At 40.4% G+C, this 144,179-nt stretch overlaps 13 non-coding genes and 1 pseudogene across 13 annotated transcripts; 1 reads left to right on the top strand and 13 right to left on the bottom strand.

Moving 5' to 3' along the window:
- The first annotated feature begins 37,087 nt into the window (after positions 1-37,087).
- LOC134951911 (U1 spliceosomal RNA) lies at positions 37,088-37,261 on the top strand (annotated as a pseudogene).
- A 32,937-nt stretch (positions 37,262-70,198) lies between these two features.
- On the bottom strand, positions 70,199-70,272 carry TRNAN-AUU (transfer RNA asparagine (anticodon AUU)). Its single transcript has one exon. It is a non-coding gene; the product is annotated as a tRNA-Asn (tRNA).
- Positions 70,273-92,379: 22,107 nt separating this feature from the next.
- TRNAS-ACU (transfer RNA serine (anticodon ACU)) lies at positions 92,380-92,453 on the bottom strand. Its single transcript has one exon. It is a non-coding gene; the product is annotated as a tRNA-Ser (tRNA).
- A 1,094-nt stretch (positions 92,454-93,547) lies between these two features.
- Positions 93,548-93,621, bottom strand: TRNAS-ACU (transfer RNA serine (anticodon ACU)). Its single transcript has one exon. It is a non-coding gene; the product is annotated as a tRNA-Ser (tRNA).
- A 4,599-nt stretch (positions 93,622-98,220) lies between these two features.
- On the bottom strand, positions 98,221-98,294 carry TRNAS-ACU (transfer RNA serine (anticodon ACU)). The gene has a single exon. It is a non-coding gene; the product is annotated as a tRNA-Ser (tRNA).
- Positions 98,295-99,388: 1,094 nt separating this feature from the next.
- On the bottom strand, positions 99,389-99,462 carry TRNAS-ACU (transfer RNA serine (anticodon ACU)). Its single transcript has one exon. It is a non-coding gene; the product is annotated as a tRNA-Ser (tRNA).
- Positions 99,463-101,699: 2,237 nt separating this feature from the next.
- On the bottom strand, positions 101,700-101,773 carry TRNAY-AUA (transfer RNA tyrosine (anticodon AUA)). Its single transcript has one exon. It is a non-coding gene; the product is annotated as a tRNA-Tyr (tRNA).
- Positions 101,774-104,008: 2,235 nt separating this feature from the next.
- TRNAY-AUA (transfer RNA tyrosine (anticodon AUA)) lies at positions 104,009-104,082 on the bottom strand. Its single transcript has one exon. It is a non-coding gene; the product is annotated as a tRNA-Tyr (tRNA).
- A 3,421-nt stretch (positions 104,083-107,503) lies between these two features.
- TRNAS-ACU (transfer RNA serine (anticodon ACU)) lies at positions 107,504-107,577 on the bottom strand. The gene has a single exon. It is a non-coding gene; the product is annotated as a tRNA-Ser (tRNA).
- A 23,280-nt stretch (positions 107,578-130,857) lies between these two features.
- Positions 130,858-130,931, bottom strand: TRNAS-ACU (transfer RNA serine (anticodon ACU)). Its single transcript has one exon. It is a non-coding gene; the product is annotated as a tRNA-Ser (tRNA).
- A 3,421-nt stretch (positions 130,932-134,352) lies between these two features.
- On the bottom strand, positions 134,353-134,426 carry TRNAS-ACU (transfer RNA serine (anticodon ACU)). The gene has a single exon. It is a non-coding gene; the product is annotated as a tRNA-Ser (tRNA).
- A 3,428-nt stretch (positions 134,427-137,854) lies between these two features.
- On the bottom strand, positions 137,855-137,928 carry TRNAS-ACU (transfer RNA serine (anticodon ACU)). The gene has a single exon. It is a non-coding gene; the product is annotated as a tRNA-Ser (tRNA).
- A 2,254-nt stretch (positions 137,929-140,182) lies between these two features.
- On the bottom strand, positions 140,183-140,256 carry TRNAS-ACU (transfer RNA serine (anticodon ACU)). Its single transcript has one exon. It is a non-coding gene; the product is annotated as a tRNA-Ser (tRNA).
- Positions 140,257-142,520: 2,264 nt separating this feature from the next.
- TRNAS-ACU (transfer RNA serine (anticodon ACU)) lies at positions 142,521-142,594 on the bottom strand. Its single transcript has one exon. It is a non-coding gene; the product is annotated as a tRNA-Ser (tRNA).
- Positions 142,595-144,179: the final 1,585 nt, after the last annotated feature.

Raw genomic sequence — 144,179 nt, 5'->3', positions numbered from 1 at the left:
CATGCTCCCACACAAACACAGGCACTGCAGGGTGCAGGGCACAGGGGGGGGGCACCCTGGGCAGCATAAATTCCTCACAAAAGGCTGGAAAAAGTGGACATTAGTGCCTGGGCACTGTCCTTACCCCGCTAGCGTAATTAATTATTTCTGAGCCGGACAGATACGCGCCATTACAGTAGCGGGGCTTCTTCCTCACCTCACCAGAACATCTTTAGAGCATTACAAGTCTATCACTATAGAGTTTATTATTTCCCAGACTGTGTACTTTTGGCGCTGGATTGTGAGCTGAAAAATCCTCTGTGTCCCTCTGACAGATTTACTGACGGTCTGTCCCCCATAAGCCGATGTGTCTGTGGGTACTTGGTACATGTGTGTCAACATGTCGGTGGCTGAATGTTTTTCCCAAGAGGAAACTATATTAGGAATGCAGACATATGATGGTGGCCCTGTTGGCACCACCAATAACTGACTGGGTAAAAGTTTCAGTAATATCAGAGTAAGGTTGGATAAATCTGTGTCCCAGACACAGACGTAGAGAATAGATGTGATGTTCATGGCTATGTTTCTTTTCCCTCAGGCCCCGCGGGGTCGCAAAAATGTTATTTTGCCCAGTTACTACACACTGATACTGACACGGATACTGATTCCTATGTCGACCATAATGTTTCCTGATTAGATCCAATATTGGCAAGGAGCATTCAGTACATGATTGTGGATATTAAGGACATATTAAAATCACTGAAGACCCTGCTGTTCCTGACAAAGGGGTCTATATGTATGTGTAAATATAGATATATAATGAAAGCTGATGTAACGTTCCTCCATCTCTGTTTGAGAAAGTCTGGGCCAGCTCGACAAGATGGTTTCAAATCCCCAAAAGGATTCTGGTTGTTTATTCATTTCCCGCCGCGGACAGAATAAAGTGGGAGTCACCCCCTGTTCTGCACGGGGCCCTGTCACAAATCCAGCGGATCGTATGCAGGAAGCTACATTATTTCTAGTTATGTAACCAAGGGTACATTACTTAGACCTGCCATTACATGTGCATGGGTGAGTAGTAGTATTCAAGAATTGGTCGAATACCTTGTCATCCGATAAAGATACCTTGGAGAGATGGGATACTCCTTACGTTGTATCATATCAAGGACACTGCAGCATACTTACGTGAGATTGCAAGGGATATAGGACTCTTGAGTTCACGGGCCAATTTCATGGCAGTCTCGGATAGGAGGGCATTGTGGATTCACCAAGAGAATGCTGATGCTGACTCCAAGAAGAAAGGGAGTCTCTTCCCTATGAAGGTGAAGCGTTGTTTGGTGACTGCCTAGTTAATTTGATCTCGGCAGCTCCCGCAGGTAAGTCAACCTTCTTGCCCTATGTTCCCTCCCAACGGATGAAGACGCATCATTATCTGATGCAGTCATTTCGGCCCAATAGATATGCAAGAAGTTAAGATTCCCCTTTCTTTGCAGGTAGAGGAAGGAGAAGAGGGAAGAGGTCTGCATCCTCTTCAAGATCGCAGGAGCAGAGATCATCCTCTGCTTCTGCCAAATCCACCGCATGACGCTGGGGCTCTCTTGCAGGAGCCCGCACCAGTGGGGGCACGTCTAAAACTCTTCAGTCAGTTCTGGATTCATTCGGACATGGACTCGTGTGTTTTACAAATAGTGTCCCAAGGGTACAAACTGGGGTTTCAAGACGTTCCCCCTCACCGATTGTTCAAATCGGCTTTAGTCAGCAGGGAGAAGGTTTTTATTCAAGCCTCTTCGTGGTCCCTAAGCCGGACAGCTCAGTCAGACCAATCTGAAATCTGAAATCCCTCAATTTCTACCTAAGGAAATTAAATTTCAAGATGGAATCTCTCAGTGCAGTGATCTCCAGTCCAGAGGAAGGAGATTTCATGGTTTTGGTAGACATAAAGGATGCCTACTTACATGTTCCCATTTAGCCTCTGCATCAAGCTACCTGAGGTTTGCAATTCAGTATTGTCATTACCAATTTCAGACATTGCCGTTTGGTCTGTCCACGGCTCCGAGGATTTTCACCAGGGTGATCGCAAGCAAGGAGTAACAATTATCCCGTACTTGGATGATCTTTTGATAAAGGCGAAATCCAGGGACCAGTTAGTGCAAAACATTGCACTCTCCCTGACAGTTCTTCAACAACATAGTTGGCTCCTAAACTTGCCAAAATCGCAGTTGGTCCCAATGACGCGGTTGTTGTTTTTGGGAGTGATACTGGACACAGAAGAGGTTTTCTTCCAGTGGAAAGGCTCTGGAGATCCAGAGTCTGGTCAAACAAATTCTGAAACCAGCAAGTGTTAATCCATCAATGCATTTGGTTGCTGGGTAAGATGGTTGCGGCCTACGAGCCCATTCAGTTTGGCTGGTTCCATGCCAGAGTTTTTCAGTTGGACCTGTTGGACAAGTGGTCCGGATCCCACCTACACACGCACCGGAGGATAATCCTGTCTTCCAAGACCAGAATCTCACTCCATTGGTGGCTGCACAGTTCTCACCTCCTAGAGGGGCGAAGGTTCGGGATTCAGGACTGGATCCTAGGGACCATGGATGCAACCCTCCGATGCTGGGGAGCAGTCACACAGGGGGAAAACGTCCAAGGAAGATGGTCAAGTCGGGAAAGTTGTCTCCACATAAATGTTCTGGAGTTAATGGCCATTTAATAACTGCAGACACAGTACGCACTGGGACGGGTGCCCAGCATCCTCTACGGACTAAGAGAAAAGGATTTACCGGTAGGTAGAGAAAATAGGATTTTAATAACGTCCTAGAGGATGCTGGGGACTCCGTAAGGACCATGGGGATAGACGGCTCCGCAGGAGACATGGGCACTTTAAGAAAGACTTTAGTTCTGGGTGTGCACTGGCTCCTCCCTCTATGCCCCTCCTCCATACCTCAGTTTGATACTGTGCCCAGTGGAGACTGGGTGCTTTTCAGGAGCTCTCCTGAGCTTTCTGACAGAAAGTATTTTGTTAGGTTTTTAATTTTCAGGGAGCACTGCTGGCAACAGACTCCCTGCATCGAGGGACTGAGGGGAGAGAAGCAGCCCTACTCTCCGAGTTGCAAGGTCCTGCTTCTTAAGCTACTGGACACCATTAGCTCCAAAGGGATTAGCTCCAAAGGGATTGGTACGCAAGATCTCACCCTCGCCGTCCGTCCCAGAGCCGCGCCGCCGTCCCCCTCGCAGAGCCGGAAGATAGAAGCCGGGTGAGTATGAGAAGAAAAGAAGACTTCAGAGGCGGCAGAGGACTTCATGATCTTCATTGAGGTAACGCACAGCACTGCAGCTGTGCGCCATTGCTCCCATACACCTCACATACTCCGGTCACTGTAAGGGTGCAGGGCGCAGGGGGGGCGCCCTGGGCTGCAATATAAACCTGTTTTTGGCAGAAATATAACATATATACAGCTGGGCACTGTATATATGTATGAGCCCCCGCCAATTGTACAGTTTAAGCGGGACAGAAGCCCGCCGCCGAGGGGGCGGGGCTTCTCCCTCAGCACTCACCAGCGCCATTTTTTCTCCACAGCACCGCTGAGAGGAAGCTCCCCGGACTCTCCCCTGCTTATACCACGGTAGACAAGAGGGTTGAAAAGAGAGGGGGGGGGCACATAATTTGGCGCAAATTACATACAGCAGCGCTACTGTGCAAACATTAAGTTACTGTGCTATTCCTGGGTTATATAGCGCTGGGGTATGTGCTGGCATACTCTCTCTCTGTCTCTCCAAAGGGCAGAGCCGGCCATAGGCATAGGCAAACTAGGCAATTGCCTAGGGCATTTGATATGCCTAGGGGCATCAGCAACTTCTGCTGATTAAAATGATATGCGGCATGCCTATATTCTGTGTGTAGCATTTCATATGCAGATACAGCCACAGTCTCACACAGTATATAGGCGTGCTGCATATCATTTTAATCAGCAGAAGCTGCGTGTGCATCCTAACAACATAGCAATGCAAATAAGATGCATTTTAATAAAAAAAAGGTGCCCCAACGTTCGCATTGAGGCAAGATTTATGAGGACACATCTGTATCCAAGCAGAGGCAGAGGTCACAGTGTTAGTGGCAGTGTGAGTGCTGTGTGCATGTGAGTGGGTTGATTGTGCAGTAGTGTTCGGAATATGAGTAAGGAGCATTATGTGTGTCATGTAAAAATGCATTAATAATGTGCAACATATGTGTAAGGGGCACTATGTGTGTCATTATGTGTATAAGGTGTCAAAGTCAGAAAAATATCTCTATGCACACTACCATATTTGCACCTCACACAGGTCCGTGCTGTCACAACTGAGGGCCTGAGCTGACGGGAGGCAGCCTCAGTTGTAGGGGCTGAGATGTACCGGAACCTGGGAGGTTGTATCAGACCCCTGGACATGTAAGTAACATAAATAATAACTGCCCGAAGGCGTGACCACGACAACTTGGATAAAAGTCAATGATGTTTATTATGACAACTCCGCAACACAGCAGCAGTAAAAGAAAACGTAAAAGTCAGCAAAGAATAAATACAGTTCCTGGGTACTACAGGATGGCAGGAGCCACAGGGCACTGGTAGTGTGAGATAGTTCTTATGATCTTCTAGATGGAAAGTCCTTACCAGGCCCGACTGTAGCAATGGAGATAACCCAGGATTGTGCCAGCTGGTGTTCCAGGAAAAGCTGGGTTGCTGAAGATAAAACAGCTGCTGTGGATACTGGCTGGAACCAGACTGTTGTTAGCACGGAGTGGATACTGGCTGGAACCAGTTAAATAATAAATGAACTTGGGAGCGATGAAATATGAACTGAAATGTAGAACTTGAGAGCGGAGAAATAATAATACCGGTGGAGAGTGGTAAAGTGTAGAAAGGACACCGGCCCTTTAAGGGAAGCTGTACTCTGCTGGAAGCTGAGCTGGAAGCAGGTAATGTTGTAGCTGGAAACAGATGAATCCACAATGGATTGGAGAGTCAGGCTACACCGCAGGTGGAATGCTGGTGCGGGTCTCTATGGTGGAAGTCTTGAGACAGGAGCTGGAACCTGGAAGACAATCACAGGAGAGAGACAAACAGGAACTAGGTTTGACAACCAAAGCACTGACGCCTTCCTTGCTCAGGCACAGTGTATTTATACCTGCAGCAAGGAAGGGATTGGCTAGGCAATTATGCAGATTATCAATACTGAGAACAGATTGGTGGAAATGATCAGCTGACAGAATCCAAGATGGCTGCGCCCATGCAGACACTTGGAGGGAAGTTTGGTTTGTAATCCATGTGGTAATGAAAACAGTAATGGCGGCGCCGGCCACCGGAGACAGGAGGCGCCAGGCTGACAGATGCACATCCAACCACGCGGACACAGCGGAGGCAGCGGCTGACGTAATCGCCACTCAGACACTCTGCATGCAGAAGTTCAGGGACGGCGGCGGAGGCCGCGGGAGACGCCATGCCAGATGTAATATGGCGTTTACTGTGACAGCGTCCCAGAGTGACAGGAGAGGATACAGGAATGTACACATCAGGATAACAGATGGGATCCGGTCCTGGAGCGCTGAGCCAGCCTTAGGAGGCATCTGATGGGTAAGAAATGGCGTCCAGATACCCGGATCGTGACAGCACCCCCCCCTTTAGGAGTGGCCCCAGGACACTTCTTTGGCTTTTGAGGAAACTTGGAATGGAATCTCCGGACCAAGGCAGGAGCATGGACATCAGAAGCATTGGTCCATGAACGTTCCTCAGGACCATAACCCTTCCAGTCAATAAGATATTGTAGTTGACCGTAACGGTGACGTGAGTCCAGGATCTTGGCCACTTCATACTCAACGCCTCGTTGAGTTTGGACTTTCGGAGTTGGAGGAAGTGAGGAATGAAACCGATTCAAGATCAGCGGTTTCAACAGGGTAACATGGAATGTCCTGGGTATTTTTAAGAAGAGAGGCAACTGGAGTTTGTAAGCAACAGGATTGATGACTTGTTCAATCTTGAAAGGACCGATATAGCGAGGTGCAAACTTCATACTGGGAACTCTTAACCTCAAATTCTTCGTGGATAACCATACCCGATCACCCACCTTGAGAGCAGGAACTGCTCGACGCTTCTTATCCGCAAACTTCTTGTACCTGAACGATGCCTTGAGCAGAGCTGATCGTACGCTCTTCCAGATATTGGCAAACTGATGCAAGGTGATATCCACTGCGGGAACAGAAGTTGCTGGAAGCGGTTGGAACTCAGGGACTTTAGGGTGGAATCCAAAGTTAGTGAAGAATGGTGTTGAAGCAGATGAAGAATGATACTGGTTGTTATGACAGAACTCGGCCCAGGGAAGTAATTGAACCCAGTCATCTTGAGAGGAGGACACATAGATGCGGAGGAAGGCCTCCAAGTCCTGATTCACCCTCTCGGTTTGACCATTGGTCTGAGGATGGTAAGCCGTGGAAAACTTTAGCTTGACTTGGAGGACTTGACATAAACTTCGCCAGAATTTGGCTGTGAATTGAACTCCTCGATCAGAGATAATTTCTTCAGGAAGACCGTGGAGTCGGAAGATCTCTTGTATGAATACTTGAGCCAACTTGGAAGCTGACGGAAGACCGGTGAGAGGAATGAAGTGTGCCATCTTGGTGAACCGGTCAACTACCACCCAGATGGTATTGAACTTGTTGCACATGGGTAAGTCTGTAATGAAATCCATCGACAAGTGGGTCCATGGTCGACGGGGAACGGATAGTGGAACCAGTTGCCCCGCAGGCGACTGGCGGGATACTTTATGTTGGGCACACTTTGGGCAAGATGCAATAAACTCCAAGACGTCCTTTTTCAGAGTTGGCCACCAATAGGACCTAGAGATAAACTCCAGGGTTTTTTGGATACCTGTATGTCCGGCAAAACGGGAAGCATGGGCCCAATGCATGAGCTTCTTCCTTAGCGTCGGCTTCACAAAACTTTTCCCTGATGGGGGCGTAGAGTCCATCCCTACCGTGGAGAATGCCAACGGACTTATAATAGGATGCTTGTCTGAAGACTCTGACTCATTTTCTTGCTCCCATGAGCGGGAAAGGGCATCGGCCTTGCGATTCTGAGAGCCCGGACAGAACTGGAGTTTAAAGTCGAACCTGGAAAAGAAAAGTGCCCATCTGGCCTGACGAGGGTTGAGACATTGTGCGCCTTTCAAATATAGAAGGTTCTTGTGGTCTGTAAGGATGGTGATTGAATGAGAAGCTCCCTCCAACAGATATCTCCACTCCTCTAGAGCGAGCTTGATGGCTAGCAACTCCTGGTCGCCAATGGCATAGTTGCGCTCCGCTGGGGAGAACTTCCGTGAGAAGAAACTGCAAGGATGTAAATGGCCATCTTTAGCCCTCTGAGATAACACCGCTCCTACTCCAACGGAGGAGGCATCCACCTCTAGGATGAAAGGAGAGTCGATGTCAGGCTGTTTCAGGACAGGCGCAGAGATGAACCTCTGTTTTAAAAGATGAAAAGCTTGCATGGCTTCTTCAGACCACTTGGACGGGTTAGCACCCTTCTTGGTGAAAGCAGTAATAGGCGCCACAATGGTGGAAAAGTCTCGTATAAACTTTCGGTAATAATTGGCGAACCCTAAGAACCTCTGGACCCCTTTGAGGGTTAAGGGTACCGGCCAATTCTGAATTGCTTGTAGTTTCTCAGGATCCATCTCTAGTCCGGAACCGGACACAATGTACCCTAGAAACGGAATGGACTTGACTTCAAAGACGCATTTCTCTAATTTGCAATAGAGATGATTGACACGGAGACGGGACAGAACCTCCTTTACCCAAAAACGATGTTCCTCTAAATTGTTGGCAAAAATGAGGATATCATCTAGATAGACCACGACATGACGGTATAGAATGTCTCTGAAGATCTCATTGACGAAATGCTGGAAGACAGCTGGAGCATTGCTCAATCCGAAGGGCATGACGAGGTACTCATAATGTCCGTCACGGGTGTTAAATGCGGTCTTCCACTCGTCACCCTCACGGATCCGGATGAGATTGTATGCACCTCGCAAGTCCAGCTTTGTAAAGATGGTAGCTCCGCTAACTCTGTCAAAGAGCTCAGTAATCAGGGGTAAAGGATAACGGTTCTTGATGGTAATGTCGTTCAAACCTCTGTAGTCGATGCACGGCCGCAGACCACCATCTTTCTTTTTCACAAAAAAGAAGCCTGCGCCGGCTGGAGAAGAAGGTCGAATGAACCCCTTTGCTAGGTTCTCTTTAATATATTCCTCCATAGAATGCGTCTCAGGCAGAGACAATGGATAAGTTCGGCCTCGAGGTGGAACCTTCCCTGGAACGAGATCAATCGGACAGTCCCATTCTCTATGAGGAGGAAGGATATCAGCAGAAGCTTTACTGAACACATCCGTGAAATCTTGATATGGAGGAGGTGGAACATCAGACGACCTGGGGGAGGAAGAACAGACAGGCAATACTTTAAACAAACATGTCTCTGCACAGGAGGAACCCCATGCCAGGATTTGCGTAGTCGTCCAATCAATTGTAGGATTGTGAAGACGGAGCCATGGAAGGCCCAGGACCACAGGATGTGTGGCTCTTGGAATCACTAAAAAAGAAATAAGTTCGGAATGAAGAACTCCCACTCTCAGACGAACTGGTAGAGTCCTTAAAGAAATAACTGCATCAAAAATTTTGCTGCCATCCACGGCAGTTAAAGAAATGGACGAAGGAAGTGTCTCGGTGGGTAGGGACCACCGTTTAACATAGGCTTCGGTAATAAAGTTCCCAGCTGCTCCGGAATCAAGGAGGGCAATGACGTTCCGATAACGTTGAGCAACTTGAAGCGAGACTGGGAGATTACAATCTTGAGAAGATGGAGAGGAGATCATTACTCCTAGCCGGCCCTCTCCTTGGCGAGCTAGGATTTGGAGTTTCCCGGACGTTTGGGACAGGCATTAATGGTGTGAGACGGAGCTGCACAATAGAGACAGAGAAACTCGGAGAGACGTCTTCGGCGCTCAGCAGGAGTTAAACGGGAACGGCCAAGTTGCATGGGCTCATCTTGAGATGGTGACAGTTGACGAGGAGGAGGAGCAGAAGATTTTGGAGCAGATGATCTTCCACGCTCAGTTGCTCTCTCTCTGAAACGTAAATCAACTTTCGTGCAGAGTGAGATTAGCTCATCTAACTTAGAAGGTAAGTCTCTGGTAGCTAACTCATCTTTAATACGCTCAGATAAGCCATGCCAGAATGCAGCATACAGGGCCTCGTCGTTCCATGCCAGTTCGGACGCCAGGATCTGGAACTGTATCAGATATTGTCCTACAGTACGTGACCCCTGGCGTAAACGGAGAATCTCGGATGAAGCTGAGGTTACCCGGCCTGGCTCGTCGAAGATGCGCCTGAATGTTGACACGAAGGCAGTGTAGGAAGATAGCAGGGTGTCGGACCTCTCCCATAACGGTGATGCCCAATCAAGGGCTGAGCCACTGAGAAGAGAAATAATGTAGGCAATTTTTGTACGGTCACTGGGAAAATTGCCAGGTTGTAGCTCAAACTGAATCTCACACTGGTTGAGAAATCCCCTGCAGAATCTTGGAGATCCATCAAATTTTGCTGGCGTTGGAAGATGAAGACATGGAGCAGAAATGGGTAAGGTGGGTGGGGTTATAGCTGGAGTCACTGTGGTTGACGCACCAGACGCGCCTGATCCACGGAGAGTTGTCTGAATCCCATCCAGCCGAGTAGAGAGATCCTGGAGACAGCGGATGATGTGGCCCTGTGCAGCCTCCTGATGTTCTAGTCGGGCTGCCAGTTCTTGCATCGGCCTGGCCGCTTGATCCTGGTCTCCGGCTGGATTCATTAGGTCAGTGCTTACTGTCACAACTGAGGGCCTGAGCTGACGGGAGGCAGCCTCAGTTGTAGGGGCTGAGATGTACCGGAACCTGGGAGGTTGTATCAGACCCCTGGACATGTAAGTAACATAAATAATAACTGCCCGAAGGCGTGACCACGACAACTTGAATAAAAGTCAATGATGTTTATTATGACAACTCCGCAACACAGCAGCAGTAAAAGAAAACGTAAAAGTCAGCAAAGAATAAATACAGTTCCTGGGTACTACAGGATGGCAGGAGCCACAGGGCACTGGTAGTGTGAGATAGTTCTTATGATCTTCTAGATGGAAAGTCCTTACCAGGCCCGACTGTAGCAATGGAGATAACCCAGGATTGTGCCAGCTGGTGTTCCAGGAAAAGCTGGGTTGCTGAAGATAAAACAGCTGCTGTGGATACTGGCTGGAACCAGACTGTTGTTAGCACGGAGTGGATACTGGCTGGAACCAGTTACATAATAAATGAACTTGGGAGCGATGAAATATGAACTGAAATGTAGAACTTGAGAGCGGAGAAATAATAATACCGGTGGAGAGTGGTAAAGTGTAGAAAGGACACCGGCCCTTTAAGGGAAGCTGTACTCTGCTGGAAGCTGAGCTGGAAGCAGGTAATGTTGTAGCTGGAAACAGATGAATCCACAATGGATTGGAGAGTCAGGCTACACCGCAGGTGGAATGCTGGTGCGGGTCTCTATGGTGGAAGTCTTGAGACAGGAGCTGGAACCTGGAAGACAATAACAGGAGAGAGACAAACAGGAACTAGGTTTGACAACCAAAGCACTGACGCCTTCCTTGCTCAGGCACAGTGTATTTATACCTGCAGCAAGGAAGGGATTGGCTAGGCAATTATGCAGATTATCAATACTGAGAACAGATTGGTGGAAATGATCAGCTGACAGAATCCAAGATGGCTGCGCCCATGCAGACACTTGGAGGGAAGTTTGGTTTGTAATCCATGTGGTAATGAAAACAGTAATGGCGGCGCCGGAGACAGGAGGCGCCAGGCTGACAGATGCACATCCAACCACGCGGACACAGCGGAGGCCGCGGCTGACGTAATCGCCACTCAGACACTCTGCATGCAGAAGTTCAGGGACGGCGGCGGAGGCCGCGGGAGACGCCATGCCAGGTGTAATATGGCGTTTACTGTGACAGCGTCCCAGAGTGACAGGAGAGGATACAGGAATGTACACATCAGGATAACAGATGGGATCCGGTCCTGGAGCGCTGAGCCAGCCTTAGGAGGCATCTGATGGGTAAGAAATGGCGTCCAGATACCCGGATCGTGACACGTGCTGCGCATGCGTACGCTCTCCCGTACGTGCGCATACTCACAGTCGCGGGCACCCGCAGGCGCATGGTATGCGTATTTACGGTAGAGTTTATGCGATCGTAGCGTGCGACTCAATCATTACATATTTTCACTATATAATGTATTTTGTAGATCATGGTCCCTTTGATAGATTCTGCAAGTTTGGTTAATATAGAATGTTCATGAACAGAGAAATCCCTCTTTGTTTGATACGAAGGGTCAGACAGGAGTAATACAGTGGTGTTTAGTATCCATCGGAAGAATATTTAATTAGAAATATTCCGGTGTTGGTTTGAAGCAGATCAATCGCTCGTGCGAATAGTTATGGACATAAGAAGTTTATGAACATTTACTTTATTTGCACTTTATTACCCATGCGGCGGGAAACCCAGTTTCCCTCCCACCTGAGCTGTTGGAAATAGTCACAGCCCACCTGTATGAATCAACCTATGACCTTTTGTTATAATGCGAAGCCGAATTCCTGTGTCCAATGAACAATAAGATTGTAGGGACCATTGAATTGCATTGTGTGTGGGGCATAAATAGGCAGGCCGACCATATCCAGTTCACTCTCTTCAACGGTTCTCATTGCTGATAATCGGGAGCTGGATATCGAGGCGCATGCGATCGTTTCCCCTTGTGCGTAAGTGTTTCTCCGCAACTATATTGATCTTCTTGTTATTGTGGGCCAATCTCTCTCAATTTCTCTCTCTCTCTCTCCTTCTCTTTCTCACTCATTTTCCCTTAAATTGTATTGTATTGTATTGTATTTCCTGTGTAGTTATCTGGTTAGGTAGTCTATGTTATATTGTAGTGTATGACTTGTATTGTGTTTAACTCTTTTGCAAGTATAGCATTCATAATATATATTTTAGGCGTTGGACCCTGAGCACGGTATCTGTGTGTTTCTTATAGTATTAAGTATTCTCAGAGCGTCGGTGACGCTCAAACAGCTTTTAAGGTAATAAGGTTATACGGTGTTGCATTTACTCTCTAACATTACACTAAGGTTTTACTGCACAATACACTGTTTATGGTTTAGATACAAAGGTTTAATATAGTGAGCGTCAGCTCCGCTGGTGATCTCCTCGTGGTCCCGAGCGTTCGCTACGCTATAGCGAATCATTACTTTAGTTAACAGCCAATAACGTGCCTGCCTGTGATCTCTTGGCCGTGAGTGAACGTGACGCTTGAGCGTCTCGATCACGGCAAAGCGATTGTTACGCAACTAGCGTACCCTTACGGTACTTCATACATAAATAGCGCACAGTGTTCTTAGACCTCATAAAGGGTATTATATACGATAAATATTTAGCTTTATCAATTGGGGGCTCGCCCTGTCCTTCACATATCTGCACTAGGTAATTTCAGCAGACATTATCCAGCAGCAAAGGGCGGGAGATCATATTCCTCGTAGTGCTGTTTGGATAAGCGTCTGCTTCTCTTAGTAAAGGGTGCTGAAGGAATCCGGGAACCGGAGGTAAGAACAAAACAATAGTGTCTTTTTAAAACTGTTTATTTTTCTGTCTTGCGTACACACGCACGCACACATATATATCTGCATTTCCTTTTCATTGGTGTATTTTCGTATGTCACTCTCCTGTTTGCCAGTTCTATAGTTGATAAACGTATAAATTGTGTTACGGTGGATCTTTGCTTTGCGTACACGTGTCTCTAACAAAAGACTGAGACTTGCGTACGCAATCCAAGGGCCGACGCACGCAGCGTATATTACGCAACGGAGCGTACGGGTACGCCCACGTAACTCAAATCACAAGTTTTTTTCGCTCCTCTCAACGCGATAAGTAGCGCCACGCGGTAAATAACGCCAGGCGATAAATCGCGCAAAAAAAAAAAAATTTTTAATTCCAAATTTAAATTAATAGATCCTTCTCCTAATTTGTAACACATCTGGTCTAAAGAGAAATTTCTGCGCAGAAATAGAAATAGAAACAAAAGTGTACATGTGGTGAGTGAGTGTGTTGTATACAATTTTACAGGTTGAACCACAAGAAAAGTCGAGTTCTCGTGAGGTACATGCGTGTAAGTGACGTACATGGTGGCTAGGGAGGCATCCCTGGTTAAATATACAATTTGAGCATTGGAGTGTAGCAGACCAGGAGGTCATACTGTAACAGACCAGGAGGTCATAGCAGACCAACAGGTTCAGGTACAGCAGACAAGGAAGTCCGCTATACAGTCCACAGGCACAACACCAAGAAAGGGTTGGTGCAACACCCATATAGGCCATATAAGCTCTGGCTGAAGGAATTCGCAGCCGAAATTTTCGATTCCACTGGTCGCTCAGTACATAAGATTAGTTGCTTGTGTACTAAACGATTGTACCGCACGTAATTGTGTGCATTAGTAAACCTGACCGGTACTATTTGTGTACGAAGGTCATAAACGCTATTTGTACATTCTAACGTGATTTGTGTAACTTTTTTTATTTTAAGGGAAGTTCGCTGCTCACTCAGGAACTATCCAGCAACCAATAGTTACTGGAAAGAGTAAGTGTTCTTCGGAGCACCCTCACAGGTTCCAGTAAATAGAGGTTCAGGTCGCAGGGGCCCTAGGTCGAGTACGCCAGCACCATATCGGTGTGATCAGGTCGTATTGGTCGGCGTGGGCGAGTGAGTGGGGTACTCGGTAAACCGCCACCGTCAGCCTATTTTGGACATTTTGGTTTGCGTAAGGGTTGGTTAAATAAAGCAACACCTTCGAACTATGGGGGCCACTTGTTCAGGTAGGGGGCGATCAACCTCGGTTCGGGTTGATTCAGTGAACCGACCAATTGGGTCGGCAAGGTATGTAATGTGTGAGAAATACGGAAGTCACACAGAAGCTTTATGTGATGAATGGGAGAGAATGACAGTACATGACGGGGAGAAATTCCCAAGAGTAGGTAGCTTCAGCACAGAAGTGTTAACGAATTTAAGGAGAAGGATATGTCTCATTAAATCAACAAAGAGACGAATCAAACATTACGATTATTTGCAGTTGTGGCAGCAGGAAGGTGACATACAGAGAGGATTGGCTCAGGCGGCGGGATCTGGCTCAATCAGAAAACTGATAGCCACGGCCCCACCGCCACCATACATATCAGGAGAGAAATTGGTTGCGGAGAATGACGCACTAAGGTGTAACACACAAACACTTAGCAACTGTATAAATGTTAAAGATAATGTTAACCAATTAACCAATGCAAGTATTAACCCGTGCAAGTTGTACCCTGTTTTGAACTTTCCTCAGGAGTGTGATCAAGAAGACGAATCGGCAACAATTTCAGCGCTCTCTCTAGCAGCCACCATAGCGGAGACCACAGTAGGCACAGCTCCACCCACGAGATTAGTAACAAAGGCCCCTAGCGGAGGGATAGGTGAGGTCGTGTCTACAGGTAAGTACGGCACCATACACTATGCTGAAGCCATTTCACCACAGGCTGTAGAACCCACACAGAGTGATGTTGTTAGAGTTAATCCTGTTAGGGTAATAGCTGTTCCAAATGGGAAAACTGACACAACAGGGGTCACCCCTGTGAGGAACATTGCCATGTATAGCCCATTTTCCAGAATGGAATTAAGGACCATCGTGTCTGAATTCCCTGACCCTAGAAAAGATTTAGTTGCCAGTCAAAAATACATCAGAGACTTAGGTAACACTGTAGAGCCCAACAATAAAGACTGGCAGATATTGCTGAGAGCATGTTTACCCTCCAATGTTGACGCAACTCAATTTTTAGCTGATTGCGGATTAGATCAGGATGTACCTCTTACAGATGTGTACAACAAAGACAATGTAAAAAGAATAAACTTACAGTTAAAAGAGTATTTCCCAGCGGTAGTCAGATGGAACAAGATATTCTCCATTAAACAGAAGGAGTCAGAGACAGCTGCAGAGTATTTTCACAGAGCATTATCAGAAATGGCAAAATACACAGGCATAGAGGACATTAAAACAAACATAAACCATCGAGAAGTAGCAGTATCGGTACTGATGGATGGTTTAAAAGAATCATTAAAGACTAGGGTACAGACCACACAACCATGTTGGCGAGGTCTGTCTGTGGCTACTTTGAGAGAGGCTGCTATTGATCACGATAGGAACATCACCAGACACAGGGAACAACAAAGTGATAAGTTAATGGCCGTAAGTATACAGGCCCTGACCACAAGGCAGCCTTTGTTTGTATCACCAAACCCTGTGGGTAAGTCAAGTGTGGTTACTTGTTATTCTTGTCATAAACAGGGACACATGGCACGAGATTGTAGAGTAAAGAATGTACGAAACTCATACCAACCCCCTAGACAACGACACGACACACGACATTGGGAGCAAGGTCCGCAGAAACGGAGTTATGAGCCACATGCAGGGGAAACAAAAAGATACCCCCCAAACAGAGATTGGCAAACCTCTGGTAGTTCCCAGCTAACTCCCTCACAAGTAGTTGCTGCCAGCGGGATTCAGGGAGGTCACCATACCCAATAGGGGTGTGGCCATACCTGTAATCTGCAGCCAGTAAAATTGATTGCAAGTCTTGGAAGTGAACCAGAAATTGCAATCAATGTAGCTGGTAAATCATTAAACTTTCTTGTAGACACAGGGGCGGCCAAATCAGTGATAAATTCGACAGTGGGCATGAGGACCACTGGTAGGACAATTCCAGCCGTGGGAGTAACAGGAGTAGTCCAGCATTACCCTGTTAGCAAACCAGCAGAGATTACAATAGGGCCTTTACATACCAAGCATTCCTTTTTGCTGGCTGCATCGGCACCGACCAATCTCCTGGGAAGAGACTTACTGTGTAAAATGGGGTGCGTCATTTATTGTACTCCTGAAGGTGTATTCTTGGACATACCTGAGAATCACGCTCAGGAAGTACGAGACATGTTAGACTCCCCGTCAAAATTAATGTCACATACCACTATGACAAATAGGACTCCCTCCCAAGTAGAAGAAATGACATCTCAGATACCAGAGTCACTTTGGACTAAAGATGGACAGGACACTGGATTAATGGCAAACGTAGCTCCGGTAGTTGTACAAGTAAAAGATGGTAGGATAGCTCCAAAAATCCCACAGTACCCTCTGAAGCCAGAGGTGGAGTTAGGAGTTTACCCAGTAATAGAGCGCTTGCTACAACAGGGCATTCTGGTAAGAACGTCCAGCACTGCTAATAGTCCCATCTTCCCTGTGAAAAAGAGTGGGGGGAGGGGTTACCGGCTAGTGCAGGATCTAAGGGGGATTAACAAAATAGTTGAGAGTCAGTTCCCCGTAGTGCCAAATCCAGCTGTCATCCTAATGCAAATCCCTCCCACTGCGAAATTTTTCACTGTTATTGACCTCTGCTCCGCTTTCTTTTCGGTACCTCTGCACCCTGACAGTCAATATTTGTTCGCATTTACATACAGAGGAGTCCAATACACATGGACTCGATTACCACAAGGATTCATAGATAGCCCAAGTATATTTTCTCAGGCTTTGCATGATTGTTTACAGTCTTTCCAACCAGTGAGTGGATCAGTATTAATACAGTACGTGGATGATCTACTACTGTGTTCTGATTCATTGGAGGCATCCCTGAAGGATACGAAACAGCTCCTGTTTCATCTTTCAGACACAGGACACAAGGTTTCCAAAGACAAGTTGCAATTATGCCAAACTAAGGTAAAATATTTGGGACACTGTTTAACACAAGGACTGAGACACCTGACCGCTGATAGAATTCAAGCAATTAGAGACATGACTCTGCCACAAACCCAGCAACAGATCAGAACATTTTTAGGAATGTGTGGGTATTGCCGTAACTGGATCCCAGGGTTTTCCATCCTAGCGTTACCCTTGCAGGAAATGGTCTCCTCAAACAAACCTGATCGGATTTCGCATACAGACGAGTCTGAGGCAGCATTTGAGAGACTTAAACAGTGCCTAACGCAGGCACCAGCATTAGGTATGCCGGACTATGGGAAACCCTTTGAACTATACGGAACAGAAAGTGCTGGTTGCGCGGCAGGCGTACTAACCCAAAAGCACGGTGATGCCAGCAGGCCAGTAGCATATTACAGCGCTCAGCTAGACACGGTAGCGCGATCCCTCCCCACATGCTTTCGAAGCGTTGCTGCGATAGCATTGCTAGTAACGAAAAGCGAAGACGTCGTGCTAGGTCACAACCTCACAATTCATACACCGCATGCAGTGTCAGCCTTGTTAAATTCTGCCCAAACCAGGCACGTCTCATCAGCGCGGTTTACAAGATGGGAATTGGCACTAATGGCCCCCGTAAACATCACCATAAGGAGATGCAGTGCATTAAATCCTGCAACATATCTCCCAAGTGTGTCTGGACAGACCCAAAGGGTGGAGGATGAGAGTACTGGGGAAGGAGGAGTTAATACAAAGGAAGATACACATGATTGTATGGAATATTTGACCCAAAATTTTACCGCAAGGCCTGACATCAGTGACAACCCACTGGAAGATGCAGAACTTACGTTCTACACGGACGGTAGTTGTCATAGACAGTCAGACTCGGGAGACTTGTGTACTGGATACGCAGTCGTAGATGACCAAGGCACCATAGAAGCGGAACCGCTAGGCCCACCTCACTCAGCCCAGGTTGCTGAACTGGTCGCCCTAACCAGAGCATGTGAATTGGCTAAGGGTAAGTCAGCCAATATCTACACCGATTCTAGATACGCATTCGGGGTAGTCCATGATTTCGGAGCCCTATGGCGCCTCAGAAATTTCATGACGGCAGCTGGTACACCAGTAGCGCATGCAGCTCACATAAAAAGGCTTCTAACAGCGATACAGGAACCCGACAGAGTGGCTGTTATCAAATGTAAAGCACATACATATAGCCAGGACCCAGTATCACTTGGTAACAGTCGAGCAGACGAAGCAGCTAAGTTAGCAGCTGCTACCCCCAGACAGACAGACACCACACAACTGATGGTATTTAATACCATCAACACACAGAAGTTGTGTGAGATGCAAAATTTGTGTTCCACACAGGAAAAGGCAGTCTGGAAGGCAAAGGGATATGGCCAGGAGTCCTCAGGACTCTGGACGGATGGACAAGGTAAACCGGTGGCCCCCAGAACATACCTTCCATGTTTGGCTGAGGCAGCTCACGGGCTGACTCATCTAGGCAAGGAAGGGATGTGCAAGTTGGTAAGAGCATATTGGTGCGCCCCAGGATTCTCCTCTCATGCGAGTAAAAGAGCCATGTCATGCCTTACCTGTTTGAGAAAGAATATTGGAAAGGCAATACCTACAGAACCATCCCATATCCCACCTGCCGGCGGCCCTTTCCAGGTAATACAAATTGACTTTATACAATTACCCCCTTGTCGGAATTTGAAATATGTACTTGTCTGTATAGATGTTTTCTCAAATTGGGTCGAAGCATTTCCTGCGGCTACAAATACCGCTATGTTTACTGCTAAGAAAATTGTGCAGGAATTTGTATGTAGATATGGTATCCCTAGAATTATCGAAAGTGATAGGGGTACCCATTTTACAGGTGATGTCTTTCAAGGAATGTGTAAATTGATGGGAATTGATAGCAAGCTGCATACTCCATACCGTCCACAGGCGAGTGCGAAAGTGGAAAGAGTGAACAGCACTATTAAAAATAAACTGAGTAAAGTGATGGCAGAGACAGGATTGACATGGCCAGAAGCTTTACCCATTGTACTGTACAGCATCAGAACCACTCCCAGGTCCCCTCTTAATCTGTCTCCCTTTGAAATCTTGTTTGGTCGACAACCGCATGTTATGATTAACCCTCAGGATGATTTGAAGTGTAACAATGAAGTAACTGTAAAATACTTGATTAACATGAGTAAACAGTTGAGGAATGAAAATGATAATCTGAAGTTAGTGATTCCTGATTTACCAGATAGTAATTGTCATGACATTGAACCTGGGGATTATGTAATGATACGGAATTTTCTACGCTCAGGTTGCCTTATTGACAGATGGGAAGGACCATACCAGGTCTTATTGACTAGCACTACAGCATTGAAGGTTGCTGAGAGAGAGACTTGGGTTCATTCGTCCCACTGTAAAAAGGTCGTTGATCCAGAGAAGTCCTGTGATAAGGAACAGACGGTAGAGGTTGTATCACTAGAGTGTCTGTTCCAGGAGGACTGAGGCGGCACCTGAGCATTGAAAATCACAAGACCAAAAGCAGTTGTCGATCCCCTGTTCCCTTTTATTGTTTTTCTCCAATTTCCCATCCCATCTCCCTCAATTATTTTTTTCCCCCTCTCATTTTTTTTCGTCTCCTCCTATAAGATGGACTTGCCCCAAGAGACTGTGATCCAGATTTTCCTGTTGACCATGATGTTGACCAGAGCAGTCTGTTCCGGCGAGAGTACCATGGAGGTCGAGAGAGGGTCTGGAATGGGTTCTGATGATAAAGATGGAGGCGTAGTTTTCCGAGAACAACATAATCAACAAGCAAAGGCGAGTATCAGAAAACGATCCGATAGCATTGACCATAGAAGGAATTGTGAAGGATTGTTAGCTGAAGAAAACTGTATCTGTAGGCTCTGTAACAATGTCATTGAGGATGGGTGCATTAAGAAATGCCAATCCAGTTTTAATATCCATATGGACCGGCATCCATTGAGTGACTATCACTCCTTAGTGGGTAATGTGTTAAACAAAACAGATTGTTGGGTATGCTCTCAAGTACCTCAGGGTCATAGCAAATCAGGGCTAGTACCATTTCCTTTAACGATAGAGGAGGTACTTGAGTTAAATGGTGGGAGACCGGTGGACCGGAGGTTTAATATCTCCAGCCCTCCTAGTTTGAAGCTCCACCAATACCATGTGGATAGGTCCCTATTATGTTTCAACATCTCCAATCCCCGAAAACCGGGAAATTGGGAAGTGTCATGGAGTAATCACACCATGACCTTTTCGCATAGAGCAGATAGAATGCCTACAGATACAGAGCTTGTACGCCACATAGCCAGTAGAGGAAAATCTTTCCGGTATAGGTATACCTTAGGAAATAGGATTACTAAAGTTGGAGAGGTATCACCAGGATACTGTGCACATATCGTACAACCTGATACGTGTACTAAGCAGATGGAAGAATTAGGGTTAGGAGATTTCACATGGAAGGTGTGTAATATGGTTATGTCCTACTCCGTCCCATATGTTCTCCCCGATGATGCATATTTCATATGCGGGAGAAAGGCGTACAAGTGGCTTGCCCCAAACTCTGAAGGATTGTGTTATATTGGAAAAGTACTGCCTGAAGTAATGACTGTATCACATGACAAAATGAAAGACATACACCGTGGTGCCCAAGCTCCTTATACTCACACCCATTACGAGCACGTTGTTAAAAGGCACCTGATAGAGAAGACAGAGCATCCGGCCTCTGATCTGATAAGTGAATCCACCGGGATTCAATTCTTAATCGCGTTAGATTTCACCCGCACCGCTAGAGGAGTGCTGAATTATAAATACATTTCTGCGCTCGCCAATTTGTTAGACAATATCACTGAAATGTATGATGACACGTTTAGGTATACTGGAAGAGAACTTCAGGCTTACAAAACAGAACTGGTACAGCATAGAATGGTTCTCAATTACCTCACAGCAGTGACAGGCGGATATTGTGTCACACTGGCAACACAATACGGCGTGAAATGTTGCACATATAGTACGAATAGCACCGAGGACCCGGTCGAGGTCATAGACCAGAAGATGGACGATATTCTCCAATTGAAGTGGGAATTTCGCAGGAGACACAATCTCACTCTTGCTGCTGTAGGTAATGAGCTGACTGGTTGGGTGTCATGGTTGAACCCGCTACATTGGTTTTCTGGCTTAGGAGACTGGGCTCAAGGAGTCATAATGGATGTTGGGAAGTTTCTCCTATGTATCTTAGGTGTTGTCATATCGATTGGATTGATATTTAGATGCGGTCAGGCTTTAATGAAGTGCAATCATCGTACTAGGGTAATGAGTTTAAGGAGTGAGGAAACTGTAATTAACCTGGACTTGATTTATGACCCAAATGTAGAAACAATGATGTGATGAAAATGCGATTTCTACGGTCCGTTTCTTTCACCTGTTTTTCCGTTTTCTCCAAGGTAACAAGACCCACTTGGACGAGGAATTTGATGAGCCGATATACAGACAACAGAGGGATTAAAGAAGAAGTTTGACAACCTGATACACAGATTTTTGATGAACTATGCCATGGATCCCCAGTTTCCCTAGAAATTTTAAAATTACGCTAGCCCAACACTTTTGTAAATCTATGGACATTGACAGCTTTTGCTCGCACCTTATGGGCAAAAGCACAAAGAAGACTGCATTCAACAGACACCAAACAAGACCTCAATCGACGACTGTACATTTACCTGACATAGAATACCACCGCATTTACCGTAATTATGTCTTTTCTTCATTTCTACAACCCTCAGGTAATGACACACATAGTCGATAGGGAATACAGGCACAGATATCAGCAATCACATATCTCCCCCATTCATGTATCATCAACTAAAATGTGCTCCCCCATTTTGTTACAACCAAAGCCAAAAAGAGCTCGGTAAAGTTTGACAGCCCATCCACAGACCCCGTACATTCACATGTATACTTCGCAATACCTCGAAGCTTGATTTAAAACACGTACGGCACGATGATACATGACCCCCAAGCACAGATTCATACACACATGCTTCTGCTATCTCACTAGGTCATACCCTTTTCCTACCATCTCCTCTCCTCCCTTACCCAACCATGTAAATGTATTAACCCCTAACATATATTTTTCTCCTTTTGAAATGTTTTCAGGAAGTGGCAGTTATTGTTGACTGCCAAAGGGTGGACTGTCAAAGTCAGAAAAATATCTCTATGCACACTACCATATTTGCACCTCACACAGGTCCGTGCTGCGCATGCGTACGCTCTCCCGTACGTGCGCATACTCACAGTCGCGGGCACCCGCAGGCGCATGGTATGCGTATTTACGGTAGAGTTTATGCGATCGTAGCGTGCGACTCAATCATTACATATTTTCACTATATAATGTATTTTGTAGATCATGGTCCCTTTGATAGATTCTGCAAGTTTGGTTAATATAGAATGTTCATGAACAGAGAAATCCCTCTTTGTTTGATACGAAGGGTCAGACAGGAGTAATACAGTGGTGTTTAGTATCCATCGGAAGAATATTTAATTAGAAATATTCCGGTGTTGGTTTGAAGCAGATCAATCGCTCGTGCGAATAGTTATGGACATAAGAAGTTTATGAACATTTACTTTATTTGCACTTTATTACCCATGCGGCGGGAAACCCAGTTTCCCTCCCACCTGAGCTGTTGGAAATAGTCACAGCCCACCTGTATGAATCAACCTATGACCTTTTGTTATAATGCGAAGCCGAATTCCTGTGTCCAATGAACAATAAGATTGTAGGGACCATTGAATTGCATTGTGTGTGGGGCATAAATAGGCAGGCCGACCATATCCAGTTCACTCTCTTCAACGGTTCTCATTGCTGATAATCGGGAGCTGGATATCGAGGCGCATGCGATCGTTTCCCCTTGTGCGTAAGTGTTTCTCCGCAACTATATTGATCTTCTTGTTATTGTGGGCCAATCTCTCTCAATTTCTCTCTCTCTCTCTCCTTCTCTTTCTCACTCATTTTCCCATAAATTGTATTGTATTGTATTTCCTGTGTAGTTATCTGGTTAGGTAGTCTATGTTATATTGTAGTGTATGACTTGTATTGTGTTTAACTCTTTTGCAAGTATAGCATTCATAATATATATTTTAGGCGTTGGACCCTGAGCACGGTATCTGTGTGTTTCTTATAGTATTAAGTATTCTCAGAGCGTCGGTGACGCTCAAACAGCTTTTAAGGTAATAAGGTTATACGGTGTTGCATTTACTCTCTAACATTACACTAAGGTTTTACTGCACAATACACTGTTTATGGTTTAGATACAAAGGTTTAATATAGTGAGCGTCAGCTCCGCTGGTGATCTCCTCGTGGTCCCGAGCGTTCGCTACGCTATAGCGAATCATTACTTTAGTTAACAGCCAATAACGTGCCTGCCTGTGATCTCTTGGCCGTGAGTGAACGTGACGCTTGAGCGTCTCGATCACGGCAAAGCGATTGTTACGCAACTAGCGTACCCTTACGGTACTTCATACATAAATAGCGCACAGTGTTCTTAGACCTCATAAAGGGTATTATATACGATAAATATTTAGCTTTATCAATTGGGGGCTCGCCCTGTCCTTCACATATCTGCACTAGGTAATTTCAGCAGACATTATCCAGCAGCAAAGGGCGGGAGATCATATTCCTCGTAGTGCTGTTTGGATAAGCGTCTGCTTCTCTTAGTAAAGGGTGCTGAAGGAATCCGGGAACCGGAGGTAAGAACAAAACAATAGTGTCTTTTTAAAACTGTTTATTTTTCTGTCTTGCGTACACACGCACGCACACATATATATCTGCATTTCCTTTTCATTGGTGTATTTTCATATGTCACTCTCCTGTTTGCCAGTTCTATAGTTGATAAACGTATAAATTGTGTTACGGTGGATCTTTGCTTTGCGTACACGTGTCTCTAACAAAAGACTGAGACTTGCGTACGCAATCCAAGGGCCGACGCACGCAGCGTATATTACGCAACGGAGCGTACGGGTACGCCCACGTAACTCAAATCACAAGTTTTTTTCTCTCCTCTCAACGCGATAAGTAGCGCCACGTGGTAAATAACGCCAGGCGATAAATCGCGCAAAAAAAAAATCCTTCTCCTAATTTGTAACACATCTGGTCTAAAGAGAAATTTCTGCGCAGAAATAGAAATAGAAACAAAAGTGTACATGTGGTGAGTGAGTGTGTTGTATACAATTTTACAGGTTGAACCACAAGAAAAGTCGAGTTCTCGTGAGGTACATGCGTGTAAGTGACGTACATGGTGGCTAGGGAGGCATCCCTGGTTAAATATACAATTTGAGCATTAGAGTGTAGCAGACCAGGAGGTCATACTGTAACAGACCAGGAGGTCATAGCAGACCAACAGGTTCAGGTACAGCAGACAAGGAAGTCCGCTATACAGTCCACAGGCACAACACCAAGAAAGGGTTGGTGCAACACCCATATAGGCCATATAAGCTCTGGCTGAAGGAATTCGCAGCCGAAATTTTCGATTCCACTGGTCGCTCAGTACATAAGATTAGTTGCTTGTGTACTAAACGATTGTACCGCACGTAATTGTGTGCATTAGTAAACCTGACCGGTACTATTTGTGTACGAAGGTCATAAACGCTATTTGTACATTCTAACGTGATTTGTGTAACTTTTTTTATTTTAAGGGAAGTTCGCTGCTCACTCAGGAACTATCCAGCAACCAATAGTTACTGGAAAGAGTAAGTGTTCTTCGGAGCACCCTCACAGGTTCCAGTAAATAGAGGTTCAGGTCGCAGGGGCCCTAGGTCGAGTACGCCAGCACCATATCGGTGTGATCAGGTCGTATTGGTCGGCGTGGGCGAGTGAGTGGGGTACTCGGTAAACCGCCACCGTCAGCCTATTTTGGACATTTGGTTTGCGTAAGGGTTGGTTAAATAAAGCAACACCTTCGAACTATGGGGGCCACTTGTTCAGGTAGGGGGCGATCAACCTCGGTTCGGGTTGATTCAGTGAACCGACCAATTGGGTCGGCAAGGTATGTAATGTGTGAGAAATACGGAAGTCACACAGAAGCTTTATGTGATGAATGGGAGAGAATGACAGTACATGACGTGGAGAAATTCCCAAGAGTAGGTAGCTTCAGCACAGAAGTGTTAACGAATTTAAGGAGAAGGATATGTCTCATTAAATCAACAAAGAGACGAATCAAACATTACGATTATTTGCAGTTGTGGCAGCAGGAAGGTGACATACAGAGAGGATTGGCTCAGGCGGCGGGATCTGGCTCAATCAGAAAACTGATAGCCACGGCCCCACCGCCACCATACATATCAGGAGAGAAATTGGTTGCGGAGAATGACGCACTAAGGTGTAACACACAAACACTTAGCAACTGTATAAATGTTAAAGATAATGTTAACCAATTAACCAATGCAAGTATTAACCCGTGCAAGTTGTACCCTGTTTTGAACTTTCCTCAGGAGTGTGATCAAGAAGACGAATCGGCAACAATTTCAGCGCTCTCTCTAGCAGCCACCATAGCAGAGACCACAGTAGGCACAGCTCCACCCACGAGATTAGTAACAAAGGCCCCTAGCGGAGGGATAGGTGAGGTCGTGTCTACAGGTAAGTACGGCACCATACACTATGCTGAAGCCATTTCACCACAGGCTGTAGAACCCACACAGAGTGATGTTGTTAGAGTTAATCCTGTTAGGGTAATAGCTGTTCCAAATGGGAAAACTGACACAACAGGGGTCACCCCTGTGAGGAACATTGCCATGTATAGCCCATTTTCCAGAATGGAATTAAGGACCATCGTGTCTGAATTCCCTGACCCTAGAAAAGATTTAGTTGCCAGTCAAAAATACATCAGAGACTTAGGTAACACTGTAGAGCCCAACAATAAAGACTGGCAGATATTGCTGAGAGCATGTTTACCCTCCAATGTTGACGCAACTCAATTTTTAGCTGATTGCGGATTAGATCAGGATGTACCTCTTACAGATGTGTACAACAAAGACAATGTAAAAAGAATAAACTTACAGTTAAAAGAGTATTTCCCAGCGGTAGTCAGATGGAACAAGATATTCTCCATTAAACAGAAGGAGTCAGAGACAGCTGCAGAGTATTTTCACAGAGCATTATCAGAAATGGCAAAATACACAGGCATAGAGGACATTAAAACAAACATAAACCATCGAGAAGTAGCAGTATCGGTACTGATGGATGGTTTAAAAGAATCATTAAAGACTAGGGTACAGACCACACAACCATGTTGGCGAGGTCTGTCTGTGGCTACTTTGAGAGAGGCTGCTATTGATCACGATAGGAACATCACCAGACACAGGGAACAACAAAGTGATAAGTTAATGGCCGTAAGTATACAGGCCCTGACCACAAGGCAGCCTTTGTTTGTATCACCAAACCCTGTGGGTAAGTCAAGTGTGGTTACTTGTTATTCTTGTCATAAACAGGGACACATGGCACGAGATTGTAGAGTAAAGAATGTACGAAACTCATACCAACCCCCTAGACAACGACACGACACACGACATTGGGAGCAAGGTCCGCAGAAACGGAGTTATGAGCCACATGCAGGGGAAACAAAAAGATACCCCCCAAACAGAGATTGGCAAACCTCTGGTAGTTCCCAGCTAACTCCCTCACAAGTAGTTGCTGCCAGCGGGATTCAGGGAGGTCACCATACCCAATAGGGGTGTGGCCATACCTGTAATCTGCAGCCAGTAAAATTGATTGCAAGTCTTGGAAGTGAACCAGAAATTGCAATCAATGTAGCTGGTAAATCATTAAACTTTCTTGTAGACACAGGGGCGGCCAAATCAGTGATAAATTCGACAGTGGGCATAAGGACCACTGGTAGGACAATTCCAGCCGTGGGAGTAACAGGAGTAGTCCAGCATTACCCTGTTAGCAAACCAGCAGAGATTACAATAGGGCCTTTACATACCAAGCATTCCTTTTTGCTGGCTGCATCGGCACCGACCAATCTCCTGGGAAGAGACTTACTGTGTAAAATGGGGTGCGTCATTTATTGTACTCCTGAAGGTGTATTCTTGGACATACCTGAGAATCACGCTCAGGAAGTACGAGACATGTTAGACTCCCTGTCAAAATTAATGTCACATACCACTATGACAAATAGGACTCCCTCCCAAGTAGAAGAAATGACATCTCAGATACCAGAGTCACTTTGGACTAAAGATGGACAGGACACTGGATTAATGGCAAACGTAGCTCCGGTAGTTGTGCAGTAAAAGATGGTAGGATAGCTTCAAAAATCCCACAGTACCCTCTGAAGCCAGAGGTGGAGTTAGGAGTTTACCCAGTAATAGAGCGCTTGCTACAACAGGGCATTCTGGTAAGAACGTCCAGCACTGCTAATAGTCCCATCTTCCCTGTGAAAAAGAGTGGGGGGAGGGGTTACCGGCTAGTGCAGGATCTAAGGGGGATTAACAAAATAGTTGAGAGTCAGTTCCCCGTAGTGCCAAATCCAGCTGTCATCCTAATGCAAATCCCTCCCACTGCGAAATTTTTCACTGTTATTGACCTCTGCTCCGCTTTCTTTTCGGTACCTCTGCACCCTGACAGTCAATATTTGTTCGCATTTACATACAGAGGAGTCCAATACACATGGACTCGATTACCACAAGGATTCATAGATAGCCCAAGTATATTTTCTCAGGCTTTGCATGATTGTTTACAGTCTTTCCAACCAGTGAGTGGATCAGTATTAATACAGTACGTGGATGATCTACTACTGTGTTCTGATTCATTGGAGGCATCCCTGAAGGATACGAAACAGCTCCTGTTTCATCTTTCAGACACAGGACACAAGGTTTCCAAAGACAAGTTGCAATTATGCCAAACTAAGGTAAAATATTTGGGACACTGTTTAATACAAGGACTGAGACACCTGACCGCTGATAGAATTCAAGCAATTAGAGACATGACTCTGCCACAAACCCAGCAACAGATCAGAACATTTTTAGGAATGTGTGGGTATTGCCGTAACTGGATCCCAGGGTTTTCCATCCTAGCGTTACCCTTGCAGGAAATGGTCTCCTCAAACAAACCTGATCGGATTTCGCATACAGACGAGTCTGAGGCAGCATTTGAGAGACTTAAACAGTGCCTAACGCAGGCACCAGCATTAGGTATGCCGGACTATGGGAAACCCTTTGAATTATACGGAACAGAAAGTGCTGGTTGCGCGGCAGGCGTACTAACCCAAAAGCACGGTGATGCCAGCAGGCCAGTAGCATATTACAGCGCTCAGCTAGACATGGTAGCGCGATCCCTCCCCACATGCTTGCGAAGCGTTGCTGCGATAGCATTGCTAGTAACGAAAAGCGAAGACGTCGTGCTAGGTCACAACCTCACAATTCATACACCGCATGCAGTGTCAGCCTTGTTAAATTCTGCCCAAACCAGGCACGTCTCATCAGCGCGGTTTACAAGATGGGAATTGGCACTAATGGCCCCCGTAAACATCACCATAAGGAGATGCAGTGCATTAAATCCTGCAACATATCTCCCAAGTGTGTCTGGACAGACCCAAAGGGTGGAGGATGAGAGTACTGGGGAAGGAGGAGTTAATACAAAGGAAGACACTCATGATTGTATAGAATATTTGACCCAAAATTTTACCGCAAGGCCTGACATCAGTGACAACCCACTGGAAGATGCAGAACTTACGTTCTACACGGACGGTAATTGTCATAGACAGTCAGACTCGGGAGACTTGTGTACTGGATACGCAGTCGTAGATGACCAAGGCACCATAGAAGCGGAACCGCTAGGCCCACCTCACTCAGCCCAGGTTGCTGAACTGGTCGCCCTAACCAGAGCATGTGAATTGGCTAAGGGCAAATCAGCCAATATCTACACCGATTCTAGATACGCATTCGGGGTAGTCCATGATTTCGGAGCCCTATGGCGCCTCAGAAATTTCATGACGGCAGCTGGTACACCGGTAGCGCATGCAGCTCACATAAAAAGGCTTCTAACAGCGATACAGGAACCCGACAGAGTGGCTGTTATCAAATGTAAAGCACATACATATAGCCAAGACCCAGTATCGCTTGGTAACAGTCGAGCAGACGAAGCAGCTAAGTTAGCAGCTGCTACCCCCAGACAGACAGACACCACACAACTGATGGTATTTAATACCATCAACACACAGAAGTTGTGTGAGATGCAAAATTTGTGTTCCACACAGGAAAAGGCAGTCTGGAAGGCAAAGGGATATGGCCAGGAGTCCTCAGGACTCTGGACGGATGGACAAGGTAAACCGGTGGCCCCCAGAACATACCTTCCATGTTTGGCTGAGGCAGCTCACGGGCTGACTCATCTAGGCAAGGAAGGGATGTGCAAGTTGGTAAGAGCATATTGGTGCGCCCCAGGATTCTCCTCTCATGCGAGTAAAAGAGCCATGTCATGCCTTACCTGTTTGAGAAAGAATATTGGAAAGGCAATACCTACAGAACCATCCCATATCCCACCTGCCGGCGGCCCTTTCCAGGTAATACAGATTGACTTCATTCAATTACCCCCTTGTCGAAATTTGAAATATGTACTTGTTTGTATAGATGTTTTCTCAAATTGGGTCGAAGCATTTCCAGCGGCCACAAATACCGCTATGTTTACTGCGAAGAAAATTGTGCAGGAATTTGTATGTAGATATGGTATCCCTAGAATTATCGAAAGTGATAGGGGTACCCATTTTACAGGTGATGTCTTTCAAGGAATGTGTAAATTGATGGGAATTGATAGCAAGCTGCACACTCCATACCGTCCACAGGCGAGTGCGAAAGTGGAAAGAGTGAACAGCACTATTAAAAATAAACTGAGTAAAGTGATGGCAGAGACAGGATTGACATGGCCAGAAGCTTTACCCATTGTACTGTACAGCATCAGAACCACTCCCAGGTCCCCTCTTAATCTGTCTCCCTTTGAAATCTTGTTTGGTCGACAACCGCATGTTATGATTAACCCTCAGGATGATTTGAAGTGTAACAATGAAGTAACTGTAAAATACTTGATTAACATGAGTAAACAGTTGAGGAATCAAAATGATAATCTGAAGTTGGTGAATCCTGATTTACCAGATAGTAATTGTCATGACATTGAACCTGGGGATTATGTAATGATACAGAATTTTCTACGCTCAGGTTGCCTTATTGACAGATGGGAAGGACCATACCAGGTCTTATTGACTAGCACTACAGCATTGAAGGTTGCTGAGAGAGAGACTTGGGTTCATTCGTCCCACTGTAAGAAGGTCGTTGATCCAGAGAAGTCCTGTGATAAGGAACAGACGGTAGAGGTTATATCACTAGAGTGTCTGTTCCAGGAGGACTAAGGCGGCACCTGAGCATCGAGAACCACAAGATCAAAAGCAGTTGTCGATCCCCTGTTCCCTTTTATTGTTTTTCTCCACTTCCCATCCCCTCTCCCTCAAATTATTTTTCCCCCCTTTTCATTCTTCTTCGTCTCCTCCTAAGATGGACTTGCCCCAAGAGACTGTGATCCGGATTTTCCTGTTGACCATGATGTTGACCAGAGCAGTCTGTTCCGGCGAGAGTACCATGGAGGTCGAGAGAGGTTCTGGAATGGGTTCTGATGATAAAGATGGAGGCGTAGTTTTCCGAGAACAACATAATCAACAAGCAAAGGCGAGTATCAGAAAACGATCCGATAGCATTGACCATAGAAGGAATTGTGAAGGATTGTTAGCTGAAGAAAACTGTATCTGTAGGCTCTGTAACAATGTCATTGAGGATGGGTGCATTAAGAAATGCCAATCCAGTTTTAATATCCATATGGACCGGCATCCATTGAGTGACTATCACTCCTTAGTGGGTAATGTGTTAAACAAAACAGATTGTTGGGTATGCTCTCAAGTACCTCAGGGTCATAGCAAATCAGGGCTAGTACCATTTCCTTTAACGATAGAGGAGGTACTTGAGTTAAATGGTGGGAGACCGGTGGACCGGAGGTTTAATATCTCCAGCCCTCCTAGTTTGAAGCTCCACCAATACCATGTGGATAGGTCCCTATTATGTTTCAACATCTCCAATCCCCGAAAGCCGGGAAATTGGGAAGTGTCATGGAGTAACCACACCATGACCTTTTCGCATAGAGCAGATAGAATGCCTACAGATACAGAGCTTGTACGCCACATAGCCAGTAGAGGAAAATCTTTCCGGTATAGGTATACCTTAGGAAATAAGATTACTAGAGTTGGAGAGGTATCACCAGGATACTGTGCACATATCGTACAACCTGATACGTGTACTAAGCAGATGGAAGAATTAGGGTTAGGAGATTTCACATGGAAGGTGTGTAATATGGTTATGTCCTACTCCGTCCCATATGTTCTCCCCGATGATGCATATTTCATATGCGGGAGAAAGGCGTACAAATGGCTTGCCCCAAACTCTGAAGGATTGTGTTATATTGGAAAAGTACTGCCTGAAGTAATGACTGTATCACATGACAAAATGAAAGACATACACCGTGGTGCCCAAGCTCCTTATACTCACACCCATTACGAGCACGTTGTTAAAAGGCACCTGATAGAGAAGACAGAGCATCCGGCCTCTGATCTGATAAGTGAATCCACCGGGATTCAATTCTTAATCGCGTTAGATTTCACCCGCACCGCTAGAGGAGTGCTGAATTATAAATACATTTCTGCGCTCGCCAATTTGTTAGACAATATCACTGAAATGTATGATGACACGTTTAGGTATACTGGAAGAGAACTTCAGGCTTACAAAACAGAACTGGTACAGCATAGAATGGTTCTCAATTACCTCACAGCAGTGACAGGCGGATATTGTGTCACACTGGCAACACAATACGGCGTGAAATGTTGCACATATAGTACGAATAGCACCGAGGACCCGGTCGAGGTCATAGACCAGAAGATGGACGATATTCTCCAATTGAAGTGGGAATTTCGCAGGAGACACAATCTCACTCTTGCTGCTGTAGGTAATGAGCTGACTGGTTGGGTGTCATGGTTGAACCCGCTACATTGGTTTTCTGGCTTAGGAGACTGGGCTCAAGGAGTCATAATGGATGTTGGGAAGTTTCTCCTATGTATCTTAGGTGTTGTCATATCGATTGGATTGATATTTAGATGCGGTCAGGCTTTAATGAAGTGCAATCATCGTACTAGGGTAATGAGTTTAAGGAGTGAGGAAACTGTAATTAACCTGGACTTGATTTATGACCCAAATGTAGAAACAATGATGTGATGAAAATGCGATTTCTACGGTCCGTTTCTTTCACCTGTTTTTCCGTTTTCTCCAAGGTAACAAGACCCACTTGGACGAGGAATTTGATGAGCCGATATACAGACAACAGAGGGATTAAAGAAGAAGTTTGACAACCTGATACACAGATTTTTGATGAACTATGCCATGGATCCCCAGTTTCCCTAGAAATTTTAAAATTACGCTAGCCCAACACTTTTGTAAATCTATGGACATTGACAGCTTTTGCTCGCACCTTATGGGCAAAAGCACAAAGAAGACTGCATTCAACAGACACCAAACAAGACCTCAATCGACGACTGTACATTTACCTGACATAGAATACCACCGCATTTACCGTAATTATGTCTTTTCTTCATTTCTACAACCCTCAGGTAATGACACACATAGTCGATAGGGAATACAGGCACAGATATCAGCAATCACATATCTCCCCCATTCATGTATCATCAACTAAAATGTGCTCCCCCATTTTGTTACAACCAAAGCCAAAAAGAGCTCGGTAAAGTTTGACAGCCCATCCACAGACCCGTACCACGGGATAAGAAGGAATTCACATGTATACTTCGCAATACCTCGAAGCTTGATTTAAAACACGTACGGCACGATGATACATGACCCCCAAGCACAGATTCATACACACATGCTTCTGCTATCTCACTAGGTCATACCCTTTTCCTACCATCTCCTCTCCTCCCTTACCCAACCATGTAAATGTATTAACCCCTAACATATATTTTTCTCCTTTTGAAATGTTTTCAGGAAGTGGCAGTTATTGTTGACTGCCAAAGGGTGGACTGTCAAAGTCAGAAAAATATCTCTATGCACACTACCATATTTGCACCTCACACAGGTCCGTGCTGCGCATGCGTACGCTCTCCCGTACGTGCGCATACTCACAGTCGCGGGCACCCGCAGGCGCATGGTATGCGTATTTACGGTAGAGTTTATGCGATCGTAGCGTGCGACTCAATCATTACATATTTTCACTATATAATGTATTTTGTAGATCATGGTCCCTTTGATAGATTCTGCAAGTTTGGTTAATATAGAATGTTCATGAACAGAGAAATCCCTCTTTGTTTGATACGAAGGGTCAGACAGGAGTAATACAGTGGTGTTTAGTATCCATCGGAAGAATATTTAATTAGAAATATTCCGGTGTTGGTTTGAAGCAGATCAATCGCTCGTGCGAATAGTTATGGACATAAGAAGTTTATGAACATTTACTTTATTTGCACTTTATTACCCATGCGGCGGGAAACCCAGTTTCCCTCCCACCTGAGCTGTTGGAAATAGTCACAGCCCACCTGTATGAATCAACCTATGACCTTTTGTTATAATGCGAAGCCGAATTCCTGTGTCCAATGAACAATAAGATTGTAGGGACCATTGAATTGCATTGTGTGTGGGGCATAAATAGGCAGGCCGACCATATCCAGTTCACTCTCTTCAACGGTTCTCATTGCTGATAATCGGGAGCTGGATATCGAGGCGCATGCGATCGTTTCCCCTTGTGCGTAAGTGTTTCTCCGCAACTATATTGATCTTCTTGTTATTGTGGGCCAATCTCTCTCAATTTCTCTCTCTCTCTCTCTCTTTCTCCTTCTCTTTCTCACTCATTTTCCCATAAATTGTATTGTATTGTATTTCCTGTGTAGTTATCTGGTTAGGTAGTCTATGTTATATTGTAGTGTATGACTTGTATTGTGTTTAACTCTTTTGCAAGTATAGCATTCATAATATATATTTTAGGCGTTGGACCCTGAGCACGGTATCTGTGTGTTTCTTATAGTATTAAGTATTCTCAGAGCGTCGGTGACGCTCAAACAGCTTTTAAGGTAATAAGGTTATACGGTGTTGCATTTACTCTCTAACATTACACTAAGGTTTTACTGCACAATACACTGTTTATGGTTTAGATACAAAGGTTTAATATAGTGAGCGTCAGCTCCGCTGGTGATCTCCTCGTGGCCCCGAGCGTTCGCTACGCTATAGCGAATCATTACTTTAGTTAACAGCCAATAACGTGCCTGCCTGTGATCTCTTGGCCGTGAGTGAACGTGACGCTTGAGCGTCTCGATCACGGCAAAGCGATTGTTACGCAACTAGCGTACCCTTACGGTACTTCATACATAAATAGCGCACAGTGTTCTTAGACCTCATAAAGGGTATTATATACGATAAATATTTAGCTTTATCAAAGGGCATTAATAATGTGCGGCATATGTGTAAGGGACATTGGTGGTCATTCCGAGTTGTTCGCTCTGTAATTTTCTTCGCATCGCAGCGATTTTCCGCTAATTGCGCATGCGCAAGGGTGGTCATTCCAAGTTGTTCGCTCGGTAATTTTCTTCGCATCGCAGCGATTTTCCGCTAATTGCGCATGCGCAATGTTCGCTCTGCGACTGCGCAAAGTAAATTTGCTATGCAGTTAGGTATTTTACTCACGGCATTACAAGGTTTTTTTCTTTGTTCTGCTGATCGTAGTGTGATTGACAGGAAGTGGGTGTTTCTGGGCGGAAACTGGCCGTTTTATGGGTGTGTGTGAAAAAACGCTGCCGTTTCTGGGTAAAACGCGGGAGTGTCTGAAGAAACGGGGGAGTGTCTGGGCGAACGCTGGGTGTGTTTGTGACGTCAAACCAGGAACGAAACTGACTGAACTGATCACAGTTGTCGAGTAAGTCTGGAGCTACTCAGAAACTGCTAAGAAGTGTCTATTCGCAATTCTGCTAATCTTTCGTTCGCAATTTTGATAAGCTAAGATTCACTCCCAGTAGGCGGCGGCTTAACATGTGCAATGCTGCTAAAAGCAGCTTGCGAGCTAACAACTCGGAATGAGGGCCATTATGTGTAAAAGGGCATTAATAAAGGTTGTCATAATGTGTAAGACGCATTATGTTTATAAGGACATTAATGATGTGTCTCATATGTGTAAGGGGCATTACTGTGTGGAATTATGTGTATAAATGCATTACTAATGTGTGGCATTATGTGTATAAGGTGCTCTAATATGTAGCGTTGCGTATAGAAAGGGCATTTACTGTGTCGTCTAATGTGAATAAAGAGCAATAGGGTGTGGTGTAATGTAAATAAGGAGCAATTCAGTGTGATGTAATGTGAATAAGGAGCACTACTGTGAGAAGTAACGTTTATAAGGTAAAGTGATACTACTGTGGGATGTAATGTGAATTATGGACACTATCGCGTGATCAAATGTGAATAAAATTGCAGTACTGTGTGGCGGAATTTTAATTGGGGGTACTATTGTGTGGACATGCCCATTGCCAGCAAAAACACACCCCTTTTTGGACTGTGCGCCAAATGTGCGAACTGTTCCTGTTTAAAATATAGGGGGTACAAACACCAAAATAAGTACTGTTATGGGTGAGGGTTGATGGTGCTGGGAAAGAGGTGCAAGGTCAGAGGCGGAACCAGCGGTGGTGCTAGGGGGCACCAGGCAAAATCTTGCCTAGGGCATCATATTGGTTAGGGCCAGCTCTGCCAAAGGGCCTTGTGGGGGAAATGTCTTCAGTAAAAGCATTCCCTGTGTGTGTGGTGTGTCGGTACGCGTGTGTCGACATGTCTGAGGAAGAAGGCTATATTAGAGAGGAGCGGGAGCAAATGAATGTGGTGTCTCCGCCGACACCTGATTGGATGGATATGTGGAATGTTTTAAATGCTAGTGTAAACTCATTGCACAAAAGATTAGACAAGGCTGAAGCTTTGGGACAGTCAGGGTCTCAACCCATGCCTGATCCTATGTCGTAGGGACTGTCAGGGTCTCATAAGTGCCCACTATCCAGATTGTTGACACAGATACCGACACGGATTCTGACTCCAGTGTCGATTACGATGATGCAAAGTTACAGCCAAAATTGGCAAAATACATTTGATATATGATTATGGCAATAAAAGATGTTTTGCACATCACAGAGGAGCCCCCTATCCCTGACAAGAGGGTACATATGTACAAGGGAAAGAAGCCTGAGGTAACCTTTTCCCCTCACACGAGCTGAACGAGTTATGTGAAAAAGCTTGGGAATCTCCTGCAGATTTCCAAAAGGATTCTTATGGCGTATCCTTTCCCATCAACGGATAGGTTACGATGGGAATCCTCCCCTTGGGTGGACAAAGCATTAACACGCTTATCCAAGAAGTTAGCCCTCCCGTCCCAGGATACGGCTACCCTCAAAGAGTCTGCTGACCGCAAACAGGAGATTACCCTGAAGTCCATTTATACACATTCAGGTACCTTACTCAGACCGGCAATTGCGTCGGCCTGGGTGTGTATGTGTAGTGCTGTAGCGGCATGGACGGATACCCTAGATAAGGATACTATTTTATTGCCCCTGAGGCATATAAGAGATGCTGTCCTATATATGTGTGTATGCAAACTACAGGTGGTGCTGCATGGCTCACACCCTTTTACTTGTCTTGTAGAGCAACTCTGGAGCTGTTACTGGGTCCAGCTGCTGCAAGAAATCAGCTTGAATGCTTCAGGGGCTGGGGCATGGCCAACATGAGCCCCACACTGATGGGGGTGTATAAAGCGATCTAGGGGTCATCCAAGCGCAACCCCACAAAGGCCGCCATGCCCTGCGTGACCATTTTCTCTTTTCATATGCAGACGAGGGTTGCAGCCAACTATACCCATTGCTTGGATGACATCACCATATGCGAATCCATCTGCTGCAGGCCTTCCCCCAGGAATGCTTGCACTAGTTGTTGCATTTGGTTTGTTGTTTGGGGGGTGCTTCAGTATTAGGCAGCCTTCTGCCCTCACACATTCATCTGAAAATGTGTTCTCCCTGCAGTTGTTGTCCCCAGATGAGAGTTCCCTTGTGCTGCCTCAGTTGAATCTCCTTTACTTGACGGAGGTGTGCCTGAGCAGCGGCCCTCCCCAGCCCTATCTCAAATCATACTTATTTTGCTTAGGTGATACCATGGTCATGAAGATTGTTTTCCCAGGGTGAGGTTCATTCATTGCATTCTGGGTATGCTGACCTCTGTGATTTCCCCAAATGTGGGAATCTCGACTGCATAATTTGTGGTAGGGGGGGGGGGAGGGGGACTGCATTTGTGCTTTCCCCTGGTTGGCTCTGGTATAATTTAGATCTCATTGTCTCAGGTCTCTCTCCAGCCTAGTTTGCTGTCTGTTTCCACTTCTCTTTTCTTGAGCCCCTCCCTTCTATGCCCTTGCGCACTATCCTGACTTCTCCCGTCTGCTTACTTTGTGCCTTCCAACGCACAATGCGAACTACAGGTGGTGTTGCAGGGCCCACACCCTTTTATTTGCCTTACAGAGCAGCTCTGGAGCTGTTACAGTGCCCAGCTGCTGCAAGAAATCAGCTTGAATGCTTCAGGGGCTGGGGCATGGCCAACATGAGCCCCACACCAAAGGAGGGTGGGGGGTGTTCAATGCGAACTAGGGGTCATCCAAGCGCCCCTTATCTCTTTTCATATGCAGATGAGGGTTCCAGCCAACTTTGGCCCACTGCTTGGATGACATCACCGTATGCAAATCCGTCTGCTGCAGACCTTTCCCCAGGAATGCTTGTACTAGTTGTTGCATATGGTTTGATGTTTGAGGGTGCTTCAGTATTAGGCAGCCTTCCGCCCTCTCATTTTCTTCTGAAAAGATGTGGTCTCCCTGCAGTTGTTGTCCCCAGACAAGAGTTCCCTTGTGCTTCCTCAGTTGAATCTCCTTAACTTGACGGGGGTGTGCTCGAGCAGCCGCCCTCCACAGCCCTATCCCAACACATGCTTTTCTTGCGTATGAGATCTCTTGATCATGAAGATAGTTCTCACAGGGTGAGGTTCATCCATTACATTTTAAAGTAGGAAGGTACAAATTACATATTCAAATTACATATATGTGCTGGATTCAAATGTTTTCCCCCCTTCCTTTCTCAATTGTGCCCATCAGCAGCTATTCTAATGTTGCTGCCAATGGGTGTGACACATTCATTTCTTCTGTGGGGTACACTGGACTCCACAAGGATTCACATTGGGGTGTAGAGTAGGATCTTGATCTGAGGCACCAACAGGCTCAAAGCTTTTGACTGTTCCCAAGATGCTCAGCGCCCCCTGCTCTATAACCTCGCTTCCATGAACAGGGAGCTCAGTTTGTAGTTGGTGCCTTCAGTAGCAGGCCACTTAACAGGGGGCTGCCTCAGGCAGCCTATTCTTAGCTATTAATTTTGACAAGAAAAGAAGAACTTTTTTTTATAAGAATCTACAAGGGCTGCAGCAGGTTAGGTCTAATAGACATCTTTACTGCAGCTCCATCACTCCCAGCGGCGCAGTATACTCCCGTGCCCTGGTTGCTGGGTCACTGCAGCGGAGGCTCCGGTTTCTTCCTAAGGTCAGTCACACACACACCGCCCTCCGGGATCACGAGGCCGCTGATGAAAGGGAGGTAAGGGACTTCTGTGCCCACACTATACCGTGATCCAGCGTGGCTGTAGGGGGTGGGCCATGTGCGCACTGGCGTGGACACTGATTACTGGGCAGCCGCTCCACTAGCCACCAGGGACAGTTAAGGAGCACAGCTCTGGGGGGGTTTTCTCTTATATTAACCCCATTTTGTACTACCCGCAGTGCATTGTGATAGGTAATAGAGCCTGATTCAGGTTGGATTGCAATCGCAATAAGCAATCCAACTGCAAAAATTGCTAAGAGCATACGCATGCGCCTGCATTTTCTGCGGCACCCCGCAGATAATGCGATCGCTTCTGACTGTCAATCGGTGCTGGGGGGGGGGGGTCAGCAACAATCCATTTCCAAGTCAGAGATGGAGGGGTGCATGGGCAGGGCTACAAAATGGGGTCGGCAACGGAGAAACAGGAGGCGTGGTCAGAGCTGCTGCATGACATCACATGCAGCAGCTGCGATCACAAAAATGGTGGCGGCTTCCTGCGCACACATACAGTCTGCACCAACAGGAGGCTAACCCATTTTTTATGATCACGCTGAACTGCACTGAGACTGCAATTTCAGCGTGGTCAAGAAGGGAGGCGGCATGCTGGGTGGCCCCAGCATGCGAACCAAAGGATTGCAAATTCTGTTACTTAGCAGAATTTGCAATCCTTACTGAATTAGGCCCATTGATTACAAAATGTATTTGTAAATATTTGAAGTTTTTCTTCAGGGACTAACACAAAAGATGCTTGGGGCTACTAACACATGTGTAAGCCACGTAAAGCTTCCCATGGGTCAGTGGCATCACAACGGGGTTGCTGCCCACACCCGAGTGTCACCCGCCAAGGGGGGTGACACCAAAGTGCCGGCTCCTCTTCAGTGACAGAATATGGGTGTTTCACTGTAACATTACGTGCAACACCCAGTTTCTGTCACTGTGCAGGAGCCAGCACCACTCACACACTAGTGCCCGGGTGCAGCACTCAACCCCCGGGATACCCGGAGCAACAAAATGGAGATTCAGGAAAACAGGCCACACCCCTACCTATGAGACCATGCCTCCTTTTTACCATTGCGCTGCTTATCTGCGCGCACTGCATTACAATCTCCCTCGCTGCCTCTCTGGGTGTCACCAATGATAGTGACACCTTTGCCATGCTTGTAGCAGCTGGTCCTAAGATCTACACCTCCAGCCCTGAGTGTTTGCCCTTGTGACTTGTTGATCATCATTGCGAAGCAGATTCTTACAGAAAACTGCAGGGGCTTAGATTGAAAAGAAAAACATTGACGAACCCATCATTTCAGCAACAGGGTCTGCCACACGGCTGACTGAAATGACTGGTTGGTTTGGGCCCCCACCAAAAAAGAAGCAATCAATCTCTCCTTGCACAAACTGGCTCTACAGAGGCAAGATGTCCACCTCATCATCCTCCGATTCCTCACCCCTTTCACTGTGTACATCGCCCCCCTCACATATTATTAATTCGTCCCCACTGGAATCCACCATCTCAGATCCCTGTGTACTTTCTGGAGGCAATTGCTGGTAAATGTCTCCACGGAGGAATTGATTATAATTCATTTTGATGATCATCATCTTCTCCACATTTTCTGGAAGTAACCTCGTACGCCGATTGCTGACAAGGTGAGCGACTGCACTAAACACTCTTTTGGAGTACACACTGGAGGGAGGGCAACTTAGGTAGAATAAAGCCAGTTTGTGCAAGGGCCTCCAAATTGCCTCTTTTTCCTGCCAGTATACATACGGACTGTCTGACGTGCCTACCTGGATGCGGTCACTCATATAATCCTCCACCATTCTTTCAAAGGTGACAGAATCATATGTAGTGACAGTAGACGACATGTCAGTAATCGTTGCCAGGTCCTTCAGTCCGGACCAGATGTCAGCCCTCACTCCAAACTGCCCTGCATCACCGCCAGCGGGTGGGCTCGGAATTCTTAGCCTTTTCCTTGCACCCCCAGTTGCGGGAGAATGTGAAGGAGGAGCTGTTGACGGGTCACGTTCCGCTTGACTTGACAATTTTCTCACCAGCAGGTCTTTGAACCTCTGCAGACTTGTGTCTGCCGGAAAGAGAGATACAATGTAGGTTTTAAATCTAGGATCGAGCACGGTGGCCAAAATGTATTGCTCTGATTTCAACAGATTGAATCCTGGTTAAGCGAATTAAGGGCTCCATCCACAAGTCCCACATGCCTAGCGGAATCGCTCTGTTTTAGCTCCTCCTTCAATGTCTCCAGCTTCTTCTGCAAAAGCCTGATGAGGGGAATGACCTGACTCAGGCTGGCAGTGTCTGAACTGACTTCACGTGTGGCAAGTTCAAAGGGTTGCAGAACCTTACACAACGTTGAAATCATTCTCCACTGCGCTTGAGTCAGGTGCATTCCCCCTCCTTTGTCTATATCGTGGGTAGATGTATAGGCTTGAATGGCCTTTTGCTGCTCCTCCATCCTCTGAAGCATATAGAGGGTTGAATTCCACCTCGTTACCACCTCTTGCTTCAGAGGATGGCAGGGCAGGTGCAGGAATGTTTGGTGGTGCTCCAGTCTTCGGCACGCGGTGGCTGAATGCAGAAAGTGGCCCGCAATTCTTCGGGCCACCGACAGCATCTCTTGCATGCCCCTGTCGTTTTTTTAAATAATTCTGCACCACCAAATTCAATGTATGTGCAAAACATGGGACGTGCTGGAATTTGCCCAGATGTAATGCACGCACAATATTGGTGGCATTGTCCGATGTCACAAATCCCCAGGAGAGTCCAATTGGGGTAAGCCATTCTGCGATGATGTTCCTCAGTTTCCGTAAGAGGTTGTCAGCTGTGAGCCTCTTATGGAAAGCGGTAAAACAAAGCGTAGTCTGCCTAGGAACGAGTTGGCATTTGCGAGATGCTGCTACTGGTGCCGCCGCTGCTGTTCTTGCTGCGGGAGGCAATACATCTAACCAGTGGGCTGTCACAGTCATATAGTCCTGAGTCTGCCCTGCTCCACTTAACCACGGACATGTGGACTAGTGGACCTTGGGTACAACTGCAATTTTTAGGACACTGTTGACTCTCTTTTTCTGAGGTCTGTGTACATTTTCGGTATCGCCTGCCTAGAGAAATGGAACCTAGATGGCATTTGGTACCGGGGACACAGTACCTCAATCAAGTCTCTAGTTGCCTCTGAATTAACGATGGATACCGGAACCACGTTTCTCACCACCCAGGCTGACAAGACCTGAGTTATCCGCTTTGCAGCAGGATGACTGCTGTGATATTTCATCTTCCTCGCAAAGGACTGTTGGACAGTCAATTGCCTACTGGAAGTAGTACAAGTGGTCTTCCGACTTCCCCTCTGGGATGACGATCGACTCTAAGCAGCAACAACAGCAGCGCCAGCAGCAGTAGGCGTTACACTCAAGGATGCATCGGAGGAATCCCAGGCAGGAGAGGACTCGTCAGACTTGCCAGTGACATGGCCTGCAGGACTATTGGCTTTCCTGTCTAAGGAGGAAATTGACACTGAGGGAGTTGGTGGTGTGGTTTGCAGGAGCTTGGTTACAAGAGGAAGGGATTTAGTGGTCAGTGGACTGCTTCCGCTGTCATCCAAAGTTTTTGAACTTGTCACTGACTTATGATGAATGCGCTGCAGGTGTCGTATAAGGGAGGATGTTCCGAGGTGGTTAACGTCCTTATCCCTACTTATTACAGCTTGACAAAGGCAACACACGGCTTGACACCTGTTGTCCGCATTTGTGTACAGGATGCATACCTTCATGTCCCCATTTATCCACCTCATCAGGCGTACCTCAGATTTGCGGTACAGGACTGTCATTGCCAATTTCAGACGTTGCTGTTTGGTCTCTCCACGGCCCAGAGAATTTTCACCAAGGTAATGGCGGAAATGATGGTTCTCCTGCGTAAGCAAGGTGTCACAATTATCCCGTACTTGAGCGATCTCATAAAAGCGAGATCAAGAGAGCAGTTGCTGAACAGCGTATCACTTTCACTGAAAGTGTTACAGCAACACGGCTGGATTTTCAATATCCCAAAGTCGCAGTTGGTTTCTACGACTCGTCTGTCTTTCTTGGGCATGATTCTGGACACAGAGCAGAAGAGAGTTTATCTCCCGATAGGAAAGGCCCAGGAACTCATGACTCTTGTCAGGAACCTATTGAAACCAAAACTTGTGTCAGTGCATCCCTGTACTCGAGTCCTGGGAAAGATGGTGGCATCATACGAAGCCATTCCATTCGGCAGGTTCCATGCGAGGACTTTCCAATGGGACCTACTGGACAAGTGGTCTGGGTCACATTTACAGATGCATTGGTTGATCACCCTGTCCCCCAGGGTCAGGGTATCACTCCTGTGGTGGCTGCAGAGTGCTCACCTTCTCGAGTGACGCAGATTCGGCATTCAGGACTGGATCCTGGTGACCACAGAGGCAAGCCTCCAAGGTTGGGGAGCAGTCACACAGGGAAGAAATATCCAAGGTCTTTGGTCAAGTCAAGAGACTTGTCTTCACATCAACATCCTGAAACTAGGGGCCATATACAATGCCCTACGTCAAGCGGAGACCTTACTTCGCGACCAACCGGTTCTGATCCAGTCAGACAACGTCACCACAGTGGCTCATGTAAACCGCCAAGGCGGCACAAGGAGCAGAGTGGCGATGGCACAAGCCACCAGAATTCTTCGCTGGGTGGAGAATCACGCAAGCGCACTGTCAGCAGTGTTCATTCTGGGAGTGGACAACTGGGAAGCAGACTTCCTCAGCAGACACGACCTACATCCGGGAGAGTGGGGACTTCATCAGGAAGTCTTTGCACAGATTACAAGTCGGTAGGAACTGCCACAGATAGACATGATGGCTCAACAAAAAGCTACAGAGGTATTGCGCAAGGTCAAGAGACCCTCAGGCAGTAGCTGTAGACACCCTAGTGACACTGTGGGTGTTCCGGCCGGTCTATGTATTTCCTCCTCTTCCTCTCATACCCAAGGTGTTAAGGATAATAAGACAAAGAAAAGTGAGAACAATCCTCATTGTTCCAGATTGGCCACGGAGGACCTGGTATCCGGATCTGCAGGAAATGCTCACAGAAGATCCGTGGCCTCTTCCTCTAAGACAGGACCTGTTGCATCAGGGGCCCTGTCTGTTCCAAGACTTACCGCGGCTGCGTTTGACGGCATGGCGGTTGAATGCCGGATCCTAGCAGTGAAAGGCATTCCGGTTGAGGTCATCCCTACGCTGATAAAGGCTAGGAAGGATGTAACGTCAATACATTACACCGTATATGGCGAAATTATGTTTCTTGGTGTGAGGCCAGGAATGCTCCTACGGAAGAATTCCATCTGGGCCGTTTCCTTCACTTCCTACAAACTGGAGTGAATTTGGGCCTAAAATTAGGCTCTATTAAGGTCCAGATTTCGGCCTTATCCATTTTCTTTCAAAAAGAATTGGTTTCTCTTCCAGAAGTTCAGACTTTTGTAAAAGGAGTGCTGCATATTCAGCCTCCTTTTGTGCCTCCGGTGGCACCTTGGGACCTTAACGTGGTGTTAAGTTTTCTAAAATCACACTGGTTTGAACCACTTAAAACGGTGGAGTTAAAATATCTCACATGGAAGGTGGTCATGTTATTAGCCTTGGCTTCGGCTAGGCGAGTGTCGGAATTAGCGGCTTTGTCACATAAAAGCCCATATTTGGTGTACCATGTGGATAGAGCGGAATTGCGGACCCGTCCTCAATTCCTACCAAAAGTGGTCTCATCTTTTCATATGAACCAACCTATTGTGGTGCCTTTGGCTACGCGTGACTTGGAGGATTCCGAGTTACTTGATGTGGTCAGGGCTTTGAAAATTTACGTGGCCAGGACGGCTAGAGTCAGGAAAACTGAAGCGCTGTTTGTCCTGTATGCAACCAACAAGATTGGTGCCCCTGCTTCAAAGCAGGCTATTGCTCGCTGGATTTGTAACACGATTCAGCAAGCGCATTCTATGGCTGGATTGCAGTTACCGAAATCGGTCTAGGCCCATTCCACGAGGAAAGTGGGCTCTTCTTGGGCGGCTGCCCGAGGGGTCTCGGCACTACAGCTGTGTCGAGCTGCTACTTGGTCAGGTTCAAACACCTTTTCAAAATACTATAAGTTTGATACCCTGGCTGAGGAGGAACTCATGTTTGCTCAATCGGTGCTGCAGAGTCATCCGCACTCTCCCGCCCGTTTTGGAGCTTTGGTATAATCCCCATGGTCCTTACGGAGTCCCTAGCATCCTCTAGGACGTTAGAGAAAATAAGATTTTAAACCTACCGGTAAATCTTTTTCTCGAAGTCCGTAGAGGATGCTGGGCGACCGTCCAAAGTGCGGACTACTTCTGCAATACTTGTATATAGTTATTGCTTCAATAAGGGTTATGTTAGAGTTGCATCGGTCCTGCACTGATGCTACAGTATGTTGTTTTTTCGTACTCATAACTGGGTAGTTTATCACAAGTTATACGGTGTGATTGGTGTGGCTGGTATGAATCTTGCCCTGGATTAACAAAATCCTTTCCTCATACTGTCAGTCTCCTCTGGGCACAGTTTCTCTAACTGTGGCATAGAGGGGCATAGAGGGAGGAGCCAGTACACACCCAGAACTAAAGTCTTTCTTAAAGTGCCCATGTCTCCTGCGGAGCCCGTCTATCCCCATGGTCCTTACGGAGTCCCCAGCATCCTCTACGGACTACGAGAAAAAGATTTACCGGTAGGTTTAAAATCTTATTTTCTACTTTATTCTTTTCTATCCTAGTTTATTACGACCAACTTTCATCCAAGGAGTTTGATATTCTACTACCTGCATGCAATTTAAATTGCTTAAATTGTTTATATGGTTGATTTGTCCTCCACAATCCATAATCTGCAACTTGGATGTACTTGTGTCATTGAAAATCTTATAATAAAAATGTTTATATATTGAAAAAAAAAGTTATAAGACATATGCCTACCTACTAAATGGGGTAAAATTAGGGGATTCTGTACTGGAAAAGGACTTAGGTGTCCTCATAGATAGCAAGCTAAGCAGTAGTACCCAAAGTAGGACTGCAGCAAAGAAGGCTAATAAGATATTAGCATGCATAAAACGGGGTATTGATGCTAGGGACGAGAGTATTATACTCCTGTTATATAAATCACTAGTGAGGCCACACCTTGAATACTGTGTACAGTTCTGGGCATCGTACTACAAAAAGGATATCCTGGAGCTTGAAAAGGTACAGAGGAGGGCGACCAAACTAATTAAGGGCATGGAGATGATGGAATACAAGGAAAGGCTTGAAAGACTAGGCATGTTTACATTGGAAAAGCGGAGACTAAGAGGGGATATGATCAACATCTACAAATATATAAGGGGACAATACACAGAGCTTGCGCGGGACCTGTTTCTGGTTAGATCAACACAGAGGACTCGTGGACACTCGCTCAGGTTAGAGGAGAGGAGATTCCGCACAATACAGCGTAAAGGCTTTTTCACGGTAAGGACAATACGTGTTTGGAATTCCCTGCCTGAGGGAGTTGTAATGGCGGAATCTGTCAACACCTTTAAGAATGGGTTAGATAAATTCCTATTGGATAAGGATATCCAGGGGTATGGTGCATAGTCATGCATTATAGTTACTATAAATAGGGATAAAATGCAATGGCTGACAGCAGCATCAGTCAGAAATTTTAGTAAAATCATCATGCATAGGACACCACAAATAGGTTGAACTCGATGGACAATTGTCTTTTTTCAACCTCAGATACTATGTTACTATGTTACTATGTAATATTTGAAGAAACAAAATAAAATAAAGCTATGTATTGGGTTTCACTAACAAGCACATTGGAAGACTTGACTACTGTTAAAAGACATGCATTACATGGTATAGAGCCACAAACCACAATGTAGTAAAATAAAAACAAACTTACATGTGTATCAAACCTATGTGAGGCTTACATTGATAGTGCAAGATCAACACTCTATCAACTGTGCAAACTAGACTGCACATAAATGCCATAAAATTTATCTGAGATTTTAGTAAATAAGGCCCGTTGCTGTCCGGGTCACACAGCCGTCACGGCCCCGCCCCCATACGGTCCGGTCATGTCTGCGTTGTCCTGACTGTGCCCCCAAAATGGCGGCACAACGCCGCTGGCCCGACTCCTCCTGCCCAGTGACCGCCTCTACCTGTCAATCAGGCAGAGGCGCTCACTGGGCAGAGATGCTGATCGCATCTCTGGCATGTGCCGGTGCACTGTGGCACCAGCACACACGCACTTCAGACCTGATCTCCTGTTGTGTGAATATGCACAGCAGGGATCAGGTCTTAATTAGGCCCTATATACAGCTGTCAGTAAAGCAGGGATGTGCTGCTGCCAGTGAGGCAGGGATGTTCTGCTGTCAGTGAAGCAGTGATGTGCTGCTGTCAGTGAAGCAGTGATGTGCTGCTGTCAGCGAGGCAGTGATGTGCTGCTGTCAGCGAGGCAGGGATGTGCTGCTATAAGTGAGGCAGGGATGTCCTGCCGTCAATGAGGCAGGGATGTGCTGCCGTCAATGTTGCAGGGATGTGTTGCTGTCAACGTTGCAGGGATGTGCTGCTGTCAGTGAAGCAGGAATGTGCTGCTGCAGTGAGGCAGAGATATGCTGCCCACTATCTCCCTATCACCCCTGCCTGAGTCGCACACTTTCCCTGTCACCCCTGCCTCAGTTACCCACTATCTCCCAGTCACCGCTGCCTCAGTCAACCACTATACCTGCGACCCCTGCCTCAGTCACCCACTATCCCTGTCACCCCTGCCTCAGTCACCCACTGTCACTCTATCACCCCTGCTTCAGTCACCCACTATCCCTGTCAACCCTGCCTCAGTCTCTTACTGTCCCTGTCACCCCTGCCACAGTCATCCACTATCTCCCTATCATCCCTGCCTTATTCATTTATTATCCCTGTCACCCACTTTCTTCCCATACTTACCCAACCCCTTCCTATCACCCCTCCCTCAGTAACCCACTATCTCCCTGTCACCCCTGCCTAAGTCACCCACTATCACTGTCACCCCTGCATCAGTCACCCACTATCTCCCAGTCACCCCGGCTTCAGTCACCCACTATATCCCACTCATACATGCTTCAGTCACCCACTATCTCCCAGTCATCCCTGCCTCAGTCACCTACTGACACCAGTGCAGATATTTCTGCTGCAGCCTCTCCACTCTCCAGCGTGAACGTCCTGACGACTGAGGAAATCCGCTTCCCAGTTGAGGACTCCGGGAATGAACACTGCCGATATTGCTGGCAGATGACGTTCTACCCAACTGAGGATTTTTTTATACTTCCAGCTTTGCCATGCAGTTTCGAGTGCCGACTTGATGATTTGTGTACACTACCGTGGTGGCGTTGTCCGATTGTACTTGAACAGGCCTGTTCTGTACTAGAGGCAGGGCCAGTATCAATGAATTGAACACTGCCCGCAATTCCAGAATGTTTATCGGGAGGAGAGATTCCTCCCTGGTCCACGGATGGTGAAGGGTCGTCATCACGGCCATGACCTTGGTGAATTTCCGAGGTGCCGTGGCCAAACCAGAAGGCAGGACCTGAAATCCAAAAACTAACCAGGCACAACACTGCTTAGCTTCCAACATCAGATGAGATTGGACATATCCAGTGTGATGCGGCTGAAGATGATTTTTGCTGTTTCTAACTTCTACATCAATGAATAAGTTTAAAAATAGAATGCATCAAGAGAACGGTGTTGGTAGTATAAAACTACCTACAGCACCTGGTATTCCCAGGTGGTCTCACATCCAAGAACAAACCAGGCCTAAGATCAGGTGATATTGGGCATATACAGTGTGGTGTGGCTGTAGATGAGCTTAGTGGTTTCTGTTAGAGTTCTTCTACTTCTAACTACTAGTACATAAATTAATAAGCGGCCGATTTATTAAACCTGGTGGAATGATAATTTGCATGGTGATAAAGTACCAGCCAATCAGCTCCTAATTGCCATGTCACAGGCTGGGTTTGAAAAATGACAGTTAGGAGCTGACTGGCTGGTACTTTATCACCTTGCACTTTATCAGTTCACCAGGCTTAATAGATCTGCCCCAATGTTTCAAAATGGAATGCATCAAGAGAACGGTGTTGGTATTGTAAAAATACACACAGCTCCTGGTATTTCCTGGTGGTCTCCCATCCAAGTACTAAAACCAGGACCAACACTGCTCAGCTTCCATGATCAGGAGAGATTGGGCAAATCCAGTGTGCTGTGACTGTAGATGAGCTCGTGGTTTCTGTTAGAGCTTTTCTACTTCTAACTTCTGGTACATAAAAGAATACGTGTAAAAATTAAATGTACCAAGAAAAGGGTGTTGGTAGTTTAAAAACACCTAAAGAATCTGATAATACATGGATGGGAGACTGCTTGGTAGTAACAAAGTCCAATACTGCTTTGCTTCAAAGATCAAATGAGATTGGGCATATCCAGTGTGGTGTGGCTTTAGATAAGCTTTGTGGTTTCTGTTAGAGCTCTTCTACTTCTAACTACTGGTACATTAATGAATATGTATAAGGTTGTAGTTTATCCAATATGCCTTTACTACCTTACCTTACCCCCCCCCTCCCCTCCCCTCCTTATAGCTTCCTTTGTTCTCTCCTCGTGTGTGCGTTATTTGTTTTCTCATACGTCCTAGAGGATGCTGGGATCACATTAAGAACCATGGGGTATAGACGGGATCCGCAGGAGACATGGGCACTTTAAGACTTTCAAAGGGTGTGAACTGTCTCCTCCCTCTATGCCCCTCCTCCAGACTCCAGTTTTAGAATTGTGCCCAGTGAGACTGGATGCACTACAGGGGAGCTCTACTGAGTCTCTCTGAAAAGACTTATGTTAGTTTTTCTTATTTTCAGGGAGGCTGCTGGCAACAGTCTCCCTGCTTCGTGGGACTTAGGGGAGAGAAGTATGACCAACTTCTAGTGAGTTCAATGGCTCTACCTCTGGCTGACAGGACACCATTAGCTCCTGAGGGTGCTGATCGCTGGGTACGCCTAGATGCCCACTCTCGTAGCCTGCCGTCACCCCCTTACAGAGCCAGAAGTCAGAAGACAGGCGAGTAGCAGAAGAACAGATGGCATTCTGAGGTACCACGCAGCGAGCGGAATGCTGTGCGCCATGCTCCCACACAAACACAGGCACTGCAGGGTGCAGGGCGTTAAGGGGGGGGGGGCACCCTGGGCAGCATAAATTCCTCACAAAAGGCTGGCAAAGGTGGACATTAGTGCCTGGGCACTGTCCTTACCCCACCAGCGTAATTAATTATTTGTTTCTGAGCGGGACAGAAGCGTGCCATTACAGCGGCGGGGCTTCTTCCTCACCTCACCATCACATCTATAGAGCGTTACAAGTCTATCACTATAGAGTTTATTATTTCCCAGACTGTGTACTTTTGACGCTGGGTTGTGAGCTGAAAAATCCCATCTGTCCCTCTGACAGATTTACTGTAGGTCTATCCCCCATAAGCCGATGTGTCTGTGGGTACTTGGTACATGTGTGTCAACATGTCGGTGGCTGAATGTTTTTCCCAAGAGGAAACTATATTAGGAATGCAGACATATGATGGTGGCCCTGTTGGCACCACCAATAACTGACTGGGTGAAAGTTTCAGTAATATCAGAGTGAGGTTGTATAAATCTGTGTCCCAGACACAGACGTAGAGAAAAGATGTAATGTTCATGGCTATGCTTCTTTTCCCTCAGGCCCCGCAAAAATGTTATTTTGCCCAGTTACTACACACTGATACTGACTCGGATACTGATTCCTATGTCGACCATAATATTTCCTGATTAGATCCAATATTGGCAAGGAGCATTCAGTACATGATTGTGGATATTAAGGACATATCAACATCACTGAGGACCCTGCTGTTCCTGACAAAGGGGTCTATATGTATGTATATATAGATATATAATGAAAGCTGATGTAACGTTCCTCCATCTCTGTTTGAGAAAGTCTGGGCCAGCTCGACAAGATGATTTCAAATCCCCAAAATGTTTCCGGTTGTTTATTCATTTCCTGCCGCGGACAGAATAAAGTGGGAATCACCCCCTGTTCTGCACGGGGCCCTGTCACAAATCCAGCGGATCGTATGCAGGAAGCTACATTATTTCTAGTTATGTAACCACGGGTACATTACTTAGACCTGCCATTACATGCGCATGGGTGAGTAGTAGTATTCAAGAATTGGTCGAATACCTTGTCATCCGATATAGATATCCTGGAGACATGGGATGCTCCTTACGTTGGATCATATCAAGGACACTGCAGCATACTTACGACTGCAAGGGATATAGGACTCTTGAGTTCACGGGCCAATTTCATGGCAGTCTCGTATAGGAGGGCATTGTGGATTCACCAAGGGAATGCTGATGCTGACTCCAAGAAGAAAGGGAGTCTCTTCCCTATGAAGGTGAAGCCTTGTTTGGCGACGGCCTAGTTAATTTGATCTCAGCAGCTCCCGCAGGTAAGTCAACCTTCTTGCCCTATGTTTCCTCTCAACGGATGAAGACGCATCATTATCTAATGCAATCATTTTGGCCCAATAGATATGCAAGAAGTTAAGATTCCCCTTTCTTTGCAGGTAGAGGAAGGAGAAGAGGGAAGAGGTCTGTAGCCTCTTCAAGATCGCAGGAGCAGAGATCGTCCTCTGCTTCTGCCAAATCCACTGCATGACGCTGGGGCTCTCTTGCAGGAGCCCACACCAGTGGGGGCACGTCTAAAACACTTCAGTCAGTTCTGGATTAATTTGGACCTGGACTCGTGGGTTTTACAAATAGTGTCACAAGGGTACAAACTGGGGTTTCAAGACGTTCCCCCTCACCGATTGTTCAAATCGGCCTTAGTCAGCAGGGAGAAGGCTTTTATTCAAGCCTCTTCGTGGTCCCGAAGCCGGAAGGCTCAGTCAGACCAATCTGAAATCTGAAATCCCTCAATTTCTACCTAAAGAAATTAAATTTCAAGATGGAATCTCTCAGGGTAGGGATCTCCAGTCCGGAGGAAGGAGATTTCATGGTTTTGGTAGACATAAGGATGCCTACTTACATGTTCCGTTTAGCCACTGCATCAAGCTACCTGAGGTTTGCAATTCAGTATTGTCATTACCAATTTCAGACGTTGCCGTTTGGTCTGTCCACGGCTCCGAGGATTTTCACCAGGGTGATGGCGGAAATGATGGTTCTCCTTCGCAAGCAAGGAGTCCCAATTATCCCGTACTTGGATGATCTCTTGATAAAGGCGAGATCCAGGGACCAGTTGTTGCAAAACATTGCACTCTCCCTGACAGTTCTTCAACAACATGGTTGGCTCCTAAACTTGCCAAAATCGCAGTTGGTCCCAATGACGCGGTTGTTGTTTTTGGGAGTGATACTGGACACAGAAGAGGTTTTCTTCCAGTTGAAAGGCTATGGAGATCCAGAGTCTGGTCAAACAAATTCTGAAACCAGCAAGAGTGTTAATCCATCAATGCATTCGGTTGCTGGGGAAGATGGTTGCGGCCTACGAGGCCATTCAGTTTGGCAGGTTCCATGCCAGAGTGTTCCAGTGGGACCTGTTGGGCAAGTGGTCCGGATCCCACCTACACATGCACCGGAGGATAATCCTGTCTTCCAAGACCAGAATATCACTCCATTGGCGGCTGCACAGTTCTCACCTCCTAGAGGGGCGATGGTACGGGATCCAGGACTGGATCCTAGGGACCACGGATGCAACCCTCCGAGGCTGGGGAGCAGTCACACAGGGGGAAAACATCCAAGGAAGATGGTCAAGTCGGGAAAGTTGTCTCCACATAAATGTTCTGGAGTTAAGGGCCATTTAATAACTGCAGACACAGTACGCACTGGGACGGGTGCCCAGCATCCTCTACGGACTAAGAGAAAAGGATTTACCGGTAGGTATTAAAATCCTATTTTCTCTAACGTCCTAGAGGATGCTGGGTACTCTGTAAGGACCATGGGGATAGACGGGCTCCGCAGGAGACATGGGCACTTTAAGAAAGACTTTAGTTCTGGGTGTGCAGTGGCTCCTCCCTCTATGCCCCTCCTCCATACCTCAGTTTGATACTGTGCCCAGTGGAAACTGTGTGCTTTTCAGGAGCTCTCCTGAGCTTTCTGACAGAAAGTATTTTGTTAGGTTTTTAATTTTCAGGGAGCACTGCTGGCAACAGACTCCCTGCATCGAGGGACTGAGGGGAGAGAAGCAGCCCTACTCTCTGAGTTGCAAGGTCCTGCTTCTTAGGCTACTGGACACCATTAGCTCCAGCGGGATTGGTACGCAGGATCTCACCCTCGCCGTCCGTCCCAGAGCCGCGCCGCCGTCCCCCTCGCAGAGCCGGAAGATAGAAGCCGGGTGAGTATGAGAAAAAAAGAGACTTCAGCGGTGGCAGAAGACTTCATGATCTTCACTGAAGTAACGCACAGCACTGCAGCTGTGCGCCATTGCTCCCATACACCTCACATACTCTGGTCACTGTAAGGGTGCAGGGCGCCCTGGGCAGCAATATAAACCTCTTTTTGCCAAAAATATAACATATATACAGCTGAGCACTGTATATATGTATGAGCCCCCGCCAATTTTACAGTTTAAGCGGGACAGAAGCCCGCCGCCGAGGGGGCGGGGCTTCTCCCTCAGCACTCACCAGCGCCATTTTTTCTCCACAGCACCGCTGAGGCAGCTCCCCAGACTCTCGCCTGCTGAAACCACGGTAGACAAGAGGGTTGAAAAGAGGGGGGGGGGGCACATAATTCGGCGCAAATTACATACAGCAGCACTACTGGGCAAACATTAAGTTACTGTGTTATTCCTGGGTTATATAGCGCTGGGGTGTGTGCTGGCATACTCTCTCTCTCTGTCTCTCCAAAGGGCCTTGTGGGGAAACTGTTTTCAGAAAAAGCATTCCCTGTGTTTGTGGTGTGTCGGTACACGTGTGTCGACATGTCTGAGGAAGAAGGCTATATTAGAGAGGAGCGGGAGCAAATTAATGTGGTGTCTCTGCGACAGCTGATTGGATGGATATGTGGAATGTTTTAAATGCTAGTGTAAACTAGTGATGAGCGAGGTTCGGTTTTACTCGGTTTTACTCGGTTTTACTCGGTTCTCAAAACGGCATCTTATTGGCTATCCAAAACACGTGACATCCGTGAGCCAATAAGATGCCGTTTTGAGAACCGAGTAAAACCGAGTAAAACCGAATCCGCTCATCACTAGTGTAAACTCAGTGCACAAAAGATTAGACAAGGCTGAAGCTTCGGGACAGTCAGGGTCTCAACCCATGCCTGATCCTATGTCGCAGGGACTGTCAGGGTCTCATAAGCGCCCACTATCCCAGATTGTTGACACAGATACTGACACGGATTCTGACTCCAGTGTCGATTACGATGATGCAAAGTTACAGCCAAAATTGGCAAAATCCATTCGATATAGGATTATGGCAATAAAAGATGTTTTGCACATCACAGAGGAACCCCCTGTCCCTGACAAGAGGGTACATAAGTACAAGGGAAAGAAGCCTGAGGAAACCTTACCCCTCTCACACGAGCTGAACGAGTTATGTGAAAAAGCCTGGGAATCTCCAGATAAAAGACTGCAGATTTCCAAAAGGATTCTTATGGCGTATCCTTTCCCATCAATGGATAGGTTAAGATGGGAATCCTCCCCTAGGGTGGACAAAACATTAACACGCTTATCCAAGAAGGTAGCCCTCCCGTCCCAGGATACGGCTACCCTCAAAGAGTCTGCTGACCGCAAACAGGAGATAACCCTGAAGTCCATTTATACACATTCGGGTACCTTACTCAGACCGGCAATTGCGTCGGCCTGGGTGTGTAGTGCTGTAGCAGCATGGACGGATACCTTATCTGAGGGAATGGATACCCTAGATAAGGATACTATTTTATTGACCCTGGGGCATATAAGAGATGCTGTCCTATATGTGTGTATGCAAAGTACAGGTGGTGCTGCAGGGCTCACACCCTTTTACTTGTCTTGTAGAGCAACTCTGGAGCTGTTATTGGATCCATCTGCTGCAGGCCTTCCCCCAGGAATGCTTGCACTAGTTGTTGCATTTGGTTTGTTGTTTGGGGGTGCTTCAGTATTAGGCAGCCTTCTGCCCTCCCACATTCATCTGAAAATGTGTTCTCCCTGCAGTTGTTGTCCCCAGATGAGAGTTCCCTTGTGCTTCCTCAGTTGAATCTCCTTAACTTGACGGGGGTGTGCCCGAGCAGCCGCCCTCCACAGCCCTATCCCAACACATACTTATCTTGCATATGAGATCTCTTGATCATGAAGATAGTTCTCACAGGGTGAGGTTCATCCATTACATTTTAAAGTAGGAAGGTACAAATTACATATTCAAATTACATATATGTGCTGGATTCAAATGTTTTCCCCCCTTCCTTTCTCAATTGTGCCCATCAGCAGCTATTCTTATGTTGCTGCCAATGGTTGTGACACATTTTTTTCTTCTGTGGGGTACACTGGACTCCACAAGGATTCATATTGGGGTGTAGAGTAGGATCTTGATCTGAGGCACCAACAAGCTCAAAGCTTTTGACTGTTCACAAGATACTCAGCGCCCCCTCCTCTATAACCTTGCTTCCATGAACAGGGAGCTCAGTTTGTAGTTGGTGCCTTCAGTAGCAGGCCACTTAACAGGGGGCTGCCTCAGGCATCCTATTCTTAGCTATTAATTTTGACAAGAAAAGAAGAACTTTTTTAATAAGAATCTACAAGGGCTGCAGCAGGCTAGGTCTAATAGACATATTTACTGCAGCTCCATCACTCCCAGCGGCACAGTATACTCCAGTGCCCCGGTTGCTGGGTCACTGCAGCGGAGGCTCCGGTTTCTTCCTAAGGTCAGTCACACACACACCGCCCTCCGGGATCACGAGGCCGCTGATGAAAGGGTGGTAAGGGGCTTCTGTGCCCACTTTATACCGTGATCCAGCGTGGCAGTAGGGGGCGGGCCGTGTGCGCACTGGCGTGGACACTGATTACTGGGCAGCTGCTCCACTAGCCACCAGGGACAGTTAAGGAGCACAGCTCTGGGGGTTTTTCTCCTATATTAACCCCATTTTGTACTACCCGCAGTGCATTGTGATAGGTAATAGGGCCTGATTCAGGTTGGATTGCAATCGCAATAAGCAATCCAACTGCAAAAATTGCTAAGAGCATACGCATCCGCCTGCAGATAATGCGATCGCCTCTGCCTGTCAATCGGTGCAGGGGGGGGAGGGGGGTCAACAACACTCCATTTCCAAGTCGGAGATGGAGCGGTGCGGGGGCAGGGTTTCAATATTGGGTCGGCAACGGAGAAACAGGAGGCGTGGTCAGAGCGGCTGCATGACATCACATGGGCCGGACTCCGCCAGTGGAGCCCCAGCGTCATGCAGTAGATTTTGTAGAGGCCGGGGAGGACTTCTGTTCCTGGGAGCTAGCTGTGTTGTGCATCTTTTTTCCTCTGCCCCTACCTCTGGCAAGAAAGGACGCACCTCGCACTTTCTTGTTTCTTTGTGACCGAAAGGACTGCATTTGATAATGCAGAGCTTTCTTATGCTGTGAGGGAACATAAGGTAAAAAATTTGATTTTCCAGCTGTAGCTGTGCGTGTTAATGCTTTGTCCATCCTAGGGGAGGATTCCCATCGTAACCTATCCGTTGATGGGAAAGGATACGCCATAAGAATCCTTTTGGAAATCTGCAGTCTTTTATCTGGAGATTCCCAAGCTTTTTCACATAACTCGTTCAGCTCGTGTGAGGGGAGAAAGGTTACCTCAGGCTTCTTTCCCTTGTACATATGTACCCTCTTGTCAGGGACAGGGGGTTCCTCTGTGATGTGCAAAACATCTTTTATTGCCATAATCCTATATCGAATGGATTTTGCCAATTTTGGCTGTAACTTTGCATCAACGTAATCGACACTGGAGTCAGAATCCGTGTCGGTATCTGTGTCAACAATCTGGGATAGTGGGCACTTATGAGACCCTGACAGTCCCTGCGACATAGGATCAGGCATGGGTTGAGACCCTGACTGTCCCAAAGCTTCAGCCTTGTCTAATCTTTTGTGCAATGAGTTTACACTAGCATTTAAAACATTCCACATATCCATCCAATCAGGTGTCGGCGGAGACACCACATTCATTTGCTCCCGCTTCTCTCTAATATAGCCTTCTTCCTCAGACATGTCGACACACGTGTACCGACACACCACACACACACAGGGAATGCTTTTTCTGAAGACAGTTTCCCCACAAGGCCCATTGGAGAGACAGAGAGAGAGAGTATGCCAGCACACACCCCAGCGCTATATAACCCAGGAATAACACAGTAACTTAATGTTTGTCCAGTAGCGCTGCTGTATGTCATTTGCGCCGAATTATGTGCCCCCCCTCTCTTTTCAACCCTCTTGTCTACCATGGTATAAGCAGGGGAGAGTCCGGGCAGCTTCCTCTCAGCGGTGCTGTGGAGAAAAAATGGCGCTGGTGAGTGCTGAGGGAGAAGCCCCGCCCCCTCGGCGGCGGGCTTCTGTCCCGCTTAAACTGTAAAATTGGCAGGGGCTCATACATATACAGTGCCCAGCTGTATATATGTTATATTTTTGCCAAAAAGAGGTTTATATTGCTGCCCAGGGCGCCCCCCCTGCGCCCTGCACCCTTACAGTGACCGGAGTATGTGAGGTGTATGGGAGCAATGGTGCACAGCTGCAGTGCTGTGCGTTACCTCAGTGAAGATCATGAACTCTTCTGCCGCCTCTGAAGTCTTCTTTTCTTCTCATACTCACCCGGCTTCTATCTTCTGAATCTGTGAGGGGGACGGCGGCGCGGCTCTGGGACGGACGGCGAGGGTGAGATCCTGCGTACCAATCCCTCTGGAGCTAATGGTGTCCAGTAGCCTAAGAAGCAGGACCTTGCAACTCAGAGAGTAGGGCTGCTTCTCTCCCCTCAGTCCCTCGATGCAGGGAGTCTGTTGCCAGCAGTGCTCCCTGAAAATTAAAAACCTAACAAAATACTTTCTGTCAGAAAGCTCAGGAGAGCTCCTGAAAAGCACCCAGTCTCAACTGGGCACAGTATCAAACTGAGGTATGGAGGAGGGGCATAGAGGGAGGAGCCAGTGCACACCCAGAACTAAAGTCTTTCTTAAAGTGCCCATGTCTCCTGCGGAGCCCGTCTATCCCCATGGTCCTTACGGAGTCCCCAGCATACTCTAGGACATTAGAGAAACTAGAATTTTAATACCTACCGGTAAATCCTTTTCTCTTAGTCCGTAGAGGATGCTGGGCACCCGTCCCAGTGTGTACTGTGTCTGCTGTTATTAAATGGCCCTTAACTCCAGAACATTTATGTGGATACAACTTTCCTGACTTGACCATCTTCCTTGGACGTTTTCCCCCTGTGTGACTGCTCCCCACCTCGAAAGGGTTGCATCCGTGGTCCCTAGGATCCAGTCCTGGATCCCGAACCATCGCCCCTCTAGGAGGTGAGAACTGTGCAGCCACCAATGAAGTGAGATTCTGGTCTTGGAAGACAGGATTATCCTCCGGTGCATGTGTAAGTGGGATCCGGACCACTTTTCCAACAGGTCCCACTGGAACACTCTGGCATGGAACCTGCCAAACTGAATGGCCTCGAAGGCCAAAACCATTTTCCCCAGTAACCGAATGCATTGATGGATTAACACTCTTGCTGGTTTCAGAATTTGTTTGACCAGACTCTGGATCTCCATAGCCTTTCCACTGGAGGAAAACCTCTTCTGTGTCCAGTATCACTCCCAAAAACAACAACCGCGTCATTGGGACCAACTGCGATTTTGGCAAGTTTAGGAGCCAACCATGTTGTTGAAGAACTGTCAGGGAGAGTGCAATGTTTTGCACCAACTGGTCCCTGGATCTCGCCTTTATCAGGAGAACATCCAAGTACGGGATAATTGTGACTCCTTGCTTGCGAAGGAGAACCATCATTTCCGCCATCACCCTGGTGAAAATCCTCGGAGCCGTGGACAGACCAAATGGCAACGTCTGAAATTAGTAATGACAATCCTGAATTGCAAACCTCAGGTAGCTTGATGCAGTGGCTAAATGGGAACATGTAAGTAGGCATCCTTTAAGTTTACCAAAACCATGAAATCTCATTCCTCCGGACTGGAGATCACTACCGTGAGAGATTCCATCTTGAAATTTAATTTCTTTTGGTAGAAATTGAGGGATTTCAGATTTCAGATTGGTCTGACTGAGCAGTCCGGCTTCGGGACCACGAAGCGGCTTGAATAAAAACCTTCTCCCTGCTGACTAAGGCTGATTTGAACAATCGGTGAGGGGGAACGTCTTGAAACCCCAGTTTGTACCCTTGGGACACTATTTATAAAACCCACGAGTCCAGGTCCGAATGAATCCAGAACTGACTGAAGAGTTTTAGACGTGCCCCCACTGGTGCGGGCTCCTGCAAGAAAGCCCTAGCGTCATGCAGTGGATTTGGCAGAAGCAGAGGACAATCTCTGCTCCTGCAATCTTGAAGAGGCTACAGACCTCTTCCCTCTTCTCCTTCCTCTACCTGCAAAGAAAGGGGAATCTTAACTTCTTGCATATCTATTGGGCCGAAATGACTGCATCAGATAATGATGCGTCTTTATCCGTTGAGAGGGAACATAGTGCAAGAAGGTTGACTTACCTGCGGGAGCTGCCGAGATCAAATTAACTAGGCCGTCGCCAAACAAGGCTTCACCTTCATAGGGAAGAGACTCCCTTTCTTCTTGGAGTCAGTATCAGCATTTCCTTGGTGAATCCAGATATACAGGGAATGGGGGGAAGGGGATGTGTTCTGCACCAGCTATTAAATTCTAAATATTTGTATGAAGAGGCCCCAATAAATGTCCATCAGTTATATTAAATATTAATTGTAGGACGTTCGGGGGTGCTACCAGAGACAAGTAATGTTATGCAGGAAAGGAGAAGAGAAAAGATCGTCTCTTTTGCTGGCGCACAAATGATGATTTAAAAATTAACTTTTAATAAATTCGTTAAAATTGTCTAAACACGAAATAAAGTACAATAAGTTTGTATAATGTAATTACCATATATAATAAATGGAAATACATTTATTAATATCAAGGTTCGCTACCTGTGTTGTGTCTTTATTATTTATTATTGATCCAAATTGACTATATCAATTAGTCTGATACTGAATTACTGGACACTATGTAATATTAGTTGAATGTATATTAGTAATTCACTTGACAAATGTCAGAACCTGGCAATAGTTCTACATATCATACACTTACAGCACTCTTTCCACAATATTTTCCCTTTATTCCAGATCAAATGGTATAATCCCCCACAGTAATTATTCCTGTTGTAGTATAGTACAGTATGGTTGCTGGGGACGTCTTTAATGAAAAGAGAGGGAACATCTAATGTGTCTCCTTATGGGTAAAATACTTGCAAGCTAAGTGCTATGAATAGCATCAGCATGTAGATAAATGCTGAGTGTTAGGTGAGTAATGCAGATAAATAGGGATATCTAATAATTCTATAGAATAGTGGGTGAATTATTAGATATCCCTATTTATCTGCACCTCTAAGCACACTATTTGACTGTCCACACCCTGCTGTGCCTATTACCCATCTCCTCCACCACCCTCAACACTGACCCACACATCATTCACCCACAAAGATACAATAAAGGTAGTTTGGATAAATTAGCTAAATGAAATGGATTTAACCAATTTATCTAAATGACCATTTTTGGATGTTTTCCAGTGTTTGGGAGCAAATGGTCAATTGTCATTTGCTGCCACATATTAGCATAATTTTGTTTCAACTAGAAAAAAAAATTGGACAGATAATCTAAGTGTGGATCCAGTTTAATGCTGATTTCAGAGCCAACTATAGACTTGATTGAGGTACTGTGTCCCCGGTACCAAATACCAATTAAAATAATATTGTGAGGTGTGAGGTGTTCAAAAAAGACTGAAAATGAGTGGAAATTATGGTTATTGAGGTTAATAATACTATGGGATCAAAATGACCCCCAAATTCTATGATTTAAGCTGTTTTTTAGGGTTTTTTGAAAAAAACACCCGAATCCAAAACACACCCGAATCCGACAAAAAAATTTCGGTGAGGTTTTGCCAAAACGCGTCCGAACCCAAAACACGGCCGCGGAACCGAACCCAAAACCAAAACCCGAAAAATTTCCGGTGCACATCACTACTTAATTAGAACTTCGGTCAATGTGAATTAATTATTGGACTCAACCATGGTTATCCTTAAAACCCAGGGGTCTATTTAAGATCGATCTTAATCGATGTTGGGCTTCCAGGTTGAAAAAAACACACATTTACTAACATTTTAAAATTTATATAAAAAAATCATCTGTTCGTAAATGCAGTGCACATGGTTTTGCCCAACTGCTAACAAAATTCCTGCTGCGATCAACTTGGAATTACCCCCATCGATTGATGTTTTCACACTGCTCGTTCCAACCCCAAAAACTATGAAGAGGATGGGGGCATATACGCAGGGTCCATCCTGTGCATGTGCCTACATTTTCTCCGGGTGCCCCGCAGAAAATGCGAATGCCTCTGCCTGTCAATCAATAGAGGGCGTACCTTCGCAGGTATATCGCGATCATGAGCCATGTCTCCCATTTTTGTCATTATAGGTGCTCTGTGAGCTGCTGACCATGCCCCAGCCCCTCTGTCTCCCGTGAATAGACATTGGGGCTTATTCAGACCAGATCGCTTCAATTTATTTTCACCCAGCGGGCAATCAGGTCTGCACTGCACATGCGTATGCACAACAATGCGTAGGTGCGACGGTCCGGAGATCACAAGAAGATTGACAAGAAGAGGGTGTTTGTGTGGGTGGCAACTGAATGTTTCTAGGGAGTGTCCGGAAAAACATTGGAGGGACCCGGCGTTTTGTGGGAGGATTTGTGACGTCACCTCAATGGCTGAGTAAGTGCTGAGCTGTGCAGCTCTTGTGCACATGTGATCACACACCTGCACAGCAAATTTTCCCTTCCGCTGTAGGCGGCAACCACCTGATCACAGGGATGCAAAAAACACACCCTAGCGATCAGGTCTGAATTACCCACAATGTGCATATTTGCAGAGCAACAAGCTACAGGGAGCCTTCCACCCCCCCCTTCCCCATGACTATGGGACTCTGGGGGGGGGGGGTTATTTGGGTTAGCTGGACATTCCCAAAAAAGTGACTGTCCTGCAAAAATTGAATTAGTTGGGAGGTATGTGCAAATACATTTATTGTTTTGCATGCAGGGTAAATACTGGCTTCTTTGACATTTAGCCACAAATGCTGCACAGTTGAATTACAGTATTACACTGCAATTAACAGTTATGCTAGGACATTCCTTCTCCCAAAATCTACCTCTCTCTGCATGTTACATCTGTCCCACAGTGGCGTGCGGTGAGGTCAGTGGCTAGTGAGGCACTACAGCCATAATGTCCGCCGAATCCTGCCGATGACCCTTAGCCAATGCCCGCTACTGCCTCTGAGCCGATACCCACTGCCACCGCCAATGGCTTAAAAAACTCTCCCACAATCAACTGACCCAGCCCTCCACCACTAATTTCTATCTCAGTCCGATGCCGCCAATGCCCGCTGCCTGCCTGCTCATTGTTCTTGTGATATATTATAAATTTTTAAAGAAAAAAAATGAGTGTTTGGGACTGGGAAGGGTGAGGGAGGAGGACATGAATGCAATTTTGTTGTCCAGGGCTTCCATTAACTTAAAGGAGAAGGGTCTGAATGGGTTAAAAAAAATGTGTGTGGTCCCCCCTCCTTAGTATAACCAGCCTCTTTGAGCCGGTCCTGGTTATTTAAATACTGGGGGAAAAATTGGACAGAGGTTCCCCGTATTTAGACAACCAGCACCGGGCTCTTAGACGGGTCCTGGTTCCAAAAATACGTGGGACAAAAGATGTAGGGGTCCCCCATATTTTTAAAACCAGCACCGGGCTCCACTAGCCAGAGAGATAATGCCACAGCCAGGGGACACTTTTATGTAGGTCCCTGCGGCCCTGGCATTACCCCTCCAACTAGTCACCCCTGGCCGGGGTTCCCTGGAGAAGTGGGGATCCCTTAAATCAAGAGGTTCCTCCCCTCGAGGCACCCAAGGGCCAGGGGTGAAGCCCGAGGCTGTCCCCAGCACCCCTGGGTGGTGGGTGCCGGGCTGATAGCCATATGTGTAAAAAAAGAATATTGTTTTTTTGTTGTGGAACTACAAGGCCCAGCAAGCCTCCCCCACTTGCTGGTACTTGGAGAACCTCAAGTACCAGCAGGCGGGGAAATAACGGGCTCGCTGGTACCTGTAGTTCTACAACAACAAAAAATACCCAAATAAAAACACAAACACACACACCGTGACAGTAAAATTATTGAGACAGGCTGTAGCATGTGGATGCATGTAACCCTATAAAAGTGATGGATTGGGTGACTATTACAATACCCACTGTTGCTGTCTGAAAAATGATGGATATATAGATTGCTCTGCCGAGATATGTTTTTTTTCTAAAATGCACCACAGGTATGGATGGATAGTATACTTGACGACACAGAGGTAGGTAGAGCAGTGGCCTACTGTACCGTACTGCTATATATTATATTATTTATTATTATTATCCTTTATTTATATGGCGCCACAAGGGTTCCGCAGCACCAAATTACAGAGTACATAAACAAATAATCAAACAGGAAAACAGCAACTTACAGTTGATGACAATATAGGACAAGTACAGGGTAAATAAACATAGCTACATCAGCAGATGACACTGGAATAAGTATCAGGTGGCAGAAGACTGCTGGATTTGGTGCAGCTGAAGATTATTAAAGTAAAAAAAGAGTAAGCACATGAGGGAAGAGGGCCCTGCTCATGAGAGCTTACATTCTAAAGGGGAGGGGTAGACAGACAGGGGTGAGACAGATGGGGTACATAGAGAGCGTGGAACAGAGGTTTAGGATGAGATTTGGCTGGGTTTGGTGAAGAAGTGGGTCTTGAGAGCCCATTTGAAGTTTTGTAGAGAGGTGGAGAGTCTGAGGGGGAGAGGTAGGGAATTCCAGAGAAGTGGTGCAGCACGTGAAAAATCTTGGAGGTAGGAGTGGGAGGAAGTAATCCGTAGGCAGGAGAGTCGGCGTGCATTAGCAGAGCGAAGAGGACGGGTGGGAGTGTAAAGCGAGATAAGATCAGAGATGTAGATGGGAGAGGAGTGGGTGAGGGTTTTGTAAGCAAGTGTGAGAAGCTTGAAATGGATTCTGAAAGGGAAGGGGAGCCAGTGAAGGACTAGTAAGAGAGGAGAGGTGGACGTAGTGCATTTGGTGAGGAAAATGAGCCGGGCAGCAGCATTGAGGATAGATTGGAGTGGAGAGAGGTATTTGTCAGGAATGCCAGTCAGGAGGAGATTACAGTAGTCCAGTCTGGAGATGACCAGTGAGTGGATAAGAGTCTTAGTAGCATCCTGGGTCAGAAAGGGTCTGATCCTGGAAATATTTTTTAGATGAAAACAGCAGGTTTGTGAGAGGTGCTGAATGTGTGGTTTGAAGGAGAGGGAGGAGTCAAGGATTACTCCAAGACAGCGCACTTGGGGGGTAGAGGAGATAGTAGTGCCATCAATAGATAATGAGATTGTAGGAGGTGAGGTTATGCGGGAGGGAGGGAAGATGATCAGCTCGGTCTTAGACATGTTAAGTTTAAGAAAGCGCTGGGACATCCAGGAAGAGATAGCAGAGAGACAGTTGGAGATACGAGTGAGGAGAGTAGGGGAGAGGTCTGGAGAGGAAAGATAGATTTGAGTGTCATCAGCATAGAGATGATATTGGAAACCAAAAGAACTAATGAGCTTACCTAGTGAGGACGTATAGAGAGAGAAGAGGACCAAGGACAGAACCTTGGGGTACCCCTACAGTTAGTGGAAGTGAGGGGGAGGTGGAGTCATGAGAGGAGACAGAGAATGAACGGTCAGAAAGGTAGGACGACAACCAAGAGAGGGCAGTGTTACGCAGACCAATGGAGTGAAGGATTTGCAGTAGGAGAGGATGGTCCACAGTGTCAAAAGCAGCAGAGAGATCAAGTAGAATAAGTAGAGAGTAGTGTCCCTTAGATTTTGCAGCATGGAGGTCATTGCATACTTTTGTAAGGGCAGTTTCAGTGGAGTGGAGAGGACGGAAGCCAGACTGGAATGGGTCAAGCAGTGAGTGTGAGGAAAGAAAGGAAGTAAGGCGGTTGTAGACAATACGCTCAAGGAGTTTGGAGGCAAAAGGGAGAAGAGAGATGGGTCGGTAGTTGGAGAGAGTGTTTGGATCAAGGGTAGGTTTTTTAAGAATAGGAGAGATGAGAGCGTGCTTGAAGGCAGAGGGGACAGTGCCTGATGAGAGGGAGAGATTGAGAAGGTGGGAAAGATGGGAACAAGCAGAAGAAGAGATGTGGCAGAGGAGGCGGGAGGGGATAGGGTCAAGTGGGGAGGTGGTGAGGGGACAGGAACGAATGAGGGCCATGACTTCCTCTCCAGATGCATGGGAGAAAGATGACAGAGTTGGTGCGAGGGATGGGGAGGGTTGGTAAGGGATGGGAGAAGGCTGGTTACTGATAGTCTGGTGTGATGTGATGTCCTGACGTATGGAGTCAATTTTGGATGTGAAGTAAGTGGCAAAGTCAAGAGCAGAGAGTGAGGAAGGGAGACGAGGTGGAGGTGGGCAGAGGAGTGAGTTGAGAGTGGCAAAGAGGCGCCGGGGGTTGGAAGACTGGGAGGAGATGAGGTTCTTGAAGTATGACTGTTTAGCAAGAGAAAGGGCAGCACTGAAGGATGAGAGCATAAGTTTGAAATGGAGGAAGTCTGCCTTAGAGCGTGATTTCCTCCAGTGTCGCTCAGCAGTACGTGAGCATTTTTGCAGATATCTGGTGCATTTGGTGTGCCAGGGTTGAGGTGTTAATTTGCGAGGGTGAACAGTGGTTGGTGGAGCAACAGAGTCAAGAGCAGAAGTAAGGGAAGCATTGTATGTGGAAGTGGCTTGTTCAGGGCATGAGAGAGAGAGAGAGAATAGGAGAGAGAAGTGAGTCAAACAGGGAGGAAAGGAATGTGGTGTCAATAGCTTCAATGTTACGCTTAGTGATGGTAGCCTTAGGAGGTTGAGATGGGGAAGTCGAGAGAGATAGGTTGAAGGAGAGCAGGTGGTGGTCAGAGAGGGGAAATGGGGAGTTGGAAAAATCAGAAATATCACAGCGGTGAGTGAAGACCAGATCCAGTGAGCTCCCATTCACATGGGAGGGTGAGGAGGTCCACTGGGAGAGACCAAGTGAAGAGGTGAGGTTAAGGAGTTTAGAGGCAGGGGATTGTGTGGGGATGTCAATAGGGATGTTGAAATCGCCTAGGATAATGGTGGGAATGTCAGAAGAGAGGAAGTGAGGAAGCCAGGAAGCAAAGTTGTCGATGAATTTGGAAGCAGTGCCAGGGGGGCGGTAAATGACAGCTACTCTAAGATGGACTGGTTGGAAGAGACATATGGAGTGGACCTCAAATGCAGATAATATAAGGGATGGTTCTGGTGGTATGAGTTGGTAGGAGTAACTAGAAGGTAAAAGGACCCCAACACCACCCCCATGGCGACCCCCAGGTCGGGGGGTGTGTGTGAATGTAAGGCCCCCAGCAGAGAGAGCAGCAGCAGAAGTAGTGTCAGAGGGCGTAATCCAAGTTTCAGTAATGGCTAGTAGGTGTAGGGAGTTGGAAATGAAAAGGTCATGAGTGGGGACCAGTTTGTTACAAACGGATCTGGCATTCCAGAGGGCACAGGATAGGGGGTATGAGTTTGTGGGAGAGATGTGAATTAGATTTTCAGGGTTGCTGTAGCGATGAGGTGGGATTAACTTTGAGGGCAGGGATGAGAGAGTAGTGATGGTACGGGTGCCTGAGATAGGAGGGGAAACTGCAGGAGGTGGGCAGGGAGGGAGGTCAGTGTGATGTGGATGGGGGTGTGGGGAGGTGACAGGGAAGGGAGAGAGGGAGCAGGGCTGAGTTGTGGGGTAGCAGGACCATGGGGCAGAGGTGAATGAAAGTGGGGTAACAGGAAAGGTGGGGGAAGGAAACAGAGGGATGGAGGGGAGACAGAGGAGGAGGTGGAGGAGACTAGGGGGGGGGGAAGGATAAAGATACATTATTAGGTAGACACTGAGTGATGTGGGGAGTATAAGAAAGCATTCACATAGTGTTAAGTAGGTAAATAGGTTGAGGGAAAGTGGAAGTAGGAGAGGAGACTGTAAGGGAATCCGAGCAGAATTGTAGAAATGCAGGTGAGAAAAGCAGTGTAGGCTCAAGGGGTGTAGATTTAGTATGAAATGAGTCAAAAGCGTAGATAAAGTGGGTGCAGAAATGTATTTGGAGTGTAAGAAATGAAAGGATTGTGAGAGGTTTAAGAAGCAATGGTAATTATGTTAGATGTTTTAAGTGTTTGCAGGTAAAATTGCATTGGAGCAGCTGTGCTTAAAAAACAAAATTACAATAATACAGATACAGGCATTTGTAGGTGAAATGGATGGTTTATGAAATGTCCAAGTAAGGTAGTTCTGTGCTATGTAATCAGATGCAACAATCAGGAGGTGAGTGATCTGAGGAGTAAGTGACTCACATTTGTTATTAGTTCTTCAGTTTTCTTTGTTTTGTTAGATTGGTGTGCTTCTGTTTTCCTTCTTTTTCACTTCGATTGAACGCTAATTGAACACTGCTGTTATGTGTCAATTTTATCACGCTTTTATAAAAATGCACGCTTAGATCAATAAATGCACAGCCAAATGGCTTTGCACAGCCTACACCATTGGACTTAAGTAGAAGACTATTACAAGTGAAACCAATAATTGAAATCTGTAACCACACCCCACCCCCTCAAATGCCAGGCAATAAATTACCTTAAAAACAACAACCAGGCATTCCACAAAGATTAAACTGGGTCTATATCATTCAAAACTTTAAAAAAGTACTTCAAAATCACATACTATGCAATAATGTTTCAATTTGCATTACCCAGCAGAATTAGCTTTGCATATATAGATATAGTGCAGCAGAATAGATTGGTGGTTGTAGTCAATTGTAATTACCTGTAGGTGACAAGAAGAGAAGAAACGTCAATTCACAATCGATATCAGCTGAAGATAAATTAACGCTGATTGAACGCTGCGTTATGTGTCAATTTTATCACGCTTTGATAAAAATGCATGCTTAGATCAATAAATGCACAGCCAAACAGCTTTGCACATCCTACACCATTGGACTTAAGTAGAAGTCTGGTGGTCAGCAAAATTTTGCACTGTCCTCCTACTATATATAGTGCGCACAACTACTAAAATACACCACAGGTATGGATGGATAGTATACTTGACGACACAGAGGTAGGTAGAGCAGTGGCCTACTGTACCGTATTGCTATATATTATATACTGGTGGTCAGCAAAATTCTGCCCTGTCCTCATACTATATAATACAATGCAGCACAGATATGGAGCATTTTTCAGGCAGAGAACGTAGATATTTTCAGCACACTGAGCACAGATATTTGCAAGCACACTGAGCACAGATATTTGCAGCACACTGAACACAGAAACTGAGAAAACGCTGCACGTCCTCTCCCTATCATCTCCAATGCACAAGTGAAAATGGCGGCGACTCGTGGCTCCTTATATAGAATAGAATAGCTGCTGACGGGCACGATTGAGGGAGGAAAGGGACATTTGAATCCAGCCCATAGATGCAATGTGAATATGTAATTTGTACCTTCCTATCTTAAAATGTATATACAGTGTATATGTCACAACTGAGGGCCTGAGCTGACTGGAGGCAGCCTCAGTTGTAGGGGCTGAGGTGTAGTGGAACCTGGGAGGTTGTATCAGACCCCTGGACATGTAAGTTAAATGTAGAAGAATTGCCCGAAGGCGTGCCCACGACAACCAGGATAAAAGTCAATGATGTTTATTTTGACAAACTCCATGCATCACAGCAGTAATAAAAGAGAAACATAAAATCAGCAGAGAAATAATACAGTTCCTGGGTACTACAGGAGGACAAGGACCAAAGGGCTCTGGTAGTATGAGACAGTTCTTATTATCTTCTAGTTGGAAAGTCCTTACCAGGCTCGACTGTAGCAATGGAGATAGCCCAGGATCATACTAGCTGGTGTTCCAGGAAAAGCTGGGCTGCTGTGGATAAAATGGCTGCTGTGGGTACTGGCTGAAACCAGACTGATGTAAGCACGGTGGATTGCTGGATGGAACCAGCCAAATAATAAATGAAGCTTGAGAGCGATGAAATATGATTGATATATGGAGTTTGAGAGCGGTGAAATAATAGTGCCGGTGGTGAGTGGTTATCTGCGGAAATGATACCGGCACTTTAAGAAGAGCTGATCTCTGCTGGAAGCTAGGCTGGAAGCAGGTAAATCTGTAACTGGAAACAGATGAGTCCCAGAGGACTGGAGAGTCAGGCTGCACCGCAGGTGGTAGACTAGAGCGGGTCTCTTTAGTGGAGGTTTGGAGATGGTAACTGGAACCTGGAAAACAACCACGGGAGAGAGACAAACTGGAACTAGGTTTGACAACCAAATCACTGACGCCTTCCTTGCTCAGGCACAGAATACTTATACCTGCAGCAAGGAAGGGATTGGCTAGGCAATTATGCAGATTACAATGGAAACAGCGGATTGGTGGAAATGAACAGGTGACAGAATCCAACATGGCTGCGCCCATGCAGACACTTGGAGGGAAGATTGGTTTGAAAATCCATGTGGGAACTTTAACAGCAATGGCGGCGCCGGCCACAGTAAACAGGAGACGCCAGACTGATGAGTGCACATTTGAACCACGCGGGCAACAGCGGAGGCCGCGGCTGACATAAGCGCCACTCTGACATCCTGCATGCAGAAACTCAGGGACGGCGGCGGAGGCCGCGGGAGATGCCATTCAAGATGTAACATGGCGCCGCTGTGACAGCGTCTCAGAGTGACAGGAGAGGAGGCAGGAATGGGGACATCAGAATAACAGATGGGATCCGGTCCTGGAGCGCTGAGCCAGCCTTAGGAGGCATCTGAAAGGTAAGTTATGGCGTCCAGATACCCGGATCGTGACAGTATACACTAGAGGTCTTTCCGAACCCCCTAATCCTAACATTGTAATTTGCTTTAGGGCGCACCTCCAATTAGTCTAGTGTTTCTTGCTGCCTTTCCAATGAAGCAAGTTTAATTTAGTAATAGGTGAAAAACCATCCCTACAAAGGTGTTAATCAGAGACTTGGCTTTGTGGACACTTTTCAGAGAACAACTTTGTTAGCATAAAAGTAAAGCCAGAAAATAAAGAGCTGTTTAATCACTCAATTGGATTTTTTTGCCAGCATATTTCTTTTTCTCTGCAACCCACTGCTAAATTGTGCTTCCTAGCTGTTTTTATAAAATCACTGAATCAAATCTAACTCTGATTACATCAGAGAAGGCCAGGTACCCTACACCATAACAGGGGGTTTGAAATTTTGACTTGTCTACTTAAAGATCACCAAAATCTGATAACAAGGTCAATTACGTCCCTGGGTGGGATTGAACCACCAACCTTTTGGTTAATAGCCAAACACACTAACCGATTGCGCCACAGAGACACTTTGCAAAAAGTACATACTGACAAAGGCTAATAAGCATTTATCTAGAACGTTTCCTAGAAAAACTTTAAAAAGTCAATAATCTGGAGAGTTTTTGTAAAATGTTTCTTCCATCAACCAACGAAGAAACACATTGGTACTTTTCCATGATGAGTGAGTGCTTCAGGTTCTCTTGCACTTACATGTGCAGCAGAGTACTGCAATGGAAGCATGCTGGGCCCATAACCCAGAGGTAGGCAGATTGAAACTATCCTCTGCTATATGCATTTTTTTTTGTTAATTAAAGTAATCCAAAACTGGGATTGATATTTTGGTTCTTTTATTTTTACTTAAAGTACAATAACTTTTACCATTTTAATTTGTTTTAATAGTATATTGACAGTATTGTTTTCTTTCAAATATCCACTTAATTTTCTTTACCCTATTATTAAAATGGTAATTGACAAAAACAAACTACATTGTCACCAGAAGAGCAATACAAAATGTACAAGTGATATATTAAAATCATCTTTCCAGCTTGAATTTCAATGATGCATTGGGGCAACAATTTTTTTAGCAACATCTTCACCCTTAAATAAAGATTTTCTTAATTCCTTACCTGTGTGCTAATTAGATATCACCTTGTTTTCACATTAAACAGACTTCCACATGAGAAAGCAGCAAGGATGCAGTGGCGTTAATGTTTCCTGGTGTCAACCTGTATTATTTCAGTAGACATTGAAATGAGGATGCATCTTGCTGCCTTTCCAATGAAGCAAGTTTAATTTAGTAATAGGTGAAAAACCATCCTTACAAAGGTGTTAATCAGAGACTTGGCTTTGTGGACACTTTTCAGATAACAAATTTGTTAGCATAAAAATAAAGCCAGAAAATGAAGAGCTGTTTAATCACTCAATTGGATTTTTTTGCCAGCATATTTCTTTTTCTCTGCAACCCACTGCTAAATTGTGCTTCCTAGCTGTTTTTATAAAATCACTGAATCAAATCTAACTCTGATTACATCAGAGAAGGCCAGGTACCCTACACCATAAGAGGGGGTTTGAAATTTTGACTTGTCTACTTAAAGATCACCAAAATCTGATAACAAGGTCAATTACGTCCCTGGGTGGGATTGAACCACCAACCTTTTGGTTAATAGCCATACACACTAACTGATTGCGCCACAGAGACACTTTGCAAAATACCATACTGACAAAGGCTAATAAGCATTCATCTAAAACGTTTCCTAGAAAAACTTTAAAAAGTCAATAATCTGGAGAGTTTTTGTAAAATGTTTCTTCCATCCACCAACGAAGAAACACATTGGTACTTTCCCATGATGAGTGAGTGCTTAAGGATCTCTTGCACTTACATGTGCAATAGAGTACTGCAATGGAAGCATGCTGGGCCCATAACCCAGAGTTAGGCAGATTAAAACTATCCTCTGCTATATGCATTTTTTTTTGTTAATTAAAGTAATCCAAAACTGGGATTGATATTTTTGCTCTTTTATTTTTCATTAAAGTACAATAACTTTTACCATTTTAATTTGTTTTAATAGTATATTGAAAGTATTGTTTTCTTTTAAAAATCCACTTAATTTTCTTTACCCTATTATTAAAATGGTAATTGACAAAAACAAACTACATTGTCACCAGAAGAGCAATACAAAATGTACAAGTGATATATTAAAATCATCTTTCCAGCTTGAATTTCAATGATGCATTGGGGCAACGATTTTGTGAGAAACATTTTCACCCTTAAATAAAGATTTTCTTAATTCCTTACCTGTGTGCTAATTAGATATCACCTTGTTTTCACATTAAACAGACTTCCACATGAGAAAGCAGCAAGGATGCAGTGGCGTTAATGTTTCCTGGTGTCAACCTGTATTATTTCAGTAGACATTGAAATGAGGATGCATCTTGCTGCCTTTCCAATGAAGCAAGTTTAATTTAGTAATAGGTGAAAAACCATCCTTACAAAGGTGTTAATCAGAGACTTGGCTTTGTGGACACTTTTCAGATAACAAATTTGTTAGCATAAAAATAAAGCCAGAAAATGAAGAGCTGTTTAATCACTCAATTGGATTTTTTTGCCAGCATATTTCTTTTTCTCTGCAACCCACTGCTAAATTGTGCTTCCTAGCTGTTTTTATAAAATCACTGAATCAAATCTAACTCTGATTACATCAGAGAAGGCCAGGTACCCTACACCATAAGAGGGGGTTTGAAATTTTGACTTGTCTACTTAAAGATCACCAAAATCTGATAACAAGGTCAATTACGTCCCTGGGTGGGATTGAACCACCAACCTTTTGGTTAATAGCCATACACACTAACTGATTGCGCCACAGAGACACTTTGCAAAATACCATACTGACAAAGGCTAATAAGCATTCATCTAAAACGTTTCCTAGAAAAACTTTAAAAAGTCAATAATCTGGAGAGTTTTTGTAAGATGTTTCTTCCATCAACCAACGAAGAAACACATTGGTACTTTCCCATGATGAGTGAGTGCTTCAGGATCTATTGCACTTACATGTGCAGCAGAGTACAGCAATGGAAGCATGCTGGGCACATAACCCAGAGGTAGGCAGATTGAAACTATCCTCTGCTATATGCATTTTTTTTTGTTAATTAAAGTAATCCAAAACTGGGATTGATATGTTGGCTCTTTTATTTTTACTTACAGTACAATAACTTTTACCATTTTAATTTGTTTTAATAGTATATAGACAGTATTGTTTTCTTTCAAAAATCCACTTAATTTTCTTTACCCTATTATTAAAATGGTAATTGACAAAAACAAACTACATTGTCACCAGAAGAGCAATACAAAATGTACAAGTGATATATTAAAATCATCTTTCCAGCTTGAATTTCAATGATGCATTGGGGCAACGATTTTGTGAGAAACATTTTCACCCTTAAATAAAGATTTTCTTAATTCCTTACCTGTGTGCTAATTAGATATCACCTTGTTTTCACATTAAACAGACTTCCACATGAGAAAGCAGCAAGGATGCAGTGGCGTTAATGTTTCCTGGTGTCAACCTGTATTATTTTAGTAGACATTGAAATGAGGATGCATCTTGCTGCCTTTCCAATGAAGCAAGTTTAATTTAGTAATAGGTTAAAAACCATCCTTACAAAGGTGTTAATCAGAGACTTGGCTTTGTGGACACTTTTCAGAGAACAAATTTGTTAGCATAAAAATAAAGCCAGAAAATGAAGAGCTGTTTAATCACTCAATTGGATTTTTTTTGCCAGCATATTTCTTTTTCTCTGCAACCCACTGCTAAATTGTGCTTCCTAGCTGTTTTTATAAAATCAATGAATCAAATCTAACTCTGATTACATCAGAGAAGGCCAGGTACCCTACACCAGAACAGGGGGATTTGAAATTTTGACTTGTCTACTTAAAGATCACCAAAATCTGATAACAAGGTCAATTACGTCCCTGGGTGGGATTGAACCACCACCCTTTTGGTTAATAGCCGTGCACACTAACTGATTGCGCCACAAAGACACTTTGCAAAAGTGCATACTGACAAAGGCTAATAAGCATTCATTTAGAACGTTTCCTAGAAAAACTTTAAAAAGTCAATAATCTGGAGAGTTTTTGTAAGATGTTTCTTCCATCAACCAACGAAGAAACACATTGGTACTTTCCCATGATGACTGAGTGCTTCAGGATCTCTTGCACTTACATGTGCAGCAGAGTACTGCAATGGAAGCATGCTGGGCCCATAACCCAGAGGTAGGCAGATTGAAACTATCCTTTGCTATATGCATTTTTTTTTGTTCATTTAAGTAATCAAAACTGGGATTGATATTTTTGCTCTTTTATTTTTACTTAAAGTACAATAACTTTTACCATTTTAATTTGTTTTAATAGTATATTGACAGTATTGTTTTCTTTCAAAAATCCACTTAATTTTCTTTACCCTATTATTAAAATGGTAATTGACAAAAACAAACTACATTGTCACCAGAAGAGCAATACAAAATGTACAAGTGATATATTAAAATCATCTTTCCAGCTTGAATTTCAATGATGCATTGGGGCAACGATTTTGTGAGAAACATTTTCACCCTTAAATAAAGATTTTCTTAATTCCTTACCTGTGTGCTAATTAGATATCACCTTGTTTTCACATTAAACAGACTTCCACATGAGAAAGCAGCAAGGATGCAGTGGCGTTAATGTTTCCTGGTGTCAACCTGTATTATTTCAGTAGACATTGAAATGAGGATGCATCTTGCTGCCTTTCCAATGAAGCAAGTTTAATTTAGTAATAGGTGAAAAACCATCCTTACAAAGGTGTTAATCAGAGACTTGGCTTTGTGGAAACTTTTCAGAGAACAAATTTGTTAGCATAAAAATAAAGCCAGAAAATAAAGAGCTGTTTAATCACTCAATTGGATTTTTTTGCCAGCATATTTCTTTTTCTCTGCAACCCACTGCTAAATTGTGCTTCCTAGCTGTTTTTATAAAATCACTGAATCAAATCTAACTCTGATTACATCAGAGAAGGCCAGGTACCCTACACCATAAGAGGGGGTTTGAAATTTTGACTTGTCTACTTAAAGATCACCATAATCTGATAACAAGGTCAATTACGTCCCTGGGTGGGATTGAACCACCAACCTTTTGGTTAATAGCCATACACACTAACTGATTGCGCCACAGAGACACTTTGCAAAAGTCCATACTGACAAAGGCTAATAAGCATTCATCTAAAACGTTTCCTTGAAAAACTTTAAAAAGTCAATAATCTGGAGAGTTTTTGTAAGATGTTTCTTCCATCAACCAACGAAGAAACACATTGGTACTTTCCCATGATGAGTGAGTGCTTCAGGATCTCTTGCACTTACATGTGCAGCAGAGTACAGCAATGGAAGCATGCTGGGCCCATAACCCAGCGGTAGGCAGATTGAAACTATCCTTTGCTATATGCATTTTTTTTGTTAATTTAAGTAATCAAAACTGGGATTGATATTTTTGCTCTTTTATTTTTACTTGAAGTACAATAACTTTTACCATTTTAATTTGTTTGAATAGTATATTGACAGTATAGTTTTCTTAAAAAAATCCACTTAATTTTCTTTACCCTATTATTAAAAGGGTAATTGACAAAAACAAACTACATTGTCACCAGAAGAGCAATACAAAATGTACAAGTGATATATTAAAATCATCTTTCCAGCTTGAATTTCAATGATGCATTGGGGCAACGATTTTGTGAGAAACATCTTCACCCTTAAATAAAGATTTTCTTAATTCCTTACCTGTGTGCTAATTAGATATCACCTTGTTTTCACATTAAACAGACTTCTACATGAGAAAGCAGCAAGGATGCAGTGGCGTTAATGTTTCCTGGTGTCAACCTGTATTATTTCAGTAGACATTGAAATGAGGATGCATCTTGCTGCCTTTCCAATGAAGCAAGTTTAATTTAGTAATAGGTGAAAAACCATCCCTACAAAGGTGTTAATCAGAGACTTGGCTTTGTGGACACTTTTCAGAGAACAAATTTGTTAGCATAAAAATAAAGCCAGAAAATGAAGAGCTGTTTAATCACTCAATTGGATTTTTTTTGCCAGCATATTTCTCTTTCTCTGCAACCCACTGCTAAATTGTGCTTCCTAGCTGTTTTTATAATATCAATGAATCAAATCTAACTCTGATTACATCAGAGAAGGCCAGGTGCCCTACACCAGAACAGGGGGTTTGAAATTTTGACTTGTCTACTTAAAGATCACCAAAATCTGATAACAAGGTCAATTACGTCCCTGGTTGGGATTGAACCACCAACCATTTGGTTAGTAGCCGGACACACTAACCGATTGCGCCACAGAGACACTTTGCAAAAAGTACATACTGACAAAGGCTAATAAGCATCTATCTAGAACGTTTCCTAGAAAAACTTTAAAAAGTCAATAATCTGGAGAGTTTTTGTAAGATGTTTCTTCCATCAACCAACGAAGAAACACATTGGTACTTTTCCATGATGAGTGAGTGCTTCAGGTTCTCTTGCACTTACATGTGCAGCAGAGTACTGCAATGGAAGCATGCTGGGCTCATAACCCAGAGGTAGGCAGATTGAAACTATCCTCTGCTATATGCATTTTTTTTTGTTAATTAAAGTAATCCAAAACTGGGATTGATATTTTGGTTCTTTTATTTTTACTTAAAGTACAATAACTTTTACCATTTTAATTTGTTTTAATAGTATATTGACAGTATTGTTTTCTTTCAAAAATCCACTTAATTTTCTTTACCCTATTATTAAAATGGTAATTGACAAAAACAAACTACATTGTCACCAGAAGAGCAATACAAAATGTACAAGTGATATATTAAAATCATCTTTCCAGCTTGAATTTCAATGATGCATTGGGGCAACGATTTTGTGAGAAACATTTTCACCCTTAAATAAAGATTTTCTTAATTCCTTACCTGTGTGCTAATTAGATATCACCTTGTTTTCACATTAAACAGACTTCCACATGAGAAAGCAGCAAGGATGCAGTGGCGTTAATGTTTCCTGGTGTCAACCTGTATTATTTCAGTAGACATTGAAATGAGGATGCATCTTGCTGCCTTTCCAATGAAGCAAGTTTAATTTAGTAATAGGTGAAAAACCATCCTTACAAAGGTGTTAATCAGAGACTTGGCTTTGTGGAAACTTTTCAGAGAACAAATTTGTTAGCATAAAAATAAAGCCAGAAAATAAAGAGCTGTTTAATCACTCAATTGGATTTTTTTGCCAGCATATTTCTTTTTCTCTGCAACCCACTGCTAAATTGTGCTTCCTAGCTGTTTTTATAAAATCACTGAATCAAATCTAACTCTGATTACATCAGAGAAGGCCAGGTACCCTACACCATAAGAGGGGGTTTGAAATTTTGACTTGTCTACTTAAAGATCACCATAATCTGATAACAAGGTCAATTACGTCCCTGGGTGGGATTGAACCACCAACCTTTTGGTTAATAGCCATACACACTAACTGATTGCGCCACAGAGACACTTTGCAAAAGTCCATACTGACAAAGGCTAATAAGCATTCATCTAAAACGTTTCCTTGAAAAACTTTAAAAAGTCAATAATCTGGAGAGTTTTTGTAAGATGTTTCTTCCATCAACCAACGAAGAAACACATTGGTACTTTCCCATGATGAGTGAGTGCTTCAGGATCTCTTGCACTTACATGTGCAGCAGAGTACAGCAATGGAAGCATGCTGGGCCCATAACCCAGCGGTAGGCAGATTGAAACTATCCTTTGCTATATGCATTTTTTTTGTTAATTTAAGTAATCAAAACTGGGATTGATATTTTTGCTCTTTTATTTTTACTTGAAGTACAATAACTTTTACCATTTTAATTTGTTTGAATAGTATATTGACAGTATAGTTTTCTTAAAAAAATCCACTTAATTTTCTTTACCCTATTATTAAAAGGGTAATTGACAAAAACAAACTACATTGTCACCAGAAGAGCAATACAAAATGTACAAGTGATATATTAAAATCATCTTTCCAGCTTGAATTTCAATGATGCATTGGGGCAACGATTTTGTGAGAAACATCTTCACCCTTAAATAAAGATTTTCTTAATTCCTTACCTGTGTGCTAATTAGATATCACCTTGTTTTCACATTAAACAGACTTCTACATGAGAAAGCAGCAAGGATGCAGTGGCGTTAATGTTTCCTGGTGTCAACCTGTATTATTTCAGTAGACATTGAAATGAGGATGCATCTTGCTGCCTTTCCAATGAAGCAAGTTTAATTTAGTAATAGGTGAAAAACCATCCCTACAAAGGTGTTAATCAGAGACTTGGCTTTGTGGACACTTTTCAGAGAACAAATTTTTTAGCATAAAAATAAAGCCAGAAAATGAAGAGCTGTTTAATCACTCAATTGGATTTTTTTTGCCAGCATATTTCTTTTTCTGTGCAACCCACTGCTAAATTGTGCTTCCTAGCTGTTTTTATAAAATCAATGAATCAAATCTAACTCTGATTACATCAGAGAAGGCGAGGTACCCTACACCAGAACAGGGGGTTTAAAATTTTGACTTGTCTACTTAAAGATCACCAAAATCTGATAACAAGGTCAATTACGTCCCTGGGTGGGATTGAACCACCAACCATTTGGTTAGTAGCCGGACACACTAACCGATTGCGCCACAGAGACACTTTGCAAAAAGCACATACTGACAAAGGCTAATAAGCATACATCTAGAACGTTTCCTAGAAAAACTTTAAAAAGTCAATAATCTGGAGAGTTTTTGTAAGATGTTTCTTCCATCAACCAACGAAGAAACACATTGGTACTTTCCCATGATGACTGAGTGCTTCAGGATCTCTTGCACTTACATGTGCAGCAGAGTACTGCAATGGAAGCATGCTGGGCCCATAACCCAGAGGTAGGCAGATTGAAACTATCCTTTGCTATATGCATTTTTTTTGTTAATTTAAGTAATCAAAACTGGGATTGATATTTTTGCTCTTTTATTTTTACTTACCATTTTAATTTGTTTTAATAGTATATTGACAGTATAGTTTTCTTTAAAAAATCCACTTAATTTTCTTTACCCTATTATTAAAAGGGTAATTGACAAAAACAAACTACATTGTCACCAGAAGAGCAATACAAAATGTACAAGTGATATATTAAAATCATCTTTCCAGCTTGAATTTCAATGATGCATTGGGGCAACGATTTTGTGAGAAACATCTTCACCCTTAAATAAAGATTTTCTTAATTCCTTACCTGTGTGCTAATTAGATATCACCTTGTTTTCACATTAAACAGACTTCCACATGAGAAAGCAGCAAGGATGCAGTGGCGTTAATGTTTCCTGGTGTCAACCTGTATTATTTCAGTAGACATTGAAATGAGGATGCATCTTGCTGCCTTTCCAATGAAGCAAGTTTAATTTAGTAATATGTGAAAAACCATCCTTACAAAGGTGTTAATCAGAGACTTGGCTTTGTGGACACTTTTCAGAGAACAAATTTGTTAGCATAAAAATAAAGCCAGAAAATGAAGAGCTGTTTAATCACTCAATTGGATTTTTTTGCCAGCATATTTCTTTTTCTCTGCAACCCACTGCTAAATTGTGCTTCCTAGCTGTTTTTATAAAATCACTGAATCAAATCTAACTCTGATTACATCAGAGAAGGCCAGGTACCCTACACCATAAGAGGGGGTTTGAAATTTTGACTTGTCTACTTAAAGATCACCAAAATCTAATAACAAGGTCAATTACGTCACCGGGTGGGATTGAACCACCAACCTTTTAATTAATAGCCATACACACTAACTGATTGCGCCACAGAGACACTTTGCAAAAGTACATACTGACAAAGGCTAATAAGCATTCATCTAAAACGTTTCCTAGAAAAACTTTAAAAAGTCAATAATCTGGAGAGTTTTTGTAAGATGTTTCTTCCATCAACCAACGAAGAAACACATTGGTACTTTCCCATGATGAGTGAGTGCTTCAGGATCTATTGCACTTACATGTGCAGCAGAGTACAGCAATGGAAGCATGCTGGGCACATAACCCAGAGGTAGGCAGATTGAAACTATCCTCTGCTATATGCATTTTTTTTTGTTAATTAAAGTAATCCAAAACTGGGATTGATATGTTGGCTCTTTTATTTTTACTTACAGTACAATAACTTTTACCATTTTAATTTGTTTTAATAGTATATTGACAGTATTGTTTTCTTTCAAAAATCCACTTAATTTTCTTTACCCTATTATTAAAATGGTAATTGACAAAAACAAACTACATTGTCACCAGAAGAGCAATACAAAATGTACAAGTGATATATTAAAATCATCTTTCCAGCTTGAATTTCAATGATGCATTGGGGCAACGATTTTGTGAGAAACATTTTCACCCTTAAATAAAGATTTTCTTAATTCCTTACCTGTGTGCTAATTAGATATCACCTTGTTTTCACATTAAACAGACTTCCACATGAGAAAGCAGCAAGGATGCCGTGGCGTTAATGTTTCCTGGTGTCAACCCGTATTATTTCAGTAGACATTGAAATGAGGATGCATCTTGCTGCCTTTCCAATGAAGCAAGTTTAATTTAGTAATAGGTGAAAAACCATCCCTACAAAGGTGTTAATCAGAGACTTGGCTTTGTGGACACGTTTCAGAGAACAAATTTGTTAGCATAAAAATAAAGCCAGAAAATTAAGAGCTGTTTAATCACTCAATTGGATTTTTTTTGCAAGCATATTTCTTTTTCTCTGCAACCCACTGCTAAATTGTGCTTCCTAGCTGTTTTTATAAAATCACTGAATCAAATCTAACTCTAATTACATCAGAGAAAGCCAGGTACCCTACACCAGAACAGGGGGTTTGAAATTTTGACTTGTCTACTTAAAGATCACCAAAACCTGATAACAAGGTCAATTACGTCCCTGAGTGGGATTGAACCACCAACCTTTTGGTTAATAGCCGTGCACACTAACTGATTGCGCCACAGAGACACTTTGCAAAAGTCCATACTGACAAAGGCTAATAAGCATTCATCTAAAACGTTTCCTAGAAAAACTTTAAAAAGTCAATAATCTGGAGAGTTTTTGTAAGATGTTTCTTCCATCAACCAACGAAGAAACACATTGGTACTTTCCCATGATGAGTGAGTGCTTCAGGATCTCTTGCACTTACATGTGCAGCAGAGTACAGCAATGGAAGCATGCTGGGCCCATAACCCAGCGGTAGGCAGATTGAAACTATCCTCTGCTATATGCATTTTTTTTTGTTAATTAAAGTAATCCAAAACTGGGATTGATATTTTGGCTCTTTTATTTTTACTTAAAGTACAATAACTTTTACCATTTTAATTTGTTTTAATATTATATTGACAGTATTGTTTTCTTTCAAAAATCCATTTAATTTTCTTTACCCTATTATTAAAATGGTAATTGACAAAAACAAACTACATTGTCACCAGAAGAGCAATACAAAATGTACAAGTGATATATTAAAATCATCTTTCCAGCCTGAATTTCAATGATGCATTGGGGCAACGATTTTGTGAGAAACATCTTCACCCTTAAATAAAGATTTTCTCAATTCCTTACCTATGTGCTAATTAGATATCACCTTGTTTTCACATTAAACAGACTTCCACATGAGAAAGCAGCAAGGATACAGTGGCGTTAATGTTTCCTGGTGTCAACCTGTATTATTTCAGTAGACATTGAAATGAGGATGCATCTTGCTGCCTTTCCAATGAAGCAAGTTTAATTTAGTAATAGGTGAAAAACCATCCCTACAAAGGTGTTAATCAGAGACTTGGCTTTGTGGACACTTTTCAAAGAACAAATTTGTTAGCATAAAAATAAAGCCAGAAAATGAAGAGCTGTTTAATCACTCAATTGGATTTTTTTGCCAGCATATTTCTTTTTCTCTGCAACCCACTGCTAAATTGTGCTTCCTAGCTGTTTTTATAAAATCACTGAATCAAATCTAACTCTGATTACATCAGAGAAGGCCAGGTACCCTACACCATAAGAGGGGGTTTGAAATTTTGACTTGTCTACTTAAAGATCACCAAAATCTGATAACAAGGTCAATTACGTCCCTGGGTGGGATTGAACCACCAACCTTTTGGTTAATAGCCATACACACTAACTGATTGCGCCACAGAGACACTTTGCAAAATACCATACTGACAAAGGCTAATAAGCATTCATCTAAAACGTTTCCTAGAAAAACTTTAAAAAGTCAATAATCTGGAGAGTTTTTGTAAGATGTTTCTTCCATCAACCAACGAAGAAACACATTGGTACTTTCCCATGATGAGTGAGTGCTTCAGGATCTATTGCACTTACATGTGCAGCAGAGTACAGCAATGGAAGCATGCTGGGCACATAACCCAGAGGTAGGCAGATTGAAACTATCCTCTGCTATATGCATTTTTTTTTGTTAATTAAAGTAATCCAAAACTGGGATTGATATGTTGGCTCTTTTATTTTTACTTACAGTACAATAACTTTTACCATTTTAATTTGTTTTAATAGTATATAGACAGTATTGTTTTCTTTCAAAAATCCACTTAATTTTCTTTACCCTATTATTAAAATGGTAATTGACAAAAACAAACTACATTGTCACCAGAAGAGCAATACAAAATGTACAAGTGATATATTAAAATCATCTTTCCAGCTTGAATTTCAATGATGCATTGGGGCAACGATTTTGTGAGAAACATTTTCACCCTTAAATAAAGATTTTCTTAATTCCTTACCTGTGTGCTAATTAGATATCACCTTGTTTTCACATTAAACAGACTTCCACATGAGAAAGCAGCAAGGATGCAGTGGCGTTAATGTTTCCTGGTGTCAACCTGTATTATTTTAGTAGACATTGAAATGAGGATGCATCTTGCTGCCTTTCCAATGAAGCAAGTTTAATTTAGTAATAGGTTAAAAACCATCCTTACAAAGGTGTTAATCAGAGACTTGGCTTTGTGGACACTTTTCAGAGAACAAATTTGTTAGCATAAAAATAAAGCCAGAAAATGAAGAGCTGTTTAATCACTCAATTGGATTTTTTTTGCCAGCATATTTCTTTTTCTCTGCAACCCACTGCTAAATTGTGCTTCCTAGCTGTTTTTATAAAATCAATGAATCAAATCTAACTCTGATTACATCAGAGAAGGCCAGGTACCCTACACCAGAACAGGGGGATTTGAAATTTTGACTTGTCTACTTAAAGATCACCAAAATCTGATAACAAGGTCAATTACGTCCCTGGGTGGGATTGAACCACCACCCTTTTGGTTAATAGCCGTGCACACTAACTGATTGCGCCACAAAGACACTTTGCAAAAGTGCATACTGACAAAGGCTAATAAGCATTCATTTAGAACGTTTCCTAGAAAAACTTTAAAAAGTCAATAATCTGGAGAGTTTTTGTAAGATGTTTCTTCCATCAACCAACGAAGAAACACATTGGTACTTTCCCATGATGACTGAGTGCTTCAGGATCTCTTGCACTTACATGTGCAGCAGAGTACTGCAATGGAAGCATGCTGGGCCCATAACCCAGAGGTAGGCAGATTGAAACTATCCTTTGCTATATGCATTTTTTTTTGTTCATTTAAGTAATCAAAACTGGGATTGATATTTTTGCTCTTTTATTTTTACTTAAAGTACAATAACTTTTACCATTTTAATTTGTTTTAATAGTATATTGACAGTATAGTTTTCTTTAAAAAATCCACTTAATTTTCTTTACCCTATTATTAAAAGGGTAATTTACAAAAACAAACTACATTGTCACCAGAAGAGCAATACAACATGTACAAGTGATATATTAAAATCATCTTTCCAGCTTGAATTTCAATGATGCATTGGGGCAACGATTTTGTGAGAAACATCTTCACCCTTAAAAAAAAGATTTTCTTAATTCCTTACCTGTGTGCTAATTAGATATCACCTTGTTTTCACATTAAACAGACTTCCACATGAGAAAGCAGCAAGGATGCAGTGGCGTTAATGTTTCCTGGTGTCAACCCGTATTATTTCAGTAGACATTGAAATGAGGATGCATCTTGCTGCCTTTCCAATGAAGCAAATTTAATTTAGTAATAGGTGAAAAACCATCCCTACAAAGGTGTTAATCAGAGACATGGCTTTGTGGACACTTTTCAGAGAACAAATTTGTTAGCATAAAAATAAAGCCAGAAAATGAAGAGCTGTTTAATCACTCAATTGGATTTTTTTGCCAGCATATTTCTTTTTCTCTGCAACCCACTGCTAAATTGTGCTTCCTAGCTGTTTTTATAAAATCACTGAATCAAATCTAACTCTGATTACATCAGAGAAGGCCAGGTACCCTACACCATAACAGGGGGTTTGAAATTTTGACTTGTCTACTTAAAGATCACCAAAATCTGATCACAAGGTCAATTACGTTCCTGGGTGGGATTGAACCACCAACCTTTTGGTTAATAGCCGAACACACTAACCGATTGCGCCACAGAGACACTTTGCAAAAAGTACATACTGACAAAGGCTAATAAGCATCTATCTAGAACGTTTCCTAGAAAAACTTTAAAAAGTCAATAATCTGGAGAGTTTTTGTAAGATGTTTCTTCCATCAACCAACGAAGAAACACATTGGTACTTTTCCATGATGAGTGAGTGCTTCAGGTTCTCTTGCACTTACATGTGCAGCAGAGTACTGCAATGGAAGCATGCTGGGCTCATAACCCAGAGGTAGGCAGATTGAAACTATCCTCTGCTATATGCATTTTTTTTTGTTAATTAAAGTAATCCAAAACTGGGATTGATATTTTGGTTCTTTTATTTTTACTTAAAGTACAATAACTTTTACCATTTTAATTTGTTTTAATAGTATATTGACAGTATTGTTTTCTTTCAAAAATCCACTTAATTTTCTTTACCCTATTATTAAAATGGTAATTGACAAAAACAAACTACATTGTCACCAGAAGAGCAATACAAAATGTCCAAGTGATATATTAAAATCATCTTTCCAGCTTGAATTTCAATGATGCATTGGGGCAACGATTTTGTGAGAAACATTTTCACCCTTAAATAAAGATTTTCTTAATTCCTTACCTGTGTGCTAATTAGATATCACCTTGTTTTCACATTAAACAGACTTCCACATGAGAAAGCAGCAAGGATGCAGTGGCGTTAATGTTTCCTGGTGTCAACCTGTATTATTTCAGTAGACATTGAAATGAGGATGCATCTTGCTGCCTTTCCAATGAAGCAAGTTTAATTTAGTAATAGGTGAAAAACCATCCTTACAAAGGTGTTAATCAGAGACTTGGCTTTGTGGAAACTTTTCAGAGAACAAATTTGTTAGCATAAAAATAAAGCCAGAAAATAAAGAGCTGTTTAATCACTCAATTGGATTTTTTTGCCAGCATATTTCTTTTTCTCTGCAACCCACTGCTAAATTGTGCTTCCTAGCTGTTTTTATAAAATCACTGAATCAAATCTAACTCTGATTACATCAGAGAAGGCCAGGTACCCTACACCATAAGAGGGGGTTTGAAATTTTGACTTGTCTACTTAAAGATCACCATAATCTGATAACAAGGTCAATTACGTCCCTGGGTGGGATTGAACCACCAACCTTTTGGTTAATAGCCATACACACTAACTGATTGCGCCACAGAGACACTTTGCAAAAGTCCATACTGACAAAGGCTAATAAGCATTCATCTAAAACGTTTCCTTGAAAAACTTTAAAAAGTCAATAATCTGGAGAGTTTTTGTAAGATGTTTCTTCCATCAACCAACGAAGAAACACATTGGTACTTTCCCATGATGAGTGAGTGCTTCAGGATCTCTTGCACTTACATGTGCAGCAGAGTACAGCAATGGAAGCATGCTGGGCCCATAACCCAGCGGTAGGCAGATTGAAACTATCCTTTGCTATATGCATTTTTTTTGTTAATTTAAGTAATCAAAACTGGGATTGATATTTTTGCTCTTTTATTTTTACTTGAAGTACAATAACTTTTACCATTTTAATTTGTTTGAATAGTATATTGACAGTATAGTTTTCTTAAAAAAATCCACTTAATTTTCTTTACCCTATTATTAAAAGGGTAATTGACAAAAACAAACTACATTGTCACCAGAAGAGCAATACAAAATGTACAAGTGATATATTAAAATCATCTTTCCAGCTTGAATTTCAATGATGCATTGGGGCAACGATTTTGTGAGAAACATCTTCACCCTTAAATAAAGATTTTCTTAATTCCTTACCTGTGTGCTAATTAGATATCACCTTGTTTTCACATTAAACAGACTTCTACATGAGAAAGCAGCAAGGATGCAGTGGCGTTAATGTTTCCTGGTGTCAACCTGTATTATTTCAGTAGACATTGAAATGAGGATGCATCTTGCTGCCTTTCCAATGAAGCAAGTTTAATTTAGTAATAGGTGAAAAACCATCCCTACAAAGGTGTTAATCAGAGACTTGGCTTTGTGGACACTTTTTAGAGAACAAATTTGTTAGCATAAAAATAAAGCCAGAAAATGAAGAGCTGTTTAATCACTCAATTGGATTTTTTTTGCCAGCATATTTCTCTTTCTCTGCAACCCACTGCTAAATTGTGCTTCCTAGCTGTTTTTATAATATCAATGAATCAAATCTAACTCTGATTACATCAGAGAAGGCCAGGTGCCCTACACCAGAACAGGGGGTTTGAAATTTTGACTTGTCTACTTAAAGATCACCAAAATCTGATAACAAGGTCAATTACGTCCCTGGTTGGGATTGAACCACCAACCATTTGGTTAGTAGCCGGACACACTAACCAATTGCGCCACAGAGACACATTGCAAAAAGCACATACTGACAAAGGCTAATAAGCATACATCTAGAACGTTTCCTAGAAAAACTTTAAAAAGTCAATAATCTGGAGAGTTTTTGTAAGATGTTTCTTCCATCAACCAACGAAGAAACACATTGGTACTTTCCCATGATGAGTGAGTGCTTCAGGATCTCTTGCACTTACATGTGCAGCAGAGTACTGCAATGGAAGCATGCTGGGCCCATAACCCAGAGGTAGGCAGATTGAAACTATCCTTTGCTATATGCATTTTTTTTTGTTAATTTAAGTAATCAAAACTGGGATTGATATTTTTGCTCTTTTATTTTTACTTAAAGTACAATAACTTTTACCATTTTAATTTGTTTTAATAGTATATTGACAGTATAGTTTTCTTTAAAAAATCCACTTAATTTTCTTTACCCTATTATTAAAAGGGTAATTGACAAAAACAAACTACATTGTCACCAGAAGAGCAATACAAAATGTACAAGTGATATATTAAAATCATCTTTCCAGCTTGAATTTCAATGATGCATTGGGGCAACGATTTTGTGAGAAACATCTTCACCCTTAAATAAAGATTTTCTTAATTCCTTACCTGTGTGCTAATTAGATATCACCTTGTTTTCACATTAAACAGACTTCTACATGAGAAAGCAGCAAGGATGCAGTGGCGTTAATGTTTCCTGGTGTCAACCTGTATTATTTCAGTAGACATTGAAATGAGGATGCATCTTGCTGCCTTTCCAATGAAGCAAGTTTAATTTAGTAATAGGTGAAAAACCATCCCTACAAAGGTGTTAATCAGAGACTTGGCTTTGTGGACACTTTTCAGAGAACAAATTTTTTAGCATAAAAATAAAGCCAGAAAATGAAGAGCTGTTTAATCACTCAATTGGATTTTTTTTGCCAGCATATTTCTTTTTCTGTGCAACCCACTGCTAAATTGTGCTTCCTAGCTGTTTTTATAAAATCAATGAATCAAATCTAACTCTGATTACATCAGAGAAGGCGAGGTACCCTACACCAGAACAGGGGGTTTAAAATTTTGACTTGTCTACTTAAAGATCACCAAAATCTGATAACAAGGTCAATTACGTCCCTGGGTGGGATTGAACCACCAACCATTTGGTTAGTAGCCGGACACACTAACCGATTGCGCCACAGAGACACTTTGCAAAAAGCACATACTGACAAAGGCTAATAAGCATACATCTAGAACGTTTCCTAGAAAAACTTTAAAAAGTCAATAATCTGGAGAGTTTTTGTAAGATGTTTCTTCCATCAACCAACGAAGAAACACATTGGTACTTTCCCATGATGAGTGAGTGCTTCAGGATCTATTGCACTTACATGTGCAGCAGAGTACAGCAATGGAAGCATGCTGAGCACATAACCCAGAGGTAGGCAGATTGAAACTATCCTTTGCTATATGCATTTTTTTTGTTAATTTAAGTAATCAAAACTGGGATTGATATTTTTGCTCTTTTATTTTTACTTACCATTTTAATTTGCTTTAATAGTATATTGACAGTATAGTTTTCTTTAAAAAATCCACTTAATTTTCTTTACCCTATTATTAAAAGGGTAATTGACAAAAACAAACTACATTGTCACCAGAAGAGCAATACAAAATGTACAAGTGATATATTAAAATCATCTTTCCAGCTTGAATTTCAATGATGCATTGGGGCAACGATTTTGTGAGAAACATCTTCACCCTTAAATAAAGATTTTCTTAATTCCTTACCTGTGTGCTAATTAGATATCACCTTGTTTTCACATTAAACAGACTTCCACATGAGAAAGCAGCAAGGATGCAGTGGCGTTAATGTTTCCTGGTGTCAACCTGTATTATTTCAGTAGACATTGAAATGAGGATGCATCTTGCTGCCTTTCCAATGAAGCAAGTTTAATTTAGTAATATGTGAAAAACCATCCTTACAAAGGTGTTAATCAGAGACTTGGCTTTGTGGACACTTTTCAGAGAACAAATTTGTTAGCATAAAAATAAAGCCAGAAAATGAAGAGCTGTTTAATCACTCAATTGGATTTTTTTGCCAGCATATTTCTTTTTCTCTGCAACCCACTGCTAAATTGTGCTTCCTAGCTGTTTTTATAAAATCACTGAATCAAATCTAACTCTGATTACATCAGAGAAGGCCAGGTACCCTACACCATAAGAGGGGGTTTGAAATTTTGACTTGTCTACTTAAAGATCACCAAAATCTAATAACAAGGTCAATTACGTCACCGGGTGGGATTGAACCACCAACCTTTTAATTAATAGCCATACACACTAACTGATTGCGCCACAGAGACACTTTGCAAAAGTACATACTGACAAAGGCTAATAAGCATTCATCTAAAACGTTTCCTAGAAAAACTTTAAAAAGTCAATAATCTGGAGAGTTTTTGTAAGATGTTTCTTCCATCAACCAACGAAGAAACACATTGGTACTTTCCCATGATGAGTGAGTGCTTCAGGATCTATTGCACTTACATGTGCAGCAGAGTACAGCAATGGAAGCATGCTGGGCACATAACCCAGAGGTAGGCAGATTGAAACTATCCTCTGCTATATGCATTTTTTTTTGTTAATTAAAGTAATCCAAAACTGGGATTGATATGTTGGCTCTTTTATTTTTACTTACAGTACAATAACTTTTACCATTTTAATTTGTTTTAATAGTATATTGACAGTATTGTTTTCTTTCAAAAATCCACTTAATTTTCTTTACCCTATTATTAAAATGGTAATTGACAAAAACAAACTACATTGTCACCAGAAGAGCAATACAAAATGTACAAGTGATATATTAAAATCATCTTTCCAGCTTGAATTTCAATGATGCATTGGGGCAACGATTTTGTGAGAAACATTTTCACCCTTAAATAAAGATTTTCTTAATTCCTTACCTGTGTGCTAATTAGATATCACCTTGTTTTCACATTAAACAGACTTCCACATGAGAAAGCAGCAAGGATGCCGTGGCGTTAATGTTTCCTGGTGTCAACCCGTATTATTTCAGTAGACATTGAAATGAGGATGCATCTTGCTGCCTTTCCAATGAAGCAAGTTTAATTTAGTAATAGGTGAAAAACCATCCCTACAAAGGTGTTAATCAGAGACTTGGCTTTGTGGACACGTTTCAGAGAACAAATTTGTTAGCATAAAAATAAAGCCAGAAAATTAAGAGCTGTTTAATCACTCAATTGGATTTTTTTTGCAAGCATATTTCTTTTTCTCTGCAACCCACTGCTAAATTGTGCTTCCTAGCTGTTTTTATAAAATCACTGAATCAAATCTAACTCTAATTACATCAGAGAAAGCCAGGTACCCTACACCAGAACAGGGGGTTTGAAATTTTGACTTGTCTACTTAAAGATCACCAAAACCTGATAACAAGGTCAATTACGTCCCTGAGTGGTATTGAACCACCAACCTTTTGGTTAATAGCCGTGCACACTAACTGATTGCGCCACAGAGACACTTTGCAAAAGTCCATACTGACAAAGGCTAATAAGCATTCATCTAAAACGTTTCCTAGAAAAACTTTAAAAAGTCAATAATCTGGAGAGTTTTTGTAAGATGTTTCTTCCATCAACCAACGAAGAAACACATTGGTACTTTCCCATGATGAGTGAGTGCTTCAGGATCTCTTGCACTTACATGTGCAGCAGAGTACAGCAATGGAAGCATGCTGGGCCCATAACCCAGCGGTAGGCAGATTGAAACTATCCTCTGCTATATGCATTTTTTTTTGTTAATTAAAGTAATCCAAAACTGGGATTGATATTTTGGCTCTTTTATTTTTACTTAAAGTACAATAACTTTTACCATTTTAATTTGTTTTAATATTATATTGACAGTATTGTTTTCTTTCAAAAATCCATTTAATTTTCTTTACCCTATTATTAAAATGGTAATTGACAAAAACAAACTACATTGTCACCAGAAGAGCAATACAAAATGTACAAGTGATATATTAAAATCATCTTTCCAGCCTGAATTTCAATGATGCATTGGGGCAACGATTTTGTGAGAAACATCTTCACCCTTAAATAAAGATTTTCTCAATTCCTTACCTATGTGCTAATTAGATATCACCTTGTTTTCACATTAAACAGACTTCCACATGAGAAAGCAGCAAGGATACAGTGGCGTTAATGTTTCCTGGTGTCAACCTGTATTATTTCAGTAGACATTGAAATGAGGATGCATCTTGCTGCCTTTCCAATGAAGCAAGTTTAATTTAGTAATAGGTGAAAAACCATCCCTACAAAGGTGTTAATCAGAGACTTGGCTTTGTGGACACTTTTCAAAGAACAAATTTGTTAGCATAAAAATAAAGCCAGAAAATGAAGAGCTGTTTAATCACTCAATTGGATTTTTTTGCCAGCATATTTCTTTTTCTCTGCAACCCACTGCTAAATTGTGCTTCCTAGCTGTTTTTATAAAATCACTGAATCAAATCTAACTCTGATTACATCAGAGAAGGCCAGGTACCCTACACCATAACAGGGGGTTTGAAATTTTGACTTGTCTACTTAAAGATCACCAAAATCTGATAACAAGGTCAATTACGTCCCTGGGTGGGATTGAACCACCAACCTTTTGGTTAGTAGCTGGACACACTAACCGATTGCGCCACAGAGACACTTTGCAAAAAGTACATACTGACAAAGTCTAATAAGCATACATCTAGAACGTTTCCTAGAAAAACTTTAAAAAGTCAATAATCTGGAGAGTTTTTGTAAGATGTTTCTTCCATCAACCAATGAAGAAACACATTGGTACTTTCCCATGATGAGTGAGTGCTTCAGGATCTCTTGCACTTACATGTGCAGCAAAGTACTGCAATGGAAGCATGCTGGGCCCATTACCCAGAGGTAGGCAGATTGAAACTATCCTCTGCTATATGCATTTTTTTTGTTAATTAAAGTAATCAAAACTGGGATTGATATTTTTGCTCTTTTATTTTTACTTAAAGTACAATAACTTTTACCATTTTAATTTGTTTTAATAGTATATTGACAGTATAGTTTTCTTTAAAAAATCCACTTAATTTTCTTTACCCTATTATTAAAAGGGTAATTGACAAAAACAAACTACATTGTCACCAGAAGAGCAATACAAAATGTACAAGTGATATATTAAAATCATCTTTCCAGCTTGAATTTCAATGATGCATTGGGGCAACGATTTTGTGAGAAACATCTTCACCCTTAAATAAAGATTTTCTTAATTCCTTACCTGTGTGCTAATTAGATATCACCTTGTTTTCACATTAAACAGACTTCTACATGAGAAAGCAGCAAGGATGCAGTGGCGTTAATGTTTCCTGGTGTCAACCTGTATTATTTCAGTAGACATTGAAATGAGGATGCATCTTGCTGCCTTTCCAATGAAGCAAGTTTAATTTAGTAATAGGTGAAAAACCATCCCTACAAAGGTGTTAATCAGAGACTTGGCTTTGTGGACACTTCTCAGAGAACAAATTTGTTAGCATAAAAATAAAGCCAGAAAATGAAGAGCTGTTTAATCACTCAATTGGATTTTTTTTGCCAGCATATTTCTTTTTCTCTGCAACCCACTGCTAAATTGTGCTTCCTAGCTGTTTTTATAAAATCAATGAATCAAATCTAACTCTGATTACATCAGAGAAGGCCAGGTACCCTACACCATAACAAGGGGTTTGAAATTTTGACTTGTCTACTTAAAGATCACCAAAATCTGATAACAAGGTCAATTACGTCCCTGGGTGGGATTGAACCACCAACCTTTTGGTTAGTAGCCGGACACACTAACCAATTGCGCCACAGAGACACTTTGCAAAAATGACATACTGACAAAGGCTAATAAGCATACATCTAGAACGTTTCCTAGAAAAACGTTAAAAAGTCTATAATCTGGAGAGTTTTTGTAAGATGTTTCTTCTATCAACCAACGAAGAAACACATTGGTACTTTCCCATGATGAGTGAGTGCTTCAGGATCTCTTGCACTTACGTGTGCAGCAGAGTACTGCAATGGAAGCATGCTGGGCCCATAACCCAGAGGTAGGCAGATTGAAACTATCCTTTGCTATATGCATTTTTTTTTGTTAATTTAAGTAATCAAAACTGGGATTGATATTTTTGCTCTTTTATTTTTACTTAAAGTACAATAACTTTTACCATTTTAATTTGTTTTAATAGTATATTGACAGTATAGTTTTCTTTAAAAAATCCACTTAATTTTCTTTACCCTATTATTAAAAGGGTAATTGACAAAAACAAACTACATTGTCACCAGAAGAGCAATACAAAATGTACAAGTGATATATTAAAATCATCTTTCCAGCTTGAATTTCAATGATGCATTGGGGCAACGATTTTGTGAGAAACATCTTCACCCTTAAATAAAGATTTTCTTAATTCCTTACCTGTGTGCTAATTAGATGTCACCTTGTTTTCACATAAAACAGACTTCTACATGAGAAAGCAGCAAGGATGCAGTGGCGTTAATGTTTCCTGGTGTCAACCTGTATTATTTCAGTAGACATTGAAATGAGGATGCATCTTGCTGCCTTTCCAATGAAGCAAGTTTAATTTAGTAATAGGTGAAAAACCATCCTTACAAAGGTGTTAATCAGAGACTTGGCTTTGTGGACACTTTTCAGAGAACAAATTTGTTAGCATAAAAATAAAGGCAGAAAATGAAGAGCTGTTTAATCACTCAATTGGATTTTTCTACCAGCATATTTTTTTCTCTGCAACCCATTGCTAAATTGTGCTTCCTAGCTGTTTTTTATAAAATCACTGAATCAAATCTAACTCCGATTACATCAGAGAAGGCCAGGTACCCTACACCAAAAGAGGGGGTTTGAAATTTTGACTTGTCTACTTAAATATCACCAAAACCTGGTCACAAGGTCAATCACGTCCCTGGGTGGGATTGAACCACCAACCTTTTGGTTAGTAGCCAGACACACTAACCGATTGCGCCACAGAAACACTTTGCAAAAAGTACATACTGACAAAGGCTAATAAGCATTAATCTAGAACTTTTCCTAGAAAAACTTTAAAAAGTCAATAATCTGGAGAGTTTTTGTAAGAATTTTCTTAAATCAACCAACGAAGAAACACATTGGTACTTTCCCATGATGAGTGAGTGCTTCAGGATCTCTTGCACTTACATGTGCAGCAGAGTACTGCAATGGAAGCATGCTGGGCCCATTACCCAGAGGTAGGCAGATTGAAACTATCCTCTGCTATATGCATTTTTTTTGTTAAAGTAATCCAAAACTGGGATTGATATGTTAGCTATTTTATGTTTACTTAAAGTACAATAACTTTTACCATTTTAATTTGTTTTAATAGTATATTGACAGTATTGTTTTCTTTCAAAAATCCACTTAATTTTCTTTACCCTATTATTAAAATGGTAATTGACAAAAACAAACTACATTGTCACCAGAAGAGCAATACAAAATGTACAAGTGATATATTAAAATCATCTTTCCAGCTTGAATTTCAATGATGCATTGGGGCAACGATTTTGTGAGAAACATCTTCACCCTTAAATAAAGATTTTCTTAATTCCTTACCTGTGTGCTAATTAGATATCACCTTGTTTTCACATTAAACAGTCTTCCACATGAGAAAGCAGCAAGGATGCATTGGCGTTAATGTTTCCTGGTGTCAACCTGTATTATTTCAGTAGACATTGAAATGAGGATGCATCTTGCTGCCTTTCCAATAAAGCAAGTTTAATTTAGTAATAGGTGAAAAACCATCCTTACAAAGGTGTTCATCAGAGACTTGGCTTTGTGGACACTTTTCAGAGAACATATTTGTTAGCATAAAAATAAAGCCAGAAAATGAAGAGCTGTTTAATCACTCAATTGGATTTTTTTGCCAGCATATTTCTTTTTCTCTGCAACCCACTGCTAAATTGTGCTTCCTAGCTGTTTTTATAAAATCACTGAATCAAATCTAACTCTGATTACATCAGATAAGGCCAGGTACCCTACACCATAAGAGGGGATTTGAAATTTTGACTTGTCTACTTAAAGATCACCAAAATCTGATAACAAGGTCAATTACGTCCCTGGTTGGGATTGAACCACCAACCTTTTAATTAATAGCCATACACACTAACTGATTGCGCCACAGAGACACTTTGCAAAAGTACATACTGACAAAGGCTAATAAGCATTCATCTAAAACGTTTCCTAGAAAAACTTTAAAAAGTCAATAATCTGGAGAGTTTTTGTAAGATGTTTCTTCCATCAACCAACGAAGAAACACATTGGTACTTTCCCATGATGAGTGAGTGCTTCAGGATCTATTGCACTTACATGTGCAGCAGAGTACAGCAATGGAAGCATGCTGGGCACATAACCCAGAGGTAGGCAGATTGAAACTATCCTCTGCTATATGCATTTTTTTTTGTTAATTAAAGTAATCCAAAACTGGGATTGATATGTTGGCTCTTTTATTTTTACTTACAGTACAATAACTTTTACCATTTTAATTTGTTTTAATAGTATATTGACAGTATTGTTTTCTTTCAAAAATCCACTTAATTTTCTTTACCCTATTATTAAAATGGTAATTGACAAAAACAAACTACATTGTCACCAGAAGAGCAATACAAAATGTACAAGTGATATATTAAAATCATCTTTCCAGCTTGAATTTCAATGATGCATTGGGGCAACGATTTTGTGAGAAACATTTTCACCCTTAAATAAAGATTTTCTTAATTCCTTACCTGTGTGCTAATTAGATATCACCTTGTTTTCACATTAAACAGACTTCCACATGAGAAAGCAGCAAGGATGCCGTGGCGTTAATGTTTCCTGGTGTCAACCCGTATTATTTCAGTAGACATTGAAATGAGGATGCATCTTGCTGCCTTTCCAATGAAGCAAGTTTAATTTAGTAATAGGTGAAAAACCATCCCTACAAAGGTGTTAATCAGAGACTTGGCTTTGTGGACACGTTTCAGAGAACAAATTTGTTAGCATAAAAATAAAGCCAGAAAATTAAGAGCTGTTTAATCACTCAATTGGATTTTTTTTGCAAGCATATTTCTTTTTCTCTGCAACCCACTGCTAAATTGTGCTTCCTAGCTGTTTTTATAAAATCACTGAATCAAATCTAACTCTAATTACATCAGAGAAAGCCAGGTACCCTACACCAGAACAGGGGGTTTGAAATTTTGACTTGTCTACTTAAAGATCACCAAAACCTGATAACAAGGTCAATTACGTCCCTGAGTGGGATTGAACCACCAACCTTTTGGTTAATAGCCGTGCACACTAACTGATTGCGCCACAGAGACACTTTGCAAAAGTCCATACTGACAAAGGCTAATAAGCATTCATCTAAAACGTTTCCTAGAAAAACTTTAAAAAGTCAATAATCTGGAGAGTTTTTGTAAGATGTTTCTTCCATCAACCAACGAAGAAACACATTGGTACTTTCCCATGATGAGTGAGTGCTTCAGGATCTCTTGCACTTACATGTGCAGCAGAGTACAGCAATGGAAGCATGCTGGGCCCATAACCCAGCGGTAGGCAGATTGAAACTATCCTCTGCTATATGCATTTTTTTTTGTTAATTAAAGTAATCCAAAACTGGGATTGATATTTTGGCTCTTTTATTTTTACTTAAAGTACAATAACTTTTACCATTTTAATTTGTTTTAATATTATATTGACAGTATTGTTTTCTTTCAAAAATCCATTTAATTTTCTTTACCCTATTATTAAAATGGTAATTGACAAAAACAAACTACATTGTCACCAGAAGAGCAATACAAAATGTACAAGTGATATATTAAAATCATCTTTCCAGCCTGAATTTCAATGATGCATTGGGGCAACGATTTTGTGAGAAACATCTTCACCCTTAAATAAAGATTTTCTCAATTCCTTACCTATGTGCTAATTAGATATCACCTTGTTTTCACATTAAACAGACTTCCACATGAGAAAGCAGCAAGGATACAGTGGCGTTAATGTTTCCTGGTGTCAACCTGTATTATTTCAGTAGACATTGAAATGAGGATGCATCTTGCTGCCTTTCCAATGAAGCAAGTTTAATTTAGTAATAGGTGAAAAACCATCCCTACAAAGGTGTTAATCAGAGACTTGGCTTTGTGGACACTTTTCAAAGAACAAATTTGTTAGCATAAAAATAAAGCCAGAAAATGAAGAGCTGTTTAATCACTCAATTGGATTTTTTTGCCAGCATATTTCTTTTTCTCTGCAACCCACTGCTAAATTGTGCTTCCTAGCTGTTTTTATAAAATCACTGAATCAAATCTAACTCTGATTACATCAGAGAAGGCCAGGTACCCTACACCATAACAGGGGGTTTGAAATTTTGACTTGTCTACTTAAAGATCACCAAAATCTGATAACAAGGTCAATTACGTCCCTGGGTGGGATTGAACCACCAACCTTTTGGTTAGTAGCTGGACACACTAACCGATTGCGCCACAGAGACACTTTACAAAAAGTACATACTGACAAAGTCTAATAAGCATACATCTAGAACGTTTCCTAGAAAAACTTTAAAAAGTCAATAATCTGGAGAGTTTTTGTAAGATGTTTCTTCCATCAACCAATGAAGAAACACATTGGTACTTTCCCATGATGAGTGAGTGCTTCAGGATCTCTTGCACTTACATGTGCAGCAAAGTACTGCAATGGAAGCATGCTGGGCCCATTACCCAGAGGTAGGCAGATTGAAACTATCCTCTGCTATATGCATTTTTTTTGTTAATTAAAGTAATCAAAACTGGGATTGATATTTTTGCTCTTTTATTTTTACTTAAAGTACAATAACTTTTACCATTTTAATTTGTTTTAATAGTATATTGACAGTATAGTTTTCTTTAAAAAATCCACTTAATTTTCTTTACCCTATTATTAAAAGGGTAATTGACAAAAACAAACTACATTGTCACCAGAAGAGCAATACAAAATGTACAAGTGATATATTAAAATCATCTTTCCAGCTTGAATTTCAATGATGCATTGGGGCAACGATTTTGTGAGAAACATCTTCACCCTTAAATAAAGATTTTCTTAATTCCTTACCTGTGTGCTAATTAGATATCACCTTGTTTTCACATTAAACAGACTTCTACATGAGAAAGCAGCAAGGATGCAGTGGCGTTAATGTTTCCTGGTGTCAACCTGTATTATTTCAGTAGACATTGAAATGAGGATGCATCTTGCTGCCTTTCCAATGAAGCAAGTTTAATTTAGTAATAGGTGAAAAACCATCCCTACAAAGGTGTTAATCAGAGACTTGGCTTTGTGGACACTTCTCAGAGAACAAATTTGTTAGCATAAAAATAAAGCCAGAAAATGAAGAGCTGTTTAATCACTCAATTGGATTTTTTTTGCCAGCATATTTCTTTTTCTCTGCAACCCACTGCTAAATTGTGCTTCCTAGCTGTTTTTATAAAATCAATGAATCAAATCTAACTCTGATTACATCAGAGAAGGCCAGGTACCCTACACCATAACAAGGGGTTTGAAATTTTGACTTGTCTACTTAAAGATCACCAAAATCTGATAACAAGGTCAATTACGTCCCTGGGTGGGATTGAACCACCAACCTTTTGGTTAGTAGCCGGACACACTAACCAATTGCGCCACAGAGACACTTTGCAAAAATGACATACTGACAAAGGCTAATAAGCATACATCTAGAACGTTTCCTAGAAAAACGTTAAAAAGTCTATAATCTGGAGAGTTTTTGTAAGATGTTTCTTCTATCAACCAACGAAGAAACACATTGGTACTTTCCCATGATGAGTGAGTGCTTCAGGATCTCTTGCACTTACGTGTGCAGCAGAGTACTGCAATGGAAGCATGCTGGGCCCATAACCCAGAGGTAGGCAGATTGAAACTATCCTTTGCTATATGCATTTTTTTTTGTTAATTTAAGTAATCAAAACTGGGATTGATATTTTTGCTCTTTTATTTTTACTTAAAGTACAATAACTTTTACCATTTTAATTTGTTTTAATAGTATATTGACAGTATAGTTTTCTTTAAAAAATCCACTTAATTTTCTTTACCCTATTATTAAAAGGGTAATTGACAAAAACAAACTACATTGTCACCAGAAGAGCAATACAAAATGTACAAGTGATATATTAAAATCATCTTTCCAGCTTGAATTTCAATGATGCATTGGGGCAACGATTTTGTGAGAAACATCTTCACCCTTAAATAAAGATTTTCTTAATTCCTTACCTGTGTGCTAATTAGATGTCACCTTGTTTTCACATAAAACAGACTTCTACATGAGAAAGCAGCAAGGATGCAGTGGCGTTAATGTTTCCTGGTGTCAACCTGTATTATTTCAGTAGACATTGAAATGAGGATGCATCTTGCTGCCTTTCCAATGAAGCAAGTTTAATTTAGTAATAGGTGAAAAACCATCCTTACAAAGGTGTTAATCAGAGACTTGGCTTTGTGGACACTTTTCAGAGAACAAATTTGTTAGCATAAAAATAAAGGCAGAAAATGAAGAGCTGTTTAATCACTCAATTGGATTTTTCTACCAGCATATTTTTTTCTCTGCAACCCATTGCTAAATTGTGCTTCCTAGCTGTTTTTTATAAAATCACTGAATCAAATCTAACTCCGATTACATCAGAGAAGGCCAGGTACCCTACACCAAAAGAGGGGGTTTGAAATTTTGACTTGTCTACTTAAATATCACCAAAACCTGGTCACAAGGTCAATCACGTCCCTGGGTGGGATTGAACCACCAACCTTTTGGTTAGTAGCCAGACACACTAACCGATTGCGCCACAGAAACACTTTGCAAAAAGTACATACTGACAAAGGCTAATAAGCATTAATCTAGAACTTTTCCTAGAAAAACTTTAAAAAGTCAATAATCTGGAGAGTTTTTGTAAGAATTTTCTTAAATCAACCAACGAAGAAACACATTGGTACTTTCCCATGATGAGTGAGTGCTTCAGGATCTCTTGCACTTACATGTGCAGCAGAGTACTGCAATGGAAGCATGCTGGGCCCATTACCCAGAGGTAGGCAGATTGAAACTATCCTCTGCTATATGCATTTTTTTTGTTAAAGTAATCCAAAACTGGGATTGATATGTTAGCTATTTTATGTTTACTTAAAGTACAATAACTTTTACCATTTTAATTTGTTTTAATAGTATATTGACAGTATTGTTTTCTTTCAAAAATCCACTTAATTTTCTTTACCCTATTATTAAAATGGTAATTGACAAAAACAAACTACATTGTCACCAGAAGAGCAATACAAAATGTACAAGTGATATATTAAAATCATCTTTCCAGCTTGAATTTCAATGATGCATTGGGGCAACGATTTTGTGAGAAACATCTTCACCCTTAAATAAAGATTTTCTTAATTCCTTACCTGTGTGCTAATTAGATATCACCTTGTTTTCACATTAAACAGTCTTCCACATGAGAAAGCAGCAAGGATGCATTGGCGTTAATGTTTCCTGGTGTCAACCTGTATTATTTCAGTAGACATTGAAATGAGGATGCATCTTGCTGCCTTTCCAATAAAGCAAGTTTAATTTAGTAATAGGTGAAAAACCATCCTTACAAAGGTGTTCATCAGAGACTTGGCTTTGTGGACACTTTTCAGAGAACATATTTGTTAGCATAAAAATAAAGCCAGAAAATGAAGAGCTGTTTAATCACTCAATTGGATTTTTTTGCCAGCATATTTCTTTTTCTCTGCAACCCACTGCTAAATTGTGCTTCCTAGCTGTTTTTATAAAATCACTGAATCAAATCTAACTCTGATTACATCAGATAAGGCCAGGTACCCTACACCATAAGAGGGGATTTGAAATTTTGACTTGTCTACTTAAAGATCACCAAAATCTGATAACAAGGTCAAATACGTCCCTGGGTGGGATTGAACCACCAACCTTTTAGTTTATAGCCGTACACACTAACTGATTGCGCCACAGAGACACTTTGCAAAAGTACATACTGACAAAGGCTAATAAGCATTCATCTAAAACGTTTCCTAGAAAAACTTTAAAAAGTCAATAATCTGGAGAGTTTTTGTAAGATGTTTCTTCCATCCACCAACGAAGAAACACATTGGTACTTTCCCATGATGAGTGAGTGCTTCAGGATCTCTTGCACTTACATGTGCAGCAGAGTACTGCAATGGAAGCATGCTGGGCCCATAACCCAGAGGTAGGCAGATTAAAACTATCCTCTGCTATATGCGTTTTTTTTGTTAATTAAAGTAATCCAAAACTGGGATTGATATTTTTGCTCTTTTATTTTTCATTAAAGTACAATAACTTTTACCATTTTAATTTGTTTTAATAGTATATTGAAAGTATTGTTTTCTTTTAAAAATCCACTTAATTTTCTTTACCCTATTATTAAAATGGTAATTGACAAAAACAAACTACATTGTCACCAGAAGAGCAATACAAAATGTACAAGTGATATATTAAAAACATCTTTCCAGCTTGAATTTCAATGATGCATTGGGGCAACGATTTTGTGAGAAACATTTTCACCCTTAAATAAAGATTTTCTTAATTCCTTACCTGTGTGCTAATTAGATATCACCTTGTTTTCACATTAAACAGACTTCCACGTGGCGTTAATGTTTCCTGGTGTCAACCTGTATTATTTCAGTAGACATTGAAATGAGGATGCATCTTGCTGCCTTTCCAATGAAGCAAGTTTAATTTAGTAATAGGTGAAAAACCATCCTTACAAAGGTGTTAATCAGAGACTTGGCTTTGTGGACACTTTTCAGAGAACAAATTTGTTAGCATAAAAATAAAGCCAGAAAATGAAGAGCTGTTTAATCACTCAATTGGATTTTTTTGCCAGCATATTTCTTTTTCTCTGTAACCCACTGCTAAATTGTGCTTCCTAGCTGTTTTTATAAAATCACTGAATCAAATCTAACTCTGATTACATCAGAGAAGGCCAGGTACCCTACACCATAAGAGGGGGGTTGAAATTTTGACTTGTCTACTTAAAGATCACCAAAATCTGATAACAAGGTCAATTACGTCCCTGGGTGGGATTGAACCACCAACCTTTTGGTTTATAGCCATACACACTAACTGATTGCGCCACAGAGACACTTTGCAAAAGTACATACTGACAAAGGCTAATAAGCATTCATCTAAAACGTTTCCTAGAAAAACTTTAAAAAGTCAATAATCTGGAGAGTTTTTGTAAGATGTTTCTTCCATCAACCAACGAAGAAACACATTGGTACTTTCCCATGATGAGTGAGTGCTTCAGGATCTATTGCACTTACATGTGCAGCAGAGTACAGCAATGGAAGCATGCTGGGCACATAACCCAGAGGTAGGCAGATTGAAATTATCCTCTGATATATGCATTTTTTTTGTTAATTAAAGTAATCCAAAACTGGGATTGATATGTTGGCTCTTTTATTTTTACTTAAAGTACAATAACTTTTACCATTTTAATTTGTTTTAATAGTATATTGACAGTATTGTTTTCTTTCAAAAATCCACTTAATTTTCTTTACCCTATTATTAAAATGGTAATTGACAAAAACAAACTACATTGTCACCAGAAGAGCAATACAAAATGTACAAGTGATATATTAAAATCATCTTTCCAGCTTGAATTTCAATGATGCATTGGGGCAACGATTTTGTGAGAAACATTTTCACCCTTAAATAAAGATTTTCTTAATTCCTTACCTGTGTGCTAATTAGATATCACCTTGTTTTCACATTAAACAGACTTCCACATGAGAAAGCAGCAAGGATGCAGTGGCGTTAATGTTTCCTGGTGTCAACCTGTATTATTTCAGTAGACATTGAAATGAGGATGCATCTTGCTGCCTTTCCAATGAAGCAAGTTTAATTTAGTAATAGGTTAAAAACCATCCTTACAAAGGTGTTAATCAGAGACTTGGCTTTGTGGACACTTTTCAGAGAACAAATTTGTTAGCATAAAAATAAAGCCAGAAAATTAAGAGCTGTTTAATCACTCAATTGGATTTTTTTTGCCAGCATATTTCTTTTTCTCTGCAACCCACTGCTAAATTGTGCTTCCTAGCTGTTTTTATAAAATCACTGAATCAAATCTAACTACATCAGAGAAGGCCAGGTACCCTACACCATAACAGGGGGTTTGAAATTTTGACTTGTCTACTTAAAGATCACCAAAATCTGATAACAAGGTCAATTACGTCCCTGGTTGGGATTGAACCACCAACCTTTTGGTTAATAGCCAGACACACTAACCGATTGCGCCACAGAGACACTTTGCAAAATGTCCATACTGACAAAGTCTAATAAGCATACATCTAGAACGTTTCCTAGAAAAACTTAAAAAAGTCAATAATCTGGAGAGTTTTTGTAAAATGTTTCTTCCATCAACCAACGAAGAAACACATTGGTACTTTCCCATGATGAGTGAGTGCTTCAGGATCTCTTGCACTTACATGTGCAGCAGAGTACAGCAATGGAAGCATGCTGGGCCCATAACCCAGCGGTAGGCAGATTGAAACTATCCTTTGCTATATGCATTTTTTTTGTTCATTTAAGTAATCAAAACTGGGATTGATATTTTTGCTCTTTTATTTTTACTTAAAGTACAATAACTTTTACCATTTTAATTTGTTTTAATAGTATATTGACAGTATTGTTTTCTTTCAAAAATCCACTTAATTTTCTTTACCCTATTATTAAAATGGTAATTGACAAAAACAAACTACATTGTCACCAGAAGAGCAATACAAAATGTACAAGTGATATATTAAAATCATCTTTCCAGCTTGAATTTCAATGATGCATTGGGGCAACGATTTTGTGAGAAACATCTTCACCCTTAAATAAAGATTTTCTTAATTCCTTACCTGTGTGCTAATTAGATATCACCTTGTTTTCACATTAAACAGACTTCCACGTGGCGTTAATGTTTCCTGGTGTCAACCTGTATTATTTCAGTAGACATTGAAATGAGGATGCATCTTGCTGCCTTTCCAATGAAGCAAGTTTAATTTAGTAATAGGTGAAAAACCATCCTTACAAAGGTGTTAATCAGAGACTTGGCTTTGTGGACACTTTTCAGAGAACAAATTTGTTAGCATAAAAATAAAGCCAGAAAATGAAGAGCTGTTTAATCACTCAATTGGATTTTTTTGCCAGCATATTTCTTTTTCTCTGTAACCCACTGCTAAATTGTGCTTCCTAGCTGTTTTTATAAAATCACTGAATCAAATCTAACTCTGATTACATCAGAGAAGGCCAGGTACCCTACACCATAAGAGGGGGGTTGAAATTTTGACTTGTCTACTTAAAGATCACCAAAATCTGATAACAAGGTCAATTACGTCCCTGGGTGGGATTGAACCACCAACCTTTTGGTTTATAGCCATACACACTAACTGATTGCGCCACAGAGACACTTTGCAAAAGTACATACTGACAAAGGCTAATAAGCATTCATCTAAAACGTTTCCTAGAAAAACTTTAAAAAGTCAATAATCTGGAGAGTTTTTGTAAGATGTTTCTTCCATCAACCAACGAAGAAACACATTGGTACTTTCCCATGATGAGTGAGTGCTTCAGGATCTATTGCACTTACATGTGCAGCAGAGTACAGCAATGGAAGCATGCTGGGCACATAACCCAGAGGTAGGCAGATTGAAATTATCCTCTGATATATGCATTTTTTTTGTTAATTAAAGTAATCCAAAACTGGGATTGATATGTTGGCTCTTTTATTTTTACTTAAAGTACAATAACTTTTACCATTTTAATTTGTTTTAATAGTATATTGACAGTATTGTTTTCTTTCAAAAATCCACTTAATTTTCTTTACCCTATTATTAAAATGGTAATTGACAAAAACAAACTACATTGTCACCAGAAGAGCAATACAAAATGTACAAGTGATATATTAAAATCATCTTTCCAGCTTGAATTTCAATGATGCATTGGGGCAACGATTTTGTGAGAAACATTTTCACCCTTAAATAAAGATTTTCTTAATTCCTTACCTGTGTGCTAATTAGATATCACCTTGTTTTCACATTAAACAGACTTCCACATGAGAAAGCAGCAAGGATGCAGTGGCGTTAATGTTTCCTGGTGTCAACCTGTATTATTTCAGTAGACATTGAAATGAGGATGCATCTTGCTGCCTTTCCAATGAAGCAAGTTTAATTTAGTAATAGGTTAAAAACCATCCTTACAAAGGTGTTAATCAGAGACTTGGATTTGTGGACACTTTTCAGAGAACAAATTTGTTAGCATAAAAATAAAGCCAGAAAATTAAGAGCTGTTTAATCACTCAATTGGATTTTTTTTGCCAGCATATTTCTTTTTCTCTGCAACCCACTGCTAAATTGTGCTTCCTAGCTGTTTTTATAAAATCACTGAATCAAATCTAACTACATCAGAGAAGGCCAGGTACCCTACACCATAACAGGGGGTTTGAAATTTTGACTTGTCTACTTAAAGATCACCAAAATCTGATAACAAGGTCAATTACGTCCCTGGTTGGGATTGAACCACCAACCTTTTGGTTAATAGCCAGACACACTAACCGATTGCGCCACAGAGACACTTTGCAAAATGTCCATACTGACAAAGTCTAATAAGCATACATCTAGAACGTTTCCTAGAAAAACTTAAAAAAGTCAATAATCTGGAGAGTTTTTGTAAAATGTTTCTTCCATCAACCAACGAAGAAACACATTGGTACTTTCCCATGATGAGTGAGTGCTTCAGGATCTCTTGCACTTACATGTGCAGCAGAGTACAGCAATGGAAGCATGCTGGGCCCATAACCCAGCGGTAGGCAGATTGAAACTATCCTTTGCTATATGCATTTTTTTTGTTCATTTAAGTAATCAAAACTGGGATTGATATTTTTGCTCTTTTATTTTTACTTAAAGTACAATAACTTTTACCATTTTAATTTGTTTTAATAGTATATTGACAGTATTGTTTTCTTTCAAAAATCCACTTAATTTTCTTTACCCTATTATTAAAATGGTAATTGACAAAAACAAACTACATTGTCACCAGAAGAGCAATACAAAATGTACAAGTGATATATTAAAATCATCTTTCCAGCTTGAATTTCAATGATGCATTGGGGCAACGATTTTGTGAGAAACATCTTCACCCTTAAATAAAGATTTTCTTAATTCCTTACCTGTGTGCTAATTAGATATCACCTTGTTTTCACATTAAACAGACTTCCACATGAGAAAGCAGCAAGGATACAGTGGTGTTAATGTTTCCTGGTGTCAACCTGTATTATTTCAGTAGACATTGAATTGAGGATGCATCTTGCTGCCTTTCCAATGAAGCAAGTTTAATTTAGTAATAGGTGAAAAACCATCCCTACAAAAGTGTTAATCAGAGACTTGGCTTTGTGGACACTTTTCAAAGAACAAATTTGTTAGCATAAAAATAAAGCCAGAAAATGAAGAGCTGTTTAATCACTCAATTGGATTTTTTTTGCCAGCATATTTCTTTTTCTCTGCAACCCACTGCTAAATTGTGCTTCCTAGCTGTTTTTATAAAATCACTGAATCAAATCTAACTACATCAGAGAAGGCCAGGTACCCTACACCATAACAGGGGGTTTGAAATTTTGACTTGTCTACTTAAAGATCACCAAAATCTGATAACAAGGTCAATTACGTCCCTGGTTGGGATTGAACCACCAACCTTTTGGTTAGTAGCCAGACACACTAACCGATTGCGCCACAGAGACACTTTGCGAAAATTACATACTGACAAAGTCTAATAAGCATACATCTAGAACGTTTCCTAGAAAAACTTTAAAAAGTCAATAATCTGGAGAGTTTTTGTAAGATGTTTCTTCCATCAACCAATGAAGAAACACATTGGTACTTTCCCATGATGAGTGAGTGCTTCAGGATCTCTTGCACTTACATGTGCAGCAGAGTACTGCAATGGAAGCATGCTGGGCCCATAACCCAGAGGTAGGCAGATTGAAACTATCCTTTGCTATATGCATTTTTTTTGTTAATTTAAGTAATCAAAACTGGGATTGATATTTTTGCTCTTTTATTTTTACTTGAAGTACAATAACTTTTACCATTTTAATTTGTTTGAATAGTATATTGACAGTATAGTTTTCTTTAAAAAATCCACTTAATTTTCTTTACCCTATTATTAAAAGGGTAATTGACAAAAACAAACTACATTGTCACCAGAAGAGCAATACAAAATGTACAAGTGATATATTAAAATCATCTTTCCAGCTTGAATTTCAATGATGCATTGGGGCAACGATTTTGTGAGAAACATCTTCACCCTTAAATAAAGATTTTCTTAATTCCTTACCTGTGTGCTAATTAGATATCACCTTGTTTTCACATTAAACAAACTTCCACATGAGAAAGCAGCAAGGATGCAGTGGCGTTAATGTTTCCTGGTGTCAACCTGTATTATTTCAGTAGAAATTGAAATGAGGATGCATCTTGCTGCCTTTCCAATGAAGCAAGTTTAATTTAGTAATAGGTGAAAAACCATCCCTACAAAGGTGTTAATCAGAGACTTGGCTTTGTGGACACTTTTCAGAGAACAAATTTGTTAGCATAAAAATAAAGCCAGAAAATGAAGAGCTGTTTAATCACTCAATTGGATTTTTTTTGCCAGCATATTTCTTTTTCTCTGCAACCCACTGCTAAATTGTGCTTCCTAGCTGTTTTTATAAAATCACTGAATCAAATCTAACTCTGATTACATCAGAGAAGGCCAGGTACCCTACACCATAACAGGGGGTTTGAAATTTTGACTTGTCTACTTAAAGATCACCAAAATCTGATAACAAGGTCAATTACGTCCCTGGGTGGGATTGAACCACCAACCTTTTGGTTAGTAGCCAGACACACTAACCGCTTGCGCCACAGAGACACTTTGTAAAAAGTACATACTGACAAAGGCTAATAAGCATACATCTAGAACGTTTCCTAGAAAAACTTTAAAAAGTCAATAATCTGGAGAGTTTTTGTAAGATGTTTCTTCCATCAACAAACGAAGAAACACATTGGTACTTTCCCATGATGACTGAGTGCTTCAGGATCTCTTGCACTTACATGTGCAGCAGAGTACTGCAATGGAAGCATGCTGGGCCCATAACCCAGAGGTAGGCAGATTGAAACTATCCTTTGCTATATGCATTTTTTTTTGTTAATTTAAGTAATCAAAACTGGGATTGATATTTTTCCTCTTTTATTTTTACTTAAAGTACAATAACTTTTACCATTTTAATTTGTTTTAATAGTATATTAACAGTATAGTTTTCTTTAAAAAATCCACTTAATTTTCTTTACCCTATTATTAAAAGGGTAATTGACAAAAACAAACTACATTGTCACCAGAAGAGCAATACAAAATGTACAAGTGATATATTAAAATCATCTTTCCAGCTTGAATTTCAATGATGCATTGGGGCAACGATTTTGTGAGAAACATCTTCACCCTTAAATAAAGATTTTCTTAATTCCTTACCTGTGTGCTAATTAGATATCACCTTGTTTTCACATTAAACAGACTTCTACATGAGAAAGCAGCAAGGATGCAGTGGCGTTAATGTTTCCTGGTGTCAACCTGTATTATTTCAGTAGACATTGAAATGAGGATGCATCTTGCTGCCTTTCCAATGAAGCAAGTTTAATTTAGTAATAGGTGAAAAACCATCCCTACAAAGGTGTTAATCAGAGACTTGGCTTTGTGGACACTTTTCAGAGAACAAATTTGTTAGCATAAAAATAAAGCCAGAAAATGAAGAGCTGTTTAATCACTCAATTGGATTTTTTTTTTGCCAGCATATTTCTTTTTCTCTGCAACCCACTGCTAAATTGTGCTTCCTGGCTGTTTTTATAAAATCAATGAATCAAATCTAATTACATCAGAGAAGGCCAGGTACCCTACACCATAACAGGGGGTTTGAAATTTTGACTTGTCTACTTAAAGATCACCAAAATCTGATAACAAGGTCAATTACGTCCCTGGTTGGGATTGAGCCACCAACCTTTTGGTTAGTAGCCAGACACACTAACTGATTGCGCCACAGAGACACTTTGCAAAAAGTACATACTGACAAAGGCTAATAAGCATACATCTAGAACGTTTCCTAGAAAAACTTTAAAAAGTCAATAATCTGGAGAGTTTTTGTAAGATGTTTCTTCCATCAACCAACGAAGAAACACATTGGTACTTTCCCATGATGACTGAGTGCTTCAGGATCTCTTGCACTTACATGTGCAGCAGAGTACTGCAATGGAAGCATGCTGGGCCCATAACCCAGAGGTAGGCAGATTGAAACTATCCTTTGCTATATACATTTTTTTGGTTAATTTAAGTAATCAAAACTGGGATTGATATTTTTGCTCTTTTATTTTTTCTTAAAGTACAATAACTTTTACCATTTTAATTTGTTTTAATAGTATATTGACAGTATAGTTTTCTTTAAAAAATCCACTTAATTTTCTTTACCCTATTATTAAAAGGGTAATTGACAAAAACAAACTACATTGTCACCAGAAGAGCAATACAAAATGTACAAGTGATATATTAAAATCATCTTTCCAGCTTGAATTTCAATGATGCATTGGGGCAACGATTTTGTGAGAAACATCTTCACCCTTAAATAAAGTTTTTCTTAATTCCTTACCTGTGTGCTAATTAGATATCACCTTGTTTTCACATTAAACAGACTTCTACATGAGAAAGCAGCAAGGATGCAGTGGCGTTAATGTTTCCTGGTGTCAACCTGTATTATTTCAGTAGACATTGAAATGAGGATGCATCTTGCTGCCTTTCCAATGAAGCAAGTTTAATTTAGTAATAGGTGAAAAACCATCCCTACAAAGGTGTTAATCAGAGACTTGGCTTTGTTGACACTTTTCAGAGAACAAATTTGTTAGCATAAAAATAAAGCCAGAAATGAAGAGCTGTTTAATCACTCAATTGGATTTTTTTTTGCCAGCATATTTCTTTTTCTCTGCAACCCACTGCTAAATTGTGCTTCCTAGCTGTTTTTATAAAATCAATGAATCAAATCTAACTCTGATTACATCAGAGAAGGCCAGGTACCCTACACCATAACAGGGGGTTTGAAATTTTGACTTGTCTACTTAAAGATCACCAAAATCTGATAACAAGGTCAATTACGTCCCTGGGTGGGATTGAACCACCAACCTTTTGGTTAGTAGTAGGACACACTAACCAATTGCGCCACAGAGACACTTTGCAAAAAGTATATACTGACAAAGGCTAATAAGCATACATCTAGAACGTTTCCTAGAAAAACTTTAAAAAGTCAATAATCTGGAGAGTTTTTGTAAGATGTTTCTTCCATCAACCAACGAAGAAACACATTGGTACTTTCCCATGATGACTGAGTGCTTCAGGATCTCTTGCACTTACATGTGCAGCAGAGTACTGCAATGGAAGCATGCTGGGCCCATAACCCAGAGGTAGGCAGATTGAAACTATCCTCTGCTATATGCATTTTTTTTGTTAATTTAAGTAATCAAAACTGGGATTGATATTTTTGCTCTTTTATTTTTACTTAAAGTACAATAACTTTTACCATTTTAATTTGTTTTAATAGTATATTGACAGTATAGTTTTCTTTAAAAAATCCACTTAATTTTCTTTACCCTATTATTAAAAGGGTAATTGACAAAAACAAACTACATTGTCACCAGAAGAGCAATACAAAATGTACAAGTGATATATTAAAATCATCTTTCCAGCTTGAATTTCAATGATGCATTGGGGCAACGATTTTGTGAGAAACATCTTCACCCTTAAATAAAGATTTTCTTAATTCCTTACCTGTGTGCTAATTAGATATCACCTTGTTTTCACATTAAACAGACTTCTACATGAGAAAGCAGCAAGGATGCAGTGGCGTTAATGTTTCCTGGTGTCAACCTGTATTATTTCAGTAGACATTGAAATGAGGATGCATCTTGCTGCCTTTCCAATGAAGCAAGTTTAATTTAGTAATAGGTGAAAAACCATCCCTACAAAGGTGTTAATCAGAGACTTGGCTTTGTGGACACTTTTCAGAGAACAAATTTGTTAGCATAAAAATAAAGCCAGAAAATGAAGAGCTGTTTAATCAATCAATTGGATTTTTTTTGCCAGCATATTTCTTTTTCTCTGCAACCCACTGCTAAATTGTGCTTCCTAGCTGTTTTTATAAAATCAATGAATCAAATCTAACTACATCAGAGAAGGCCAGGTACCCTACACCATAACAGGGGGTTTGAAATTTTGACTTGTCTACTTAAAGATCACCAAAATCTGATAACAAGGTCAATTACGTCCCTGGTTGGGATTGAACCACCAACCTTTTGGTTAGTAGCCAGACACACTAACTGATTGCGCCACAGAGACACTTTGCAAAAAGTACATACTGACAAAGGCTAATAAGCATACATCTAGAACGTTTCCTAGAAAAACTTTAAAAAGTCAATAATCTGGAGAGTTTTTGTAAGATGTTTCTTCCATCAACCAACGAAGAAACACATTGGTACTTTCCCATGATGACTGAGTGCTTCAGGATCTCTTGCACTTACATGTGCAGCAGAGTACTGCAATGGAAGCATGCTGGGCCCATAACCCAGAGGTAGGCAGATTGAAACTATCCTTTGCTATATACATTTTTTTGGTTAATTTAAGTAATCAAAACTGGGATTGATATTTTTGCTCTTTTATTTTTTCTTAAAGTACAATAACTTTTACCATTTTAATTTGTTTTAATAGTATATTGACAGTATAGTTTTCTTTAAAAAATCCACTTAATTTTCTTTACCCTATTATTAAAAGGGTAATTGACAAAAACAAACTACATTGTCACCAGAAGAGCAATACAAAATGTACAAGTGATATATTAAAATCATCTTTCCAGCTTGAATTTCAATGATGCATTGGGGCAACGATTTTGTGAGAAACATCTTCACCCTTAAATAAAGATTTTCTTAATTCCTTACCTGTGTGCTAATTAGATATCACCTTGTTTTCACATTAAACAGACTTCTACATGAGAAAGCAGCAAGGATGCAGTGGCGTTAATGTTTCCTGGTGTCAACCTGTATTATTTCAGTAGACATTGAAATGAGGATGCATCTTGCTGCCTTTCCAATGAAGCAAGTTTAATTTAGTAATAGGTGAAAAACCATCCCTACAAAGGTGTTAATCAGAGACTTGGCTTTGTGGACACTTTTCAGAGAACAAATTTGTTAGCATAAAAATAAAGCCAGAAATGAAGAGCTGTTTAATCACTCAATTGGATTTTTTTTTGCCAGCATATTTCTTTTTCTCTGCAACCCACTGCTAAATTGTGCTTCCTAGCTGTTTTTATAAAATCAATGAATCAAATCTAACTCTGATTACATCAGAGAAGGCCAGGTACCCTACACCATAACAGGGGGTTTGAAATTTTGACTTGTCTACTTAAAGATCACCAAAATCTGATAACAAGGTCAATTACGTCCCTGGTTGGGATTGAACCACCAACCTTTTGGTTAGTAGCCAGACACACTAACTGATTGCGCCACAGAGACACTTTGCAAAAAGTACATACTGACAAAGGCTAATAAGCATACATCTAGAACGTTTCCTAGAAAAACTTTAAAAAGTCAATAATCTGGAGAGTTTTTGTAAGATGTTTCTTCCATCAACCAACGAAGAAACACATTGGTACTTTCCCATGATGACTGAGTGCTTCAGGATCTCTTGCACTTACATGTGCAGCAGAGTACTGCAATGGAAGCATGCTGGGCCCATAACCCAGAGGTAGGCAGATTGAAACTATCCTTTGCTATATGCATTTTTTTTGTTAATTTAAGTAATCAAAACTGGGATTGATATTTTTGCTCTTTTATTTTTACTTAAAGTACAATAACTTTTACCATTTTAATTTGTTTTAATAGTATATTGACAGTATAGTTTTCTTTAAAAAATCCACTTAATTTTCTTTACCCTATTATTAAAAGGGTAATTGACAAAAACAAACTACATTGTCACCAGAAGAGCAATACAAAATGTACAAGTGATATATTAAAATCATCTTTCCAGCTTGAATTTCAATGATGCATTGGGGCAACGATTTTGTGAGAAACATCTTCACCCTTAAATAAAGATTTTCTTAATTCCTTACCTGTGTGCTAATTAGATATCACCTTGTTTTCACATTAAACAGACTTCTACATGAGAAAGCAGCAAGGATGCAGTGGCGTTAATGTTTCCTGGTGTCAACCTGTATTATTTCAGTAGACATTGAAATGAGGATGCATCTTGCTGCCTTTCCAATGAAGCAAGTTTAATTTAGTAATAGGTGAAAAACCATCCCTACAAAGGTGTTAATCAGAGACTTGGCTTTGTGGACACTTTTCAGAGAACAAATTTGTTAGCATAAAAATAAAGCCAGAAAATGAAGAGCTGTTTAATCAATCAATTGGATTTTTTTTGCCAGCATATTTCTTTTTCTCTGCAACCCACTGCTAAATTGTGCTTCCTAGCTGTTTTTATAAAATCAATGAATCAAATCTAACTACATCAGAGAAGGCCAGGTACCCTACACCATAACAGGGGGTTTGAAATTTTGACTTGTCTACTTAAAGATCACCAAAATCTGATAACAAGGTCAATTACGTCCGTGGGTGGGATTGAACCACCAACCTTTTGGTTAGTAGCCGGACACACTAATCGATTGCGCCACAGAGACACTTTGCAAAAAGTCCATACTGACAAAGGCTAATAAGCATACATCTAGAACGTTTCCTAGAAAAACTTTAAAAAGTCAATAATCTGGAGAGTTTTTGTAAGATGTTTCTTCCATCAACCAATGAAGAAACACATTGGTACTTTCCCATGATGACTGAGTGCTTCAGGATCTCTTGCACTTACATGTGCAGCAGAGTACTGCAATGGAAGCATGCTGGGCCCATAACCCAGAGGTAGGCAGATTGAAACTATTCTTTGCTATATGCATTTTTTTTGTTAATTTAAGTAATCAAAACTGGGATTGATATTTTTGCTCTTTTATTTTTACTTAAAGTACAATAACTTTTACCATTTTAATTTGTTTTAATAGTATATTGAAAGTATTATTTTCTTTAAAAAATCCACTTAATTTTCTTTACCCTATTATTAAAATGGTAATTGACAAAAACAAACTACATTGTCACCAGAAGAGCAATACAAAATGTACAAGTGATATATTAAAATCATCTTTCCAGCTTGAATTTCAATGATGCATTGGGGCAACGATTTTGTGAGAAACATCTTCACCCTTAAATAAAGATTTTCTTAATTCCTTACCTGTGTGCTAATTAGATATCACCTTGTTTTCACATTAAACAGACTTCCACATGAGAAAGCAGCAAGGATGCAGTGGCGTTAATGTTTCCTGGTGTCAACCTGTATTATTTCAGTAGACATTGAAATGAGGATGCATCTTGCTGCCTTTCCAATGAAGCAAGTTTAATTTAGTAATAGGTGAAAAACCATCCTTACAAAGGTGTTAATCAGAGACTTGGCTTTGTGGACACTTTTCAGAGAACAAATTTGTTAGCATAAAAATAAAGCCAGAAAATGAAGAGCTGTTTAATCACTCAATTGGATTTTTTTGCCAGCATATTTCTTTTTCTCTGCAACCCACTGCTAAATTGTGCTCCCTAGCTGTTTTTATAAAATCACTGAATCAAATCTAACTCTGATTACATCAGAGAAGGCCAGGTACCCTACACCATAACAGGGGGTTTGAAATTTTGACTTGTCTACTTAAAGATCACCAAAATCTGATAACAAGGTCAATTACGTCCCTGGTTGGGATTGAACCACCAACCTTTTGGTTAGTAGCCAGACACACTAACCGATTGCGCCACAGAGACACTTTGCGAAAATTACATACTGACAAAGTCTAATAAGCATACATCTAGAACGTTTCCTAGAAAAACTTTAAAAAGTCAATAATCTGGAGAGTTTTTGTAAGATGTTTCTTCCATCAACCAATGAAGAAACACATTGGTACTTTCCCATCATGAGTGAGTGCTTCAGGATCTCTTGCACTTACATGTGCAGCAGAGTACTGCAATGGAAGCATGCTGGGCCCATAACCCAGAGGTAGGCAGATTGAAACTATTCTTTGCTATATGCATTTTTTTTGTTAATTTAAGTAATCAAAACTGGGATTGATATTTTTGCTCTTTTATTTTTACTTAAAGTACAATAACTTTTACCATTTTAATTTGTTTTAATAGTATATTGACAGTATAGTTTTCTTTAAAAAATCCACTTAATTTTCTTTACCCTATTATTAAAATGGTAATTGACAAAAACAAACTACATTGTCACCAGAAGAGCAATACAAAATGTACAAGTGATATATTAAAATCATCTTTCCAGCTTGAATTTCAATGATGCATTGGGGCAACGATTTTGTGAGAAACATCTTCACCCTTAAATAAAGATTTTCTTAATTCCTTACCTGTGTGCTAATTAGATATCACCTTGTTTTCACATTAAACAGACTTCCACATGAGAAAGCAGCAAGGATGCAGTGGCGTTAATGTTTCCTGGTGTCAACCTGTATTATTTCAGTAGACATTGAAATGAGGATGCATCTTGCTGCCTTTCCAATGAAGCAAGTTTAATTTAGTAATAGGTGAAAAACCATCCTTACAAAGGTGTTAATCAGAGACTTGGCTTTGTGGACACTTTTCAGAGAACAAATTTGTTAGCATAAAAATAAAGCCAGAAAATGAAGAGCTGTTTAATCACTCAATTGGATTTTTTTGCCAGCATATTTCTTTTTCTCTGCAACCCACTGCTAAATTGTGCTCCCTAGCTGTTTTTATAAAATCACTGAATCAAATCTAACTCTGATTACATCAGAGAAGGCCAGGTACCCTACACCATAACAGGGGGTTTGAAATTTTGACTTGTCTACTTAAAGATCACCAAAATCTGATAACAAGGTCAATTACGTCCCTGGTTGGGATTGAACCACCAACCTTTTGGTTAGTAGCCGGACACACTAACCGATTGCGCCACAGAGACACTTTGCGAAAATTCCATACTGACAAAGTCTAATAAGCATACATCTAGAACGTTTCCTAGAAAAACTTTAAAAAGTCAATAATCTGGAGAGTTTTTGTAAGATGTTTCTTCCATCAACCAATGAAGATACACATTGGTACTTTCCCATGATGAGTGAGTGCTTCAGGATCTCTTGCACTTACATGTGCAGCAGAGTACTGCAATGGAAGCATGCTGGGCCCATAACCCAGAGGTAGGCAGATTGAAACTATTCTTTGCTATATGCATTTTTTTTTGTTAATTTAAGTAATCAAAACTGGGATTGATATTTTTGCTCTTTTATTTTTACTTAAAGTACAATAACTTTTACCATTTTAATTTGTTTGAATAGTATATTGACAGTATAGTTTTCTTTAAAAAATCCACTTAATTTTCTTTACCCTATTATTAAAAGGGTAATTGACAAAAACAAACTACATTGTCACCAGAAGAGCAATACAAAATGTACAAGTGATATATTAAAATCATCTTTCCAGCTTGAATTTCAATGATGCATTGGGGCAACGATTTTGTGAGAAACATCTTTACCCTTAAATAAAGATTTTCTTAATTCCTTACCTGTGTGCTAATTAGATATCACCTTGTTTTCACATTAAACAAACTTCCACATGAGAAAGCAGCAAGGATGCAGTGGTGTTAATGTTTCCTGGTGTCAACCTGTATTATTTCAGTAGAAATTGAAATGAGGATGCATCTTGCTGCCTTTCCAATGAAGCAAGTTTAATTTAGTAATAGGTGAAAAACCATCCCTACAAAGGTGTTAATCAGAGACTTGGCTTTGTGGACACTTTTCAGAGAACAAATTTGTTAGCATAAAAATAAAGCCAGAAAATGAAGAGCTGTTTAATCACTCAATTGGATTTTTTTTGCCAGCATATTTCTTTTTCTCTGCAACCCACTGCTAAATTGTGCTTCCTAGCTGTTTTTATAAAATCACTGAATCAAATCTAACTCTGATTACATCAGAGAAGGCCAGGTACCCTACACCATAACAGGGGGTTTGAAATTTTGACTTGTCTACTTAAAGATCACCAAAATCTGATAACAAGGTCAATTACGTCCGTGGGTGGGATTGAACCACCAACCTTTTGGTTAGTAGCCGGACACACTAATCGATTGCGCCACAGAGACACTTTGCAAAAAGTACATACTGACAAAGGCTAATAAGCATACATCTAGAACGTTTCCTAGAAAAACTTTAAAAAGTCAATAATCTGGAGAGTTTTTGTAAGATGTTTCTTCCATCAACCAACGAAGAAACACATTGGTACTTTCCCATGATGACTGAGTGCTTCAGGATCTCTTGCACTTACATGTGCAGCAGAGTACTGCAATGGAAGCATGCTGGGCCCATAACCCAGAGGTAGGCAGATTGAAACTATTCTTTGCTATATGCATTTTTTTTTGTTAATTTAAGTAATCAAAACTGGGATTGATATTTTGCTCTTTTATTTTTACTTAAAGTACAATAACTTTTACCATTTTAATTTGTTTTAATAGTATATTGAAAGTATTATTTTCTTTAAAAAATCCACTTAATTTTCTTTACCCTATTATTAAAATGGTAATTGACAAAAACAAACTACATTGTCACCAGAAGAGCAATACAAAATGTACAAGTGATATATTAAAATCATCTTTCCAGCTTGAATTTCAATGATGCATTGGGGCAACGATTTTGTGAGAAACATCTTCACCCTTAAATAAAGATTTTCTTAATTCCTTACCTGTGTGCTAATTAGATATCACCTTGTTTTCACATTAAACAGACTTCCACATGAGAAAGCAGCAAGGATGCAGTGGCGTTAATGTTTCCTGGTGTCAACCTGTATTATTTCAGTAGACATTGAAATGAGGATGCATCTTGCTGCCTTTCCAATGAAGCAAGTTTAATTTAGTAATAGGTGAAAAACCATCCTTACAAAGGTGTTAATCAGAGACTTGGCTTTGTGGACACTTTTCAGAGAACAAATTTGTTAGCATAAAAATAAAGCCAGAAAATGAAGAGCTGTTTAATCACTCAATTGGATTTTTTTGCCAGCATATTTCTTTTTCTCTGCAACCCACTGCTAAATTGTGCTCCCTAGCTGTTTTTATAAAATCACTGAATCAAATCTAACTCTGATTACATCAGAGAAGGCCAGGTACCCTACACCATAACAGGGGGTTTGAAATTTTGACTTGTCTACTTAAAGATCACCAAAATCTGATAACAAGGTCAATTACGTCCCTGGTTGGGATTGAACCACCAACCTTTTGGTTAGTAGCCGGACACACTAACCGATTGCGCCACAGAGACACTTTGCGAAAATTACATACTGACAAAGTCTAATAAGCATACATCTAGAACGTTTCCTAGAAAAACTTTAAAAAGTCAATAATCTGGAGAGTTTTTGTAAGATGTTTCTTCCATCAACCAATGAAGAAACACATTGGTACTTTCCCATGATGAGTGAGTGCTTCAGGATCTCTTGCACTTACATGTGCAGCAGAGTACTGCAATGGAAGCATGCTGGGCCCATAACCCAGAGGTAGGCAGATTGAAACTATTCTTTGCTATATGCATTTTTTTTTGTTAATTTAAGTAATCAAAACTGGGATTGATATTTTTGCTCTTTTATTTTTACTTAAAGTACAATAACTTTTACCATTTTAATTTGTTTGAATAGTATATTGACAGTATAGTTTTCTTTAAAAAATCCACTTAATTTTCTTTACCCTATTATTAAAAGGGTATTTGACAAAAACAAACTACATTGTCACCAGAAGAGCAATACAAAATGTACAAGTGATATATTAAAATCATCTTTCCAGCTTGAATTTCAATGATGCATTGGGGCAACGATTTTGTGAGAAACATCTTCACCCTTAAATAAAGATTTTCTTAATTCCTTACCTGTGTGCTAATTAGATATCACCTTGTTTTCACATTAAACAGACTTCTACATGAGAAAGCAGCAAGGATGCAGTGGCGTTAATGTTTCCTGGTGTCAACCTGTATTATTTCAGTAGACATTGAAATGAGGATGCATCTTGCTGCCTTTCCAATGAAGCAAGTTTAATTTAGTAATAGGTGAAAAACCATCCCTACAAAGGTGTTAATCAGAGACTTGGCTTTGTGGACACTTTTCAGAGAACAAATTTGTTAGCATAAAAATAAAGCCAGAAATGAAGAGCTGTTTAATCACTCAATTGGATTTTTTTTTGCCAGCATATTTCTTTTTCTCTGCAACCCACTGCTAAATTGTGCTTCCTAGCTGTTTTTATAAAATCAATGAATCAAATCTAACTCTGATTACATCAGAGAAGGCCAGGTACCCTACACCATAACAGGGGGTTTGAAATTTTGACTTGTCTACTTAAAGATCACCAAAATCTGATAACAAGGTCAATTACGTCCCTGGGTGGGATTGAACCACCAACCTTTTGGTTAGTAGCAGGACACACTAACCGATTGCGCCACAGAGACACTTTGCAAAAATTGCATACTGACAAAGGCTAATAAGCATACATCTAGAACGTTTCCTAGAAAAACTTTAAAAAGTCAATAATCTGGAGAGTTTTTGTAAGATGTTTCTTCCATCAACCAACGAAGAAACACATTGGTACTTTCCCATGATGACTGAGTGCTTCAGGATCTCTTGCACTTACATGTGCAGCAGAGTACTGCAATGGAAGCATGCTGGGCCCATAACCCAGAGGTAGGCAGATTGAAACTATCCTTTGCTATATGCATTTTTTTTGTTAATTTAAGTAATCAAAACTGGGATTGATATTTTTGCTCTTTTATTTTTACTTAAAGTACAATAACTTTTACCATTTTAATTTGTTTTAATAGTATATTGACAGTATAGTTTTCTTTAAAAAATCCACTTAATTTTCTTTACCCTATTATTAAAAGGGTAATTGACAAAAACAAACTACATTGTCACCAGAAGAGCAATACAAAATGTACAAGTGATATATTAAAATCATCTTTCCAGCTTGAATTTCAATGATGCATTGGGGCAACGATTTTGTGAGAAACATCTTTACCCTTAAATAAAGATTTTCTTAATTCCTTACCTGTGTGCTAATTAGATATCACCTTGTTTTCACATTAAACAAACTTCCACATGAGAAAGCAGCAAGGATGCAGTGGTGTTAATGTTTCCTGGTGTCAACCTGTATTATTTCAGTAGAAATTGAAATGAGGATGCATCTTGCTGCCTTTCCAATGAAGCAAGTTTAATTTAGTAATAGGTGAAAAACCATCCCTACAAAGGTGTTAATCAGAGACTTGGCTTTGTGGACACTTTTCAGAGAACAAATTTGTTAGCATAAAAATAAAGCCAGAAAATGAAGAGCTGTTTAATCACTCAATTGGATTTTTTTTGCCAGCATATTTCTTTTTCTCTGCAACCCACTGCTAAATTGTGCTTCCTAGCTGTTTTTATAAAATCACTGAATCAAATCTAACTCTGATTACATCAGAGAAGGCCAGGTACCCTACACCATAACAGGGGGTTTGAAATTTTGACTTGTCTACTTAAAGATCACCAAAATCTGATAACAAGGTCAATTACGTCCGTGGGTGGGATTGAACCACCAACCTTTTGGTTAGTAGCCGGACACACTAATCGATTGCGCCACAGAGACACTTTGCAAAAAGTACATACTGACAAAGGCTAATAAGCATACATCTAGAACGTTTCCTAGAAAAACTTTAAAAAGTCAATAATCTGGAGAGTTTTTGTAAGATGTTTCTTCCATCAACCAACGAAGAAACACATTGGTACTTTCCCATGATGACTGAGTGCTTCAGGATCTCTTGCACTTACATGTGCAGCAGAGTACTGCAATGGAAGCATGCTGGGCCCATAACCCAGAGGTAGGCAGATTGAAACTATTCTTTGCTATATGCATTTTTTTTTGTTAATTTAAGTAATCAAAACTGGGATTGATATTTTTGCTCTTTTATTTTTACTTAAAGTACAATAACTTTTACCATTTTAATTTGTTTTAATAGTATATTGAAAGTATTATTTTCTTTAAAAAATCCACTTAATTTTCTTTACCCTATTATTAAAATGGTAATTGACAAAAACAAACTACATTGTCACCAGAAGAGCAATACAAAATGTACAAGTGATATATTAAAATCATCTTTCCAGCTTGAATTTCAATGATGCATTGGGGCAACGATTTTGTGAGAAACATCTTCACCCTTAAATAAAGATTTTCTTAATTCCTTACCTGTGTGCTAATTAGATATCACCTTGTTTTCACATTAAACAGACTTCCACATGAGAAAGCAGCAAGGATGCAGTGGCGTTAATGTTTCCTGGTGTCAACCTGTATTATTTCAGTAGACATTGAAATGAGGATGCATCTTGCTGCCTTTCCAATGAAGCAAGTTTAATTTAGTAATAGGTGAAAAACCATCCTTACAAAGGTGTTAATCAGAGACTTGGCTTTGTGGACACTTTTCAGAGAACAAATTTGTTAGCATAAAAATAAAGCCAGAAAATGAAGAGCTGTTTAATCACTCAATTGGATTTTTTTGCCAGCATATTTCTTTTTCTCTGCAACCCACTGCTAAATTGTGCTCCCTAGCTGTTTTTATAAAATCACTGAATCAAATCTAACTCTGATTACATCAGAGAAGGCCAGGTACCCTACACCATAACAGGGGGTTTGAAATTTTGACTTGTCTACTTAAAGATCACCAAAATCTGATAACAAGGTCAATTACGTCCCTGGTTGGGATTGAACCACCAACCTTTTGGTTAGTAGCCGGACACACTAACCGATTGCGCCACAGAGACACTTTGCGAAAATTACATACTGACAAAGTCTAATAAGCATACATCTAGAACGTTTCCTAGAAAAACTTTAAAAAGTCAATAATCTGGAGAGTTTTTGTAAGATGTTTCTTCCATCAACCAATGAAGAAACACATTGGTACTTTCCCATGATGAGTGAGTGCTTCAGGATCTCTTGCACTTACATGTGCAGCAGAGTACTGCAATGGAAGCATGCTGGGCCCATAACCCAGAGGTAGGCAGATTGAAACTATTCTTTGCTATATGCATTTTTTTTTGTTAATTTAAGTAATCAAAACTGGGATTGATATTTTTGCTCTTTTATTTTTACTTAAAGTACAATAACTTTTACCATTTTAATTTGTTTGAATAGTATATTGACAGTATAGTTTTCTTTAAAAAATCCACTTAATTTTCTTTACCCTATTATTAAAAGGGTATTTGACAAAAACAAACTACATTGTCACCAGAAGAGCAATACAAAATGTACAAGTGATATATTAAAATCATCTTTCCAGCTTGAATTTCAATGATGCATTGGGGCAACGATTTTGTGAGAAACATCTTCACCCTTAAATAAAGATTTTCTTAATTCCTTACCTGTGTGCTAATTAGATATCACCTTGTTTTCACATTAAACAGACTTCTACATGAGAAAGCAGCAAGGATGCAGTGGCGTTAATGTTTCCTGGTGTCAACCTGTATTATTTCAGTAGACATTGAAATGAGGATGCATCTTGCTGCCTTTCCAATGAAGCAAGTTTAATTTAGTAATAGGTGAAAAACCATCCCTACAAAGGTGTTAATCAGAGACTTGGCTTTGTGGACACTTTTCAGAGAACAAATTTGTTAGCATAAAAATAAAGCCAGAAATGAAGAGCTGTTTAATCACTCAATTGGATTTTTTTTTGCCAGCATATTTCTTTTTCTCTGCAACCCACTGCTAAATTGTGCTTCCTAGCTGTTTTTATAAAATCAATGAATCAAATCTAACTCTGATTACATCAGAGAAGGCCAGGTACCCTACACCATAACAGGGGGTTTGAAATTTTGACTTGTCTACTTAAAGATCACCAAAATCTGATAACAAGGTCAATTACGTCCCTGGGTGGGATTGAACCACCAACCTTTTGGTTAGTAGCAGGACACACTAACCGATTGCGCCACAGAGACACTTTGCAAAAATTACATACTGACAAAGGCTAATAAGCATACATCTAGAACGTTTCCTAGAAAAACTTTAAAAAGTCAATAATCTGGAGAGTTTTTGTAAGATGTTTCTTCCATCAACCAACGAAGAAACACATTGGTACTTTCCCATGATGACTGAGTGCTTCAGGATCTCTTGCACTTACATGTGCAGCAGAGTACTGCAATGGAAGCATGCTGGGCCCATAACCCAGAGGTAGGCAGATTGAAACTATCCTTTGCTATATGCATTTTTTTTGTTAATTTAAGTAATCAAAACTGGGATTGATATTTTTGCTCTTTTATTTTTACTTAAAGTACAATAACTTTTACCATTTTAATTTGTTTTAATAGTATATTGACAGTATAGTTTTCTTTAAAAAATCCACTTAATTTTCTTTACCCTATTATTAAAAGGGTAATTGACAAAAACAAACTACATTGTCACCAGAAGAGCAATACAAAATGTACAAGTGATATATTAAAATCATCTTTCCAGTTTGAATTTCAATGATGCATTGGGGCAACGATTTTGTGAGAAACATCTTCACCCTTAAATAAAGATTTTCTTAATTCCTTACCTGTGTGCTAATTAGATATCACCTTGTTTTCACATTAAACAGACTTCTACATGAGAAAGCAGCAAGGATGCAGTGGCGTTAATGTTTCCTGGTGTCAACCTGTATTATTTCAGTAGACATTGAAATGAGGATGCATCTTGCTGCCTTTCCAATGAAGCAAGTTTAATTTAGTAATAGGTGAAAAACCATCCCTACAAAGGTGTTAATCAGAGACTTGGCTTTGTGGACACTTTTCAGAGAACAAATTTGTTAGCATAAAAATAAAGCCAGAAAATGAAGAGCTGTTTAATCAATCAATTGGATTTTTTTTGCCAGCATATTTCTTTTTCTCTGCAACCCACTGCTAAATTGTGCTTCCTAGCTGTTTTTATAAAATCAATGAATCAAATCTAACTACATCAGAGAAGGCCAGGTACCCTACACCATAACAGGGGGTTTGAAATTTTGACTTGTCTACTTAAAGATCACCAAAATCTGATAACAAGGTCAATTACGTCCCTGGTTGGGATTGAACCACCAACCTTTTGGTTAGTAGCCGGACACACTAACCGATTGCGCCACAGAGACACTTTGCGAAAATTACATACTGACAAAGTCTAATAAGCATACATCTAGAACGTTTCCTAGAAAAACTTTAAAAAGTCAATAATCTGGAGAGTTTTTGTAAGATGTTTCTTCCATCAACCAATGAAGAAACACATTGGTACTTTCCCATGATGAGTGAGTGCTTCAGGATCTCTTGCACTTACATGTGCAGCAGAGTACTGCAATGGAAGCATGCTGGGCCCATAACCCAGAGGTAGGCAGATTGAAACTATTCTTTGCTATATGCATTTTTTTTGTTAATTTAAGTAATCAAAACTGGGATTTATATTTTTGCTCTTTTATTTTTACTTAAAGTACAATAACTTTTACCATTTTAATTTGTTTTAATAGTATATTGACAGTATAGTTTTCTTTAAAAAATCCACTTAATTTTCTTTACCCTATTATTAAAATGGTAATTGACAAAAACAAACTACATTGTCACCAGAAGAGCAATACAAAATGTACAAGTGATATATTAAAATCATCTTTCCAGCTTGAATTTCAATGATGCATTGGGGCAACGATTTTGTGAGAAACATCTTCACCCTTAAATAAAGATTTTCTTAATTCCTTACCTGTGTGCTAATTAGATATCACCTTGTTTTCACATTAAATAGACTTCCACATGAGAAAGCAGCAAGGATGCAGTGGCGTTAATGTTTCCTGGTGTCAACCTGTATTATTTCAGTAGACATTGAAATGAGGATGCATCTTGCTGCCTTTCCAATGAAGCAAGTTTAATTTAGTAATAGGTGAAAAACCATCCTTACAAAGGTGTTAATCAGAGACTTGGCTTTGTGGACACTTTTCAGAGAACAAATTTGTTAGCATAAAAATAAAGCCAGAAAATGAAGAGCTGTTTAATCACTCAATTGGATTTTTTTGCCAGCATATTTCTTTTTCTCTGCAACCCACTGCTAAATTGTGCTCCCTAGCTGTTTTTATAAAATCACTGAATCAAATCTAACTCTGATTACATCAGAGAAGGCCAGGTACCCTACACCATAACAGGGGGTTTGAAATTTTGACTTGTCTACTTAAAGATCACCAAAATCTGATAACAAGGTCAATTACATCCCTGGTTGGGACTGAACCACCAACCTTTTGGTTAGTAGCCGGACACACTAACCGATTGCGCCACAGAGACACTTTGCGAAAATTACATACTGACAAAGTCTAATAAGCATACATCTAGAACGTTTCCTAGAAAAACTTTAAAAAGTCAATAATCTGGAGAGTTTTTGTAAGATGTTTCTTCCATCAACCAATGAAGATACACATTGGTACTTTCCCATGATGAGTGAGTGCTTCAGGATCTCTTGCACTTACATGTGCAGCAGAGTACTGCAATGGAAGCATGCTGGGCCCATAACCCAGAGGTAGGCAGATTGAAACTATTCTTTGCTATATGCATTTTTTTTTGTTAATTTAAGTAATCAAAACTGGGATTGATATTTTTGCTCTTTTATTTTTACTTAAAGTACAATAACTTTTACCATTTTAATTTGTTTGAATAGTATATTGACAGTATAGTTTTCTTTAAAAAATCCACTTAATTTTCTTTACCCTATTATTAAAAGGGTAATTGACAAAAACAAACTACATTGTCACCAGAAGAGCAATACAAAATGTACAAGTGATATATTAAAATCATCTTTCCAGCTTGAATTTCAATGATGCATTGGGGCAACGATTTTGTGAGAAACATCTTCACCCTTAAATAAAGATTTTCTTAATTCCTTACCTGTGTGCTAATTAGATATCACCTTGTTTTCACATTAAACAAACTTCCACATGAGAAAGCAGCAAGGATGCAGTGGTGTTAATGTTTCCTGGTGTCAACCTGTATTATTTCAGTAGAAATTGAAATGAGGATGCATCTTGCTGCCTTTCCAATGAAGCAAGTTTAATTTAGTAATAGGTGAAAAACCATCCCTACAAAGGTGTTAATCAGAGACTTGGCTTTGTGGACACTTTTCAGAGAACAAATTTGTTAGCATAAAAATAAAGCCAGAAAATGAAGAGCTGTTTAATCACTCAATTGGATTTTTTTTGCCAGCATATTTCTTTTTCTCTGCAACCCACTGCTAAATTGTGCTTCCTAGCTGTTTTTATAAAATCACTGAATCAAATCTAACTCTGATTACATCAGAGAAGGCCAGGTACCCTACACCATAACAGGGGGTTTGAAATTTTGACTTGTCTACTTAAAGATCACCAAAATCTGATAACAAGGTCAATTACGTCCGTGGGTGGGATTGAACCACCAACCTTTTGGTTAGTAGCCGGACACACTAATCGATTGCGCCACAGAGACACTTTGCAAAAAGTACATACTGACAAAGGCTAATAAGCATACATCTAGAACGTTTCCTAGAAAAACTTTAAAAAGTCAATAATCTGGAGAGTTTTTGTAAGATGTTTCTTCCATCAACCAACGAAGAAACACATTGGTACTTTCCCATGATGACTGAGTGCTTCAGGATCTCTTGCACTTACATGTGCAGCAGAGTACTGCAATGGAAGCATGCTGGGCCCATAACCCAGAGGTAGGCAGATTGAAACTATTCTTTGCTATATGCATTTTTTTTTGTTAATTTAAGTAATCAAAACTGGGATTGATATTTTTGCTCTTTTATTTTTACTTAAAGTACAATAACTTTTACCATTTTAATTTGTTTTAATAGTATATTGAAAGTATTATTTTATTTAAAAAATCCACTTAATTTTCTTTACCCTATTATTAAAATGGTAATTGACAAAAACAAACTACATTGTCACCAGAAGAGCAATACAAAATGTACAAGTGATATATTAAAATCATCTTTCCAGCTTGAATTTCAATGATGCATTGGGGCAACGATTTTGTGAGAAACATCTTCACCCTTAAATAAAGATTTTCTTAATTCCTTACCTGTGTGCTAATTAGATATCACCTTGTTTTCACATTAAACAGACTTCCACATGAGAAAGCAGCAAGGATGCAGTGGCGTTAATGTTTCCTGGTGTCAACCTGTATTATTTCAGTAGACATTGAAATGAGGATGCATCTTGCTGCCTTTCCAATGAAGCAAGTTTAATTTAGTAATAGGTGAAAAACCATCCTTACAAAGGTGTTAATCAGAGACTTGGCTTTGTGGACACTTTTCAGAGAACAAATTTGTTAGCATAAAAATAAAGCCAGAAAATGAAGAGCTGTTTAATCACTCAATTGGATTTTTTTGCCAGCATATTTCTTTTTCTCTGCAACCCACTGCTAAATTGTGCTCCCTAGCTGTTTTTATAAAATCACTGAATCAAATCTAACTCTGATTACATCAGAGAAGGCCAGGTACCCTACACCATAACAGGGGGTTTGAAATTTTGACTTGTCTACTTAAAGATCACCAAAATCTGATAACAAGGTCAATTACGTCCCTGGTTGGGATTGAACCACCAACCTTTTGGTTAATAGCCGGACACACTAACCGATTGCGCCACAGAGACACTTTGCGAAAATTACATACTGACAAAGTCTAATAAGCATACATCTAGAACGTTTCCTAGAAAAACTTTAAAAAGTCAATAATCTGGAGAGTTTTTGTAAGATGTTTCTTCCATCAACCAATGAAGAAACACATTGGTACTTTCCCATGATGAGTGAGTGCTTCAGGATCTCTTGCACTTACATGTGCAGCAGAGTACTGCAATGGAAGCATGCTGGGCCCATAACCCAGAGGTAGGCAGATTGAAACTATTCTTTGCTATATGCATTTTTTTTTGTTAATTTAAGTAATCAAAACTGGGATTGATATTTTTGCTCTTTTATTTTTACTTAAAGTACAATAACTTTTACCATTTTAATTTGTTTGAATAGTATATTGACAGTATAGTTTTCTTTAAAAAATCCACTTAATTTTCTTTACCCTATTATTAAAAGGGTAATTGACAAAAACAAACTACATTGTCACCAGAAGAGCAATACAAAATGTACAAGTGATATATTAAAATCATCTTTCCAGCTTGAATTTCAATGATGCATTGGGGCAACGATTTTGTGAGAAACATCTTCACCCTTAAATAAAGATTTTCTTAATTCCTTACCTGTGTGCTAATTAGATATCACCTTGTTTTCACATTAAACAGACTTCTACATGAGAAAGCAGCAAGGATGCAGTGGCGTTAATGTTTCCTGGTGTCAACCTGTATTATTTCAGTAGACATTGAAATGAGGATGCATCTTGCTGCCTTTCCAATGAAGCAAGTTTAATTTAGTAATAGGTGAAAAACCATCCCTACAAAGGTGTTAATCAGAGACTTGGCTTTGTGGACACTTTTCAGAGAACAAATTTGTTAGCATAAAAATAAAGCCAGAAATGAAGAGCTGTTTAATCACTCAATTGGATTTTTTTTTGCCAGCATATTTCTTTTTCTCTGCAACCCACTGCTAAATTGTGCTTCCTAGCTGTTTTTATAAAATCAATGAATCAAATCTAACTCTGATTACATCAGAGAAGGCCAGGTACCCTACACCATAACAGGGGGTTTGAAATTTTGACTTGTCTACTTAAAGATCACCAAAATCTGATAACAAGGTCAATTACGTCCCTGGGTGGGATTGAACCACCAACCTTTGGGTTAGTAACCAGACACACTAACCGATTGCGCCACAGAGACACTTTGTAAAAAGTACGTACTGACAAAGGCTAATAAGCATACATCTAGAACGTTTCCTAGAAAAACTTTAAAATGTCAATAATCTGGAGAGTTTTTGTAAGATGTTTCTTCCATCAACCAACGAAGAAACACATTGGTACTTTCCTATGATGAGTGAGTGCTTCAGGATCTCTTGCACTTACATGTGCAGCAGAGTACTGCAATGGAAGCATGCTGGGCCCATAACCCAGAGGTAGGCAGATTGAAACTATCCTTTGCTATATGCATTTTTTTTGTTAATTTAAGTAATCAAAACTGGGATTAATATTTTTGCTCTTTTATTTTTACTTAAAGTACAATAACTTTTACCATTTTAATTTGTTTTAATAGTATATTGACAGTATAGTTTTCTTTAAAAAATCCACTTAATTTTCTTTACCCTATTATTAAAAGGGTAATTGACAAAAACAAACTACATTGTCACCAGAAGAGCAATACAAAATGTACAAGTGATATATTAAAATCATCTTTCCAGCTTGAATTTCAATGATGCATTGGGGCAACGATTTTGTGAGAAACATCTTCACCCTTAAATAAAGATTTTCTTAATTCCTTACCTGTGTGCTAATTAGATATCACCTTGTTTTCACATTAAACAGACTTCTACATGAGAAAGCAGCAAGGATGCAGTGGCGTTAATGTTTCCTGGTGTCAACCTGTATTATTTCAGTAGACATTGAAATGAGGATGCATCTTACTGCCTTTCCAATGAAGCAAGTTTAATTTAGTAATAGGTGAAAAACCATCCCTACAAAGGTGTTAATCAGAGACATGGCTTTGTGGACACTTTTCAGAGAACAAATTTGTTAGCATAAAAATAAAGCCAGAAAATGAAGAGCTGTTTAATCACTCAATTGGATTTTTTTTGCCAGCATATTTCTTTTTCTCTGCAACCCACTGCTAAATTGTGCTTCCTAGCTGTTTTTATAAAATCACTGAATCAAATCTAACTCTGATTACATCAGAGAAGGCCAGGTACCCTACACCATAACAGGGGGTTTGAAATTTTGACTTGTCTACTTAAAGATCACCAAAATCTGATAACAAGGTCAATTACGTCCCTGGGTTGGATTGAACCACCAACCTTTTGGTTAGTAGCCGGACACACTAACCGATTGCGCCACAGAGACACTTTGCAAATAGTACATACTGACAAAGGCTAATAAGCATACATCTAGAACGTTTCCTAGAAAAACTTTAAAAAGTCAATAATCTGGAGAGTTTTTGTAAGATGTTTCTTCCATCAACCAACGAAGAAACACATTGGTACTTTCCCATGATGACTGAGTGCTTCAGGATCTCTTGCACTTACATGTGCAGCAGAGTACTGCAATGGAAGCATGCTGGGCCCATAACCCAGAGGTAGGCAGATTGAAACTATCCTTTGCTATATGCATTTTTTTTGTTAATTTAAGTAATCAAAACTGGGATTGATATTTTTGCTCTTTTATTTTTACTTAAAGTACAATAACTTTTACCATTTTAATTTGTTTTAATAGTATATTGACAGTATAGTTTTCTTTAAAAAATCCACTTAATTTTCTTTACCCTATTATTAAAAGGGTAATTGACAAAAACAAACTACATTGTCACCAGAAGAGCAATACAAAATGTACAAGTGATATATTAAAATCATCTTTCCAGCTTGAATTTCAATGATGCATTGGGGCAACGATTTTGTGAGAAACATCTTCACCCTTAAATAAAGATTTTCTTAATTCCTTACCTGTGTGCTAATTAGATATCACCTTGTTTTCACATTAAACAGACTTCTACATGAGAAAGCAGCAAGGATGCAGTGGCGTTAATGTTTCCTGGTGTCAACCTGTATTATTTCAGTAGACATTGAAATGAGGATGCATCTTACTGCCTTTCCAATGAAGCAAGTTTAATTTAGTAATAGGTGAAAAACCATCCCTACAAAGGTGTTAATCAGAGACTTGGCTTTGTGGACACTTTTCAGAGAACAAATTTGTTAGCATAAAAATAAAGCCAGAAAATGAAGAGCTGTTTAATCACTCAATTGGATTTTTTTTGCCAGCATATTTCTTTTTCTCTGCAACCCACTGCTAAATTGTGCTTCCTAGCTGTTTTTATAAAATCACTGAATCAAATCTGATTACATCAGAGAAGGCCAGGTACCCTACACCATAAGAGGGGGTTTGAAATTTTGACTTGTCTACTTAAAGATCACCAAAATCTGATAACAAGGTCAATTACGTCCCTGGGTGGGATTGAACCACCAACCTTTTGGTTAGTAGCTGAACACACTAACCGATTGCGCCACAGAGACACTTCGCAAAAAGTACGTACTGACAAAGGCTAATAAGCATACATCTAGAACGTTTCCTAGAAAAACTTTAAAAAGTCAATAATCTGGAGAATTTTTGTAAAATGTTTCTTCCATCAACCAACGAAGAAACACATTGGTACTTTCCCATGATGAGTGAGTGCTTCAGGATCTCTTGCACTTACATGTGCAGCAGAGTACTGCAATGGAAGCATGCTGGGCCCATAACCCAGAGGTAGGCAGATTGAAACTATCCTTTGCTATATGCATTTTTTTTGTTAATTTAAGTAATCAAAACTGGGATTGATATTTTTGCTCTTTTATTTTTACTTAAAGTACAATAACTTTTACCATTTTAATTTGTTTTAATAGTATATTGACAGTATAGTTTTCTTTAAAAAATCCACTTAATTTTCTTTACCCTATTATTAAAAGGGTAATTGACAAAAACAAACTACATTGTCACCAGAAGAGCAATACAAAATGTACAAGTGATATATTAAAATCATCTTTCCAGCTTGAATTTCAATGATGCATTGGGGCAACGATTTTGTGAGAAACATCTTCACCCTTAAATAAAGATTTTCTTAATTCCTTACCTGTGTGCTAATTAGATATCACCTTGTTTTCACATTAAACAGACTTCTACATGAGAAAGCAGCAAGGATGCAGTGGCGTTAATGTTTCCTGGTGTCAACCTGTATTATTTCAGTAGACATTGAAATGAGGATGCATCTTACTGCCTTTCCAATGAAGCAAGTTTAATTTAGTAATAGGTGAAAAACCATCCCTACAAAGGTGTTAATCAGAGACTTGGCTTTGTGGACACTTTTCAGAGAACAAATTTGTTAGCATAAAAATAAAGCCAGAAAATGAAGAGCTGTTTAATCACTCAATTGGATTTTTTTTGCCAGCATATTTCTTTTTCTCTGCAACCCACTGCTAAATTATGCTTCCTAGCTGTTTTTATAAAATCACTGAATCAAATCTGATTACATCAGAGAAGGCCAGGTACCCTACACCATAAGAGGGGGTTTGAAATTTTGACTTGTCTACTTAAAGATCACCAAAATCTGATAACAAGGTCAATTACGTCCCTGGATGGGATTGAACCACCAACCTTTTGGTTAGTAGCCGGACACACTAACCGATTGCGCCACAGAGACACTTCGCTAAAAGTACGTAATGACAAAGGCTAATAAGCATACATCTAGAACGTTTCCTAGAAAAACTTTAAAAAGTCAATAATCTGGAGAATTTTTGTAAAATGTTTCTTCCATCAACCAACGAAGAAACACATTGGTACTTTCCCATGATGAGTGAGTGCTTCAGGATCTCTTGCACTTACATGTGCAGCAGAGTACTGCAATGGAAGCATGCTGGGCCCATAACCCAGAGGTAGGCAGATTGAAACTATCCTTTGCTATATGCATTTTTTTTGTTAATTTAAGTAATCAAAACTGGGATTGATATTTTTGCTCTTTTATTTTTACTTAAAGTACAATAACTTTTACCATTTTAATTTGTTTTAATAGTATATTGACAGTATAGTTTTCTTTAAAAAATCCACTTAATTTTCTTTACCCTATTATTAAAAGGGTAATTGACAAAAACAAACTACATTGTCACCAGAAGAGCAATACAAAATGTACAAGTGATATATTAAAATCATCTTTCCAGCTTGAATTTCAATGATGCATTGGGGCAACGATTTTGTGAGAAACATCTTCACCCTTAAATAAAGATTTTCTTAATTCCTTACCTGTGTGCTAATTAGATATCACCTTGTTTTCACATTAAACAGACTTCTACATGAGAAAGCAGCAAGGATGCAGTGGCGTTAATGTTTCCTGGTGTCAACCTGTATTATTTCAGTAGACATTGAAATGAGGATGCATCTTACTGCCTTTCCAATGAAGCAAGTTTAATTTAGTAATAGGTGAAAAACCATCCCTACAAAGGTGTTAATCAGAGACTTGGCTTTGTGGACACTTTTCAGAGAACAAATTTGTTAGCATAAAAATAAAGCCAGAAAATGAAGAGCTGTTTAATCACTCAATTGGATTTTTTTTGCCAGCATATTTCTTTTTCTCTGCAACCCACTGCTAAATTATGCTTCCTAGCTGTTTTTATAAAATCACTGAATCAAATCTGATTACATCAGAGAAGGCCAGGTACCCTACACCATAAGAGGGGGTTTGAAATTTTGACTTGTCTACTTAAAGATCACCAAAATCTGATAACAAGGTCAATTACGTCCCTGGATGGGATTGAACCACCAACCTTTTGGTTAGTAGCCGGACACACTAACCGATTGCGCCACAGAGACACTTCGCTAAAAGTACGTAATGACAAAGGCTAATAAGCATACATCTAGAACGTTTCCTAGAAAAACTTTAAAAAGTCAATAATCTGGAGAATTTTTGTAAAATGTTTCTTCCATCAACCAACGAAGAAACACATTGGTACTTTCCCATGATGAGTGAGTGCTTCAGGATCTCTTGCACTTACATGTGCAGCAGAGTACTGCAATGGAAGCATGCTGGGCCCATAACCCAGAGGTAGGCAGATTGAAACTATCCTTTGCTATATGCATTTTTTTTGTTAATTTAAGTAATCAAAACTGGGATTGATATTTTTGCTCTTTTATTTTTACTTGAAGTACAATAACTTTTACCATTTTAATTTGTTTGAATAGTATATTGACAGTATAGTTTTCTTTAAAAAATCAACTTAATTTTCTTTACCCTATTATTAAAAGGGTAATTGACAAAAACAAACTACATTGTCACCAGAAGAGCAATACAAAATGTACAAGTGATATATTAAAATCATCTTTCCAGCTTGAATTTCAATGATGCATTGGGGCAACGATTTTGTGAGAAACATCTTCACCCTTAAATAAAGATTTTCTTAATTCCTTACCTGTGTGCTAATTAGATATCACCTTGTTTTCACATTAAACAGACTTTCACATGAGAAAGCAGCAAGGATGCAGTGGCGTTAATGTTTCCTGGTGTCAACCTGTATTATTTCAGTAGACATTGAAATGAGGATGCATCTTGCTGCCTTTCCAATGAAGCAAGTTTAATTTAGTAATAGGTGAAAAACCATCCCTACAAAGGTGTTAATCAGAGACTTGGCTTTGTGGACACTTTTCAGAGAACAAATTTGTTAGCATAAAAATAAAGCCAGAAAATGAAGAGCTGTTTAATCACTCAATTGGATTTTTTTTCCCAGCATATTTCTTTTTCTCTGCAACCCACTGCTAAATTGTGCTTCCTATCTGTTTTTATAAAATCACTGAATCAAATCTAACTCTGATTACATCAGAGAAGGCCAGGTACCCTACACCATAACAGGGGGTTTGAAATTTTGACTTGTCTACTTAAAGATCACCAAAATCTGATAACAAGGTCAATTACGTCCCTGGGTGGGATTGAACCACCAACCTTTTGGTTAGTAACCAGACACACTAACCGATTGCGCCACAGAGACACTTTGTAAAAAGTACGTACTGACAAAGGCTAATAAGCATACATCTAGAACGTTTCAGAGAAAAACTTTAAAAAGTCAATAATCTGGAGAGTTTTTGTAAGATGTTTCTTCCATCAACCAACGAAGAAACACATTGGTACTTTCCTATGATGAGTGAGTGCTTCAGGATCTCTTGCACTTACATGTGCAGCAGAGTACTGCAATGGAAGCATGCTGGGCCCATAACCCAGAGGTAGGCAGATTGAAACTATCCTTTGCTATATGCATTTTTTTTGTTAATTTAAGTAATCAAAACTGGGATTAATATTTTTGCTCTTTTATTTTTACTTAAAGTACAATAACTTTTACCATTTTAATTTGTTTTAATAGTATATTGACAGTATAGTTTTCTTTAAAAAATCCACTTAATTTTCTTTACCCTATTATTAAAAGGGTAATTGACAAAAACAAACTACATTGTCACCAGAAGAGCAATACAAAATGTACAAGTGATATATTAAAATCATCTTTCCAGCTTGAATTTCAATGATGCATTGGGGCAACGATTTTGTGAGAAACATCTTCACCCTTAAATAAAGATTTTCTTAATTCCTTACCTGTGTGCTAATTAGATATCACCTTGTTTTCACATTAAACAGACTTCTACATGAAAAAGCAGCAAGGATGCAGTGGCGTTAATGTTTCCTGGTGTCAACCTGTATTATTTCAGTAGACATTGAAATGAGGATGCATCTTACTGCCTTTCCAATGAAGCAAGTTTAATTTAGTAATAGGTGAAAAACCATCCCTACAAAGGTGTTAATCAGAGACTTGGCTTTGTGGACACTTTTCAGAGAACAAATTTGTTAGCATAAAAATAAAGCCAGAAAATGAAGAGCTGTTTAATCACTCAATTGGATTTTTTTTGCCAGCATATTTCTTTTTCTCTGCAACCCACTGCTAAATTGTGCTTCCTAGCTGTTTTTATAAAATCACTGAATCAAATCTAATTACATCAGAGAAGGCCAGGTACCCTACACCATAAGAGGGGGTTTGAAATTTTGACTTGTCTACTTAAAGATCACCAAAATCTGATAACAAGTTCAATTACATCCCTGGGTGGGATTGAACCACCAACCTTTGGGTTAGTTGCTGAACACACTAACCGATTGCGCCACAGAGACACTTTGCAAAAAATATATACTGACAAAGGCCTTTAAGCATACATCTAGAACGTTTCCTAGAAAAACTTTAAAAAGTCAATAATCTGGAGAGTTTTTGTAAGATGTTTCTTCCATCAACCAACGAAGAAACACATTGGTACTTTCCCATGATGAGTGAGTGCTTCAGGATCTCTTGCACTTACATGTGCAGCAGAGTACTGCAATGGAAGCATGCTGGGCCCATAACCCAGAGGTAGGCAGATTGAAACTATCCTCTGCTATATGCATTTTTTTTGTTAATTAAAGTAATCCAAAACTGGGATTGATATGTTAGCTATTTTATGTTTACTTAAAGTACAATAACTTTTACCATTTTAATTTGTTTTAATAGTATATTGACAGTATAGTTTTCTTTAAAAAATCCACTTAATTTTCTTTACCCTATTATTAAAAGGGTAATTGACAAAAACAAACTACATTGTCACCAGAAGAGCAATACAAAATGTACAAGTGATATATTAAAATCATCTTTCCAGCTTGAATTTCAATGATGCATTGGGGCAACGATTTTGTGAGAAACATCTTCACCCTTAAATAAAGATTTTCTTAATTCCTTACCTGTGTGCTAATTAGATATCACCTTGTTTTCACATTAAACAGACTTCTACATGAGAAAGCAGCAAGGATGCAGTGGCGTTAATGTTTCCTGGTGTCAACCTGTATTATTTCAGTAGACATTGAAATGAGGATGCATCTTGCTGCCTTTCCAATGAAGCAAGTTTAATTTAGTAATAGGTGAAAAACCATCCCGACAAAGGTGTTAATCAGAGACTTGGCTTTGTGGACACTTTTCAGAGAACAAATTTGTTAGCATAAAAATAAAGCCAGAAAATGAAGAGCTGTTTAATCACTCAATTGGATTTTTTTTGCCAGCATATTTCTTTTTCTCTGCAACCCACTGCTAAATTGTGCTTCCTAGCTGTTTTTATAAAATCACTGAATCAAATCTAACTCTGATTACATCAGAGAAGGCCAGGTACCCTACACCATAACAGGAGGTTTGAAATTTTGACTTGTCTACTTAAAGATCACCAAAATCTGATAACAAGGTCAATTACGTCCCTGGGTTGGATTGAACCACCAACCTTTTGGTTAGTAGCCGGACACACTAACCGATTGCGCCACAGAGACACTTTGCAAATACTACATACTGACAAAGGCTAATAAGCATACATCTAGAACGTTTCCTAGAAAAACTTTAAAAAGTCAATAATCTGGAGAGTTTTTGTAAGATGTTTCTTCCATCAACCAACGAAGAAACACATTGGTACTTTCCCATGATGACTGAGTGCTTCAGGATCTCTTGCACTTACATGTGCAGCAGAGTACTGCAATGGAAGCATGCTGGGCCCATAACCCAGAGGTAGGCAGATTGAAACTATCCTTTGCTATATACATTTTTTTGGTTAATTTAAGTAATCAAAACTGGGATTGATATTTTTGCTCTTTTATTTTTTCTTAAAGTACAATAACTTTTACCATTTTAATTTGTTTGAATAGTATATTGACAGTATAGTTTTCTTTAAAAAATCCACTTAATTTTCTTTACCCTATTATTAAAAGGGTAATTGACAAAAACAAACTACATTGTCACCAGAAGAGCAATACAAAATGTACAAGTGATATATTAAAATCATCTTTCCAGCTTGAATTTCAATGATGCATTGGGGCAACGATTTTGTGAGAAACATCTTCACCCTTAAATAAAGATTTTCTTAATTCCTTACCTGTGTGCTAATTAGATATCACCTTGTTTTCACATTAAACAGACTTCTACATGAGAAAGCAGCAAGGATGCAGTGGCGTTAATGTTTCCTGGTGTCAACCTGTATTATTTCAGTAGACATTGAAATGAGGATGCATCTTGCTGCCTTTCCAATGAAGCAAGTTTAATTTAGTAATAGGTGAAAAACCATCCCTACAAAGGTGTTAATCAGAGACTTGGCTTTGTGGACACTTTTCAGAGAACAAATTTGTTAGCATAAAAATAAAGCCAGAAATGAAGAGCTGTTTAATCACTCAATTGGATTTTTTTTTGCCAGCATATTTCTTTTTCTCTGCAACCCACTGCTAAATTGTGCTTCCTATCTGTTTTTATAAAATCACTGAATCAAATCTAACTCTGATTACATCAGAGAAGGCCAGGTACCCTACACCATAACAGGGGGTTTGAAATTTTGACTTGTCTACTTAAAGATCACCAAAATCTGATAACAAGGTCAATTACGTCCCTGGGTGGGATTGAACCACCAACCTTTTGGTTAGTAGCCAGACACACTAACCGATTGCGCCACAGAGACACTTTGTAAAAAGTGTGTACTGACAAAGGCTAATAAGCATACATCTAAAACGTTTCCTAGAAAAACTTTAAAAAGTCAATAATCTGGAGAGTTTTTGTAAGATGTTTCTTCCATCAACCAACGAAGAAACACATTGGTACTTTCCCATGATGAGTGAGTGCTTCAGGATCTCTTGCACTTACATGTGCAGCAGAGTACTGCAATGGAAGCATGCTGGGCCCATAACCCAGAGGTAGGCAGATTGAAACTATCCTTTGCTATATGCATTTTTTTTGTTAATTTAAGTAATCAAAACTGGGATTGATATTTTTGCTCTTTTATTTTTACTTAAAGTACAATAACTTTTACCATTTTAATTTGTTTTAATAGTATATTGACAGTATTGTTTTCTTTCAAAAATCCACTTAATTTTCTTTACCCTATTATTAAAAGGGTAATTGACAAAAACAAACTACATTGTCACCAGAAGAGCAATACAAAATGTACAAGTGATATATTAAAATCATCTTTCCAGCTTGAATTTCAATGATGCATTGGGGCAACGATTTTGTGAGAAACATCTTCACCCTTAAATAAAGATTTTCTTAATTCCTTACCTGTGTGCTAATTAGATATCACCTTGTTTTCACATTAAACAGACTTCTACATGAGAAAGCAGCAAGGATGCAGTGGCGTTAATGTTTCCTGGTGTCAACCTGTATTATTTCAGTAGACATTGAAATGAGGATGCCTTTCCAATGAAGCAAGTTTAATTTAGTAATAGGTGAAAAACCATCCCTACAAAGGTGTTAATCAGAGACTTGGCTTTGTGGACACTTTTCAGAGAACAAATTTGTTAGCATAAAAATAAAGCCAGAAAATGAAGAGCTGTTTAATCACTCAATTGGATTTTTTTTGCCAGCATATTTCTTTTTCTCTGCAACCCACTGCTAAATTGTGCTTCCTAGCTGTTTTTATAAAATCACTGAATCAAATCTAACTCTAATTACATCAGAGAAGGCCAGGTACCCTACACCATAAGAGGGGGTTTGAAATTTTGACTTGTCTACTTAAAGATCACCAAAATCTGATAACAAGGTCAATTACGTCCCTGGGTGGGATTGAACCACCAACCTTTTGGTTAGTAGCTGGACACACTAACCGATTGCGCCACAGAGACACTTCGCAAAAAGTATGTACTGACAAAGGCTAATAAGCATACATCTAGAACGTTTCCTAGAAAAACTTTAAAAAGTCAATAATCTGGAGAATTTTTGTAAAATGTTTCTTCCATCAACCAACGAAGAAACACATTGGTACTTTCCCATGATGAGTGAGTGCTTCAGGATCTCTTGCACTTACATGTGCAGCAGAGTACTGCAATGGAAGCATGCTGGGCCCATAACCCAGAGGTAGGCAGATTGAAACTATCCTTTGCTATATGCATTTTTTTTGTTAATTTAAGTAATCAAAACTGGGATTGATATTTTTGCTCTTTTATTTTTACTTGAAGTACAATAACTTTTACCATTTTAATTTGTTTGAATAGTATATTGACAGTATAGTTTTCTTTAAAAAATCAACTTAATTTTCTTTACCCTATTATTAAAAGGGTAATTGACAAAAACAAACTACATTGTCACCAGAAGAGCAATACAAAATGTACAAGTGATATATTAAAATCATCTTTCCAGCTTGAATTTCAATGATGCATTGGGGCAACGATTTTGTGAGAAACATCTTCACCCTTAAATAAAGATTTTCTTAATTCCTTACCTGTGTGCTAATTAGATATCACCTTGTTTTCACATTAAACAGACTTCCACATGAGAAAGCAGCAAGGATGCAGTGGTGTTAATGTTTCCTGGTGTCAACCTGTATTATTTCAGTAGAAATTGAAATGAGGATGCATCTTGCTGCCTTTCCAATGAAGCAAGTTTAATTTAGTAATAGGTGAAAAACCATCCCTACAAAGGTGTTACTCAGAGACTTGGCTTTGTGGACACTTTTCAGAGAACAAATTTGTTAGCATAAAAATAAAGCCAGAAAATGAAGAGCTGTTTAATCACTCAATTGGATTTTTTTTTCCAGCATATTTCTTTTTCTCTGCAACCCACTGCTAAATTGTGCTTCCTATCTGTTTTTATAAAATCACTGAATCAAATCTAACTCTGATTACATCAGAGAAGGCCAGGTACCCTACACCATAACAGGGGGTTTGAAATTTTGACTTGTCTACTTAAAGATCACCAAAATCTGATAACAAGGTCAATTACGTCCCTGGGTGGGATTGAACCACCAACCTTTTGGTTAGTAACCAGACACACTAACCTATTGCGCCACAGAGACACTTTGTAAAAAGTACGTACTGACAAAGGCTAATAAGCATACATCTAGAACGTTTCAGAGAAAAACTTTAAAAAGTCAATAATCTGGAGAGTTTTTGTAAGATGTTTCTTCCATCAACCAACGAAGAAACACATTGGTACTTTCCTATGATGAGTGAGTGCTTCAGGATCTCTTGCACTTACATGTGCAGCAGAGTACTGCAATGGAAGCATGCTGGGCCCATAACCCAGAGGTAGGCAGATTGAAACTATCCTTTGCTATATGCATTTTTTTTGTTAATTTAAGTAATCAAAACTGGGATTAATATTTTTGCTCTTTTATTTTTACTTAAAGTACAATAACTTTTACCATTTTAATTTGTTTTAATAGTATATTGACAGTATAGTTTTCTTTAAAAAATCCACTTAATTTTCTTTACCCTATTATTAAAAGGGTAATTGACAAAAACAAACTACATTGTCACCAGAAGAGCAATACAAAATGTACAAGTGATATATTAAAATCATCTTTCCAGCTTGAATTTCAATGATGCATTGGGGCAACGATTTTGTGAGAAACATCTTCACCCTTAAATAAAGATTTTCTTAATTCCTTACCTGTGTGCTAATTAGATATCACCTTGTTTTCACATTAAACAGACTTCTACATGAGAAAGCAGCAAGGATGCAGTGGCGTTAATGTTTCCTGGTGTCAACCTGTATTATTTCAGTAGACATTGAAATGAGGATGCATCTTACTGCCTTTCCAATGAAGCAAGTTTAATTTAGTAATAGGTGAAAAACCATCCCTACAAAGGTGTTAATCAGAGACTTGGCTTTGTGGACACTTTTCAGAGAACAAATTTGTTAGCATAAAAATAAAGCCAGAAAATGAAGAGCTGTTTAATCACTCAATTGGATTTTTTTTGCCAGCATATTTCTTTTTCTCTGCAACCCACTGCTAAATTGTGCTTCCTAGCTGTTTTTATAAAATCACTGAATCAAATCTAACTCTGATTACATCAGGAAAGGCCAGGTACCCTACACCATAAGAGGGGGTTTGAAATTTTGACTTGTCTACTTAAAGATCACCAAAATCTGATAACAAGTTCAATTACGTCCCTGGGTGGGATTGAACCACCAACCTTTTGGTTAGTTGCTGGACACACTAACCGATTGCGCCACAGAGACACTTTGCAAAAAATATGTACTGACAAAGGCTAATAAGCATACATCTAGAACGTTTCCTAGAAAAACTTTAAAAAGTCAATAATCTGGAGAGTTTTTGTAAGATGTTTCTTCCATCAACCAACGAAGAAACACATTGGTACTTTCCCATGATGAGTGAGTGCTTCAGGATCTCTTGCACTTACATGTGCAGCAGAGTACTGCAATGGAAGCATGCTGGGCCCATAACCCAGAGGTAGGCAGATTGAAACTATCCTCTGCTATATGCATTTTTTTTGTTAATTAAAGTAATCCAAAACTGGGATTGATATGTTAGCTATTTTATGTTTACTTAAAGTACAATAACTTTTACCATTTTAATTTGTTTTAATAGTATATTGACAGTATTGTTTTCTTTCAAAAATCCACTTAATTTTCTTTACCCTATTATTAAAAGGGTAATTGACAAAAACAAACTACATTGTCACCAGAAGAGCAATACAAAATGTACAAGTGATATACTAAAATCATCTTTCCAGCTTGAATTTCAATGATGCATTGGGGCAACGATTTTGTGAGAAACATCTTCACCCTTAAATAAAGATTTTCTTAATTCCTTACCTGTGTGCTAATTAGATATCACCTTGTTTTCACATTAAACAGACTTCCACATGAGAAAGCAGCAAGGATGCAGTGGCTTTAATGTTTCCTGGTGTCAACCTGTATTATTTCAGTAGAAATTGAAATGAGGATGCATCTTGCTGCCTTTCCAATGAAGCAAGTTTAATTTAGTAATAGGTGAAAAACCATCCCTACAAAGGTGTTAATCAGAGACTTGGCTTTGTGGACACTTTTCAGAGAACAAATTTGTTAGCATAAAAATAAAGCCAGAAAATGAAGAGCTGTTTAATCACTCAATTGGATTTTTTTGCCAGCATATTTCTTTTTCTCTGCAACCCACTGCTAAATTGTGCTTCCTATCTGTTTTTATAAAATCACTGAATCAAATCTAACTCTGATTACATCAGAGAAGGCCAGGTACCCTACACCATAACAGGGGGTTTGAAATTTTGACTTGTCTACTTAAAGATCACCAAAATCTGATAACAAGGTCAATTACGTCCCTGGGTGGGATTGAACCACCAACCTTTTGGTTAGTAGCCAGACACACTAACCGATTGCGCCACAGAGACACTTTGTAAAAAGTGCGTACTGACAAAGGCTAATAAGCATACATCTAGAACGTTTCCTAGAAAAACTTTAAAAAGTCAATAATCTGGAGAGTTTTTGTAAGAATTTTCTTAAATCAACCAAGAAGAAACACATTGGTACTTTCCCATGATGAGTGAGTGCTTCAGGATCTCTTGCACTTACATGTGCAGCAGAGTACTGCAATGGAAGCATGCTGGGCCCATAACCCAGAGGTAGGCAGATTGAAACTATCCTCTGCTATATGCATTTTTTTTGTTAATTAAAGTAATCCAAAACTGGGATTGATATGTTAGCTATTTTATGTTTACTTAAAGTACAATAACTTTTACCATTTTAATTTGTTTTAATAGTATATTGACAGTATTGTTTTCTTTCAAAAATCCACTTAATTTTCTTTACCCTATTATTAAAAGGGTAATTGACAAAAACAAACTACATTGTCACCAGAAGAGCAATACAAAATGTACAAGTGATATATTAAAATCATCTTTCTAGCTTGAATTTCAATGATGCATTGGGGCAACGATTTTGTGAGAAACATCTTCACCCTTAAATAAAGATTTTCTTAAATCCTTACCTGTGTGCTAATTAGATATCACCTTGTTTTCACATTAAACAGACTTCCACATGAGAAAGCAGCAAGGATGCAGTGGCGTTAATGTTTCCTGGTGTCAACCCGTATTATTTCAGTAGACATTGAAATGAGGATGCATCTTGCTGCCTTTCCAATGAAGCAAATTTAATTTAGTAATAGGTGAAAAACCATCCCTACAAAGGTGTTAATCAGAGACTTGGCTTTGTGGACACTTTTCAGAGAACAAATTTGTTAGCATAAAAATAAAGCCAGAAAATGAAGAGCTGTTTAATCACTCAATTGGATTTTTTTGCCAGCATATTTCTTTTTCTCTGCAACCCACTGCTAAATTGTGCTTCCTAGCTGTTTTTATAAAATCACTGAATCAAATCTAACTCTGATTACATCAGAGAAGGCCAGGTACCCTACACCATAAGAGGGGGTTTGAAATTTTGACTTGTCTACTTAAAGATCACCAAAATCTGATAACAAGGTCAATTACATCCCTGGGTGGGATTGAACCACCAACCTTTTGGTTTATAGCCGTACACACTAACTGATTGCGCCACAGAGACACTTTGCAAAATTACATACTGACAAAGGCTAATAAGCATTCATCTAAAACGTTTCCTAGAAAAACTTTAAAAAGTCAATAATCTGGAGAGTTTTTGTAAGATGTTTCTTCCATCAACCAATGAAGAAACACATTGGTACTTTCCCATGATGAGTGAGTGCTTCAGGATCTCTTGCACTTACATGTGCAGCAGAGTACTGCAATGGAAGCATGCTGGGCCCATAACCCAGAGGTAGGCAGATTGAAACTATCCTTTGCTATATGCATTTTTTTTGTTAATTTAAGTAATCAAAACTGGGATTGATATTTTTGCTCTTTTATTTTTACTTAAAGTACAATAACTTTTACCATTTTAATTTGTTTTAATAGTATATTGACAGTATTGTTTTCTTTCAAAAATCCACTTAATTTTCTTTAC

Source organism: Pseudophryne corroboree, chromosome 8 (assembly GCF_028390025.1).
Source record: "Pseudophryne corroboree isolate aPseCor3 chromosome 8, aPseCor3.hap2, whole genome shotgun sequence".
Classification (NCBI taxonomy): domain Eukaryota; kingdom Metazoa; phylum Chordata; class Amphibia; order Anura; family Myobatrachidae; genus Pseudophryne; species Pseudophryne corroboree.
Note: the sequence above shows the minus strand (reverse complement) of the source record. Positions and strands in the feature narration are given on the sequence as shown.